The sequence below is a fragment of the Lontra canadensis genome, unplaced genomic scaffold, assembly GCF_010015895.1.
Source record: "Lontra canadensis isolate GAN:19392208 unplaced genomic scaffold, GSC_riverotter_1.0 scaffold50, whole genome shotgun sequence".
NCBI lineage: Eukaryota > Metazoa > Chordata > Mammalia > Carnivora > Mustelidae > Lontra > Lontra canadensis.
Genome location: NW_022631044.1, coordinates 2,830,963 through 2,974,773, shown reverse-complemented (window position 1 = coordinate 2,974,773; position 143,811 = coordinate 2,830,963). Strand labels below are relative to the sequence as shown.

The 143,811-nt window shown below is 41.4% G+C and overlaps 4 protein-coding genes, 1 non-coding gene and 1 pseudogene across 25 annotated transcripts in view; 1 reads left to right on the top strand and 5 right to left on the bottom strand.

Annotated features, from left to right (window-relative positions):
• Positions 1-31,139: 31,139 nt before the first annotated feature.
• On the bottom strand, positions 31,140-50,534 carry CUNH2orf42 (chromosome unknown C2orf42 homolog). Of its 3 annotated transcripts, none has more exons than XM_032873695.1 (9): positions 50,253-50,534; positions 48,977-49,811; positions 48,022-48,132; positions 43,945-44,085; positions 40,796-40,900; positions 38,997-39,104; positions 36,504-36,604; positions 34,993-35,155; positions 31,140-32,273 (listed from the first exon to the last, which is right to left on the bottom strand). In XM_032873695.1, the coding sequence occupies exons 2-9, from the start codon at positions 49,797-49,799 to the stop codon at positions 32,065-32,067; spliced, it is 1,761 nt and encodes a 586-aa protein (XP_032729586.1). In that variant the 5' UTR covers positions 49,800-49,811; positions 50,253-50,534; the 3' UTR covers positions 31,140-32,064. The 3 variants fall into 3 exon arrangements, with proteins under 3 accessions (XP_032729586.1, XP_032729587.1, XP_032729589.1); XM_032873696.1 differs by having other exon boundaries at positions 43,945-44,049; XM_032873698.1 differs by lacking the exon at positions 43,945-44,085.
• Positions 50,535-54,315: 3,781 nt separating this feature from the next.
• Positions 54,316-55,718, bottom strand: LOC116877165 (annotated as a pseudogene).
• A 21,802-nt stretch (positions 55,719-77,520) lies between these two features.
• Positions 77,521-111,108, bottom strand: TIA1 (TIA1 cytotoxic granule associated RNA binding protein). Of its 18 annotated transcripts, none has more exons than XM_032873700.1 (14): positions 110,851-111,097; positions 109,265-109,369; positions 100,982-101,084; positions 97,778-97,876; positions 97,000-97,054; positions 96,795-96,827; positions 95,488-95,575; positions 92,252-92,327; positions 83,613-83,721; positions 83,126-83,221; positions 82,923-83,007; positions 82,430-82,553; positions 81,312-81,454; positions 77,521-80,213 (listed from the first exon to the last, which is right to left on the bottom strand). In XM_032873700.1, exons 2-14 carry the CDS (start codon positions 109,315-109,317, stop codon positions 80,057-80,059), a joined length of 1,221 nt encoding a protein of 406 aa, XP_032729591.1. In that variant the 5' UTR covers positions 109,318-109,369; positions 110,851-111,097; the 3' UTR covers positions 77,521-80,056. The 18 variants fall into 18 exon arrangements, 17 of the variants coding, with proteins under 17 accessions (XP_032729591.1, XP_032729590.1, XP_032729592.1 ...); XM_032873699.1 differs by having other exon boundaries at positions 81,312-81,457; positions 110,851-111,094; XM_032873701.1 differs by having other exon boundaries at positions 81,312-81,457; positions 100,988-101,084; positions 110,851-111,093.
• Positions 111,109-111,420: 312 nt separating this feature from the next.
• Positions 111,421-111,491, bottom strand: TRNAG-CCC. The gene has a single exon. It is a non-coding gene; the product is annotated as a tRNA-Gly (tRNA).
• A 7,274-nt stretch (positions 111,492-118,765) lies between these two features.
• PCYOX1 (prenylcysteine oxidase 1) lies at positions 118,766-138,389 on the top strand. Its single transcript, XM_032873692.1, has 6 exons — positions 118,766-118,947; positions 119,983-120,189; positions 121,622-121,796; positions 135,309-135,520; positions 135,839-135,991; positions 136,412-138,389. Exons 1-6 carry the CDS (start codon positions 118,836-118,838, stop codon positions 137,068-137,070), a joined length of 1,518 nt encoding a protein of 505 aa, XP_032729583.1. The 5' UTR covers positions 118,766-118,835; the 3' UTR covers positions 137,071-138,389.
• Positions 138,390-140,084: 1,695 nt separating this feature from the next.
• Positions 140,085-143,811, bottom strand: part of SNRPG (small nuclear ribonucleoprotein polypeptide G) — a 10,662-nt gene continuing 6,935 nt past the window's right edge. For both annotated transcript variants that reach the window (XM_032873693.1, XM_032873694.1), the window contains one exon: positions 140,085-140,291. In XM_032873693.1, coding sequence (XP_032729584.1) covers positions 140,241-140,291 — 51 coding nt within the window. In that variant the 3' untranslated portion in view covers positions 140,085-140,240. The remainder of the gene's footprint in view (positions 140,292-143,811) is intronic.

Here is a 143,811-nt window from a genome sequence, read left to right as displayed (position 1 = left end):
CTTTCATGTTCTTAGCCTTCTGTGAGAGTGTATTACTGAATGATTCTCCACCTTTACGTGGAGGCGCTGGCTTCTCCATGCCAGTCTAAATGCACGTGCAAAGAATGCAATGGATTAGTTTCTCTGCCCAAGAAAATTGTGTCACCCTTTTCTTGGGCTCTAATTGCAGGAACAGCTGAGCTGGAGCAGATCCGGTTGACCATTTGTTGCCAAATCCAGGATTACACAGTAGACAAGAGGAGTTTTCTAGGACTCCATTTAATGCAGTATAGTTAGGGTAAGGATTTGGGGACCACGGCACTAGAAAGAACCTTATTCTAAACCTCAGGACTGAAATCCCAAACCAGAGTTTTTTGCTTTTGTCTGGTAGACGTTCAAAACTTAGTGCAGCCTCAGTGCTGGTACACAGGTCTTCAGGGCTCCTCTATGGCCTGATGATGGCCTCTCCATCACCCTCCTAGAGGAGGACATGAATGCAAGTGCCATCGAAGTGGGTAAGATCTGGGGAGGGAGAAAAATCAGCCTCTTCATGGTTTGTATGTGTTTTGCAGACTCTGGGTCAAGACTCCATTAATGTGTTGTTAAATCAATGCACTGGGTCGAGATCAACACTTTGTTTTAATGAAATAAAATAGAATTAAACAGGAAATATCAGACTATATCCCATGCAGTTAGGGTAAGATTTTATGAAACATTTTTAAATAATTCTTTAAATAAAATGAATATATTTTTGTGGGTAGTGGTTTGCAACATAAACTGTATTTTTATTACAAATCACAGGATAAAAGTTTGAAAGCCACTGGTAGGTGGATTGAGAGCTGGAATGTCTATCTAGGTTTATAATCCTCTCCAGTTAATACGAGGTCTCAGCTGTCAGGGAATATCACGGGGGCTATTTAAAACTTGCCACCTAGAAGCATGAAACCAAAACCAAAAGCTACAGAAGAAAAGATTCAGAAACCTGTGAATATTTCTAAATTTTCCCTTTCTTTAAAGGTTTTGTTTATTTATTTATTTACTTACTTATTTATTTATTTATTTTTTTTTTAAAGATTTTATTTATTTCTTTGACAGAGACAGATCACAAGTAGGCAGAGAGGAAAGCAGAGAGAGGAGGAAGCAGGCTCCCTGCCGAGCAGAGAGCCCGATGCGGGACTCGAGCCCAGGACCCCGAGATCATGACCCGAGCCGAAGGCAGAGGCTTTAACCCACTGAGTAAGCAAGCATGAGCAGAGGAAGGGGCAGAGGGGTAGGGAGGACTCCACGCTGAGCCCCACGTGGGGACTGTGGGGATCAATCCCACGACCCCAAGATCACAACCCGAGCTGAAACAGAGTTGAATGCTTAACCTACTGAGCCCCCCAGGAACCCCTATTTCTAAATTTTCTATGTTAAAAAGAGCAAAACAGAATAGAAATGCGAAAAACTGAAAAAAAAACTTGCATACACATTTCAAATAGAAAATTTGTTTTTAAATTATTTTATTTTTAAGTAATCTCTACACCCAACATGGGGCTTGAACTCACAAACCCAAGATCAAGAATTGCATGTTCCACCAACTGAGTCAGCCAGGTGCCCCATAAAAAAAATTTTTTTTTAAAGATTCACCCGTTTATTTGAGAGAGAGAGAGAAAGAGAGAGAAAGCATGGGGGGTGGGCAGAGGGAGAGGGAAAAGAATCCCAAGCAGACTCTCTGCTGAGCACAAGCCTGATCTCATGACCCTGAGATCATGACCTGAGCCAAGATCAACAGTCAGACGTTCAACCAACCAAACCACGCAGACCTATAAATATTAATATAAAAATAAAGATTATAAATCAGGAGAAAAAGCCTAATCTCCCAACAGAAGAGAAAAGGGGAGAGGCAAACCATTTTTTAAAGGGGAAATTAGTTAACTAATTAACTAATTAATTAAAAAGGGAAACAAGGGGCGCCTGGGTGGCTCAGTGGGTTAAGCCTCTGCCTTCGGCTCAGGTCATGATCCCAGAGTCCTGGGATCAAGCCCCGCATCGGGCTCTCTGCTTGCCCGGGAGCCTGCTTCCTCCTCTCTCTCTGCCTGCCTCTCTGCCTATTTGTGATCTCTGTCTGTCAAATAAATAAATAAAATCTTAAAAAAAAATAAAAAAAATAAAAAGGGAAACAAAAAGATGTCCCAACTTCTCTGATGTCAATTAAGACAAGCTACAATTTTTTCACCTCCCAGTGTTTCTTTTTTTTTTTTAATTAATTTATTTATTTGACAGACAGAGATCTCAAGCAGGCAGAGAGGCAGGCAGAGAGAGAGAGGGGAAAGCAGGCTCCCCGCTGAGCAGAGAGCCCAATGCAGGGCTCAATTCCAGGACCCTGGGACCATGACCTGAGCCGAAGGCAGAGACTTTAACCCACTGAGCCACCCAGGCGCCCCCTTCCCAGTGTTTCTTAAATACCCAGTTTTGCCAGGGATGTAAAACATAAAAGCCATCACATGGGACTATAATCAGTTAAACTGGAGGAAAACCTGGCAATACATATTAGAAGCCTTGAAAATCATGTACTCTTTGGCTCAATAATTCTTGTTCAAATAATTTATGTCAAGGAAACAATCATGGGTGTGTTCAAGGTTGCCTACAATAGTAAAAACTTGGAAAACATCTTAACTGTCCAACAATAGGAATGTTATGATCTCCTTTGTGTAAAAAAGCATAATGAATAAATAAACACATGCAAGCACAGGAGTGGCAGAGTTCCCTAGCAAGGTCTGACCTGGCCTTGAGTTTGAGCCATTTGTTGGGGAAAAGCCAGGTAGCTCCTTGGGAGTTCATTTTTCTGAGCTGGCAGGTGAAGGCAGGAGGAGGGAGGAGTTTGGGGAACCTAGGCTTGGGGGTGGGGAAAGGTGGACAATGGGACTGTTGAATATCAAGAGAGAGGTTTGAGACTGTAGCAGAAAAGCTTTTTTCAAGAGAGATTTTTATGAGTTTTTAAAGCTGGTGGGGAGGGGCCTGGGATTACAAAACAGATATCCTAGGTGTGGTAGTGAAAAGTGTCCTGGAAGAAACTAAAGCAGATAAGAGGGTAGAGCAACTGTGGGATATACAGGAACTTTGCAGGGTTTTTTTTAGGGCGGTCAAGAAACCCAACTTTGATGAGTTGCCATTTCTCAGAGACCTGAAGAAAAGGTGAGAACTACCAAAAGAATCTGGGCAGAGGGAAGATCAAGTGCGAAGGGCCTGCGGCAGCAACGTACTTACTTGCTTGAAGAATAGCAAAAAGGCGGGGCGCCTGGGTATCTCAGTCGGTTAAGCATCGCCTTCCTCTCAGGTCAGGATATCAAGTGCCTATCAGCTCCCTCTGCCCCTCCCCCTGCTCTTGCTCTTGTGCTCTCTCTCAGCTAAATGAGTAAGATCTTTTTCTTTTTTTCTTAAATTTTGTCCTTGAAGCATAGTGCCTTTTTTAAAAAGACTTTATTTATTTATTTATTTAAGATTCTATTTATTTACTTGATAGAGATCACAAGAAGGCAGAGAGGCAGACAGAGAGAGAGGAGGAAGCAGGCTCCCTGCTAAGCAGAGAGCCGGATGCGGGGCTCAATCCCAGAACCCTGAGATTATGACCCTAGCCGAAGGGAGAGACTTAACCCATTGAGCTACCCAGGTGCCCCTAAGATTTTATTTATTTAACAGAGAGAACAAGAAGAGGGAGCGGCAGGCAGAGAGTGAGGAAGAAGCAGTTTCCCCGCAGAGCTGGGGAATCCCAGGATCTGGGATCATGACCTGAGTTGAAAGCATGACCTGACATGAGCTCCAGGTGCCCCAAAGGAATAAGATCTTAAAAAAAAAAAAAAAAAAAAAAAAAGAATAGCAACGAGGCAGTGTGGTTGGAGTACCCTGAGCAAAGAGGAGAGCAGAAAAGTCAATGAAGTAGCTAGGTCATGTCTTATAGGGCATCGTGACCATTCTAAGGATTTACCTTTTACTCTGAGACAGGGAGCCGAGGGGGGATTTTGAGTAGAGAAAACACATGACCTAATTTATGCTTTTTAAAGGATCACTCTGGGGGTACCTGGGTGGCTCAGTCGGTTAAGCATCTGCCTTCGGCTCAGGTCATGATCCCAGGGTCCTGGGTTTGAGCCCCGCATCTGGCTCTCTGCTCAGCGGGGAGCCTGCTTCTCCCTCTCCCTCTGCCTGCCACTCTGCCTACTTGTACTCTCCATGCATCAAATAAATAAAATCTTAAAAATAAATAAATAAATAAATAAATAAATAAAGGATCACTCTGGAAAGTGCAATGTAGAGACCAGACGTGGGAGTCAGATCTGAAGAAACTGGAGGCTAGTTAGGAGGCTGCAGCAATAATCCAGGAAGAAGGGGCCCCTGGGGGGCTTGAATCTGTTGGGCATTGGACTCTTGGTTTCAGATGAGGTCATGATCTCAGGGTCTGGGGATGAAGCCCTTGGCTGGGCTCTGTGCTCAGCATGGAGTTGGCTGGAGGTTATGTCTCCCTCTCCTTCTGCTCCTCCCCTGTGTGCTTTCTCTCAAATAAATAAATAAAATCTTAAAAAATAAACAAACAACCAAACAAAAAGCCCAGGCAGAAGGCAGGACTAGAATGATAGCAGAAGAGGTGGTAAGAAGGGCTCAGATACTGGATATATCTTAAGGTAAGCTGGCAGGATTTGCTAACGGATGCGGTGAGCATGAATGTATGTGTGTGTGTTGGAGAGGGGGCAATGGGATCTAACCTCATTCCAAGTCATCAGAGTCTCTGCAGATAGTTCACAGTATTGCTTAAAGCACAGGCAAGAAGCGCCTGGGGGGCTCAGTCAGTGGAGCATGTGACTCTTGATCTTGGGGTTGTGGTTTGAACCCCATGTTGGGTATACAGATAACTTAAAAATAAAAAATCCTTATTTTTTTTTAAAAGATTTTATTTATTTATTCATGAGAGACAGAGAAGCAGAGGGAGAAGCAGGCTTCCCGCCAAGCAGGGAGACTGATGTGGGACTCCATCCCAGGACTCTAGGATCATGACCTGAGCTGAAGGCAGACGATTAACTGACTGAGCCACCTAGGCACCTCAAAATAAAACATTTTTTAAAACAGCAACAACAGGGGCACCTGGATGGCTCAGTGGGTTAAGCCTCTGCCTTCAGCTCAAGTCATGATCCCAGGGTCCTGGGATCGAGCCCTGCATGGAGCCCCGCATCGGCTCTCTGTTCAGTGGGGAACCTGCTTCCCCCCGTCTCTCTGCCTGCCTCTCTGCCTACTTGTGATCTCTCTCTCTGTGTCAAATAAATAAATAAAAATAAAAACAGCAATAACAACAACAAAACTCCCCAGGAGATTCTAATGTGCAACCAAGGTTGAAAACCATTGCTCTAGGTTGGTTGGGTTATAGGAAATGTTTGTTCTTTTTCTTATCTTTATTTTCCACATTTTCTGTAAGGAAAATTATAATAAAGAGGTGAAAAATATTTTAAAACAAAACACCTCCCCTCCCCCACCCTAGAATATGAAGTATGAGTAAGATAATAACCATATAGCTTTATATTAATGATCATATCTCCACTTGCCAAATTCTTACCATCCTTCCAAGGTCAACATAAATGCTACCTTCTCTCTGGAGTCCCTTGAGCCTCCCCAATCATCTGTGATGGCTTATTTTCGCCCACTCCTATGGCCCATGGCCCCTCATTTTGGAGCTCAATTCTTCAGTGTTTGTGCTTAGGGTCTCCTTTTTGGTTGGAAGGGGCCTTTCCTGTAAACCCACTCTGGAAATTGTCAAAGCAGGCCCTCAGAGTTTCTATTTGTCTTAAGTCCACAGTCCAGTTGGGAGACACGGTGCAGAAAACCGTGGAACATGAGATTATAGGGACACAGAGGCAGGCCAAGGGCTGTCCCTTGGATCTGGGACAGGCTGTGGCCTCCTCTGAGGCACTAGCCTTCTGGTTCCTCCGTCCTGAATCCCTTACTCTTGGGAGGTAAGGAGGGAACTATTTGTGTAAGAGTCAGGCACTGGAATATGTCCCAAGTTCTCTGGCACCAGGTGCCCAATTTGGAGGCCTAATAAAAAGCTATGAAGAGGGGGCGCCTGGGTGGCTCAGTGGATTAAGCCGCCGCCTTCCACTCAAGTCATGATCTCAGGGTCCTGGGATTGAGCCCCGCATCGCATCGGGCTCTCTGCTCAGAAGGGAGCCTGCTCCCCCCCCCCCCCCCCCCCCCGGCCACTTGTGATCTCTGTCAAATAAATAAAATCTTAAAAAAAAAAAAAAAAAAGCTATGAAGAGGGGTGCCTGGGCAGCTCAGTTGATTAGTTGTCTGCCTTTGGCTCAGGTCATGATCCCAGAGTCCCGGGGTTCGAGCCCCATGTAAGGCTTCTTGCTCAGCAGGGAGTCTGTTTCTCCCTCTACCTCTGCCTGCCGCTCTGCCTACTTATGCTCTCTGTCAAATAAATAAAATCTTTAAAAAAAAAAAACTATTAAGAGTGGTGGGCAAATCTCTTCCTCTCTTAAACCTCTCTGCACAAACACTATTTAGTGTTCAGCTTTTTGAGGAAACTTTTATGTCCTAGGGACGCTTGGCTGGCTCAGTCAATGGAGCATGTGACTCTTGATCTCAAGATTGTGAGTTCCATCCCTAGACGCTGGGCCGCTGGGCGTAGAGATCACTTAAAAACAAAAACAAAAACAAAAACAAAAACAACAACTAAAAAGGGTCGCCTGGGTAGCTCAGTCAGTTAAGTGTACTTCTTAAGTACACAAGCGCTATCTGTCGTGGCCTGGGGGTGGGTTGGGGGTGGGGAAAGGGGCCTTTTTTCAATCTCGGGAAACCAAGGGCAGGTTTCCTTGCACTGGTATTTGCTAAGAAATACGGGATCAACCACCAGGGGCAGGACGAGGTATCAACACCAGACCTCGGGGAGGGGACAGCCAGGAGACTACAGCAGTGGCTTGGCAAGGTGACAAATGAGGCCCAAAGAAGGCGGAGTCAGAGGAACAAAAAGGGGGGGGGGGGGCGGGAGAAGTAAACACCGCAAAAGCTGCAGTGTCCGCGCCCTAGGCACCTGATAAGATAAGGGAGGGAGCATAGCGGGAGGGACTAGATGGAGTTTCCAGGTCCTGAAAGGGCAGAAGGGGAGGATGGGGCAGAGGCTGGTGAGGAGCCAGAGAGAGCAGGTGGACTTCCAAGAAGTTCTGCGCCAATGCAGAGCGGTCAGCGCTTCTGCGGCTGTTTGTGGGACACACACACCGCTAGAACTCTGCGGGGGTAAAAGTATACAAGCGTAGTCGAGGGTGGCCTGGGGGTGGGGGGGTGAGCAGACAAGGGTCGGCTGGCTCCCCCCTTCAGAGTCCATCTTTGGATGATGAGCCATGGGCATATAAAATCGAAGTCAACTAACCAGAAACAGTCTTCCAAGTTGTGTAGTAAATGTCAGGAGAGAAATAGGACATTAGCAGAAGGGAGTGGCCGCTCCTTTCCTCCTGAGAGCACCTTGGCCGGAGGAGACTGAAAATGTGAGGGGGAGGGGTTAGGTGGACCGAGGCCCGGAGTGGGCGGAGAGCGCAGCGAGGGCCCCGGGGAAGCTCTAGGTGCGAGGAAGGAAGAAGGGGCCCTGGGGAGCGGCGGGTGGGACTGGTGAGGAGGCGGCGAGGAAAATGGAGAGGGCGCTGCCCGGATGGCATCCCGGCGATTCCGGGCGCGGACGTGGTACTGTCTGCCCCGATGGGACCTGCGGAGAGCTCTCGGGCCGGCGGAGAGCGCGCTCTCAGACCGCACTGGCGCTAACGGGAATCGTTCGGTGTTGGGGGCCGGGTGCTGAGGGCGGCGCCGGCCGTGGTGGTGAAACACAGCAAACAAAGGGGAAGGGCATGATCCACAGAACTGTTCCATGAGCTGAGACGCTTTCACGCCCTGGACTAATATTCGGCCCCTTGGTAGCGTGAACCCGCCTGGGACCTGGGGTTGCCACCGTGTGCCAGAAAAGCAAGATGCCAGTGGCGTAGGTTCTGGGATGCCATTTTGGAAAACAAAAGGAAACGTGTGTGCGTGCTGAGGGTGTGAGTGTGGTTTTACGTGAGCACGGGGGAAATTACGGAATTATCTGCTGGCTGGCTAAAACTGGGATGCTGGAAGAAGAGGAAGAGAGAGGGGGGAAAATCCTCAATATTTGAAGAGTAAAAGGAGCAAGTGCAAAATAAAAACAAAAAACCACCTAGGGCCCCAGGCTCGGGGGTAAAGACCGCGAAGCAGGGAAGATGCCGGCGCAGGCCGAGCGGCACCGGACCCCTGGCACCTCCCGCTTCGCTGCCGGCGGCTACTTCCAGTTCGTGGACTTCCGCGCGGCGAGCGTGGTCGGTGCGGGGTTCCCTCGAGCTCTTTGTTAACCGAGGGTGGGGAGAAAGCGGAGCTCGCGGGACTGGGGGCGGTTGGCGACGACTCTGTCGTCGCCAGGCGCCCCAGCCCCAGCTGCCCAGGTCGCGTCTTTGCAGCCGGCACTCCCCGGCCGGGACTGCCGCCGCCGCCCACCCACATAAAGCCGCGAGCGCCGGGGCTGGGAGCTCAGGGGCCCGGCGCGCACAGCCTGCCGGCCTTCTGTCTGCACCCCTCTCCCTGACGCCGCCGCGCCCCCCACTCCCTCGTCTCTTCCTGCACCAGCAGCCATTTACTCCCCACCTCCCCCACTCCGCTCTGGGTGATCTCCGATCTACTTCTAGCCTCTCCGAATTTGCCCATTCTAGATTATCTCATGGAACTGGAACCCTACGATATTTGTCCTTTTAAAAATCAGGCTTATTTTGCTTAGCATGATGTTTACAGGGTTCTTCCATATTGTAATATGTATGAATTTCATTTTTATGATTATTGTACATAAAAGGCACATACCATAAAATTTACCCCTGTAACCAAATTTAAGTGTACAGTGTTCAGTTGCACTAAGTACAGTCACATGGTTGTGCAACCATGGCCACTGTCGATCTCCAGAATGTTACCAACATCCCTAACGGAATATAGCCCTTAGACAGTAACTACCCCCAACCCCTGGAAACCACCATTCTACTTAGTGTCTGTGAATTTGGGGGGATCATCTTTGTATTTGCAAAGGCTGTATTCTCTCTTTAGGAGGTTGTGGGAGACAAAGCCATGCACTGGAAGATACCCAGATGTGGATGACAAGGTGGTAAAACCTGGTCAAATGAGAAAGAGTGGAGGGAACTAAGAATATTCAAGAAAGTGAGGTCCTGGAATGATTTTAGATCATACAAAACAAAAAACAAAACTGGAGGTTTTAGTTTAACGATAAATTTAAAAGCCAACAGAACGATAACCATGAAAGACACAAGGGACCATGAAGACTGCCTTCACCAAAGAACAGCAGTATAAGAAAGTGGTTAGAACTATCCTATGTTTCATATTTAAAATGTTCTAGCAGCTACATTAAAAAAATAAACACTAAAATACTTAGCCCAATGTATTCAAAATGCTGGTTCAAGATGTAATCAAAATTAATAATGAGATTACCTCCTATTCTTTCTTTCATACTTAGTCTTTCAAATCAGGCTAGCCACATTTCAAGTGCTCAACAGCCATTTATCGCTACTGTATTAGACAGTGCAGTGTTGGAACATGGGACATGCGTATCAGATGGGTTTGGGATCAAGACCCATATTCCAACCCTTAGTAGGCTGTGTGATTAGGCAAATTACCCTCTTATCTCAGTTTCTTCACTTCTAAAGTAGAACTGACAACAGCACCCACACTGTAGGCTAACTGTGGGATTAATAGCACTTGAAGCACTTCGTACATGTTCAGTAAATGTTGAGGATTATTAGTGGTAAATAAGGTGATTATTAATTTGAAATAATGAGATTTCAGTATTACTGTTAGTATGACCTCATTCATTTCCATCAGATGATGTGGCTTGGAGACATTCCAGAGGAACAAAATTAAAAGACAATGGACAAACTGGGAAAACCTATTTGTAACACATATAACAAACAAAATGTTATTTTTGATATGTAGGAAGTGCTTGCAAATAAATAAGAAAATGAGGACTATGAATGGGAAGTTCAAAAAAGAAACATCTGACGTAATTTCTAAAGAAGACCGATTTGAAGTACAACTCTCATAAGAACTGAATGAACACAAGACCATCGTTGAGTAATAAATTGCCAACAACCAGAATTTTTTTTTTCAAAGATTTTATTTATTTACTTGACAGATAGAGATCACAAGTAGGCAGAGGCAGGCAGAGAGAGAGAGAGAGAGAGAGGAGGAAGCCGACTCCCTGCTGAGCAGAGAGCCCAATTCGAGGCTCCATCCCAGGACCCTGGGATCATGACCTGAGTCAAAGGCAGAGGCTTTAACCCACTGAGCCACCCAGGTGCCCAACAACCAGAATTTTATGGCACCTAATACTGAAGAAAATGTGAAGAGATCAAATCTGTTTTCAAATCAAGATTTTCTGAAGTTTTGATAGATCGGATTCCAAATGATCAGGATAAACAAACTCAGTTCTTGCTTATAAGGGTACTGATATGGGAAACAAAGGCAGAAGAAAAACTACTAAAGTCCCTTTGACAAATAGCCCATTGACAAAGTCCTTGAAACAGGCAGGGTGACATTTCTCTAGGGACTCTAACTGCCTCAATGTTAACACTTTGTTAAGGGCAAAAGGCAATCCTAGCCCTGAACCGCCCCCCCATCAGGATCCTGTAAGTCTACTATAAAGTATAAAAATTCCTTTGGAAACTTCCTTTATCTCTAAACCCCCCAAGATACGTATTGGCAATCATCCCCCAAGCATATGGCCCACCGATACATATCTGAAGGGTCTCATGACTAAGGTTTTATTAGACGGTAATAAATGACCTTTTTCCAACAATAGCTAGCCCCCTCAAGGTCCTGGAAACCTTGCTTCCAAAATTCCTCAGAGACTTACTCTATCCCTAAGGCCCTCCCAACTTGAAAGTATATAATGGTCACTCCTCATGACCGAATTGCAGCTCTTTCTGCCCACGGATCCTGTCCCCGCGCTTTTATAAAATCACCTTTTTGCACCAAAGAGTCTCAAATATTCTTTCTTGGACCTCCGCTTCAAACCGTAACATTATCTTTCCTACATCAGGTACTACCCAGACAGCCTTTTCTACCCACCATCTGCCTTCTCCAAATGAAGCTGGACAGCCAACACACACCTAGCAAGTTTGATTTTTTCCTTATCACATGTGCATTCACTTCACATTTGCTTTGCTAATCGTCCTCTGCCACTACTGTTGACATTTCACATGGCTTGAAATAGCCCCAACATTGTTCCAGATTTGGGCAGGGCTAACTTACATTTTTACTGAAGCCAGAATACCCCCAGAATATTCTTAGACTTCTGGCTAACTCCTTTGGGAATGCCTTACCCGCCAGCGGGGTCACCTATGTAATTTGTGGGCCTCGGTGTGAAATGAAAATGTGGGCCCCCCTTTTTCATGAAAGAAGGGAAGAAGCTCTTCCTTTCTTCTGCAATTGTTCTCTTGGTTTCTCATGGTGTTTTTAATTTACTATTTATTGTTGTGCTTTCAGGTACAGGGATACTTGAGGGGGCAAGTTTGGATCCTCACAGGAGCCCAGTGCCAGGGTCTTGCCCTAGACAGTGTCCATTTCCCAGTCTGGGAAAACTTGATCTGGTGGGGGTGGAGGGTGAGGACTAATCAGACAGATCTAAGTTCTTAGTCTTCTGTCCCCTGCACTGTGCTGTTGAGTGGTGCCTTGAGACAAAAGACGCCTCACAGTATACTGCCATGTCAGAGGGAGGGAGGGTTAGAGGGCAACAGGAAACTGAGAGAAAAAAACATTGGTTAGGAGATCAAAATACGATCCTTGCATGTACATCAGTGTCTGAGAGCTGGGTTAATGAGTCAGGCCCCTGAGAGCTGATCCAGTCTTTGTGTGTTAATAAATCAGCTCTTGAGCCAGGCAAGGCTGAGGGCCAGTCAGACTAAGTTCTGAGGTGAGTTGACACCATAGGTATCTCTGTGGGTGGTCAGCCATTCTTATCACAGGGAACCCATTCTGTCTCCCTGCATGTACTTCTAGAAAGTTCCTAGACCGTTCAGGGGCCTGAGTGGAAGAGAAGATGTGCTTAGTTAGAGACTAGAGGTGGGGTCTCATCCTATGCAGTTACCTTCCTTTAAATCCTGTTTTATTGCACCACAAAATGCCTCTCTTTAGGGGCACTTTCGGGGGAAGTGAGGGAAGTGGAGGAGTAGCCAGGGAAAGGGGAGATCCTTTCTGAGTGACAAACCTGAAGGCCAAGACTAGCTGTCCTACCCTTGTGTCCCCTGCAACCTTTACTATGCCTGGCATCCAACAGTCAGTCAGTGAATGTTTGCTGATGAGTGGATCAGAAGATAGATAACATATCCAAAAAGGGGGGGGTGGCAAGAGGATTTTCAGAAGAAGGTGGTTAGGGCCACCTGGGGCCCCTCTTTTTTTTTTTTTTTTTTTTAAAGAAGGAGTGGCATGGGCACCTGGGTGGTTCAGTCATTAAGTGTCTGCTTTCAGCTCAGGTCATGATCCCAGGGTCCTGGGATTGAGCCCCACATGGGGCTCCCTGCTTGGCGAGAAGCCTGCTTCTCTCTCTCCCTCTGCTGCTCCCCTGCTTGTGTTCCTCTCTATTGCTGTGTCTCTGTCAAATGAATAAATAAAATCTTAAGGAAAAAAAAAAAAAAAAAAGGAGTGGCAGAGGAGCAATGGGAAAGGGAGAGAGAGAATCCCAAGCAGGCTCCACGGCCAGAGCAGAAGCTGACATGCGTGGTGCTCCACCTCAGAGTCCTGAGACCATGACCTGTGCCTAAATCAAGAGTTGGATCCTTAACTGACTTAGCCACCCTGGTGCCCCTAGGTTGGTTTCTTTTAATGCTGGATTTCCAGTGAGTGGGGGAGTAAAGAATACCCATGTGCAGAATCTTGCTTTACATGGAGTGGGGAAGATTGGTCTCTGAGCTTCAACTAAAGGCATCCTTAGGACCGGCTTGTTAAGTATCCTTTTCCTTTGGTCCTTTACCTTTCTCCTGCATGTCTTCACTCCTATAACTCCAATACCAATGCAGTGCAAAAGTCCCTTAAATCCTATCCCAGTTTAAAACCTGTTCCTGACCTCTAGAACTGATTTTCCAACAGCTGACCAGTTCTCTCTCTCTCTTTTAAAAAAGGTTTATTGGGGCGCCTGGGTGGCTCAGTGGGTTGGGCCGCTGCCTTCGGCTCGGGTCGTGATCTCAGAGTCCTGGGATCGAGTCCCGCATGGGGCTCTCTGCTCAGCAGGGAGTCTGCTTCCCTCTCTCTCTCTCTCTCTGCCTGCCTCTCCATCTACTTGTGATCTCTCTCTGTCAAATAAATAAATAAAATCTTTAAAAAAAAATAAAAAATAAAAAAGGTTTATTGATGTAATCTCCACACCCAACGTGGGGCTTGAACTCACAACCCAGACATCAAGAGTCACATGCTCCACCCACTGAGCCAGCCAGGCACCCCACTGACCAGTTATCTCTATCATGATGTCCCACTAGTAACTCAGTAAGGTTCAATAAACCAATTCTTCAATTCCCCATCACCCCCACCCCATCCTGCCTCACTCCTCCTCCTGACCACCTTATCCTCCTGACTTCAATGCTTATGTCAACAGAAACACTTGTTTTCCCAGGTATTCAGGATAAAACGTTTGGTGTGTTTGACTCCTCACCCACGCCTCTGCCCCTCCGCTGATCATCAGTAGTCAACCTCTATAGATTCTATAGCCATGCTGTGTTCCACGATGTGTCTTCACTTCCATTCCCACCACCACCCTGGCTGAGGCTCTTCTAGACTGCTTAACAGCCTCCTACCTGGTTTCCTTGGTTCTGACTTTTCCTCTTTTTAATGCAGCGCTCCCAATGTGCTATTTTCTTGCCTGAAAAGTCTCCAGGGGTTCACCACTGCCACCAGAATAAAATGGAGAATCCCTAACCTCACATCTAACACCTCATCAAGACAGTTCTGTCCCTTTCCCACATTTTCTGTTTTTCCTGAACACAGACCCTGAGCTTCTGCCACAGGGCTCCACGGCATTCTCCTCCTTTGTTCACGCTGTTTGCTCCGCCCACCATGCTTCCCTAATCCCTATTTCTCCTGGTCCACATCAAAGCTCAACCCACATCTTTCCTATTCCACAAAGCCTTTCTCTTCTCCCAAATAGCTGTAATTTCTTCTTCTCTAAAGAACCAGTCCTTGATGTGTACCTCTCTGAGACCAACATTTCTTGTACTGTCTTACCTCTCCTAGTGAATTGTAAACTTGAGGGCAGGGAGAGTTGATTTCCTTCCCATGGCTCAATCTTCCAGAGCCTAGCACAGAGGCTTGTATAGAGTAACAATAAAATGAAGCAAAAGAGCAAGAACTTAGAACGAGGAACACTGGTTACTGTTAAACTCTGGTCATCTTACCGAAACTTTCTCAGATTGCTTCCTTGTCTACTACTTCCTACCTCACAGGGTTTATTGTACATCACACATATATGTGAAACTCCTTATAGACAGCAAAAATAACCCACATTAATTTATTTAGTGAACAACATTTAATTCATTGAAAGAGAAAAGGTTGAAGGGAACCACACAGGGAGTGTGCGAAGATATTCAAGAGTAAGCAAGCACAGAGATAAATGCTATCCCAGAGGGCCGCTTCTATATTGCCTAATACTCCCCCTTCCAGTTTTACCTGATCCTATGATGGAGAGAAAGTAATCAGGCCCACCTTCAGCATTTGCAGGGCTTGCAGCAAGAGTCCAAACGGAGGCCCATATATCATATGAAAAACACTTTCATAACAACAAAATTGCAAAATGTGAGTGAAACTATGATTTTCATATTGCTGAAAGTTTGAAAAAATACCAACGTTGACTGAATTTAATCACTTTTACATTATATCAGGATGCACTGCTAAGAGACGCATAATATATAATGAGTAATAAGATACACATAATTCTTAAATTATCATACATGCCACAAAATTATTTTTTTTCTTGTATTCATTTGGCAAATCTCTAATGATATGGTAAAATACACATGGATTTTGAAAACTCGCACACACACAAAAAGATCATTAATAGGGGTGCCTGGGTGGCTCAGTGGGTTAAAAGCCTCTGCCTTCGGCTCAGGTCATGATGTCAGGATCCTGGGATTGAGACCCATATTGGGCTCTCTGCTCAGCGGGGAGCCTGCTTCCCAGTCTCTCTCTCTCTGCCTGCCTCTTTGCCTACTTGTGATCTCTGTCTGTAAATAAATAAAATCTTTAAAAAAAAAAAAAGATCATTAATAATTTTTGTATTGAGGGGCGCCTGGGTGGCTCAGTAGTTAAGTGTCTGCCTTGGGCTCAGAGTCCTGGGATCCAGCCCCACATCAGACTGCCTGCTCAGTGGGAAGCCTGCTTCTCCCTCTCCCACTCCCCCTGCTTATATTCCCTCTCTCGCTGTCTCTCTCTGTGTCAAAAAAATAAATAAATAAAATCTTTAAAAAAAACAATTTCTGTATTGATTACAAAATGAAATAATATTTAGGATACACTGAATTAAGTAAAATATTAAAATTGATTTTACCCATTCCTCTTACTTTATAAAATGTAGCTACTGCATTTAGAATTATATGTTTGCTTGATTTAATTTCTTTTACATTACAGATTAAGAATTAAAATGTGATTGTACTTGAAGTATATAAAATTTGAATAACTCATGAGAATGTAAAATAAACCACCCAAAAATTAAAGCTATTTTCATGTTTTCACAAATAATATTTCTTCTAAGATATTTAGATTATTATTATTATTTTTTTTTTTTATTTGAGAGAGAGACAGTGAGAGAGAGCATGAGCGAGGAGAAAGTCAGAGGGAGAAGCAGACTCCCCATGGAGCTGGGAGCCCGATGTGGGACTCGATCCCGGGACTCCGGGATCATGACCTGAGCCGAAGGCAGTCGTCCAACCAACTGAGCCACCCAGGCGTCCCTCTTCTAAGATATTTAAAAGTATATACTAAAAAGCATGTCACTCCATCTCACGGTTGTGGGTTTGAACCCCCTGTCGGGCATAAAGATTACTTTAAAAAAAAAGTAAAAATAAATAAAAAATCTACTAAAATTAAAAGGCAAAATAGAATTCATAATTAATGAATAGAAAACATTTATTTTTTTCCTTTTAAAAATTTTTTAAAAATTTAAGTTCAATTAATTGACATATATTATCAGTTTCACAGGTAGAGCTAAGTGACTCATCCATCTTATAAAACACCCAGTGCTCATTACATCATGTGCCCTCCTTAATGTCCATTACCCAGTTACCCCATCCACCCCCACCCATCCCCCAGAAACCCTCAGTTTGTTTCCATGATTAAGAGTGTCTTATGGGGGCCGCCTGGTGGCTCAGTGGGTTAAACCTCTGCCTTCCGCTCAGGTCATGATCCCAGGGTGCTGGGATCGAGCCCCACATCGGGCTCTCTACTCAGCGGGGAGTCTGCTTCCTCCTCTCTCTCTGCCTGTCTCTCTGCCTACTTATGATCTGTCAAATAAATAAATAAAATCTTAAAAAAAAAAAAGAGTGTCTTATGGTTTCTCTCTCTCTCTCTGATTTCATTGTTTTATTTTTTCCTCTCTTCCCCTATCATCCTCTGGTTTGTATCTTAAATTCCACATATGAGTGAAATTATATAATAACTGTCTTTCTCTGATTGACTTATTTTGTTTAGCATAATACCCTGTAGTTCCATCCATGTCTTGCAAATGGCAAGATTTAATTTTTTTTGATGGCTGCTGAATTATAAAACATTTAAATAAATCCAAAATTTTGTTTAGTTTTTTAAAAGTTTAAACATGATATATTTCTATAAAACCAGAACAATTTATAATTCTGGGATTCAATATATATCTAATTTACAAAAAAGCATGTATGTTGCAGATATATAAATTTAAGATCAATAGGAGTCTTTTAATATTGAAAAAGGCCATTTTCTCAGCTGTTATGTGCAAACCTGTGAATATTTGCTAATCCATGAATACCTCTGTAACCACAAATTAAATACAAAGAAAGCTGATGTTCTGCACTACTGGGAAGCCATACTTTATTTGGCAAGAATTTGTTATATCTCTGCTATCGTGTGCTGAAAATAGCCCCCACAGATGGCCATATCCTAATCCCCAAGACCCATGAATATGTTACCTTTTATGGCAGAAGTGACTTAGCAGGAGGGATTAAGGATCTTTAAATGGGAAAATATCTGTGTGGGCCCAATGTAATCACAAGGGTCCTAAGAGCAAGACAAGAAGGTTGGAGAAAGGAAAAGAAAGTGATTGGAAGATCCTTTGAAGATGGAGGATAGGACCACAAGCTAAGGAATACAATGGCATCTAGAAGCTAGAAAAGGCAAGGAAGCAGATTTTCCCCTAGAGCTTCCAGGAGGAATGCAGACCTGCTGACACCTTGATTTTAGGACTTCTGATCTCCAGAACTATAAGATAATACATTGGTGTTCTTTTAAGCCACTAAACTTATGGTTACAGCAGCAATAGAAAATTGATACCGGCTGAGAAGTATTATTTTATGTGTTTGTGACATGTGGAGCCCTGTAAAGTATAGGTTCCAGAGTAGGGACCTCTCTTCCTTAGGTCTAAGTTCAGAAGTATCAGGGCAGTAGACGGGGCAAAATAAAGCAGGAAAGAATGAATTACTTGCCTTTTTAAGCACTGATCTAATTTCAAATGTAGAATAAAAAGCAATTGATAGTAAAACCTCTTTTTCTTTGGCTCAGTTAAGCATCTGCCTTCAGCTCAGGTCATGACCCAGGGTTCTAGGATCAAGCCCCACATGGGGCTTCCTGCTCAGTGGGAAGCCTACTTCTCTCTCTCCCACTCCCCTTGCTTTTGTGCCCTCTCTCGTTGTGTCTCTCTCTGCCAAACAAATAAATAAAATCTTAAAAAAAGAAAAAGGAATTTGACAAAGTTACTCTAAAATTATGAAAGAAAAAGAACATAAGAATGGCCAAGACAAGAGAGGGTACAGTTTGTAAAGGGGGCAAAAAAAGGAATGGCCAAGACCAAAAAAAAAAAAGGCCATAACATTCTTGAAAAACAGAACTATAAAGTACTTGTACCACTAGAAATGTAAATGTATTTTTTTAAAAGATTTTATTTATTTGACAGACAGAAATCACAAGTAGGCAGAGAGGCAGGCAGAGAGAGAAGAGGAAGCAGGCTCCCCGCTGAGCAGAAAGCCCGATGTGGGGCTTGACCCCCGGGGATCATGACCTGAGTCAAAGACAGAGGCTTTAACCCACTGAGCTACCCAGGGGCCCCTAGAAACTTAAATGTATTTTAATGAAATTGTGATTGCTATATAAGCATAAAGAAGGCAGTTCACAAAATAAAATCTAAAATCAAATCTACCTATACATTTATAAAGATTTAGAATATGATTAAAATAGTAATTCAAGGGATGCCTGGATAGGTCAGTAAACATCTGCCTTCGCTCAGGTCATGATCCCAGAGTCCTGGGATTAAGCCCCACAGGGAGAGGGTCCCTGCTTCTTCCTCTCCCTCTGCCTCTCCTCCAGCTCAAATAAATGAATAAAATCTTTAAAAATAAATAAAAATAAAATAGTAATTTGAATTTTTAGGGTAAAGATGGCTTATTCAATACAGAAAGTTAGGCTAGGGCACCTGGGGGGCTCAGTTGGTTGAACATCTGCCTTCGGCTCAGGTCATGATCTCCAGGGTCCTGGGGTCAAGTCGCACATCGGGCTCCCTGCTCAGCGGGGAGTCTACTTCTCTCTCTGCTTCTCCACCCCTCTCCTGCACACTCTCTAATAAATAAATAAATAAAATCTTTAAAAAAAAAAAAGAAAGTTAGGCTAACCATTTGTAAAAAGGAAAGTTAGATCACTGAGCTTATATTATATATCAAAATTAATTCCAAAAAGATTAAGTAGTTATGTATGAAAATGTCTACCCAAAGAGAATTGTTAATAAATTACTGTGTATCCATAAGTTAAAATGCTATACAGTCATTTAAAACAATGAGAAAAATATTTTATGATATGGAGAGATGATTGTAATACACTGTTAACTAAATAAGACAGGTTACAAAATAGCATGTAGAGCACCATTCCACTGAGAAATTGTTATGTGCACTTTTGGTTAGAGAAATAACTAGAAAGATACAACTCAAAAGTTAGCAGTAATTTTTTTGAGTGCTAAGATTATAAGCAATTTACATTTTTCTTTTTACTTATCTGAACTTTTTAAAACAAATATGCAGTGATTCTTTAAAAAATGTACTTAAATGTATATGATTGCTCTATTTCAGGAGGAGCAATCAACATATCTTTTTTTTCAAGAATATGTTCTAGGGGCACCTGGGTCCTGGGATCGAGCCCCACTTCAGGCTCCCTGTTCCATGGAGAGCCTGCTTCTCCCCCTTCTTCTGCCCCTCCTCCCTGCTTACGCAGTCTGTCAAATAAGTAAATAAAATCTTAAAAAAAAAAAAAAAAAAAGAGTATGTTCTAGTATGCCCAGTTGCAAGTTATATTGTTTTTACAGAGCAAGTACTATCTCTTAAGTTCGTTGTGTATTATATTATTTAATCTTTCACAGCAATGTATGGGACAGATAATAAAAATCTAAAATAATTCCCACTTTACAGATGAGGCAATGAGACCCAAAGTCAATCATCTACTTAACATCAGGACTGGGATTTGAAAGAACATCTTTTTTTTTTTTTTTTTAAGATTTTATTTATTTATTTGACAGAGAGATCACAAGCAGGCAGAGAGGCAGGCAGAGAGAGAGGAGGAAGCAGGGGCTCGATCCCAGGACTCCAAGATCATGACCTGAGCCGAAGGCAGCGGCTTAACCCACTGAGCCACCCAGGTGCCCCAGAACATCCGTCTTTAAAGTCCATACCTTTATTTGTAATTTGAAATAACCTAAATAGCCCTCATTGGGAACCAGTTAAATTATAGCATAACCATATACTATAAAAGTCTATAGCCATAAAAATAAAAATGACAATGCTCTCTGTATTACAGATAAGGAAATGTTTCGAAAAGACAGCATTGGGGTGCCTGGGTGGTTCTCTTGGTTAAGTGTCTGCCTTCAGGTCAGGTCATGATCTCAGGATCAGCCCTGCATCAGGCTCCCTGGCCTGCTTCTCCCTCTCCCACTCCCCCTGCCTGTGTTCCCTCTCTGTCTCTCTGTCAAATAAATAAATAAAATCTTAAAAAAAAAAAAATACAGTGTCAAGTGGGGGGGGGGACCCCAACAAGGTGCAGAAGATGTGTGTAACATGGTACCATTAAAGTTAAAATGGAATAAAGAGGAGTGTATCTTTGTTCTAGCTTGCATATACATAGAAACAACATTAGAGGGATAAACAAAAACCTAAATACACGGCTATCCATTTGAGGTGGGGGAAAAGGGCAGGTGGGGCACAGGAACAGAACAGAGACTTTTCATTCTATACCTTTTTATATTTTCTTAGTTTTGAGTCATGTAGATGTATAACCTATTTAAAAAGTAGCCACATATTCTTAATCTCACAAAACAAACTGAGGGTTGCTGGGGGGAGGGGGATTGGGAGAGGGGGGTGGGGTTACGGACATTGGGGAGGGTATGTGCTATGGTGAGTGCTGTGAAGTTGTAAACCTGGCGATGCACAGACCTGTACCCCGGGGATAAAAATATATTATATGTTTATAAAAAAATTAAAAATTAAAAAAAAGTAGCCACATATAAACATTTTAAAAGCAAAATAAAATAAAACAAAGCTCCTATCTTTTCTATGGTCTCACACCCCTCAGACATCCTTAGAGGGCAGTCTGCATCTCCTTCTCAATGAGACACGCAGGGCAGCCTCTGGACTCCTCCAGTGGCTCTAACAACAGCATCAGCACAAAGCCCAGGGGAGACTGCCTTGCCAGCAAGCAGAGCCAGGCCAACCACACTCAGTTTCCTTATCCCTGACTTAGAAAAATAAAACCAGTAGGCAAAAACACTTGTCAGCATTTCTGAAGCCAGCTGTTAACCAATCCTCTTCTTGCCCTTTCCTCTTTCTTTTCTTCCTTTTTCCAGAAAAACCTGGAAAGCTCGGCAAAACTTTGTAAAATGCTTTAGTAGCCCTGGCGGCCTTATTTTCATTTTCTCCTTTGGCCTGTGTCATGCTCACAGGCAAGGACCGCAGTCTGACTTCCTGCCAGCTCGCCCTGCTGGGTTCATCTCAGTGCCTTAAAAAAAATCTGCATTTTCCTAAACCTACAAACCTCAAATTAGAGGTCATTTTGTACAATTCCCCACCCAAAGTAGAACATTCCAGTTGTAAAATTTAGCAGAGTAAATATATTTGATTTAAAAACACACTCCCTTGGTTTCACTTTGTCTCGCCAATCAACTCGAGTGACAGCTCCCATAAACTATCTGCTCTTGTTAAGGATCCCACAGGGCAGGTCTATTTGTGTGTGTGGAGTCTAACAGTGCAGAGAGCTCCAGTAAATTTCCATTTAGTAATTCCATGACTGTTCATCGACACCTAATATGTATCCATGGCTATCAGAGGCCCTGTGCTGGGGACAGAAACAAACATGAGACCCAGCTCCTGCCACATCTCTAATAACCCTATTAGGACACTGTCAGCTCATAAATGTGTCTGGACTCATTAGTTAGGTTCTTTAAATCCATTTGCAAGGTATCAATTATATCACTGTGTTGTAGACATTTTTGTGGTTAGCTGTGTGTCAGAAACAAGACTTATAGGAATGGCTTTCTCCTGCCTTTCCCCTTGTTAAAATTTTGGGGAAATGGCTTTTATATTGCAAAGATCACAGCCAGAGGTCAACCTGTAGGCAACGTAATCCACGTAAAATTCACTAACCTTTCAGGGTGTTAATTTAGTCATAACAGTGCCATAGCTTTCAGCTTCCAGCTTTCATTAGCTAGAATTCTTTTGCTAATGTACAGGAAATGTGAGATGTATATATGCCAGATGTGTTCAATGAAAGGTTCTGCTTAAATCAAATGGGAGTCTAAAAGCAAGTCATTCTCAGCAAGGCCGAGCCTGGCAGGGATTCAGGTGTCTAGAACCACACCATATATTCCTGGAGGGTGCTGGGTGCTGAGTGCTGGGCCGGAACACTGCCATCAAGCATTGTTAAATTTGCTAGGAACGTGGAGCAGAAGGCCCCATGGACTACATGCCCACTCCTTATTACACATGTACAGTATCCCCAGGAGTGGTACCACGAGATTCATTCTGCATCAGCCTATTCTCCAAGGAAAAGCCCAACCAGGTTAAGGGATAATGAGCAGCATAGACTATAAAAAGCAGCAAGAAGCTACTGCACCATTGTGGCTTCTACATATCCACACAGAACACATCAGCAGGAAGAAGGAGCATTATATTACTCGGGTTTCCTGTCAGGACATCCTGGCTTGAAACACAGTTTTGTAACTGAAAAATAGAGGATAACCGACAGATGTAAAACTGCCAGATTGTGTCCCTGAGGCTCTCAGAAATCTGTCAGCTTGCAAGGAGAACACAAAAGCAGGTATGAAAATCTGAGAGACAGTTTGCTTTGTTTTGTTTTGTTTTATTTCCCAGGGAAGAAGAGCTTGGGACTATGGAGACATGAACTGATTCAAGGAGTCTGGCCTGGGGAAGCCCTCATGCACAGATTCTGAGCAGACAGGGCCCTGTCTTAAACAGCCTTGGACATGGGGTACGAGCCTCACCATATAAAGTGGTAGGTGAAACCAGGAATGTGAATTACTGAGCCTCGTTCAGCTACCAACCTCACCTCCTCCTCGGTTTCCCCAGCTTCAAAGAGATCGTAGGTGACCACAGCCTCTGACGTCTTGCAGGTTGGCACTGACTTCTGAGGGCCCGCAGTGCATCTCTCCACCTTGTTCGGGTGGGTACCACCTATTCACACTAGTACTCATACTGTGCCACATTTGATCCTTTCTTCCTCAACCACAGACTCCTACTTCCTTCTACCATTCTGTCTTCAGAATGCCAAAACTTTTGTGTTCCAATTTCACCTCTGGCACCGAGCTGTATGACGAACTCAATGGTTTCGAAGTTCTTGGTTCAGAAAAACAGTGCTGCGGAGGACAAGGTGGACAGGGTTCACTCTTCCTCATGCCTGCACCTGTGAATGGGGGACCTCCGGAGGAGACACATGGTCTCAGCATATTCCCCCGCCATGTGGCCACCCATCTCCAGGCCTGACTTCCTCTCCTCCCCACGCCCTGGGCAGGAAAAGTAGTGGAGAAGGTGCTTCTTTGGCTCCTTCCTCTTCCCTGCTTAGCTCTATTACCGTTCACCAGGCCAACACTTGTCTTAGAAGCACAGTGTTTATGTTTATGGGTCTAGGGTACAATTCCATTTTCCTCTGTCATCACACCTGCCTTTTCTGGCTTTCAGAAGAAAATGTTCCACTCAGAGATCTTGACTTATTTCTTCCCAGGCAGTGAGTCATATTCACAGACAAAGTCTATCTCCTGGGTCACAACCTGGTCAGCTTCCAACTCACAGAAAATGATCAAAGACTGTGTGTCCTTGTACCTAACTTGCAAATAATTCACTTAAATTGGGAGGCAAATAACTCAGCATATCCTATTCTCCCACCCCTTGTTTTAATTTTCTCCATAGCACATCCGACATACTGCACCATCCTTCCTCCCTTCCTCCTTCCTTCTCCTTTCCTTCCTTCCTTTCATAGTCTTTCTCTCTCTTTCCTCACTGGACTATTAACTTCCTGAAGGTAGAGCTTCTGGTTTTGCTCATTTCCGTATCCACAGGACCCAGCTTAGTGCCTGGCACATGGTACTCAGTAAATGTTGAGTGAAGAAATTGTTGAATGAACAGTTGATCTTTACTTCATTTTCTCTGGGACTTACTACCCCCTCTCTGGCCACAAGGTTTTTTCCTTTGGCTTAACAGCTAGGGGATCAGGTGATCACATATTTTACATGAGCCCTGGAGGGGAATTTCACTAAAGTGGCAGTGGGTACTTCTTCTCCATCTCTGATATCTCCATCTGCTGAACTCACATCCACTTGGCAAGTTTTACCCACCTTCTTGGGGCATCATCCTTTAACCTTCCACAGTAATCTCACCTTCCTCCAAATCCACAGCACTCAATGCCTGTATCACTCAACTACAGTTTAGCACTTTCTGCCTTGTGCTGATAATGTGACTGGATGTGACTGCAATAGGAAGGTCAACAATTAAGACAAAGGGTAGTGTTTCCTTGGCAAAGCTGGCTTCCTGCCCTTGCTTCCCACCTCCTACCCTTTTCCCACAGGTCCCTGTGAGGCAGTACTCACCTTGCTGAATGAAAACAAGAACCTAGATCTGAGCCTTATACCTTTAGGCTAGCCCACTGCAAGGGGACCCATCTCTCAAGCACCTATTAACTAAGTTCACACAGAACCCAAGGACATATAAAGCAAATGCTAATCAATGTACGGATTCACACAAAGAATAGCAGACATTCTAAAGGACTGGAATGCTTTCATTTACCTGACTGGCTGATCTTTTCCTCATGGTCTTAAGATTGCTTAGTAAATGTGGGACTTAGGGGGCACCTGGGTGGCTAGTTGGCTAAACATCTGCCTTTGGCTCAGGTCATGATCCCAGAGTCCTGAGATTGAGCCCCGTGTGGGGCTCCCTGCTCAGCAGGCAATCTGCTTCTCCCTCTGCCTCTGCCCCTTCCCCTGCTTGTGTTCTCTCTTTCTCATATAAATAAATAAAATCTTTTAAAAAAGTGTAGAACTTAGAACAAAAGTAGCTAATCTGAAGTCACATCTCTCCTTTAGGGCAAGGCCTCTCTTCCCTGCTACAAGAGCAGTCTGAACAAGGAAATCATGGAGCTCACCTCCCCTTAGTCAAGACCCACACTGCCCTTCCCGTGCTGGGGCTTACTTCTTGCTTCCAGGATGGCCAAATCCTTTGTGTTCAGTTCTCCAAAATGCTTTATAACTCAATCGATAAGACTTAAATTACAACCACTTTCCTTCCTGAGATTGTTCTCAGTCATCTATCGGTGTTCGGGGTATCCTCAAACTTTCAGGCAACAAATTTACAACTTCAAGGTTTACTTCCCTGGTTAGCTAATCATCCATTACATGTGATTTTACTGGGCTGAAGGCAAACATTTCCTGTCACTTAGGTGTGCAGGCCGTATTAGGCAAAACAGAAGACATTTCTCCAATTAGACTATAAGCACCTGTCTTGTAGGTTTCAAGAACTATGACCATGAGTCAGGACAGGAAGGACTGCTTTGGCACCAAAGAGAAAGCAAAAAACCTGCCTATTCAAAGTAGCCCTGGGTCACGTAGGCCCATGTTCTCTCGTGAGCAGAAGCTACCTGCCTTGCTCAAAAGCAAGGAATATTTCCTTACAAAGTCCTGAGTTTTAAGGACCTACTCCAAAACACCTGAGTCCTTATTACCTTGCCTTATCCCGGTAATTTCTCTATCTTTTGCACTAGCCAAGTTCAAGATTTTAAAAGATGAAAATGAAGAGGGGATTTCTGCCTTTGCTGCCTTTCTCTTGTCTCTTGCAGTTCCACATACAACCTCAGCGGTGGGCACAGGCTGCCATTCTCACAACGTAATACAGAGAACACAGCCATCCCCCGAGGTACATCGGATCCAAATTACACAGGCAACCACATTTATGCCTTTTCTGTTGCTGACTGGCAAATGAGCGATGGTTTGTAAAAGCAGCAGGTGCAAGGAGACGTGGCTCCTGCCAGGTTTAGCTCCTGCTAAAAAAAGGCCCAAGTCTAATATACAGGAGTCCTTCCATTAACACATCCATGACTAAGGCAAAATTGGGGGAAGCTACCCCTTCTCTGTCTTTTGGAGCCACAAATGCTGCCCTTTGTCTGTCACTTAATCTGGTTTTGCTTTGATACAAATGGCAAGCATGTCCAGAGAGTGGGGATATGCAGGTGAAGCCCTCAGTGTAATATGCCTTCACGCATACCCTCTAGGATGGTCCTGAGCATAACATACCCTAGAGAAAGGTTGACTAGGCACTGCCTCTTTCTTGCTAGAACCATGCAACCAAACCTTAGTATGGTCTCCAAGCACACTGGCTCTACCACATCCTTGCTGTGAGGCATGTTATTTAACCTGCTGAACCACAGTTTCCTCTTCTATGCAAAGGGATGATAATTCCACCTGGCTCACAGGAAAAGTTGTAGAAATCAAATGAGATGGTAACTTGTGCGAAAAACCTAGCACAGTCTGTGACACATGCTAAATAAGCATTTTGGGACACATCAGTTTTCCTCCTTCCAGGAGATAGTGTTGCATTCTGTTTACTCAGTTAAACCAGCCTCCTATAAGCTATGGAAGGCTCGCATGTCCTCAAGGATCAGGCCATTCCAAGAAAAATGACTTGGCCACAGCAATGTAATAGGAGATGAAGGATCCTGCGAAGGCACAGCAACAAGAGGAAGACAACTGAAGGGTGCCCCAAGACAGTGCACACCCTGTAGGTAGGGCTCCCAGCAGGAAATCCTGTGGTTCCTCATTAAGTAGTTTCACAGGGGGCTGGCACCCAGGGAAAATTCTAGAAACCACTCCTCCCCAAATTCTGATTAGACCCCAGGTTCAACTCATTAGGTCATGGATGAGCCCTTTGCCCTCTTTCCTTCCAAAGCCACTGGGCAGGCTGTGGAGCGCATAGAAAACGGAAGCCCTGTCTCTTAAAAACCGGTACACGGAACTACACCGTCTCTTAAGGGCACCCAGCGATTAATGCCAGACCCGTGGCAAATAGTGGAAATTAATTTTTATATTTTGATTGATCATCTACCCTTGTTAGGGGAAGACGAGTAGATCTGTTAAGTGGATGGTGCGATCTGTATCTTACGAAGGACAAAACCGACATTCGAATGACTCGTTCAGGGAAAACAGTAAGCAGGGGGTCGGGATTCAAACCCACGCCTCCCCGCAGGACCCACGTTCTTCCTCTCTCCCCCACATGAAGGACCAGCAAGGGGGAGGGCCGGCCAACACTCGGAGGCGGGGGAGGAGGACAGGCTGGGAAGGAGCGGCTACGCCTTCTCCAAAGAGCGGCCCGGCCCCACGTGCCCGAGTCCACGCCGCGGCCGGGAGAACGCGCCGATCGCAGCGCGGGCTCGGACCCGCCCCTACGTGGGTGCCAGAAAGTTGGTGCCCGGCCCAAATGCGGGCCTAGAGGCGCCCGGGACTCCCGCGGCACGTCTGAGAGCAAACCGTGCCCAAGAACGACCTCCGAAGGGCCCCGGGCTGGGCCCGGGGCCGCTTCCCCGGTGCAGACCGCCTCGTCAGCACCTTTTCCTGCCGCCCGGCCTCACAGTGGGTCACGAGGCGGGCGGGGTGCAGTCGGCCGGCGCGCGGCGCCACCTCCTTCCCCTCTCCCTCCCCCGCCCGCCACGTCCCCGGCCCCGCCTCCGAGAGCCACGCGGGGAACCCCAGTGTCGTCACCACCCTCCAGCACACTCGCCTTCCCGCGCTCTCCAGAAAGGACGCGAAGGTGGTGACGTGTCCCGGCCGCCAGCGAGGCTGCGCAGAAGGCGTCGGCAACAGAACGTGCTGCGGCGCCGCCTGGTGGAAGAAAGAGCTGCCAAACCCGCCGGAAGCGGCGGCGCGGGCGGGAGAAGAACGTGACTAACGTCATCTCGCGGGGGAGAGGGCAGCGGGTGGCCGCCGCGTGACAAGCCCACGCCCGCGGCCACGGGGCGTCTTTCTTTTTCTCTTCCACCTTTCTGTGGAGTGCGGAGTCATCTTTATGCACATTCTTTTTAGGGTAAAACCTTACCTTTTTCGAACTTAATCAAAGTAATAGTGTTCGTCGTACAAAATTTGGGGAAGAAAAAGGGAAAGGATATGAACAAAATGAATACCAGCATCACACACACCCCTTCATATTTACTTCCAGCCTTTCTGTTACATTAAACAAGCACCATTGGAGCCTCGAGGCTGTTAGGAAAAAAAAAAACAAAAAACCGGTAGAAAAAGAAGTGCAAACAATAGGTGAAATGGTAATAGCTACTATGTAGATGAGGACACCGGACCATAGGGCTGAATAACTTGCCCAAGGTCACACAGTTAATAGCGAGTGGTAGAGTCGGGGTTTGAGCCCAGGGCTTAGGAACAATGAAAAAGTGGTGCTGGAGAGAAGGGAGGAAAAACCCATGCGGGAATGTGTGTGGTTACAGACTTTCTACTTCTCTGACGCTAGTTGGAACCAGTTCGGAGGAGGCTGGCTAGTGGCTCCAGACGTTGAAGCAACTTCGTGGGAGCGTGCCATAAAGCAGCTCACAGTAACACGCCGCCTTGAAGCACTCAGGTGCAATGTTCGCTAGTGCTCTAGAGCCACCACTGACTGCTAGGTGTCATCGACCTCCAGCAAGGCCCTCTCCCATTGGTGGAAGTGAGCGGTGGGAGTCACAGTACCAAGTCAGGTATTAGGTCTTGTTCTCAAAGTGCAGTCTGGAGTCCAGCTGCATCTCCGCAGCCCTGTACTTTCTACATCCAGCTCGATGAAACAAATGCAGAATCTTGGACCCCCACCCTAGAACTTCTGCATTGGAATATGCATTCTAACTAGATCCCTGGGTGATGCCTATGCATGTTAAAGCGCTATTGTAAAGCGCTATTGCTCCCTTGGTGAGGCCCCTGAAGGATGGTAGAAAGATGTGGAGGAAGCTTGGAGAGCAGGATGGTGGGAGGGCAGTCAGGGAGGAAGGTCTGTAAGAAGGGTTAAAAAAAAGCATGGAAGTGGGGCCTGGTTGGCTCAGCTGGTGGGGCATGGAACTCTTGATCTTGGGGTTGTAACTTCGAGCCCCAAGTTGGGTGTAGAGCTTATTTAACAAACAAAAGCATCCAATAAGGAGTATCAGAAAATACCACAAAATCGAAAGGAAGAAAACTAGGAAATCAGAATCTAGAAGATTAAAAGAGAGAGCGAGAGAGAGAGAAATAGGTTAAGGGGTAAGGTTTTTCTCTGTGGTTGACTTTTCTGTGTTATATGTGACACATACTCGAGAGGGTCCAGGTCATTCAAAGCTCTGGAGCAGGGCAGTCCCTGCCCATTCTTTCACCTTCAGCAGATACAGTGGGATTTCCCCGGGTTATTCTAGCAGAGGGCAAGTTCTGGGCCCTGACAGGGGAGAACCAGACACTGACAGACAATGCCTTTTAGATGACATGCACAAGTTACATTCTGTAAGTGGCCAGAGCTAGGGGCCACCTACTTATGCATGGGGCTGGAGTGTGTGTGGTGTGTGCGCATATGCGCACACGTGGACTGGAGGGAAGCCACAGGTTATTGGCAGACGGGATGTAACAGAGGAGTCAGTGAAAGGATGGACTTCAATGACTGGGAATTTCTGGGCCCAGAAGGCCACAGGGCTGATGACATCTGGTACCTGAGAGAGCCATGTGGCAGCCCTACAGACCTTCACTTAGGTGGGTGGTTCCTGGAGTCACATTTTTAGGTCTCTGAGCGGCTTATTACTCCTCTAAGCTAGCAAGCTGCTAAGATGACAGCAGTTCTGGTAGAAGCAGGGACAAGATAGGGTAGAACCTAAGTGTTGTACGTGAAGGTATAGCAAGTTGTTCTTATGATGCCCACATGAGGGGCACAGCCATGTTGCCTGGAGAAGTTAAGACCTGTTAACACACTCAGTCTGATGATGATCAGTCTGTGCAGTAAACAGGCAGCTATGTGAACATGGAGGATTTTGAGCTATTCACTCCAGAGTACAAATGGTGACTGCAATGTTGAAAGGGAACAGCTGAACAGTCATCTCCCAGGGCCGGGAGATTCCTAGGACTAATGGAGGTGGTGTACAATGGATAGCAGGTTCGAGTGTGGCTGGGTGGGGAGCAGGTGGGTGCAGGGTTTGAAGAGCCCTTTCTGGTGGGAGTATCTAGGATCACCCTGCAGTGGTAGTGTGGGGTAAGTCTGAAATGAGATCAATGCTGGTGGTGTCCCAGAGGTGTCTGGATGTTGAGAGTGGGTGCAGCAGTCCCATTGGTTGGTACTCCTAGGCGCATGCTTGACCTGTCAGAGAGGATGTTAAGTTATAAAAACTCTGAACCCCATTCCAGATTTTGATGGACTGTGATGGTGGGCACCACAGCCCAGGTGGCCCTGGGTCGAGACCTTAGTACTTGAGTGTGAGCCTCTTTGGGTAGATCACTTCTCCCAGCCATGTGCTTTATGGCCTTTATGGTTCTTCTTGTCCCTGTGGCTATAGTCAAGCACTGCTAGACCCAGGCATTGCTTGTCACTCACAGATCTGTTTTGGTCAAAAAGCTGACTACTATCCTCAAAGTACTCAGGTTGAAGGATTTCTTGAATGGGTTAATCACTATGCTTCCTTAGGTGTTCTTTTGAGGCAGGCTCTCCTTTACCTAATTTTAATTTATCCTCTTCCTATCTATGCAAACCCTTTCTCCTTTAATGTCCAGTGCAAATTCTGAGTTCTCTGTGGACCTCTCCGGAGTCTCTTCAAGGAATTCCACCACTGTCTAAAGAATCTGTGAGCTCTCCACACATGCTATCCCCTCCATCACACAGGACACTTAATTTGCCTACCTGTCCCTCTGCCCCCGCCGTAGGGGCCCAGCTTCCCCTTTTACCAAAAACACCAATCAGATTCTTTTCTCGGGGTCCTTGCCTCGAGACAGAGACAGAGCACAGCAGCCAGTCCTTCACCAGTGTGGAAGCGGAAGTCTACTTTCAGGTGCCACAGGAGTCAGAATTCTGGCCAGAGGGAGCTGCTCTCTGCTGACAGTGAGTGAAATCCCAGGAGAGTCAGTGATGGGTCACATGGACGAGGGCTCCAGGGTTCTGCAGGCCTATTCAACACCCCAGTGCCACCCCACGATAGCTGTCCAGCCCTATTTTAGAGTCCACAAATCAATCATTCATTCCCATTTTTGCCCTGAGCTAGTTAGAGTTGGGTTTTTGTTACCTGTAGTCAGAAGAAAACCAGGAGCCTCCTTTATATGGATTTTTCTTGTGTTCCCAAGGACAATGAATTATAAGGAATTTATATCAAAGTAACATGATAAGGTAGAAAGAACATGTCCTTTGCAGTAAAATGAAACATTATATTTTTAATGCTGTTTCCAGCAAGATAACCTCAGAGAGGCTGTCTCTTTAACTTAAAAGAAGGGTAATGACTAAATTCAAAGAATAATGAGGACTAAATGAGAAAACTGGGAATGTAAATGAGAGTGCCTGATACATAGTAGGCCTATAGGAAATGTTCATTCCTTTCTTTTCTCCCTGAAGATAGGTTTCCACTTCTGTCTTTCAATATCTCCATTCTGTGATCAATGAACTCAGCAACAGGAATTCAGCCTTACTAGCTATTAAACTTTTTCGAGAATAAAGAAGGAACGAAATATCAATGAAATAAGCAATTAGAAGCATTAGTTTGAAATGTCGATATTGCCTTGACATATGGACCTCTTTTTCCTATTTCACTATTACTTAAATCTTCCCAAAGGTTTGTAATTTTATAATCAGGCCAACATGAGAAATACTCTGGAAAAACTAGTGACACTGTGCTTTATTTGAGAACAGGATAAAAGGACATGACTGGAACTCTGTCAGGATGGTCCTTAACATTCTGCCCTAACCATGGTGTTGTTAACTCTCCAGCACTGCTGGTGTAAGGCAGAGTGCTGCTAACTTCTTAGAGAATTAGAAAAAGGTTGAAACAAACTCTAAATGGGAGTTGTTAAGAAGGAAAGTGAGTTGGTTTCCTTTTTGTTCCTTTAAAAATTCAAGCCAGAAATATCACCCAATTTATAAAGAAGACTATACACAGCAGCACCAAAAAGGCCATTTACAAGAAGATTTTCTGCAATAGAATCCACTCGAATGCGCTGAGAAATTGCATCTTAGCTAAGAGAGTTCACTAAGGAACAGGGCCATCTAAATGCCTAACTAGTACTTAAAATTGTCAAGGGGTGGGGATGTGCAAATTAGCAGCAAAAGACTGTTTTGTTTTGCCTCAAGGGAAAGTGATGGTGGTTAGAGGGGCCAGTTCCAAGGGCTGGTCCAGTGGTGGCCGTTGGTCTTGGTACTCTGCAACATGCCCATTTCGGTGGTGGCCATACTCAAACTTGATCCGCAGCTCGCCAATCTTGGATTGGGGAAGGATATCTGGGATCCACTCAATGATGAAAGGTGTTGGCTCCTTTTGATCTGGGGAAGTGTTGCCTGAAGACAAGAAAAGACAAGAAAGGGGAAAGGGAAAGGGAAAGAGAAAGGGAAAGAGAAAGGGAAAGAAAAAGGGAAAGGAAAATGGAAACGAAAGGGAAAGGGAAGGAAAGGAAAGGAAAAGAAGGAAGAAAACAAAGAAAGGAAGAAAGAAAGAAACACTGATTAGTGTCATTCCAAAATTTGAGGCTGGCCAGATGCTATGCTGTTCAGGAATAAAAAAAGAAGAAAAAAAAGAAAAAAACCCCAAACAAACCGTAAGAGAGAAACAAGGGGAAAAACAAGAAGAATCAAGGGAAGGGAAAAGTGATTACTGGTATATCTATCCTAAAGAAAGTTTCAGGGTGAGAAAAAAGGGGGGGCATCTGGGTGACTCAGTTGTTGGGCGTCTGCCTCCGGCTCGGGTCATAATCCTGGAGTTCTGGGATTGAGCCCTGCATTGGGTTCCCTGCTCAGTGCGGAGCCTGCTTTTCCCTCTCCCACTCTCACTGCCTGTGTTTCCTATCTCGCTCTCGCTCTCTCTCTCTCTCTGTGTCAAATAAATACATAAAATCTTAAAAAAAGAAAAAGTTTCAGGGAGGCTGCCTGCATGGCTTCCTTGGTTAAGTGTCTGCCTTTGGGTCAGGTCATGATTCCAGGGTTCTGGGATTGAGCCCCATGTTGGTCTCCCTGCTCAGTGGGAAGCCTACTTCTCCCTCTGCTTCTCTCTCCTGTTCCTTCTCTCGCAAATAAATAAATAAATAAATAAATAAATAAAATCTTTAGGGGGAAAAAAAGAAACACTCAGGTTAAAGAACATTTTTAAAAAAAAATATAAAACACTAGCAGAATTAAAAATACAGTATAGGGACGCCTGGGTGGCTCAGTCAGTTGGGTATCTGCCTTTGGCTCAGATCATGATCCTGGGGTCCTCAGATCAGGTCCTGCATCTGGCTCCCTGCTCAGGTGGGGAGCCTGCTTCTCCCTCTGCCTGCCACTCCCCCTGCTTGTGCTCTCTCTCTCTCTAAGTAAATAAATAAAATATTTTAAAAATAAAAACTAAATTAAAAAAATACAATAATACTGTGTAGTTTTCAAAACTATGGGGTACCTGGCTGGCTCAGTCAGGAGAGTGTGCAAATCTTGATCTTGGGGTTGTGAGTTCAAGCCCCATGCTGGGCATAGTGCTTTCTTTAAAAAAAAAAAAAAAAAGGAAAGAAATTTTGACACACGCTCCAACATGGATGAATCTTAAGGACATTACACTGAATGAAATAAGCCAGTCAGAGAAAAGACAAATATTGTATGATTCTACTTAGATGAGGTACCTAAAGTAGTCAAATTAGTCAATAGGAAGTAGAATGGTTGCCAGGGACCAGGGGGTTACTGCTTAATGGGCACAATTTCAGTGGAAGACGACCAAAAAGTTCTGGAGATGGATGGTGGTGATGGTTGTACAATGTCAATGGACTTAATGCCTGAGAGCCTAATACACACTTAAAAAAATTGTATATTATATATGTTTTATAACAATAAAAGATAAAAAATAATGTTGAAGATAGACATGGAAAGCTATTCATGATATATTATTATGTTAAAAAAAACAGCTGAGGTACAATGCCATGTTTTACAAATTCTTTTCATGCACAGAAGAGAGTCTGAAAGGGTAGAGACCGAATCTAATGGTGATGTATTCTGTGGTGCATGGGATTATAGGTGGTTTATTTTTCTCTTTGATGCTTTATAATGAAATCTATGATTTCTCTCTAATGAACATATGTTACTTTCATTCTATTCTTTTATTTTTTAAGGTTTTATTTATTTATTTGTCAGAGAGAGAGAGAGTACAACAGGTGGAGCAGCAGGCAGAGGGAAAACAGGCTCCCCGCTGAGCAAGGAGCCAGATGTGGGCCTCAATCCCAGGACCCTGGGATCATGAGTTGAAGGCAGACACTTAACCCACTAAGTCGCCCAGGCATCCCACTTTTATTCTATTCTATTCAATTTATTTTTAAAGACTTTATTTTTAATTAATCTCTATATCCAACATGGGGCTCAAACTTACAACCCCAAGATCAAGTCACGTGCTCCAATGACTGAGCCAGCTAGATGTTTCTTGTCATTAAGTTAAATTAATTAATTTTTTGGAGAAAGAGAGCCTGTGTGCAAGCAAGGGGTAAGGAGGGGCAAAGGGGGAAAGAGAGAGAGAATCCCAAGCAGGTTCCATACCTAGCACAGAGCCCGACACTGGGCCGCATCTCACGACCCTGAGATCATGACCAGAACCGAAATCAAGAGTCAGACGCTTAACCAACTGAGCTACCCAGGTGCCCTTGTAGTTTTATTTTAAAAAAGCACTGTTTCCAAAGACACAAAACATTTTATTCCATGGTGGCCTTTACAAAATGAATTAAAGTGTCTTCTTTGTTAACGTCAAGATCCAAAGTCTAGGACAGTGCAAGGCACACAGCTGACCCTCCAAGGATGATGCGCTATTGAAAACACAATTTCGGATGCTTGGGTGCCTCAGTGGGTTAAGCCTCTGCCTTCAGTTCAGGTCATGATCTCAGGGTCCTGGGATCAGAGGCCTGCATCGGGCTTTCTGCTCAGCAGGGAGCCTGCTTCTCCCTCTCTCTCTCTCTGCCTGCCTCTCTGCCTACTTGTGATCTCTCTCTCTGTGTCAAATAAATAAAAGCTTTAAAAAATATATATAAAAGAAAGAAAACACAATTCCACTTACCAACTTTGAGAAAAGTTTTTAGTTCCAAGGGTCGCAGCACGGGTTGCTTTTCTATACGACCATAGGTTTCTGCTATGCTCTCTACTTCCACTTTAGGGCATTTAAACAGCTCGTAAGTCCCATCCCGGTTCTGTATAAAACTCCGAGTGATTTCCAAGGGCATCTAGATATGGAGACAATACCAAGAAATGTGAGAAAGGAAAAACCCAAAGTAGACAAACAGTTGAATGACGGCAGATCTTTCACTTACTCTTTTTTGTTAAGTATACTCCCCTTGTATTTTCAAGTAAACGCTGTCAAAAAAATCTGCCTTTTCTCCTTTACATCATTTTTCTTCTGTAACTTTAAGTTGCACCCAGCCAAAGCGTATATGAATTGAACCCCTAACATCTTCATGGCTATTCAATGGCTACTAGCAAGGACTTGCTCTCAAATTCATTTTATTCCTTCCCCTGCTGCTCTGCTAGCATCATTCTTCTCCTAACCGCTCCACTGACAGTGTCTACAGCTGACCTCACACCATGTATGCTCTACACCATCCCTGGGACTGAGCCAGACAGAACCTGAACTGGTCTTTGCCACTAAACAGCAGGGTGAATGTCTCACAGCCTATTTCTTATCTGCAAAATACAGTTAATACCAATGCATGGTTGAGAGTTTGAATGAGGTGATGCAGGTAAGTAATGGCCAGCAGATCGACACTCCGGGATTCTCAGCTCTCTTCCCTCGCCTGATAGGAGCTTGCTGAACCCCTGCCCAGGCCAGAATCCATCTCTGTGACATCCGACATTTAAATAAGTTTCTCAAGTGTTTTTAGTGCTAACACGGGCATTTTCTATGGTTCAAAAGTAAGTTCTATAGCTTCCCAACAACTTACTTTTTTTCTGAATGTAACAACGGCTTACAATTAAACTAATCTTAATGTATCAAATCACACTATGCTGAATTTTCTACAACATTCCATTACAGTAGGAAGGGAAAAACCTCAAATTTTCAGGATCTGCTTGAAAAAGAAAATGTTTAAAAATATGTAATATTTCCCTTACAAAAAAAAGAACGCAAACTAATTAAGGGTCATTTCTCTAATGAGGACTAAATTGCAGTTTGCAGAGAAGCATTTAATTGTGCTGAGTTCACTGACTTTACAAATGCTGTATCGTATCAAATTATTTACATACTTTCTAGCTTCCTGCTAGTTAAACGAGGGCTCACCATAGCTAGTAGGGGTTCGTTATCTAATTCACAAGAAAAATGATCTCTGTTTTCTGATCCCAAAAACAAAGACAAAGAATACTCCAACTTAATATATTTTTCCAAGCCATAGGAAATACCCATTAAAATCATAGTCAGCACCATACAGCCATGAATATTTCTGAATAATCTCTTAGTATGAGAAAAAAGAATTCTCTTTGGTGTCTATAACTGAAGGAATTAGTGCAAACATACTTCTTGCACTTGCTTCTCTCTCTTCCCCTCTTTGCCCTCCTACAATTGTAGAAATACCCTCTTACCTCTGGGGTATCTAAGATTTGTTTAACTTGCAGGATATTAGTGATATGCCAGGTATACTTGGAAAAGGTTCCCAGTGGCAAGGCATCTTTCCGAACAAAAGCTTCAATGTAAAAAGGGAACAAGATTAGACTACCAAAAAATAACATTCTCTTTCATTGTATTTGTTATCCAGTTTCTAGAAAGTTCAGTGCAGTGTTATCCTCTCCTTATAGAATCTCAGCACTTTGAAAAGGAAATTCTAGAGGCAAATCTATAATAGGTTTGGCAAAATGTGATAATGAATGATAAAGAGATTTCTGCTGAATATAGTCTCCAATATTTCTTTGAGATGCTGTTTATTTTGGCTACCTTTGAAACTTACTTCTTTGTTTGCTACAGCCACAAACACTGGTCTCCATTGTAAGATGCCTCTTAAAATCTCTTGTAACTTTAGATATATCAGAGGTCAAATTATAGTTCTTAAAAGGATTATATGGAGTTTAAACCAGTTAACGTGGTTGCCAACCTATTGCCTTGCCTGCAGGATTATAAGAGATTTTACCAAAGGGCCTGCAAAAATAGCGAAGGGATGGGTTAAAATTAACGTATTAGGAAGCCTGAAGTTTAACGTGAAAGAATCAACACTGCCTCAGGTAGATAAGCTGTGAAGACAAAATTTTTATGGCCCTAAACAGTGATTCACAGCTTGAACTATTCAAAGATAGAATTAAACCTCAAACAGTCCCTATCAGATCATCAAATAACTACTAACTAAAGAAATAGCATTGATTTCTAGCTGTAGTTACTCTTGGGCTATTTGCCACCGAGCCATCCTTTCCTCCTCTTTTTCTCCCCCTTAATTCCTTACACCACCTAATAAGTATCTTGACATTTCTAGTAGAAGACATAATAGAAAACCAAGAAATATGCACTATGATAATTTAATTAAAAAGGTGGGGGCTCCTGGGTGACTCAGTCGTTGGGCATCTGCCTTCAGCTCAGGGCATGATCCTGGAGTCCTGGGATTGAGCCCCCCATCAGGCTCCCTGCTCTGCAGGAAGCCTGCTACTTACTCCCCCTGCTTGTGTTCCCTCTCTCACTGTGTCTCTGTCAAATAAACAAATAAAATCTTTTTTTTTTTTTTTAAGATTTTATTTGTTTATTTGACAGAGAGAGAGATCACAAGTAGGCAGAGAGGCAGGCTGGGGGCGGGCAGAGAGCCTGATGCAGTTCTCAATCCCAGGACCCTGAATTCATGACCTGAGCTGAAGGCAGAGGCTTAACCCACTAAGCCACCAGGAGCCCCAACAAATAAAATCTTTAAAAAAGAAAAAAAGGGGGGTGCCTGGGTGGCTCAGTGGCTTAAAGCCTCTGCCTTCGGCTCGGGTCATGATCCCAGGGTCCTGGAATCGAGCCCCACATCGGGCTCTCTGCTCAGCAGAGAGCCTGCTTCCTCCTCTCTCTCTCTGCCTGCCTCTCTGCCTACTTGTGATCTGTCTGTCAAATAAATAAATAAATAAATAAATATCTTAAAAAAAAAAAAAGGAAAAAAGGCCTCCAAGCCTTAGACTTACTCTAAAAATAAAATCTTCATCACAAATTGGGAATCATGGAGTGCCTGGGTGGCTTAGTTAAGTGTCTGTCTCCAGCTCAGGTCAAGATCCCAGGGTCCTGGGATTGAGCCCCAAGTCGGGCTTCCTGCTCAGCGGGGAGTCTGCTTGTCCCTCCCCCTCTGACCATCCTCCCTGCTCATTCTCATGCTCTGTCTCTGAAATAAATCAATAAAATCTTAAAAAATAAAATAAAATAAATTTTTAAAAAATACCAAACTTTTTTTTTTTTTTAAAGATTTTATTTATTTGACAGACAGAGATCACAAGTAGGCAGAGAGGCAGGCAGAGAGAGAGGAAGGGAAGCAGGCTCCCCACCAATCAGAGAGCCCAACGCAGGGCTGGATCCCAGGACCCCAGGATCACGACCCAGGACGAAAGCAGAGGCTTTAACCCACTGAGCCACCCAGGCACCCCAAAATACCAAACTTCTTAGTGGGCACCCTTATTGGACTTCATTATTCTTTTACCAGGTTTGTGCTTTCTGAATCTTTCCATTACCTCTTATTGGAATAAGTATGGGGCCTTTGAGGAGGGTGATCATTTTTTTTTTTTTTTTAGATTATTTATTTATTTATTTATTTGACAGACAGAGATCACAAGTAGGCAGAGAGGCAGCCAGAGGTGGCGGGGGAAGAAGGCTCCCTGCTGACCAGAGAGCCCGATGTGGGCCTCGATCCCAGGACCCTGAGATCGTGACCAGAGCCGAAGGCAGAGGCTTAACCCACTGAGCCACCCAGGCGCCCCGAGGGTGATCATTATTCCAAGAGCTGACTGGCTAAGGCTTCACATTCTGAGCATGTGACTCAAAGTCCTAATCCTGAAAATTCCACACGTTTTTTCTAAACATAATTCTTAAAGGTCAAAATATCTACTGCTCTTGCTGAGGAAGAAATCCCATACCTGTGGTGGAGTTGGGAAGCCGTTTCTTCGCACTTCCTATAGATATTCTTTGTTGCAGGGCATCGAAAAAGGACTGCGGAATGTGGAACACCAGTGGCTCTGGTTTGCCTAGAGCAAATAAGAAGAAACTCAAGTGGAGAAACTCGGTGGGCTTTCGGATGTGTGGGAAGAGCAAGAAATGGAACTGGGTGGCAGTAATAAGGAAAACTGCCAAGGAGGCCGCTCTATGCAGAGGCAAAAGAAGGCTCTGAATGACTTTTATGAGTCAAGCACTGTCGCCAACCCCACTCTTAATCCCTTGCAATTGAAACAAATACAGCAGACCCCTGGCATCCACCAAACATAACTTTTCAAATCCCCTGTTTCGTAAACATCACCACAGCCCAGACTTTTCCCTTTAGTGAGTACATGACATGAGATGAGAACAATGGGGCTGGACTGAGAAGGTAGACTTGATTCAATCCCGCTTGCCATCCCTAGACATTTGCTTGGTGCATTCATGTCTGAGCAAAGTAACCGCAAGCTCTCACCCACATGGTCTGGGCCTTGCATGCCACAGACCCCAGAGTCAGGACACTGTTTATCCAATAAGCATTAGCCTTTTTCTCTGAATATGATTCCAAAGCAGGCAAAAGGTTTGAAAATACCTAACAAACCTCTTGAACTTGTCGGAAGAAAGAGTGTTGAGGGGAGGGATCAGAGAGTTCAGACTTTTCCTTAAGAATTGTCCAAGAGTGGGGGAGTCTGGCTGGCTCAGAGGGTAGAGCATGCAATTTCTGATCTCGGGGTCATGAGTTCAAGTTCCACATTGGCTGTAGAGCCTACTTAAAAAACAACAACAACAGCAACAAAAGCCCAGGCACTGTGTGGCTCAGTCAGTTGGATGTCTGGCTATTGGTTTTGGCTCAGGTCATGATCTTGGGGTCATGGGATTGAGCCCCACATCGGGCTTCACGCTTGGCAAGATGTCTCCCTTCTGCCCCTCCACGCCTCCCCCGCTACAATAAATGGGTAAATCTATAAAAACGAAAAGCAAAAAACAAAAAATTGCCCAAGAGGTTAGCCACAACAGAGGGGAAACATCCAGAACCACTACCTGCCTGGATATAATTTAAGAGTGGCTCTTAGGGGTGTCTGGGTGGCTCAGTCAGTTGAGCTTCCAACTCATGATCTGGGCTCAGGTAATGATCTCAGGGTCCTGAGACTGGGCCCCCTGTCGGGTTCCATGAACAGCACAGTGTCTGCTTAAGCCTCTCTCCTTCTCCCTCGGCCCCTCCCCCCGATCTCTCTCTCACTCTCTTCCTAAATTAAATAAATAAATCTTAAAAAACAAAAACAAAAACAGAATAGAACTATCATTTGCCATGACATGGATAGAGCCAGAGAGTATAATGATAAGCAAAATAAGTCAGTCAGAGAAGGCAAATACTATATGACTTTACTCATATGTGGAATTAAAAGACAAAACAAATGAGCAAAGGGAAAAAAAGAAGAAACAAACCAAGAACGAGTCTCTAACTATTGAGAACAAACAGATGGTTACCAGAGGGGAGGTGAGTTGGGGGATGGGGGAAGTAGGGGTGGGGCTAGAAGAAGTGTACTTGGGGTGAGCACTGGGTGAGGTATGGAATCCCTGAATCACTGTTTGGTACACCTGAAACTAATGTAACACTGCACGCTAACTATACTAGAACTAAAATTAAAACTTAATTAAAAAAAAATAACAGACTAGAACTACAACACAAGTACTTTAATTTCTCCTCCTTTCAGCAATAGCCAAGTTAGGTGACCAGACTTACCATCAAACTGATAGTGCATGGTTTGATGGATGCGTTCCGTGACACTGGCCAGCCAGTCTTGGAAGGATAAGGTCACTTGTGCCTCATCTAACAGCTGACCACAAGCTAGGAAAACAGATAAAAAAACTTTTCAGTAACTTTTATTTTTTTAAGATTCCAGGATTTTTTTTTTTTTTTTTTAAAGAATCCTTCTAGAGGGGCACCTGGGTGGCTCAGTGGGTTAAGCCGCTGCCTTCGGCTCAGGTCATGATCTCGGAGTCCTGGGATCGAGCCCCGCATCGGGCTCTCTGCTCAGCAGGGAGCCTGCTTCCTCCTCTCTCTCTGCCTGCCTCTCTGCCTGCTTGTGATCTCTCTATCAAATAAATAAATAAATCTTTAAAAAAAAAAAAAAAAAAAAGAATCCTTCTAGAAAAAAAGAAATGAAAAGCTGTGAAGATACTAATGGGTTTAAGGTTATTAACCATAGTCAGTTTGTAGCCTTCCTTTCACAATTAAACAGCAAATCGAAGGAGTACCTGGCTGACTCAGTTGGTAGAGCATGTAACTCTTGATCTCGGGGTTGTGAATTCAAGTCCTATGTTGGGTATAGGGATTATTTAAAAATAAAATCTTTGGGGTACCTGGGTGGCTCAGTTGGTTAAGCAGTTGCCTTTGGCTGAGGTCATGCTCCTAGAGTCTCAGAATCAAGTCCTGCACTGGGCTCCCTGTTCAGCGGAGAGTCTGCTTCTCCCTCTGACCTCTCCTCACTCATGCTCTCTTTCTCTCTCATTCTCTCTTTCAAATAAATAAATAAAATCTTAAAAAAAAAAAATCTCTGAGGGGTGCCTGCTTGGTGCAGTCACTTTTGGCTCTTGGTTTTGGCTCAGGTCCTGATCTCAGGGTCATGAGATCAAGCCCCACCTTGGGCTCCGCACTCTGCACGGAGTCTGCTTGAGACTCTCTGCCTCTCCCCCTCCTCCCTGCTCTTTCTCTCTCATAAATAAATAAATATTTAAAAATAAATAAATAAAATCTTTCAAAAACGAAATAAAATCTTTGAAAGAAAAAGTCAACGCAAATTGGAAGAATGACCTTGTATAATGGCTTGCTTTAGAGACCTATAAATCAGGAGATAATGATGCCATAACTACTATTCATTTGAAATTAATTCTCATTAGGTAAATGTATATAGTGATAATTTGGATGAAAAGCTATTTGATTCTATTTTATTTTTTCTCTGCACCAAAGAAGTGAAGAAATTTTGTTAAAAATTTTGTAACTGGGGTGCCTGGGTGCCTCACTTGGTTAAGTATCTGACTTCAGCTCAGATCATGGTCTCAGGGTCCTGGGATGGAGCTGTGCATCGGGCTCCCCACTCAGTGGGGAGTCTACTTGTCCCGCTCCCTCTCCCTTTGCCCCTCCTCCTGCTCATGCTCTGTCCCGCTTTCTCTCTCTCTTTTTTAAAGATTTTGCATATTTATTTGACAGAGACAGATCATTAGGCAGAGAGGCAGGCAGAGAGACAGAGGGAGAAGCAGGCTCCCTGCTGAGCAGAGAGCCTGATGTGGGGCTCGATCCCAGGACCCTGAGATCATGACTGAGCCGAAGGCAGAGGCTTTAACCCACTGAACCACCCAGGAGCCTCTCTCTCCCTCTCTCTTAAGTGAATAAATAAAATCTTAAAGATCTTTTATTTTTAAGATTTTATTTATTTATTTGACAGAGCTCACAAGTAGACAGAGAGGCAGGCAGGGGGCAGGGGGAGAAGCAGACTCCCTGCTGAGCAGAGAGCCCAATGTGGGGCTTGATCCCAGGACCCTGGGATCGTGACCTGAGCCGAAAGCAGAGGCTTAACCCACTGAGCCACCCAGGCGCCCCCAAATCTTAAAAATCTTCTATCTGATATATTTTTTCCAGTTTAAGCCATATATATTTTAAGATTTTATTTATTTATTTGAGAGAGAAAAACAGAAATAATGACAGCGATAGTGAGAGAGAGCACAAGTGGTGAGGAAGAGGGAGAAGCAGACTCCCCAATGATTAGGGAGCTTGACTGGGGCTCGATCCCAGGACCTTAAGATTTTTAACTGACTTAGCCACTCAGGCATCCCCTACTTGATTTTTTTTTAAATTTTATTTATTTATGTGATAGAAATCTCAATTAGGGGGAGAGGCAGGCAGGAGAGAGAGAGGAGGAAGCAGGCACCCCACTGAGTGGAGAGCCCAATTTGGGGCTCAATCGCAGAACCCTGGGATCATGACCCAAGCTGAAGGCAGAGGCTTTAACCTACTGAGCTACCCAGGTGCCCCCTGAATTTTTTTTTTAAATTTTACTTATTTATTTGTCAGAGAGACAGATAGAGTACATGCAGACAGAGTGGCAGGCAGAGGCAGAGTGAGAAGCAGGCTCCCCATTGAGCAAGGAGCCCAATGTGGGACTTGATTCCAGGACGCTGGGATCACGACCTGAGCTGAAGGCAGCCACTTAACCGACTGAGCCACCCAGGCGTCCCTCCTACCTGATATTTTTTATCATACTCCCCGACCTTCCAAAAACATTTATTCCTAGAATGTGTAAATTCTTAATTAATTGGTTAATTATGATTTAGTCTTGTGTTACTTGCTATTTATGTACTGGTTTTGTCTTCAAAACCATAGTATGAGAGCAGGGATGATGTCTGGTTTTTAATCACACAGCCATAATATATGAGAGTTAAGAAAATGTTGATTTCCAAATGCACAGGTTAATTATCTGGAGGAGAAAAGTAAATACATGGGGGCGCCTGGGTGGCTCGGTCGCTAAGCATCTGCCTTTGGCTCAGGTCATGATCCTGCGGTCCTGGGATCAAGCCCCGCATCGGGCTCCCTGCTCCGCGGGAAGCCTGCTTCTCCTTCTCCCACTACCCCTAGTTGTGTTCCCTCTCTTGCTGTGTCTCTCTCTGTCAAATAAATACATAAAATCTTTAAAAAAAAAAAAAAAAAGACATGATTTGGTTTTGAGTAGGACTGGAAACCAGTGGAACAGAACAGACCTCAGCCTCGGTGCCTGCTCGTGCTTATCTCAGCACTCTCTGGGGGATAACACGCAACCTTTCTTTCCATTATATCGCTTTGGGATTCTTTAGGATGATTTCTACTCCTTTAGCCTACCCTGGGGAAGGGAAACTTACCTTGCCTTTTTAGTGAAGAAGCAACCACAGGTTTTTTCAGGCCACTTTTCCTTAGATGACTGCTCACTGCATCTTGCGGCAGTAGTGAACTGTTCATCTGTGCCCCTAAACCACAAATCATTACAGTGTTTGGTAACATGTCTGCAGAATAGAAATGGATTCAACATAAATTTCTCAAGAGTCTAAACCATAAAAAATCTTTGGTCATTTCTAAGTTAGCTTCAGTTTCTAGAAAGAATTAGCATCAGGGGACGCCTGGGTGGCTCAGTTGGTTGGACGACTGCCTTTGGCTCAGGTCATGATCCTGGAGTCCCGGGATCGAGTCCCGCATCGGGCTCCCAGCTCCACGGGGAGTCTGCTTCCCTCTCTGATCTTCTCCTTGCTCATGTTCTCTCTCACTGTCTCTCTCTCAAATAAATAAATAAAATCTTTAAAAAAAAAAAAAAAGAATTAGCATCAGACTTTATACATAACATTTTAAGTTTTATATGCTTTTTACAGGAAATTGGGGTGGGGGTGGGGGACCTAGAAGTGAAAAGAAGAAAAAAACTCACCCACTGCTCCCACCTCTCAGAAAATCGCTATCAATTTTCTGGTGAACTATTTATTGTCTCTGTGTGTGTGTCTGAATAGTTAATTTTGCTGGTTTTGTGATTTAAGTAACTGTTATTGTACCAGGACTGCCAAATTAAGCAAAAAAAAAAAAAAAAAAAAAAAAATTCTGAATTTCAAATACCTTTGTTTTTTTTTTTTTAAAGATTTTATTTATTTATTTGACAGAGAGAGATCACAAGTAGGCAGTAAGGCAGGCAGAGAGAGAGGAGGAAGCAGGCTCCCCACCGCACAGAGAGCCCAGCGCAGGACCCTGGGACCATGACCTGAGCCAAAGGCAGAGGCTTTAACCCACTGAGCCACCCAGGCACCCCCAAATATAATTTTAAAATAAGCACATTTCAAATATAGCATGGGACATACTTATACTAAAATTATTTATTGTTTATATGAAACTCAAACTGAACTGAGCATTGCTTTTTACTTGAGTTATCTAAACAGTTCTTTATAATTCTTTTTTATTTTTATTTTTATTTTTTTTAATTTTATTTATTTATTTGACACAGAGAGAGAGATCAGAAGTAGGCAGAGAGGCAGGAGAGATGTGGGGCTCTATCCCAGGACCCTGAGATCATGACTCGGGCTGAAGGCAGAGGCTTAACCCACTAAGTCACTCAGGCGCCCCTACAATTATTTACAAAAAAAAAAAACAAAACTATTTATTTTAGAGAGAGAGTGTGTGCATGCACCAGCAAGGGGAGGGGTAGAGAGAGAGGAAGAGAGACTCTTCATAAGACTCTGAGCTGAACGTGAAGCCTGACACAGGGTTCAATTCCAGAGCCCTGAGATCAACACCTGAGCCAAAACCAAGAGCTAGATGCTCAAATAACTGAGCTACCCAGGCACCCCTATAATAATGCTTTATAATAATTTTATAATTCTTTATAATAATTTTTAATGGCTGCCTGATATTCTATCAAGTAGCTTTATCATGGTTTACTTAACTATCCCTAGTGGTAGGCCCTTACTTGTTTCTAATTTTTCAATAAACTATAAAATGAGTATCTGTGGACAAAATGTTTTTCCTATATCAAGGATTATTTCCTTATGAAAGATTATTTATAATCCCCCTGCTCTCACACACATATACATACTCTCTGTTTCTCTCTAAAATAAATAAATACGGGAGCCTGGGTGGCTCAGTCGGTTGAGTATCTGACTTCAGCTCAGGTCATGATCCTGAGGTCCTGCGATCAAGCCCTGTGTCAGGCTCCCTGCTCAGCAGGGGTCTCCTTCTCCCTGTGGTCTCTCTGTCTCTCTCAAGTAAATAAATGAAATCTTTAAAAATAAATAAAATAAAATAATCTTAAAAAAAAAAAAAAAACCCATAGCTGGGATGTCTAAGTGGTTCAGTCGGTTAGGAGTCTGCCTTCAGCTCAAGTCATGATCCTAGAGTCCTAGAACTGCATCAGGCTCCCTGCTCAGAGGGAAGCCTGCTTCTCCCTTTGCCTGCTTCTCCCCTTGCTTGTGCTTGCACACTCTCTCTCTCACAAATAAAGAAATAAAATCTTATTTTTAAATTAAAATTAATTTTTTTTAAAGATTTTATTTATTTATTTTACAGAGAGAGATCACAAGCAGGCAGAGAGGCAGGCAGAGAGAGAGGAGGAAGCAGGCTCCCCGCTGAGCAGAGAGCCCGATGCGGGGCTCGATCCCAGGACCCTGAGATCATGACCTGAGCCGAAGGCAGCGGCTTAACCCACTGAGCCACCCAGGCGCCCCTAAAATTAATTTTTTTATTTTATTAACATGTAATGTATTATTTGCTTCAGAGAAGAAATAAAATCTTTTTAAAAAATATATATATATATATTTAAAGATTTTATTTATTTATTGACAGACAGAGATCACAAGTAGGCAGAGAGGCAGGCAGAGAGAGAGGAGGAAGCAGGCTCCCTGCTGAGCAGAGAGCCTGATGTGGGGCTCGATCCCAGGACCCTGGGATCATGACCTGAGCCGAAGGCAGAGGCTTCAACCCACTGAGACACCCAGGCGCCCCTAAAAATATTTTTAAAAATGATTATTTATTTATTTATTTATTTGAGAGAGAGAGAGAAAGAAATTACAAGCAGGAAGAGAGGCAGGCAGAGGGGGAGGGGGAAGCATGCTTCCTGTCAAGCAGAGATCCCCATGCAGGGCTTGATCCCAGGACCCTGAGATCATGACCTGAGCCAAAGGCAGAGGCTTAACCCACTGAGCCACCCGGGTGCCCCGAAGAAATAAAATCTTTAAAAACAAACAAACAAACAAACAAACACAAAAACACAATTATTTAGAATCAAGTCTACTGAGTAAAACGATAAGAACTTTCTTTTTCGGGGCGCCTGGGTGGTTCAGTGGGTTAAAGCCTCTGCCTTTAGCTCAGGTCATGACCCCAGAGTCCTGGATTGAGCCCAATGTTGGCCTCCCTGCTCAGTGGAGAGTCTGCTTCGCCCTCTCGCTCTCCCCCTCCCACCCATTCATGCTCACTTGCTCTCCCTCTCTCAAATGATAAATAAAATCTTAAAAAAAAATCTTTAAAAAAAAGAATTAAAAAAAAAAAAAGGGGGCGCCTGGGTGGCTCAGTGGGTTGAGCCGCTGCCTTTGGCTCAGGTCATGATCTCAAGGTCCTGGGATCGAGTCCCGCATCGTGCTCTCTGCTCAGCGGGGAGCCTGCTTCCCTCTCTCTCTCTCTCTGCCTGTCTCTCCGTCTACTTGTGATCTCTCTCTGTCAAATAAATAAATAAAATCTTTAAAAAAAAAAAAAAGAACTTCCTTTTTGAATTTCAGGTTTTCTTGGGAAAGATTAATAAGTAAACATTTAACAACAATCTCTGTTCTCTATTGCTGTCAGAATTCTTAAAAACAGAAATGCCCATGTCCCTTTCTCCACCATCCCGACACCAAAACTCCTGTGCATGACCTACCTCTAAAAATACTCTATCCACAAAAATGTTTCTACCCACTGGACTGGAATATTTTTCTTTTGTTTAGAATCTAGGTCTTTTAATATTTATTTACTAGAATTTATCTGACTACTTAACTGACATTGGTACACTTATATTTAAAAAAAGAAAAAATATATATACAGTGCTGCATATTGAAAATGAAGCTAAGAAATTATACTCTTAAATTAGTTTGGAAAATATAATTAACCATTGTCACAAATTTTTAAACACACTCTATGGATAAAAACTTCACGATACTGTCCTAAGGCAGATTAAGGTATAAAACTAGTCCAAATGTCTAAGGGCTAAAAGACATATACAATAATAAAAGTAGAGTCTGGCTGGATCTTATTCCTGGCCAAAAGAACCAACCCTTAGCTCCACTTGACAAAGAATCAATGGAGGATAAAATTTTGGGGGGGAAAAAAACATAACAAACATTATTTCCATATTTGCTAAGATGCAATGAAACACAAAATACAACAAAACCATCTCTGAAGAAACCACCACCAAACAAACAACCCAAATGGCTTCTCACCAGGGACTTCCTCCTTCTTCCTCTTCTTTGGCTTGGAGGCAGTAGGCTCACAAGCTGTTACCGTCGATTCTGAATGGCAACCTAACTGGGGCACAATAACCTCTTTAAGACCTAAAATACAACAGATTTCTTAATTACTAATACCATCCAAGAGTAAGTATGGGGCCCTGCCTACAGAAAAATTAATTTATAAAAAATAACTTGTGGAATACTTAGCTAATGAATCATTGAACACTCCATCAAAAACTAATTTGTACTCTATGGTGGCTAGCTGAACATAATAAAAAAATAAATAAAAATAAATTATGGAGTGATTGCCTACTTTAAAATAATTTCCTTTAAAGAACTCCCCAAGACATGGGTTTTTATTCATGGACCCTTAACACATTAAAAGACTTTATAGAGAAATTAAACTAAAAAGTTGGGAGCTACTGCCAACTGATCATTAAGAAATGAAAATAAAAAGCATCTACAAGATAAACTCTGTTAAAAACCACAACAAAAGACTTGCTGTACAATCTTTAAAAATCTTTCAAGCAGGTAATAGCTTTCCCTGTCTTCAAAGATAACAAACAAGCAAGCACCCCAAATTAAAAGTTTTTTTTTTGTTTTGTTTATTCTTTGTTTTTATTAACATAGGGCATCTGTGAAAAAGTTTTTTTAAAAAAAGGTGAAGCAAAGATAAGCGAACTTTTGCTAGATTCACTGTCTCAGTGAAAATGTCCAAGTCTCCTGATCATTAGTTTCAATCAACCAACCAACCAATCAACCAACCAACCAGCCAACCAACCTTTATGCAAGTGTGCTGACTGGGATTAAAAGAAGGAATGTTTTTCATTTGAATTATCTAGCAACTGCTTCTGAAGGTTGCTAGGACAATCTCCAAATGCCATCAGTGGAACTCTTTCATTGCCATTTTAGAAAAACAGAGTAACCGTGTCAACACACCACCTACCGCTGGAATCAAAATTCAGGAAGTCTGAGAATTCCTGAGCCAATGTCTCATCACTGGCAAAGGCACAGATGCAAGCAAAGAAGTGAATACATCTCTGGGTCACCTCCTCCTTGGAGGCATTCGACTTGTGCGATTTCAGAGCCTGGCAGGAGCAGAAGAAACGGCGCTCAGGCAAGCTTTTGGCACTGATTTTCTGCACAAAGGAGGTATGCAAATACCCTAAACTGTGCTTCTGGCTCGCCTTGCATTTCACCACCAGAATGTTTTTCGTAATCCTCTGTACAAGGGGACCCGTGGGTTCCGTGGCCAGCTGCCAGATGGTTTGCTTGGTTTCTGGGGAGGCCTGCATTGCATTCAGGACCGAGCTTTTCAGCGTCAGAGGGGTGGCCTCAGCCTGGCAGCTCACTGCCAGCTTGATGTGCTGGCACTGATTTTCCACCACGCCCTGGGTGGCAGCTTTCAGGCATGAGGGGACATAACAGCGTCCCGAGCTCAGCTGAGTGATGATTGTCCCGTCCACAGTCTGGATTGTCGTCTCTGACACGCCTAGCTCCACAAAGCATCGGTGATCGGGGCCCCGGTCTCTTTGCCGCACTGAGTAAACCTGTAGATCGGAGCCCGTGATGATTTTGACAGCTTCAACACTAGGCTGCTTCCGTGCACCATAGCGGAATATGGTTCCACATGTCTTGTTCTTGCAGCTCAGTCCCCGGGTTCCATTGTATGTGCCGCATCGGGGACACTTTCTGATTCCCCTCAATGTGGCCTTCCCCAAATCAGACAAGAAAGCTGGGACTTTAGTCCTCAGAGAGTTGGGTTCCATTTTTCAAAGGCCCTAGGAAAAGCATAAGCCCATCAGCATGGATATACATTCATACAACCCATACACGAAGTTAAAATCATTTATGATATTAGTACAGAGAGTAAAATGTAAACAGGTTAGCCACTGTTTTCAAATCACACCCTCCAACAGAACATTTGCTTAAGCTATCAAACAAAGTGAAATACTGTTACGCTGAAAAGAAATATTAAAAAAAAAATAAATAAATAAAACAAAAGTGAAGGAACCCTTGCCTTTCATAGCATTATACATTTTTAAAATCCTAATATAGTAACTAAAGCATTTCTCTAGGCTCAATACAGTTTTATACAACAACCTAGATTAGTTAACCGAGTTTTCACATGCACTAATGTTTAATCTGAGCAAGAACTGGAGACTGGGAAAGAGGAGTTCTTTCCTTTCCACCATTCCCCACGAAACCCAGTCCAATCCTACCTGAATCAGCTGCCAGAGCATCTGGGAAACAGTGTAACCTGAATTCATAAAACCTGAAAGGTGTTTCATTAGTTTGTGATGATCAGAGAGGACAGGGAAAGACATAATCATTTGCAGAGTAAATAATACTGTTTAACCCAAAGTCTTTTGAAGTTTGAACTCTATGGTGTAACAATGCAGACATTCTGCCTCCTCCTTCTTGGCCAGCCAATGGCAAAGCTCCTGCCCAGTATTCCAGAGTCGAAGAAGATTCCCACTGCCCTAAGTGGAGATCTTGGCCATCTATAAGTAAAACAACAAAAAAAATTAAAGTTATAAAGATAGTGTGTCTCCTCTTAGAATAGGAACCTAGGGCTTCCGGAGGTATTTGAAAACTATTTGACAGAAATTGTTATGGAAATGGTTGTTCTGTACTTCCAACTTAAAGCAGGTAAAACAGTGCTAATGTCATTACGTGGGGAGTTGTCAAGAATACCCAGGGCCATGACATATAATTGGCCAAATACTCATTCTTCCCAATGACAATGCATTATATTTTAGAGTGCTTTATGCTTTTCAAAGTGCCTTCACATTATTTCATTTGGACCTTGCAATACTAGTATCTCATTTGAGCTAAACAATGACCACGTTTCACACGAAAATTTAAAAAGTTAAGTATCCTGGGCTGCCTGCCTGGCTCAGTCAGCAGAGCATGTGACTCTTGCTCTGAGGATCCTGAGTGTGAGCCACACACTGGGCATAAAGAATACTCTTTTAAAAAAAAAACAAAAAACAACAACAATAAAATGCTAAAAGACAATTTGAAGTTGTGTGGGTGGCTCAGTTGGTTAAGTGTCTGACTCTTGATTTCAGCTCAGGTCATGATCTCAGGGTCTGAGATTAACCTCCAAGTTGGGCTCTGTGCTCAGCTGGGAGTCTGCTTGAGATTCTCTCCCCCACCCCCTCCATCTGTCCCTCCCTCTGCTCGTGTTCTCTTCTAAAATAAATAAATACATCTTTTTTAAAAAATTGACGTAAAAAAAGTAACTTGCCTGAGGTCACCCAGCAAAATCAGCAATGTGGTTTCCAGTGTCTGCTAAGAAGAGTGTGAATCTCTGCTTTGATTTCCCCTGCAATATTATGAAAAATTTCAGACACAGGGCGCCTGGGTGGCTCAGATGGTTAAGCATCTGCCTTCAGCTCAGGTCATGATGTCCAAGGTCCTGGTATCGAGTCCCGAGTCGGGCTCCCTGCTCAGCAGGGAGTCTGCTTCTCCCTCTGTCTCTTCTCTCTGCTCATGAGCTCTTTCTCTCAAATGAATAAACAAAATCTTAAAAAAAAAAAAAGAAAATTTTCATACATATTAAAAAATAATTATATAGTGAACTTCTACATTCCCACCCATTCGATTCTATAACTAACATTTTACTGTACTTGCTTTATTACATATCTAGCTATCCTTTACTGCACCCATCAATCCCTCATATATTTTATTGCATTTCAAAGTAATTTTTTAAAAAGATTTATTTATGTATTTATTTGATAGAGAAAGACACAGCAAGAGAGGGAACACAAGTAGGAGGAGAGGGAGAGGGAGAAGCAGGCTCCCCACAGAGGAGGGAGCCCAATGTGGGGTTTGATCCCAGGAACCTAGGATCATGATCTGAACAGAAGGCAGACACTTAACTGACTAAGCCACCCAGGTGCCCCATCATTTCAAAGTAATTTATAGGCATCAATTCAGCACTCATATTAACTAAAAGTTCAACTTTTTAAAAAGATTTTATTTATTTTTGGGGCGCCTGGGTGACTCAGTGGGTTAAAGCCTCTGCCTTCGGCTCAGGTCATGATCCCGGGGTCCTGGGATCGAGCCCTGCATCAGGCTCTCTGCTCTGCAGGGAGCCTGCTTCCTCCTCTCTCTCTCTCTGCCTGCCTCTCTGCCTACTTGTGATCTCTTTGTCTGTCAAATAAATAAATAAAATCTTAAAAAAAAAAGATTTTATTTATTTTTAAGTAATCTCTACACCTAACGTGGGGCTCAAACTCACAACCGCAAGATCAAGACTCACATGTTCTACGGACTGAGCCAGCCAGGCTCCCCAAAGTTCAATATATTTTTTAAAGTAATCTGCTTGTGATGTTGAAATAGGCTGTTAGTCTGGCCCCCTGGCCCTAAAGGATGATGTTGATAAAATATTTTCCCTCCAAGGGCACCTAGGTGGCTCAGTCATTGGGCATCTGCCTTCAGGTAGGGTCATGGACCCCACACCCTGGTTGAGCCCCATGTTGGACTCCCTGCTCAGAGGGAAGCCTGTTTCTCCCTCTCCCACTCCCCATGCTTGTGTTCCCTCTTTCGATGTGTCTCTGTCAAATAAATAAATAAAATCTTAAAAAAATATATGTTCCCTCCACATGTTCTACTGTGTATTTGTTCATCAACAAGCTATAAGGTACAGGGGCACAGTGGCTGTGGCTGTGTGGCTCTGACTTCAGCTCAGTCATGATCTCAGGGTCCTGGGATCTAGTCCCACACTGGGCTCTCTGCTCAGCAGGGAGTGGATTAAAGATTTTCAAAATCTTTAAAAAATATAATAAAAATTAAAAAAATAAAAATGTCTCCAGATATTGCTGGATGTTTTCTCAGGGGGCCTAAATCACCCATTAAACTCCCCTGATCTAGAGACAGTGGCCTCTTTACACAGCATTTCCTTTCCAGGTCAATAAACTTCTTCAGTAGTTATTTTCATTCAGCCACACAGGTTCTTAGAAGAGAAGGTTGTTCCAAAGTCAAAAGATCAAAGATTTAGTTTGCCCTTTACCACCAATTACTTCTGTGACCAAATTTATATTCTGAGCTTCAGGTTGTTTTTCATTTGCAAAATAGAAAAAATATATATAGGGGTGCCTGGGTGGCTCAGTCAGTTAAGTGTCTGCCTTCAACTCAGGTCATGATCCCAGGGTCCTGGGATTGAGGCCCTGCATCAGGCTCCCTGCTCAGCGGGAGGTCTGCTTCTCCCTCTCCCCCCCCCCCCACTTTCTCTTTCTCTCTCAAATAAATAAAATATATTTTTTAAAGATTTTATTTATTTATTTGACAGATAGAGATCACAAGTAGGCAGAGAGGCAGGCAGAGAGAGAGGAATGAAGCAGGCTCCCTGCTGAGCAGAGAGTCCGATGCGGGCCTCGATCCCAGGACCCTGGGATCATGACCTGAGCCGAAGGCAGAGGTTTTAACCCACTGAGCCACCCAGGCGCCCCTAAATAAAATATTTTAAAAAATTACTTTGGGGGCGCCTGGGTGGCTCAGTTGTTAAGCACCTGCCTTTGGCTCAGGGTCCTGGGATTGAGCCCCACATCGGGCTCCCTGCTTGGTAGGGAGTCTGCTTCCCCCTCTGCCTGCTGCTCTGCCTACTTGTGTTCTTTTCCTCTCTATCAAAATAAATAAATAAAATCTTAAAAAAAAGAAAAATATACATAGTATATGAAATATATCTATGAAAGAGCTTAATAAAATTGTAAAAATTCATTGATGGTGATTACTCAACATACCATCAAAGTAGAAAAAAACAACTTTGCTCATTAAGGGAGGAACTGGTTTGCCAATTATCATAGTGAAGCCTTATGGTTTTAGCATCATCAAAGGAATTCCACTTCTTCCTCTTATTTTTTCTTTTTCTTTTTTTTTAATTTTCTGTAGAGGGCAATTGGTTAGTATCTCTCAAAATTACAAATGCACATTTCTTAAAAAAAAAAAAAACTTTTCATTTTGGGGCGCCTGGGTGGCTCAGTTGTTAAGCATCTGCCATCAGTTCAGGTCATGATCCCAAGGTCCTGGGATCGAGTCCCATATCGGGCTCCCTGCTCAGTGGGGAGCCTGCTTCTCCCTGTCCTGCTTCCCCCACTTGTGTTCCCTCTCTCACTGTCAGATAAATAAATAAAATCTTTAAAAAAATCTTTTCATTTTGGGATAATTTTAGATTTATAGAAAAGATAAAAAATCATATAGACATTACTGTATACCCTCACCCACCTTTCCCAAATGTTAACATTTTACCTAGCCATGAGACATTTGTCAAAACAAAGGTTTTTTTTTTTTTTTTTTTTTTTGAGCTTGGAATTTTTTATTGGCCTCCTGCTCCCCAAAGGGTACCCTGCTTCTGCTCCCTCAACGCCTCAGAACTTTGGTGTCATTGGTCTCAGACACGACCTTGCTGTCCACAATCCTGAGGGTAGTGGTTTTCTGGATGGTCTACATGGAGCTGCTGCTGTCCAGGGCGTCACTGAGACTGAAGTCCTCCCCATCTTCCAGCAGGCGACGGTAGGTGGCGATCTCAGCCTCCAGCTTGACCTTGACATTCAACAGGGCTTTGTACTCCTGGGCCTGGCGCTGCCCCTCTGCCTGGGTCTGGGACAGCTCAGACTCCAGGTGCAGCAGGACCCTGTTGAGCTGCTCCATCTGCATGGCGTAGCGGGTTTTGACCTCCCTAAGGCTGTTCTCTAAGCTGGCCTTCAGGTTTCTCATCGAGTCCAGGTTGATCTCCAAGGACTGGGTGGTACGTCTCAGCTCCCTGAGGGTCATCTCAGCCTCTCCTATCTCTGTGGTCTGTGTGGTGACCACTGTGGTGCTTTCTTCAATCTGCTGGGACCAGTACTTGTCCAGCTCCTCTTGGTTCTTCCGAGCCAGCTCATCATACTGGGCCCAGATGTCTGCCATGATCTTGCTGAGGTCCTGAGACTTGGGGGCATCCAACTCCACGGTCAACAAGGAGTTGGCAATTTGGTTCTAAAGACTCTTTACTTCCTCCTCATGGTTCTTCTTCATGAAGAGCAACTCCTCCTTGAGAGCCTCAATCTCTGTCTCCAGCTGCAGCTTAGTGACATTGGTGTCATCGATGACCTTGCGGAGCCCGTGGATGTCACTCTCCACGGACTGGCGCATGGCCAGTTCCGTCTCATACTTGACTCTGAAGTCATCAGCAGCAAGACGGGCATTGTCAATCTGCAGAACTATGCGGACATTGTCCACAGAACTTGCAAAAATCTGAGACCTCAGCTCCTCGATGGTCTTGAAGTAATGCCCCCAGTCTCTGACCTGGGGTCCCTTCTTCTCCAGGTGTTCCCGGATTCTCACCTCCAGTCTCTGATTATCTCCTCCAGGCTCCTCACCCTCTCCAGGTAGGAGGCCAGGCGGTCATTCAAGTCTTGCATGGTCTCCTTCTCGCCCTGCATGCCCCCTATGCCGGCCAGACCCCCCGCCATCCCGGCGGCCAACCCCGTGGCCAGGCCCCCGGACCCCCAGCTGCCCTGGAAGCTGGTGGAGCAGGATATGGAGATCGGGGAGCCTGAGCCTCCGGCGCCTGCATAGACGCTGGCCACGCTGGGTGACGGGCCGGACCCAGTGGCTAGGCAACTGCATGGAGCCCAGGGACCGATAGTTGGAAGAGAAGGTGGAGTGGGTGGTGAAGCTCATGCTGTTTGGAGAGTAAGATGAGAGGCCAGGACTCAGGCTCGGGCCAGCCAAAACGAAGGTTTTTTTTTTTGTTTGTTTTTGTTTTTTTTAAAGATTTTATTTATTTATTTGACAGAGAGAGATCACAAGTAAGCAGAGAGGCAGGCAGCGAGAGGAGGAAGGAAGCAGGCTCCCCACTGAGCAGAGAGCCCGATGTGGGACTCGATCCCAGGACCCTGAGATCATGACCTGAGCTGAAGGCAGAGGCTTAACCAACTGAGCCACCCAGGCGCCCCAAAACGAAGGTTTTAACACTGGTACAATACTACTAACTCTACTACATACACTTTATCTGGATTACACCAGGTTTGTCACTAATGGCACTTTTTTTTAAAGAATAAAATATTTTTTAAAAGACTTTATTTATGGGGTGCCTGGGTGGCTCAGTGGGTTAAAGCCTCTGCCTTTGGCTCAGGTCATGATCCCAGGGTCCTGGGATCGTGCCCCGCATCGGGCTCTCTGCTCAGCAGGGAGTCTGCTTCCTCCTCTCTCGCTCTGCCTGCCTCTGCCTACTTGTGATCTCTGTCTGTCAAATAAATAAATAAAATCTTAAAAAAACAAAACAAAAAAAAACCTGGCAGCCCTGCATCCTACCTCATAGATGCAAGGCCTGCTTCTGGAATATTCTTAAAAAAAAAAAAAAAAAAAAGACTTTATTTATTTAAGAGAGAGTAAGAGTGTGTGAGAGAGAGCACAAGTGTGGCAGGGTGGCAGAGGGAGAAGCAGACTCCCCGCTGAGCAGTAAGCCTGATGCAGGCGATCCCAGGACCCTGGATCATGACCTGAGTGACAGCAGATGCTTAACCAACTGAGCCACCCAGGTGTTGCATGAATAAACTTTTTTTTTTTTTAAGATTTTATTTATTTATTTATTTGGCCCGAGCTGAAGGCAGAGGCTTAACCCACTGAGCCACCCAGGCGCCCATGAATAAACTTTTTTTAAAGATTTTGTTTTTAGGGATGCCCGGGTGGCTCAGTTGGTTAAGTGACTGCCTTTAGCTCAGGTCATGATCCCAGTGTCCTGAGATCAAGTCCAACATCGGGCTCCCTGCTCAGCCAGGAGCCTGCTTCTCCTTCTCCCTCTACCTACTACTCTGCCTACTTGTGCTCTTTCTTTGTCAAATAAATAAATTTAAGTTAATTTAAAAAGATTTTATTCTTACTGGGGTTCTTGGGAGGCCCAGTCAGTTAAGTGTCTGAATCTTGATTTTGGCTCAGGTCATGATCCTGGGGTCCTGAAACAGAGACCAGCATCAGGCTGCCACTCAGCAGGGAGTCTGCTTGAGATTCTCTCTCTCTCTGTCCCTCCCCTCCATTTGCGCATGCACATTCACTCTCTCTAAAATAAATAAATAAATAAATAAATCTTAAAAACATTTTATTTTTTGGGGTGCCTGGGTGGCTCAGTCATTGGGTGTCTGCCTTTGGCTCAGGTCATGATCCCAGGGTCCTGGAATAGAGCCCCGCATCGGGCTCCCTGCTCTGTTGGAGGCCTGCTTCTCCCTCTCCCGCTTCCTCTGCTTGTGTTCCCTCTCTCACTGTGTCTCTGTCAAATAAATAAATAAAATCTTTATTATTTTTTAAAAATATTTTATTTTTTTAAAGTTAGATTTTTTTATCTTTATCTTTAAAGATAAAGATTTTTATTTTTTTAAAGAGAGAGAGATTACAAGTAGGCAGAGAAGCAGGCAGAGGGAGAGGGAAGTAGGCTCCCTGCTGAGCAGGGAGCCCAATGCAGGGCTCAATCCCAGGACCCTGGGATTATAACCTCAGCTGAAGGCAAGCACTTAACTGACTGAGCCACCCCAGTGTTTTTGTTTTTAAGAAAACTCTTTGGGCACCTGGGTGGCTCAGTTGGTTAAGCACCTGGCTTTGACTCAGGTTATGATCCCAGGGTTCTGGGATTGAGCCCTGCATCGGGTTCCCTGCTCAGCAGGGAGCCTGCTTCTCCTTCCCCCCCAACCCCCACCAAACTGCTGCTCGTTTGCTCTCTCTCAAATAAATAAATAAAATCTTAAAAAAAAAAAACCTCCTTATTAAGGTATATTTTACAGACCATAAAATTCACCCATTTTATGTATATGATTCAATGACAATCATTACCTTTGTAGAGTTGGGTATTCACCACTATAATCCAGTTTGAGAACACTTCTATCACCGTAGAAAAATCCCTCTGGCCTTTCACAATTACCATTCCCATCCCAGGCAATCACTCATCTGTTTCCTTGTCTCTATAGATTTAGTTTTTTGGGAAATTTCATACAGATGGAATCATACAATATGTGGTATTTTATGTCTGGCTTCTTTCACACAACATACTGTTATCAAGATTCAAACACATTGTAACATGTATCGGTACTGCATTGTCTAAATTGCTGAAAAGTGTTCCATCCAATGGATATATCATTTTGTTTACCTGTTCACCAGCAGACAGATAACTGTTCTGTTTCCAATTTTGGGCTATTATGAGGGGCACCTGGCTGACTCAGTCAGTAGAGCACACCACTCTTGATCTCCGCATCACGAGTTCAAGCCCCATGCTGGGCCATAGAACTTAAATAAATAAATAAATAAATAAAGTTAACACCGATTATATTTGATACATAAAAATGAAAATTTTCTTCATGGAAAAATGTACCATAAGCTAAACTCCAAAGACACAAACAAACTGAGCAACAAAAGCAGTGCCCAGATTTTTTTTTTTTTTTCAGATTTGTACACTGAATTTGTACCCAAATTTGTACACCGAAAACTACAAATGTCATTTAAGGAAATCACACACCTATGGGTGCCTGGGTGGCTCGCTGGTTAAGCGTCCAACTCAGTTTCCAATCAGGTCATAATCTGGGAGTTGTAGGACCAAGCCCCATGCCTGGTTCCTGCTCAGCTTGGACTCTGCTTGAGATTCTCCCTCTCCCTCCCTCTCAGCCCCTCCCCCCACTCATGCTCACTCTTTCTCTCTAAAATAAATAAAATCTTAAAAAAAAAAAAGAAATTAAAGACCTAAAAAAATGGAAAGATATCTCATGCTTGTAGGTTAGAAAACTAATATTGGGCGCGTGGGTGGCTCAGTTGGTTAAGCGACTGCCTTCAGCTCAGGTCATGATCCTGGAATCCCAGGGTCGAGTTCCGCATCAGGCTCCCTGGTCAGTGGGGAGTCTGCTTCTCCCTCTGACCCTCCCCTCTCATGCTCTGTCTCAAATAAATAAATAAAATCTTAAAAAAAAAAAAAGACTAATATTAAGAAGGTACTACTCCCCAAACTGATTTATAGATACAATGTAATCCCTATCAAAATTCCAGATGCCTTTTTTGCAAACCAACAAGATGATCCTAAAATTCATGTAGAAATGCAAGGCACCAGGCAGAGCCAAAACAACCTTGAGAAAGAAGAACAAAGTACAAGGACTCACACTTCTTCATTCTGAAACTTGCTTAAAAGCAAATTAAGACAATGTGGAAAGAGAAGACAAATACTGTATGATTGACCTTTTATGTATAATCTTAAAAAGCCAAACTCATAAAAACAGAGAATGGAGGGGCGCCTGGGTGGCTCAGTGGGTTAAGCCTCTGCCTTCAGCTCAGGTCATGATCTCAGGGTCCTGGAATCAAGCCCCACATCAGGCTCTCTGCTCGGCAAGGAGCCTGCTTCTCTTCCTCTCTCTCTGCCTGCCTCTCTGCCTACTTGTGATTTCTGTCTGTCAAATAAATAAATAAATCTTAAAAAAAAAAAAAAACACAGAAAATGGAATTATTGCCAGGGATTGAGGGGTGGGAGAAATGGGGAGATATCAATCAAAGGTGCAAACTTCTAGTTATAAGATGAATAAATTCTGGGAATCTAATGGGCATCATGGTGATTATCGTTAATAGTAGTGTATTATATTGCTAATAAACTTTTGCTAACAGCTGAAAGTTGTTGAGAGTAGATGTTAAACGTTCTCGCCACACCAAAAAACCTGTAATTATATGACATGATGGAGGTGTTAGCTTATGCTTTGGTGGTAATCATTTTGCAATATGTAAGTGTATCAGACCACACCGAACGCCTGGGGAGCCTGGGTGGCTCAGTGGTTAAGCATCTGCCTTTAGCTCAGGTCATGATCCCAGGGTCCTGGGGTCCCTGCTCTTGCTCTCTGCCCCTGCTCATGTGCACACATTCACTCCCTCTCTTTCAAATAAATAAAATCTTTAAAAAAACACATTGAACACCATAAACTTATATAATGTTATGTCAATTATATTTCAAAAAAGCTGAGGAGAGGGGCATCTGTCTTCCACTCAGGTCATGGTCTCAAGGTCCTAGGATGGAGCCTTGTGTTTGGCTCCCTGCTCAGCAGGGAACCTACTTCTCCCTCTTCCTCTGTCCCTCCCCCACTTGTGCACACTTTCTCTCTCAAATAAATAAATAAAATCTTTTTTTAAAAAAGAGAGAGACATAACCCAATTTAAAAATGGACAAAGGAGGGACGCCTGAGTGACTCAGTCAGCTAAGCATGTGCCTTCGGCTCAAGTCATGTTCCCAGGGCCCTGGGATTGAGTTCCGCATGGGGCTCCCTGCTTAGTGGGGAGCCTGCTTCTCCCTCTGCCTGCTGCTCCCCCTGCTTGTGCTCTCTCTCCATCTCTAAGAAATAAATAAACAAAATCTTAAAAAAAAATGACAAAGATCTGAATGGATATTTCTCCAAAGAAAATAAACAGCCAATAAGCATATAAAAAATGTTCAACATCATGTAATTAGGAAATTATAAATCAAAACCACAATGTGATACCATTTCACAGCCACTAAGATGACTAAAAAAGCAGGAAAATAACAAGTGTTGTCATAGATATTGAAAAACTGGAACCCTCATACATTGTTGATAGTACTGTGAAATGGCAGCGCCACTTTGGAAAGTGATGGTTGATGGTTCTCAAAATGTTAAACAGTTACTATATGACTCACAAGAGAATATACGCCCAACCAACTGAAAATACAAAAATCTGTACACGTATGTTCATAGTAGCATTATTCATAATAGCTAGAAAGCGGAATCAATACAAATTTCCATCAATGATGAATGAACAAACAAAATGTGGTCTGCATACACAATGGAATATAATTTGGCCTTAAAAGGGAATGATATTCTGATACACGCTATATGAACCTCACAGTATTATGCTAAGTGAAAGAAGTCAGACACAAAAAGCTACACACTGTAAGATTCCACTTAAATGAAATATGCAAAATAGGAAAATGCACAGAGACAGAAAGTAGACTGGTGGATGCCAGCGGAGAGAAAAAGAGGAAACAAGAGCGCCTGCTAGTAAGTATGAGGTTTCTTTTCAGGGGATGAAAGGCTACAAAACTCTGTGGATATATTAAAAAAAAAAAAAAAATCGCTGGATTACAGCACTTTAAAGGAGTGAATTTTATGTTATCTGAATTACATATTTTTGTTATTGTTTTTTAAATATTTTATTTATTTATTTGACAGAGAGAGACACAGTGAAAGAGGGAACACCGGGAAAGGAAGAAGCAGGCTTCCTGCTGAGCAGAGAGCCTGATGTGGGGCTTGATCCCAGGACGCTGGGATCACGACCTGAGCTGAAGGCAGACGCTTAATGACCGAGCCACCCAGGCGCCCCTGAACTATATTTAAATGAAGCTCTTTAAAAAAAGATAGATAGATTGATTGATTTATGAGAGAGGGGAGGGGTGGGAGGGGCGGGAAGGGACAAGCAGACTCCATGCTGAGTGTGGAGCCCAACACTGGGCTGCATCCTACAACTTGGAGATCATCACCTGAGCTGAAACCAGGAGTTAGAGACTTAATTGACTGAGCCACCCAGGCGCTCCTAAGAAAGCTGTCATTAAAAGGGGCTAGCTTGGGCGCCTGGGTGGCTCAGTGGGTTAAGCCGCTGCCTTCAGCTGGGGTCATGATCTCAGGGCCCTGGGATCGAGTCCCGCATCAGGCTCTCTGCTCAGCAGGGAGCCTGCTCCCTCCTCTCTCTCTGCCTGCCTCCCTGTCTACCTGTGATCTCTCTGTCAAATAAATAAATAAAATCTTAAAAAAAAAAAAAAGGGGCTAGCTCAGTCAGTGGAGCTTGTGACTCTTGATCTTGGGATTGTGAGGTTGATCCCCACACTGGGTGTATAGGTTACTTAAAAAAATAAAATTAGGGGTGCCTGGGTGGCTTAGTTGGTTGGGTGTCTGCCTTTGGCTCTGGTCATAATCCAGGGTCGTGTGATGGAGTCCTGCATCAGGCTCCCTGCTTGGTAGAACCTGCTTTTCCCTCTCCCTCTGCCACTCCCTGCTTGTGTTCTCTCTTTGTCATATAAATAAAAAAAAATTTTTTTAAGCTGAAAAATAAAATAAAAAGGCATCATTAAAAATAGAGGGAAAATATTTGGAATGCAAATGCCAAAGAGCTAATTTTCTAAAGTAAGAGTCTTTTACAAATCAATAAGGAAAAGAAACAAACCCACTAGAAAAATGAGCAAAGAGCATGAAAAGACAGCTTGTGAAAAATAAAAAACAAAAATGATTTTAAACATCCAAAATTCTATCTTAAAATAAGCAAGAGGTTGGGGCGCCTGGGTGGCTCAGTGGTTGAGGCCTCTGATTTCCGTTCGGGTCATGATCTCAGGGTCCTGGGATCGAGTTCCGCGTCGGGCTCTCTGCTCAGCGGGGAGCCTGCCTCCTCCTCCTCTCTCTCTGCCTGCCTCTCTGCCTACTTGTGATCTGTCTGTCAAATAAATTAAAAAAAAAAATCTTTAAAATAAGCAAGAGGCTAATTAAAACAAGACAATACTTTGGCAAAATGACAAAAAAGATAAATGTTATCACTGTGTTCATGAAGATGTGGAGAAACAGGCACTGCATATCTTTGGTGGGGATGTAAACTGCAACATCTTCTTTAAAGGGATGTAAATAAAGTAAATGTAAAACATATACTGTAACTTAGCAATTCCACTTCTAAGACTTCACTGAGTTCTCCTCTCACATGTACACAAAGTATGTACAAGGATACCCCATGCAAAATTGTCCAGAACTGCACAAGAATGGAAAAAGTCTAAGCACTGACTAAAGAAATTATGGTGCAGGCCTACAATATGCTACTGTAAAGCCATTAAGAAGAATAAGATAGATCTATAGGTACTGATAAGGAAGAAGTATCAAGATATATCGTGGGATGAAAAAAGGCACTTCATACAGGACAGTCTTGATTTAAAAAAGAAAAAATAAGGTATACACACACATGTGTATGGTCTTAGAAAAAGTGACTTAGGACTTGGGAAATAGTACAGAGGAGACTTACATTTCAGTTTTATATTATTTGAATTTTAAGTTTTTTTTTTAAAGACTTTATTTATTTGATAGAGATCACAAGTAGACAGAGAGGCAGGCAGAGAGAGAGAAGGGGAAGCAGGCTCCCCGCTAGGCAAAGAACCCAACGCGGGGCTCGATCCCAGGAACCCGAGATCATGACCCGAGCTGAAGGCACTGAAGGCACACTGAGCCACCCAGTCGCCCCTATTATTTGAATTTTAAACATGGACTCCTGTCGCTTATCATAGATTCTATATTTCAAGCATATACAAACAAGTAACACAGCTCGTAAAGAACCTGTATTTGCCAAAGAAAACGAAAACACTAATTTGAAAAGATATATGCACCCCTATGTTCACTGCAGTTTTACTTAAAATAGATTAAGATATGGAAACAACCTAAGACGGATGAATGGATAAACATTTGGTGTGTATGTAAGCCTGTAAAATGGATTACTATACTGCTATACACCTGGGAATACTACTCAGACATAAAAGAGAAGGAAATATTGCCATCTGCAACAATGTGGATGGACCTCAAAGGTATTATGCTAAGTGAAATAAGACAGAGAAAGACAAATACCGTATGATTTCACTTGTATGTGGAATCTAAAAAACAAAACAAAGCAAAATGCATACATACAGAAAACAGACTGGTGGGTGCCAGAGGGAAGAGGGGATGGGAGGGTAGGAGAAAGGGTGAAGGGGATCAAAAGGTACAAACTTCCAGATATAAAATAAGTCATGGGAATGTAAGGTACTGCAAAATGACTGCAGTAGATAGTATCATATTGCATATTTGAAAGCTGCCAAGAGGATAAATCCTCAATGTTCTCATCACAAGGAAAAACATTTTTTTTGTAACTTTCTTTGTATGGTGATTAATAACTAGACTTATTGTGGCAATCACTTCACAGTGTATACAAATACTGAATTACCTGGTACACCTGAAACTAGTATGTTGCGCATCATTTTTAACTCAACTTTAAAAAAAAAAAAGAAAGAAAGAAAGAGAAAGAGAGAAAGAGAGAAAGAAGAAACTATATTTGAATTCTGCCTTTAAAAAGATGTCTTGTTGGGCGCCTGGGGGTCTCAGTAGCTAAGCGTGTGCCTTCGGCTTAGGTCATGATCCCAGCATTCTGGGATCCAGCACCACATCAGGCTCCGGGCTCCGCAGGAAGTCTGCTTCTGCCTCTCCCTCTCCCACTCCCACTCCCCTACTTGTGTTCCCTCTCTCTGTGTGTGTGTCTCTCTCTGTCACATAAATAAATAAAATCTTTAAAAAAAAAAAAAGTCTCTTCTAATCAAGTTTACAAAACTGCCTGTTCAGCAAGATGGTGTAAACGGACCGATGCTGGAAGAGCTAACCCAGGAATGCTTCCTGGAAGTGGTGCGTTTTAATCCAGGTACTGTTCAGCTGTAGAGCTGTACAGTTTGGTAGATACTGTTTAATGCTTGTGAAGCAACAGTAACGGAAGGGAACGAATCATTGTCATGAATAAAACATAAACCTTGCTAACTTTTACCGAGTACAAGCCCTTCCCATGCATTTACTCAGGTATTGCTCACCATAATCCAGTAAAGTGGGTACTAATACCATTTTAGAGTTGAAGAAATTAGCTCAAAGACAGTAATGATTTGTTGAATGTCTCACAGCCAGCAACCAGATAATCTAACGTGAGTTTGTACTCTACAGGATTCCTTGTCAAACCACAAGTAAAAGGAAGGGACATGCCTAGAAGCCAGGCCACCTGATTCCTAGGTTGCCATTAGCCCTGCGCTGTCTCGGAATAGCGGAGAAAGGCCGCCCCGGCCCCGCGGACGCTTGCCTGGGAACCCGGCCCGCAGGATGCGTACCTCCCGCATGGTTTCCGGGACCCGGCCCACCCCAAGAGGCACCACTCGGGGACCTGCTTCCCGGCATCCTCCCCGCGCGACGGCTCACTTCCGGTTCTAAGTAGGCCCAAGCAGAAGCATCACCTGGCCGGGACCCTGCGCCTTGGCCACGCTCTCCGCCAGGATTCCCAGCTCTACGCCTTCGTCGCACTGCTGCCCCCGCCTTCTGTCAACACGGCCCCCTTACCAGCCCCGCACCCTCCACCCCCCACCCGCGGCTCCAGGGCCCCAAGCTGATGACCGCCCTCACCTCCTCTCTCTTCGCCTGCCGCGGCCTTTTACAAACGCGGCCAAACTATTCGCTGTAACGACCGTCGTTATTGGTCAGGGCCGCCTACGCGCGGCGGATACCCGCCCACTCAGCGTGCCTGGTCTGATGGGAGTTGTAGTTTCCTCCTGTCGGCGGCCCAGAAATGCTGCGGAGTATCGCAGTGGAGTCTGTGCTAACGCGGCGGCTGTGATGCCTAGGTTCTTCCTAGGAGCCGGAGTGCTTCTGGACGACCGTGCTGGGACAGAAGGCACCGATAGGGTTCTCGGGCTGATCATGACTGTTTCAGCCCCGAGAAAGCACTATTTATGCGAAGAATTCACTGGTTATTGGAGCAAAAATCGTCATAAATTACCTGCATTGTTAACAGATGTTGGCTGCGATTTAGCGTTTTGTCAAGGGAAGTCTTGTCCACTAGAGTATTCGTTGTTTGTAAAACTTGTGTGTTTGTATCAAGGGACTCACAGAACTCGTTTCTCAGCCTTCTTTTTCTACCTTAGCTACATTCTGACGTACTACTTGAACGTTTACATTTATAATGAATTGAAATCGACTTCCTGGGTGTTTTAGTTCTGATCCTTGGACTCACACAGAATAAATCTCCATACTCTGTTCATGGCTGAGGACAGCTTCAGAATGCAATGTGTTAAGGATGAGGCCAGTGTGTTTTGGAAAATTCTGAAATGAGATTTCCTGTGGCTTTGGCCTTGATTCTGTTACTTACTAGGGGTGACACTGTGGGCAGGTTGACTAAAAACGTTAGTCTTCTCGTCTATTAATAAGAGAGAAATGGTCCTTTCCAGGACTCTGGTTTGCTACATTTCTCAAACTGGAGGAAAGGGGAGAAGGACACAATTTTCCGTGATATTTTTCCAATTTTGTGTTTCCATTTTGATTACAAGTGGTTATTCTTTTGTTTGTTTTTAAAGATTTTATTTATTTGACAGAGAGAGGAAAAAGCACAAGCCAGGGGAGCTGAAGAGGGAGAGGGAGAAGCAGGCTCCCCACTCAGCCGGGAGCCCCATGCAGGGCTTGATCCCAGCATCGTGGGATCAAGAGCTGAGCTGAAGGCAGGTGCTTAACCAACTGAGCCACCCAGGGGCCCCTCCACTCTTAAGTTTTTAAAATGATTATCAGCATATCCTGGGTCATCTGGATGATCACCTAGTCATACTGTAGGGCTTCAATGCCTGTTTGTATTTATGAGTGTATGGGTGTCAAGTGATTCTCTAAAGCTCTTCTTTACCGGGAGTACTGCTACAGGCCTCTAGTGAATAGATACCATGGATGTTATTAAAGATCCCAACGGGCACCTGGCTGACTCAGTCAGTAGAGCCTTTACTCTTGATCTCAGGAGTTGTGGGTTGGAGCACCAGACTGGGTGTAGAGATTAAAATTTTGGGGCGGGGGGAAGGGAAAAAAGATCCTACAATACACAGGACAGTCCTCACAACAAAGAATTATCTGACACATAATGTCAATAGTGCCAAAGTTGAGAGACCCTGTGTTAGAAAGTGGGGAGGAGGGACTGGGAAGTATCCTCCAAACGGAGAAGGCACTTTTAAAGCCAAAAAATGAAGTGGTCAACTCCTTACAGTTTATAGAATTTTATTAATTGGGTGGTGATCCAGGCAGCTGTGCGGGTATTCTTTGCAAAATCCAGACCTAAGTGTATAGATTTTATAAAACGAAGGGATGTTCAGGAGGGCACTGTAGTGAGGTCAAAGGGTCTGCATGCATTTAATTGATAGCTAACATTTTTTTTTTAAGATTTTATTTATTTATTTGACAGAGAGAGATCACAAGTAGACAGAGAAGCAGGCAGAGAGAGAGAGGGAAGCAGACTCCCTGCTGAGCAGGGAGCCCGATGCGGGACTCGATCCCAGGACCCTGAGATCATGACCTGAGCCGAAGGCAGCGGCTTAACCCACTGAGCCACCCAGGTGCCCCTGATAGCTAACATTTAACAGACCTCATTACACCCTCTGTGCATTGGGGAATGGGTGGGTGAGACTTATCTCTACGAGTTATCTAAACAAATTTAGAGAAGGCAAGAGCAAGCTTCTTCACATTCTGGTCATGGCATACATTAACATCTAGGGGACCTAGAACATGCAGCCCCAGGGGAGGTCATCACAGGATCATGGATAAGGTCGTGAGGCCAAAGACGGAGTCAATACTGTCCACACTCCTACACCGTTTTAGAGAGAGTGTTTCAAATTTTTTTCACTTGATTTGCCTAAATGTGTCCTAAGAGATTTGTGGGTTTTCAGTTTAGACACGTTATACATTCCAGTCAGGAAAGAAGCTATCAAACAGCCCCATTCTAGAAGAGGTTTTTTCCTTTCAAGCCAAACACACAGGGTTCTTCTATTCCTCCTTCAAAGAGTGGCCTTTGAAGAAGCGTTACCCTCACAGAAGTCCTTTCTCAGCCTTCTCATAAATAAAATTCTCAGAATTGTTTAATACTCTCATTATGGTTTGACATAGTAGACCTTCTTTTCCTTTTCTCAAAACATCATTTTTTCAGCCTTTAGGCAGATTTTTTTTGTGATCCTTGAGTCAAGCTATTAATTCAGTGATCCTCCATGCCATGAAGATATGCTGTAATAGTACAATTATTACACAAGAAAAGGAAAACATCAGAGAAATGACATTGTAAAAGTTCCAACTGTATGGCAAACCAGTATATGAAAATAATAGTGACTTCTTCCCCACCTCTGCTGCTTTAAGATCTTCTGTCGTTGATAATCTGCAGCTTGACTATGTGTATCAGTATGTATTTCATTTTATTTATCCTTCTTAGGAGTCATTGTGACTCTTGGATCTGAGAATTCCTAGCTTTCTATAATTCTGGAAAATTCTCAGTCACTATTTCTTCAAGTACTGTCTATCCCAAATTGTTTTATTTTGTGAAACTCCAGTTTAAATATATTTTAGGGGCACCTGGCTGGCTCAGTTGGTTGATCCTGGGACTCTTGATATTGGGGTTGTGGGTTCAAGCCCAATGTTGAGTGCAGAGATTACTTAAAATCTTATTTAAAATGTATTTTAGATTTCTCATTTTACTTTCCATGCTCTTTTCCTATATTCTACCCCTTTGCCTCTGTACTGTTCCAATGTACAGATTTCTTCATCTCTAATTTGGGCTAGTCAGTCCATTGAATTTTTAAATTTTAGCTGTTTTATTTTTAACTTCCAGAGGCTTTATCAATTCCTTTTAAAATTCTACTAATGATTTGATAGTTACTTCTTCCTTGCTCATATTTTTATTACAGCCTTTATTTCTAAAGACATATGAAAGGGGCGCCTGGGTGGCCCAGTGGGTTAAGCCTCTGCCTTTGGCTCAGGTCATGATCTCAGGGTCCTGGGATCCAGCCGGGGTCGTCAGGGTCTCTGCTCAGTGGGGAGCCTGCTTCTCCCCCACTCTCTGCCTACTTGAGATCTCTGTCAAATAAATAAATAAGTCCTAAGCTAAAGTCCTTGGAGGTCAAATTCTGCTGCTCTTTGTTTCTGCTGAATCCTTCCTGGGTCTTGGTTCTTCATGTGTTTGGGAGTTTTTGAATGTGAGCTCCTAATTTTAAACTGAGCTAATCTTGAGGGGCCTGGATATGGGATACACTCTTCCAGAAAGGATTTGTGAGTATCCAAGCTACATACAGGATTCCTACCTACTGATAAAACTAAAAATCTAATCAAGAAAGGGACAGAGAATATGAACAATTATGTCAGAAAAGAAATACAATAGCCAATTATCATGGAAAAACTGATTAACTTTACTTGGACTGGTATAATACAATTAAAGAGATTATTTTACATGCATCACGTTGTTACAAAAATAAAAACGCAACAATCAGCAGCTGGTAAAGGTGAGGGGGAAATAAGTACTTTCTGACATCACTGGTTAGTGTAAAATGGTACCAGTCCTTAGGAAGGCAACTTAATATAATTTTTACAATTCATGTTTCTTTAACCTGTCCTTCAATTTTTTTAAGATTTTATTTATTGGGGCGCCTGGGTGGCTCAGTGGGTTAAAGCCTCAGGTCGTGATCCCAGGGTTCTGGGATCGAGCCCCACATCGTGCCTTCTGCCTCTCTCTCTGCCTACTTGTGATCTCTATATATCAAATAAATAAATAAAATCTTAAAAAAAGATTTTATTTATTTATTTGCCAGAGAAAGAGTGTGTGTGTGAGAGTACAAGTGGGGAAGCTGCAGGAGAGAAGCAGACTCCCCGCTGAGCAAGGAGCCTGATGTGGGATTCAATCCCAGGACCCTGGGATCCTGACCTGAGCTGAAGGCAGACGCTTAACCAACTGAGCCACCCAGGCATCTCCTACCCAAACTTCAAATTCTGTGTATCATAGAGAAACACTATACACCTGTACAAAAACACTTTCTTTAATGGTAGTTCCAACTTTTTATATAAAAAGGTGGTGAATCTTTCCGTTTTATACTTCCAGATCGTTGAATGGTAGGGTGTTTTTTTTTGGGGGGGGGAGTCATTTAATTTTGTAATTTATTCATATTTATTATATTGAGATATGTTGCTTTCTTAAACCCATCTCCTCCTTTTCTCCTTCCTTCTCTCTATAGCCAAATGAACAGGAAGCCAATCTGCACTAACTAAACTGTTCTCATCTCCCACTTCTTAACCCACTGTAGTCCACAATCTGCACCCACTACCTCACTGAAAATGCTCATTTTAAAGGTACTTTCTTATTGCTAAACCCAGTGTTGTTTTTCTTCCCCACACTTATATTTTTCCTTCCTGCAGTATTTGACACACTTGGCTACTACTATTTCCTTGAAGTTTTTCCACCTCAATTTCTGCAATGTCAAGGACCCCCTGTATTTCTCCCACCCATCAGGCAGCTCTTTCTCATTCTCCTTTGCAAGCTTCTCTGCCTCTACCCCCTTAAACACTGATGACCTAAGAGTGTTTCTCACTTTAGCATCTCTGGGTGATTTCCATTTCACGGATTTCAAGCTACCACCTAAATGCTGATGACTCTCATCTCTATATTCAGCCTGGATTTCTCCTCTAAATTCTGTATTATTACTTACATGTCACACATGTCCAGGCTGCATGTTGAAGGCTGGAACTCATTAGCTCTCCTCCCCTGCCCTCTAACTAGCTTCTAGCCTTACTTGCCCTCCCAAACTGCACCTCTGCCTTTTCCCACCCCAGTAACTAGCCCCACCATCCACCTGCTCACTCAAGCCAAGAGCCTGGGAGACATCTTGACTAAACACAAATTAGATCAATGGATCCCTTTGACCTTTAGGATAAAAAAAGTTCAAATTACTTGGCTTGGTATAAGGAATTGGCTTTAATTTGATCTTTTAGTTTTAGCTTTTATCACCTCACACCTAGTATTCTAGTTGGTAGTACCATCAGCACATGGCAGAAAAGCCATTTAGTCAAAATCAAACTGTGTAAGAAAAGTTTAATTGATTGATTAAACTCGACAAACATGTATGAGCAACTATTATTTTGCAGGTACTGGACATTCAGGGTATTAAAGAAAACAACTGTCAGCTTTTGGTTTAGTGAAGAATACAAGTTTTAAAAATATGATCATACAAATAAATACACCAGTTGGCCCTTTTAAGCTGTGTGGAGCTACTTGTATGCAGATTTTTTTTCATTACAGTATAATACTATTATGATTTTTTTTAAAGATTTTATTTATTTGACAGAGATCACAAGTAGGCAGAGAGGCAGGCAGACAGAGAGGAGGAAGCAGGCTCCCCGCTGAGCAGATAGCCCGATGTGGGGCTCGATCCCAGAACCCTGAGATTACAACCTGAGCCGAAGGCAGTGGCTTTAACCCACTGAGCCACCCAGGCACCCCGATACTATTATATTTTTAAAAAAAATTTTGAGCAAGAGCGAGCATGCATGGGGGGAGGGGCAAAGGGAAGGGAGCAGCAGACTCTCTGCTAAGCAGGGAACCTGACGTGGGCCTTCATCCCAGGACTCCAGGATCATAACCTGAGCTGAAGGCAGATGCTACCATCTGAATTACCCACATCCTTCCAGTTAGGATTTTCTAAATAGCTTTTTCCCTAGCTTTCTTTATTGTAAGGAGAGAGTATAGGGGTGCCTGGGTGGCTCAGTCGGTTGAGCATCTGACTCTTGATTTCAGCTCAGATCTTGATCTCAGGGTTGTGAGTGCAAGCCCCATACTGGGATCCGCACTGGGTGTGGAGCCTACTTTAAAAAAAAAAAATACAGTATATAATATTTACGACATAGAAATTATATGTTGATCAACTGTTTATATTACTGGTTAAGTTTTCCAATCAACAGTAAGCTAATAAAAGTTAAGTTTTGGGGAAGTCAAAGGTCATACATAGATTTTCTTTTTCTTTTTTTTTAATTTTTTTTTTTTATTTATTTATGAGAGAGAGAGAGAGAGAGAGAGAGCGAGCACAGGCAGACAGAATGGCAGGCAGAGGCAGAGGGAGAAGCAGGCTCCCTGCAGAGCAAGGAGCCCGATGTGGGACTCGATCCCAGGACGCTGGGATCATGACCTGAGCCGAAGGCAGCTGCTTAACCAACTGAGCCACCCAGGCGTCCCAAAGGTCATACATAGATTTTCAACTGTGCACAGGGTTGATGCTCATCTGTATTGTTCAAGGGTCAACTGTATTAATTAAAAATTATGACAAATGCTATAAAAAGCTTTGTAAGATTTGAGAAGCTACAGATTTATGATTTAGATTGTTGGTAAAGGAATGCCTTTTAGAGGAGGAGACATTTAAGTAGAGACTTGAAGACAAAGTGGGCAAAAGGCAGATAGGTGGCAAGGAGCCATGGGAATGATAGGAGTCTCAGTCCCCACCCCACCCTTCTTTTCCTTGTTTTGTCACAAATCTTTTTTGCCAGTTGGCTCAATGTTAGGCTTTGTCAATAGAGGGCACTGGGGGAACAATGGAAGAGGATAATGATGGGAAAGCACTTCCTTTATGGTACTAATTCTTTTTATTCAGTGCCAGTGGATCAGTGTATGGGAGACCCACTGACACTCCCCTCAGGAGTCTCTGGGACCTGTCCCAGCCAGCTGCATCCTCAGACTACACTCCCCCCGCCCCCACCCCCTCACAGCTGCTTCCTTGGCAGCTTTGGCTACAGCAGCTTACAGATGTTGCTAGCAGTGATATACAGAATACCAAATTAAATAATGCTTAGTTTAGGTATGCTCCTTGCACTGTTTGGGATTATGTTTTAATTTGCTGAATCTGGAGACCCTGGCTGTTTTCCCACTCAACGGACCATCGCTATAGACCAGCGTCAGCCTATTCATGCTCTCTGGAAACAGTAGATGACTTCTATGGACCAGTTATGGCCCACGCCCTCTGGCATGTTTCTTTGCCAGGCTGCACATTCTGTGGTAACCAAGTTCCCTTGGAAGAGGTCAGAATCTCAGGGTTCTCCTAAACCCCTAGTTCCCTCCTTGTCCACTGTATTAGTAGTAGCTGCTTTCATTTTCACCTGCGACTTCTGGATCCCTTTAATGGTTGTTTTACCCCTTTTAGTAGTTAACCACACCCCTTACTATTTAGCAATTATTTATATTAAGATATCCTTTTTGGGGAGCCTGGGTGACTCAGTCAGTTAAGCATCTGCCTTCATTCAGCTCAAGTCATGATTCTGGGGTCCTGGAATAGAGCCCCATATCAGGCTTCCTGATCAGCGGGGAGTCTGCTTCTCCCTCTCCCTCCCGCTCCCCCTGCTCCTGTTCTCTCTCAAACAAATAAATAAAGTCTGGGGGGGAAAGTCACATCCCAAGACAGATAATTCATTGTTGCCAGAGGAGGAGGTGAGAAAACTGGACAGGGTTCCTCTCCTACATTCTCCTAACAGTTTCAAATACAAATAAATGGAAAGGATAACACAGCACTTGTGCCATACTCTTAATTAAAAATATGAAATAGCAAAACTTACCTAGAGTTTCCCTCAAGAGAACACACAAGAAAAATGTTCCCACAAAGCAGCTGCAAATAATACACCAACTATCCAACGTGAATTAAACAAAACTAATGAAACAAATGCAACGTACAAGAATTCCTCACACCTGTCAGGATGGCAAAAATAAAAACACAGGGAACAAGTGTTGGTGAGAAGGTAGAGAAAAAAGAACCCTCATGCTCTGCTGGTGGGAATGCAAGCAGTGTAGCCACTGTGGAAAACAGTATGGAGGTTCCTAAAAAAATTAAAAATAGAATTACCATATGATCCAGTAATCTCACTACTAAGTATTTCCCCAAAGGATATGTAAACATTAATTCAAAAAATATATATGCCCAGGGCGCCTGGGTGGCTCAGTGGGTTAAAGCCTCTGCCTTCAGCTCAGGTCATGATCCTGGGGTCCTGGGATTGAGCCCCGCATCGGGCTCTCTGTTCATCGGGGAGCCTGCTTCTCCACCTCTCTCTCTGCCTGCCTCTCTGCTTATCTGTGATCTCTGTCAAATAAATAAATAAAATCTTTAAAAAAAAAGATTTAAAACATATATATATATATATATGCCCTCTTCCAATCTGTGGCAGCAGCCCACGTGCCCATTGATAGATGAATGGATGAAGATGTGGGGTTTACACACACACACACACACACACACACACACACACACACACACACAAACTACTTAGCCATGAAAAAGAATAAAATATTGCCACTTGCAACAACATGGATGGATCTGGAGTATAATCCTAAGTGAATTAAGTCAGAAACAAATGATTTGACTTGTATGTGATTTCACTTATATGTGGAATTTAAGAAACAAAACAAAGAAACAAAGAGACAAACCAAAAAAACAAACCCTTAACTACAGAGAACAAACAAATGGTTGCCAGAGGGGAGGTGGGTGGGCTGATGGGTGGAATAGGTAAAAAGGATTGAGAGTAACTTACCTCGGTGAGTGCTAATACATAGAACTGTTGAATCACTATACCATACACCTAAACTAACTCTACTGGAACTAAAATTAAACAACAACAACAAAAACCCCCACGAACTCAGGGATGATACGTTCCTGAAGCGAAACAGAAATTGGTATTAACTTAGGAAACAGAAAATGACAAAACCATTTCAGAAATGAAGACTAGAGGTACGTTGGTGGCTCAGTCAGTTGAGTAGCCAACTCTTAGTTTCTGGTCAGGTCATGATCTCTCAAGGTCTGAGATGGAGCCCCACATCAGGCTCCACGCTCAGCGGGGAGTCGGCTTGTGGATTCCCTCTCTCCCTCTGCCTCTCCCCTCATTCATTCTCTCTCAATCTCTAAAATAAGTAAGTCCTTTAAAAAATTACTAAATTAAAAGAGCACAATGAGTCTGGAAATCATAGGAGGCATGTTACCAAACAAGAGATTGGAAATGAGAAAAGCGAACAAAAAGATAAAAAGAACGAAGAACAAATGATAGAAACAGATGATAGGCAGGGGAAATCCAACAATATTCTAAGCAGTGGAATACTACAAATTATTTAACGGTGTAATTAAGGAAAACTGAAATCTTAGTACATGTACTCTGCCCAGGAAGGGAATATTTCTTTAACGGTAGGAAATTTTTCCCGACAATTGCCTCTTCTCACCTGCCCCATTTTATTCCAACATCAAAGTCTTCTTAAATTTTCCACCCTACTATAAAATGGCTCATTCTGTAATTATCTGCATAGCCAAACTGTCAGATGATCAAGTTGAGCCCTCTGACCATCGACCTAGACTCACTGTCGAGTTGCTTCACAGCTGTTATCCATGGATCCATGCTGGATCCAATTCCTAGACACATTTTTTTATTTGCTCTCCTTTTTATGGAGCTTATCTAGTAACAGAACCAGTAAACTCAGGGAAGAGAATCTTTCAAGTTGCATATCCAAAAATTTTATTTTACGGTCACCCATGACAGTGCATATGTGTGTATAAAATATCATTGGATATATAATTCAAACTTTTGAAGGCACTACCCCATGGATCTCTAGTTTCTAATGTTGCTGTTGAATATTATTCTCGATTCTTCTGCTCTCTGGTAAATTTTATTCTCTTTATGTCTGGTGTCCTAAAGTCTCATGGTGATATGCCTTCCTACGGGTCTTTAATATTTATTGTGCTAATTTAGTAAGAGCTTTTTTTCAATCTTTACACTCATAATTTTATCAAGAAATTTTATTTTCTAATAAATTTCAACCACTGCTTTATTTCCTCAGTTCTCTTCCTGGAACTCCTGTTGGTTGTATTTAAACCTCCTGAACTGATTCCTATTTATTTCGCCCCTCTACTTTTATTGATTTCTGTTCTAGAACATTTCCTTTTAACATTCTCACTAAATGTATTCATATTTTAATTTCTTCTAACATTTTATTAGTATCCTGTTCTAATTTTTAAAAAAATTTTTAAGGTTTTATTTATTTATTTGACAGAGCACGAGCAGGCAGAGCAGCAGGTAGAGAGAGAGGGTTCGAAGCAGGCTCCCCACTGAGCAGAGAGTTTGATGCTGGGCTCAATCCCTAGACCCTGGGATCATGACCCGATCCAGACAGAGACGTTTACCAACCAGCTGAGCCCCTAGGCGCCTCTCCTGTTCTAATTTCTTAGAGTACCTTCTTTTATCTGAGAATACTACAGTTCTTAGAAGTTTTTTGGATTCCTGAGAATTGGCTTTTTGTTTACATCTTTCACAAACTTTTCCTCAATTTCTGGTGATATTTTCCTCAAGACTGTATTTATTTTAGAGAGACAGATTGAGAGTGAGTGCACAAACGGCGGGGGGGGGGGGGTGGCAGGCAGAAAGAAGCGAGAAGTAGGCTCCCTGACAAACAGAGAGCCTGATGCAGGGCTCGCTCCCAGGACCCTCTGATCATGACCTGAGCCAAAGGCAGACGCTTAACTGACTGAGCCACCCAGGTGCCCAATTTCTGGTGATCTTTAGCTGTCTTTATTTAAACGTGAAACACTGAACACCTGTTTGGAAGACCTGCGTACATGGGCAGGGCTTACTTAAGGTTGTCATTCTCAACTATAAGGGGATTGTTGGCCAGCTTGGGTTTTAGGTGGGGACCCTCAAATGTCAGCATCTGTCTTTTCTTCCAAAGGTTGTTTATTTTTTCCATGTAAGGATCCTCCAAATCCTAGAGCTGAATAAGGATAAGCAGCTAGGAATCTCATTTACTTAGCATTATTAAAATTGGACTTAATCCCTATTCTGAGCCCAGTAATCCTGAGTCGGATGCCCACTTTTTCTTTTTTTAGCTGAATTACTATTTGAACTTCAGCCACTTCCAACTTCAGAGGCCATAATACAAAATCCTATTCAACCAAGACACATTCATATATGTTTTATTAAAGCTCCTAAATTAAAATGTGTTGTTTTGAAAGTAGGTTCTTCCAGTTCTAAACACAACAGTCAAAATGCAGTCATAGGAAAAAATGGAAAAACCTCCTACAAAAAAATGATTTTGTTTTTAGAAATCCTATGTCATTGAAAGAGGTATGTTTGCGGGGCGCCTGGGTGGCTCAGAAGGTTAGGCCTCTGCCTTCGCCTCAGGTCTCAAGGCCTTTGCCTCATGGTCTCAGGGTCCTGGGATCTAGCGCCACATAGGACTCTGCTCAGTGGGGAGCCTGTTTCCTTCTCTCTCTGCCTACCTCTGCCTACTTGTGATCTCTCTCTCTCTCTCTCTCTCTCTCTCTCTCTCTGTGTTAAATAAATAAATAAAATCTTAAAAAAAAAAAAAAAGTTTTTTTGTTTGTTTTTAAAGAGAAATCACCCAAACGTGGGGATTTGCATTCACAACCCCAAGATCAAGTGTTGGATGTTTTCTACTAACCAAGCCAGCCAGGTGCCTCTAAAGGGTTTGCTTTTTAATTCCTACGAATACATTTAACTTTTCTAATTTAACCAAAACCTCAAGAGCACTCCACAGCACTTAGTAAACCTAACTCTCTTTGTATATACAATCTAGTCCCTACCAACTGCCTTCTCAAATGTCAACTGAACTCTAACACACATAAAAAAGGAAAACGAGCAAGCATAGGGACAAAACAGGAGAATAAAACTACATTGTGTAACTCATCTTCGACAGGGAAATAGTATCAACAAGGAAAATGAGATCCTGGTTTCAAAATGAGTTAAATCTACAGAATGCCAATTCTTTTGTGGTATTAAATAATAATTCAATGCAAACCATGGTTTCTGGAATAAGGTTAAAAAAAAAATCTAACAAATACCTGAGTGAATATAATATGGTTAAACCAAAAAGAAAAATCTTTCACACACAATAATCACTGCAAGAAGATCCCACAGGTTATAGAAAACATAAAGGAACTTTAATATCCAAACAGGGCAAAGAATACTGAATTAACGACCCATTAAAGTGTGAATCACTTTAGGTTCTTTACAGTACCAGATATATTATAGTAAAATCTGAATGCATATTGCAGAGAATGAAACCATTTTTAAAACTTTAATTTCCTCACCTGATAGTAATACCAGTTTTATTTTTAGACTAAAAAAATCTTTCAATGATTTTAACACTAGGAGTAAGATTTAAACCAAAGTTAGCAATGTTCCTGAAATGTCAATTTGTTCAGTAGTAACTTTTTGAGAAATACCACTTTCTTCTCAAAAAGTAGTTAATGTATACTTTAAGATTTGTGCAATAAGAAAATATACTGGCTAATAAAAAGTGTTACTTGAGAAAGCCAAAATGAAAGGAAAACTATACTTTTGCTTAAATTACTTATGCCCAAATAATTTACCCTGCAGTCCATAGATGTATAGGAAATAAAATATTTTTAAGTAAGAAAAATAATGAGGGTCCAAAAATAGAAACATAAACCAGAAGAATCTAAAAATAGCTTCCTGATATTTTATTTTTTGAGTATTTCATTTAAGCTGCTTCTGGTTGCATGCCCTGATCTGTAGACGTTAACAAGGAAATAAAATTCCCAAGTATTTAAAAAATTTACTCATCTTCCATAAAGCAACATTTAATGTATCAACACTTAAAAATACACAGTGACATAATGAAACATCAGTACAACTGCATAGAATTGAGCTCCAGAGAATTATACACTTATGAGCTGTCTTTCCTGGGCTCTGGTTTACATGAATATTGGCTTTAGAGACCAGTTTAATTTGCTCCTACCTGGAAGAGACAAGGCCAGGAAACAAGATTTCACAGGCCTTTTCTGCTGCTAAATGCTAGGAGCTCTCTGAAGGTCTTAAAAATAACAAACCATCCAAATAAGTATACTGGGGACTCTTCCCCTTTGTGAGTAAAGGAAGAAGAAAGTTTGTGACTTTCACTGAAAACAAAACAAAAATCTCCCACAACGTTTCTAAGAGACTCTGAAATGTACTAGAAATTTCAAAACTAGAACAATGCCATCAAAGATTAAACCTCTTAATGCTCGGAGCCACCCCAAAATAAAAAAATTGGGAACTCCAGGAAACAGGTACCAAAAGAATCAAAATAATGATTGCACTGAGGATTCTCCTCTTTGAAGGCTGTTTAAGGAGGTAGGATTTTAAGGTTTTTTTGTTTGTTTATCTTTTGGCCTCTGAACATTTAAAAAATGCTTTGCCCGGCTGGTCCTTCAGGCTAATTTTAAAGTTCACAATGAACTCCAAGCCTGATATAGGATATTCTACAGTTTCACAGCTGTCATTTGTACATATTAAAACTAAGTTGATTTACTCTTTTTGAGTAAATATAACTAGAAAATGGCAAATTAATATATTCCTTTACATACAACTTTGTGTCTCAAAATTCTTGAAAAACAAGAGCAGATGACTTTGTATTCAAAGACTACCAAAGTGTGTATTTGATATTCACATGCAAACAACTTAAAACCTTAGAAATCTCCTGTCAACTCTGCATGATTGATGCCTTTAAGAAGGAAATGACGTACAAAGCTTGCTAACTGTGCAAAATATTAAATTGCTAAACATATTACAGAATGAAACAATACATGTAAATGTAGAAGTTGATACATGAAATTAACACGGGCTCATAAGAACTTCTCACATTTCAGAGATTTTCTTGAGTAGCAAGTTTTTGTTTTTATATTTCCTGGTACACAGCAGAGTTTATCAGAGAAGATAAAAATCCTTTAAACAAATCCAAGAGGGAATTCTTGAGGCACCTTCTCATATAAAACACAAAATGAATGCAATTATCAATCCATCTGAGAAAAGTTTTCAATCTAAGTGAACATCATTTTTTCCCCATTTAAGTATATTATACAGAAATTTAATAAGGCAAGACAAATTTGTGAAAAATGTAGTTACAAAAATGATGTAAACTAATAATTTATATTTTAAAACCCTGAAGGGAAACAGTGGAGATGGGACAGTTCAAACAATGCCTTAAAAAAACTAAAACAAAAACAAAAAACAAACCTAAAACAGAATTGTGCACAAGCTGAAGATTACAAAGAACTTCTAGACTTTGCACAGTTTTGGTTCTTCATTTTTTTTTTGACATCTTTATATTACATGTTTTAAATCATATCAGGAATGCAAACTAGAACTGCACACTACTTTAGTGGAAAAAAGTTCAACATTGTGCAATTTTCTGCCTCTTAATTTTAAAAAAGTGGCAGCAATCCCTGCATTTGTATTTGAAACAAGGATCTGAGAAACTTTATCAAAAAAGGTAATGAAGGCAAAAATTGGCAGACATCCAGCATCTTGTTTCTTTTTAAAACAATGTGGATGATAAGTAATTTCATGATTAAAAAATGAATCTTTTAAATAAATACATTGTATCTGACATTTGCACTGACTGATTTGATAAATCTTTAAGTAAACACGGCTTTACTACACTCCCTGTAGCCTCAAGCCACTGGCTGTAGATTATGGAGTCCTCTTTCACTGGGTTTCATACCCTGCCACTCGGTACCCTGCAGGCTGATTAGGCAACATACTGCCATTCTGTCCTGGAGGTGGCTGCACTCCATAATTTGGTCCCATCCACGGTGCGGAAGACTGTGTCTGACTGGTAGAAAATGTGAAAGAAGCAGAGAGGAGGGGGAAATTCACTGGTTAAAATAAAATGTAATGCCAAGGAAAAAATAATATATACACGGAAAAAATACTTTTACTTAAGCCCAAATAGGAGAATAATGGTTATGCCAGGGAAAGCAAAGGCAAAGTTTTTTCTCTTAAAAACAAGCATCCTCATAGGTTTAATTTGTGCAGTTTGATTTTGTTAGTTTAATACAGCTAAAAAAATAAAAATACCCTTTACATTTATCCCCTTTGAATTCAGAAAAAAGTCATTTCTGACCTCAGAAAGGAAAACTGTGCATCTGGGTTAGACATACACTGAACAAGTCACTACCTGAAAGAAACTTGATCATTTGGCACAACAGAGACTACCACTTACATTACTCAAAGAAAAAATTAAAACAATTATTAGCATATGAAAGCTCATAATATTTTTCAACATTACAAATGTAAGGTTCTTTTATTTTTTTGAAGATTTTACTTTTAAGTAAACTCTACATCCAACATGGGGTGCAAACTTAAAACGCCAAAATCAAGATTCTCATGCTCTAATGGCTAAGCCAGCCAGGCAGCCCACAAATTTAAAATTCTTTTAAAACAAAAACTACGAAGTATTTTTAGTTTCTTTTTCAAAAATTTAAGTTTCATAATTCAAGGTGTACAAAGAAGTGCCCATTTAACAATGTGTGAAGAAACCCTATAGCGCACAAAGTAAAAAGCATAACGAATAAAACACTAGCATCAAAATAACTGTATCCAAGAATGGCTAAATGATCAGTAGTCACATAAAAAGCTTAGCAGTTATTAAGCTCTTATTTTTTTTACCTAAATATTAGTTGATTCATTACTAAGTATTACCAAAATTCTTTTAATACTGGTTATGCCTCAGAGCAGCACATTTCCAGATAAATTTTTAAAGAAATACACTTAAAACTATTTATTAAAAACAGCTCTAAACTAAGTCCTTCAAAGGCTAAAACTTGCTTTAGACAGAGGACCACATTACCTACTAATTATTTAAAGTCTCTTCCTAAGCTCTTTTTTCAAAGGCTAATAAAAAGGGAAAAAGGAAAATATGCTTACTTAAATCCCTGCTGATTCCATGCTTGGCCATACATTCCATATGCAGGTACCTGCCAACCATTAGGCATATACTGGCCAATCTGTTGTGCATTTCCATACCACTGGCCCCACTGGCCATAAGCTTGTGGATATCCAATTTGATTTTGCTATTAAGTAAAATTGTAACAAGTAATTTAGTATTATTTGAAGTTACATGTACACATACAGTACCACAAATGTATCACAATTTGTGATGTGTCACAAATATAGAGGGATAACACATTAGGCCATCACTGCAATTAAAATAAAAGGATAAACAAGAGTTTATAAGATGAATGAGTTAAAAAAAAAAAGATGAGAGTGAGTTATACTACTGTAACTCCATATGATACTCTAAATGGCACACTCTTTGTAAGGGAGTAGGTAATGTCCCAGTAATAAATATCAAACTCAGTACAACGTTTAAGTGTTTTGTAAATTAAACTAGATAGGGAAGACAGAAAAGGATTACTTATTCCTATATTTAGTTTACCTAAGAAAGTTATATAGCCTATATAGTTTGTGAGTTTCTTATTCCTATCTTGATGCTCCACTTACAGTTTCTTCGCAGAAAACTTTTTTTTTTAAAGACAGAATACAAGAGCATGCAAGACAGGGGATATTAAGCAGGCTCCATGTCCAGCACGGAGCTGACCCAAGGCTCAATTTCGCAACCCTGAGATCATGACCTGAACCAAAACCAAAAGTCAGATGCTTAACTGACTGAAACACCCGAGGCCCCCCTTCACAGAAATCTTTATGGGATCACATTTGAACCACTAAAGCTGCCAGGAAAAACAAAAGCAGCAAAATCTAGAAAAAATGCCAAGACTCTAAATATATTTATAGCTTTTGTTTCAACGTCAAACATGTTTGTGAGTTCTCCAAATAGTATGTGAATAAATCTACCAAGTATTAAGAAAAAAGCCTGAATACCCCATTAGGTACACTACAACTCTAGAACTATAATACATGTAGGAAGAGCCCTTATGTATTATCATTTTAGCTAGAAACTATTAACAAGGATTATCAATAATTTCATTTTAAAATAATCTATTATTAGCCCAGCAATTACTGTCCAAAGTAAAGAACCCTCTCACCTGTTGCACAGGATTTATCATATCAAGAGTTTCTTTCCCCCAATAGCATTTCACCACATGACCTTCAATGGTAGTTCCATTAACAGAAACGATTGCATGTGCTGCACTTTCATGGGAATTGAACCTATTGAAAAGAATATTAAGAATCAGCAATATAAACTGTTTAAAGTACTTATGAATAAAACCTATTCTTAAAATCAAGCTGAGCCTGAGGTAAAACAGGCACTTCACATGGAAGAGTAACATGGTGTACTTTCTTCCATATATTTCCCCAAAAATCTTCTAGTCTGAAAAAATGTCCTCTAATAGAGAATGTTTTATTGATCTTGTGGTTACAAGGAGGGAGCCGCTAAAACACAGTGGTAAATGTTGCTAAATGCTAGAGAAATTTCTATTTCTTTACAATCAAGGTTAAATTTTTAAGAAAACTACTAAGTGAAATATTCAAAATGATTTCTAGGGAAAAAGTTTTTTTTTTAAAAAGCACCCATACCGAACAAATGAATATCCTTTATCTGGAAAGACTCGAATTTCCATTATTTGTCCAAATGGTGAAAAAGTCTGACGCATTAGTTGTTCTGTTAGACAAAAACAAAAACAAAAACAAACCATACCAAGTTATATAAAATCCTACAGACATTAAGCTTTTCATTTAAAAAATTAACCTCAAAATGCCACACAGGTAAGACTCCATACCTGTCAGCCCAGAAGTGACACCTCCACAGTATACAGTACAGTTGCTCGGACTAGACTGATTTACAACCTCATCATATGATAGCTGTTTGGTGTTTGCTGGGGAGGGAAAAGTTTAATATTTTAAATTCATTAAATAATGAATTTATCAGAAAGAGAAAAACAGCCATCAACTACACTACTGTAATGGTAATTTTTACCTTAACCAAAATGCTTACACAATACATAATACATTTGAGGATTAAATCTTCCCCAAGAATGTCTAAAAAATTACTCAATATTCTCTATTTAATAGGAGACTTGACACTAGAAACAATATCACTTATTATTTAAAATTACAAAAATGAAAACTAAGTACATTTTCAACAGTAGTCTTGATTTGCTTCTCATCTATTTCTGCAATAAGTCTCCGGGAACAGCTCTAACATTTAAAATCTAGTGTATTTTTCTCCAAAATTCCACATTTCCTTTTCTTCTCCAATACACCTACACTCATATGTACTCTTTGGAGCTGGAGGCTTTCGGGTTGCCCAGTTAGTTCTGATTTGTCTTCCACCAAGCCATTGGCCACCCATCTGTTGAATGGCGTTTTCGGCATCCTGTTCCGCACAACATTAGAAATGACAAAGAAGCTACCATTAGTTGATGTTGAAAGACTATTCGCAGTAGAGAAAATTCAGCTGCTTTTCACAAATGTCTACTAAATGAAAATGCTTTATAAAATATGCAATATACAATGTGTTTCCTAAAGTGCAATGGTGTTTTTAAATTATCTTTATTTGGATATCAGACTTCAGGAATGTTAACTACCTGAAAAAGTTAAGAGCCCCAGAGCCCTTATGAGATAACTGTTATAAAGTTCATGTAATAATCAGACTATTATGGATGAAAGCCTCACTTTACACAACCCAACAAACTTGGTAATAGTATTTGGTTTCTCATTCATCCAACAAATAAACACCGAACAGCTGTAATGTTCTACCAGCAGATTAAGTGTTAGGGATTCACTGGTTAATGAGACAGACATGGTCTCTGCTGCCACAGAACTGACATTCTTTTGGGGCCACAAACTTATTACAAATTGTAGTAAATGCCAGGACAGAAGCAAAAGGATTAGGGTGCCTAGGTGGCTCAGCTGGTTGTCTGCCTTCAGCTCAGGTTACGATCCCAGGGTCCTAGATGGAGCCCTGTGTCAGGCTCCCTGCGAGCCTGCTTCTCTCTCTCTGCCTGCCAATCTCTCTAATTTATTTAAAAAACAAAAAACAAAAAACAAACAAAAAAAAAAACCTTTTAAAATTAAACACAAAAGGATGACCTAGAGAATATGGGCTTTGGGATCTATTTCAGACAGCATGATTAAAGAAGGTCTCTCTAAAATCTATCATTTACGTTGAAACTGAGAAGAACAGCAGGTAGCCAAGTAGAAACTCCAGGGAAGAAAGCCCTGGTGAAAAGAAAAGCACTGCAAAGTGTGTTCTCGCAGGAAAGTTTGGTACATATCTGAAAAAAGCATATTGGGGCACCTGGGTGGCTCAGTCGGTTAAGGGTCTGCCTTCAGCTCAGGTAGAGAACCTGGAGTCCCAGGATCAAGCCCTGTGTTGGATTCCCTGCTCCATGGGAGCCTGCTTCTCCCTCTGCCCCTCATCCTGCTCTTGCACGTGCTCTCTCTCAAATAAATACATAAAATCTTAAACAAGAAAAAAAAAAAAAAAAGGCATGTTAAAGACAACTAGTTTCAGTGGAATCTAGTGAGCTAAAAAGGGTGCCAGAGGAAAAAACTAAAGATTTTAAGTAAGAAATTGTCATGATCTGATTTATGATTTAACAAGGCCATTCTTAGCACTAGGAAGAGAACAGTTTAGGGAGATGGGCAGTAAGAGGAAAAAGACATTCTGAGACTAAAGTAATACACAAAGCAGTGGATATAACCTACTGGAAGATTCAAGAGAATTCTGATTTTAAGTAAAAGGGGAGGAAATCAAAGATAATTCCTACATTCCTTCTGGGGCAGTAGGGAGGACAGTGTTAGTTAGCATTTAATGAAATGTGAAACCTAGGAGGGAAGAGGAAAACAGGTATGAGGAAGAAACAAAGTACTCCATTTAAGACACATTAAATTTGAGACATCCGTAAGACATCTAAAGGAAAGCCACTCGTTAATTAGTATGGAGCACAAAGAAGTAAAATGAATTGGACATATGGAATTCAGAGTCATGAAGAAAGACTAGGGAGAAAAGAGGGCATCCTGGGACCGACCCTTGTAAAAAAGCAAAATCTGAAAACTAGGTAAAGGAAAAATTCCTAGTGAAGGTGCCGAAGAAGTTCCCAGTGATGAAGGAAGAAATCCACAAAAGTGTACTGTTCCAGAGCCAAAGAAGTAGAAATCTAGTGGTAAACCTGAAAAGAGTAGTGCTGGTGGGCGCCTGGGTGGCTCAGTGGGTTAAGCCTCTGCCTTCGGCTCAGGTCAGTATCTCAGGGTCCTGGGATGGAGCCCTGCATCAGGCTCTCTGCTTGGCAGGGAGCCTGCTTCCCCCTCTTTCTCTCTGCCTGCCTCTCTGCCTACTTGTGATCTCTGTCAAATAAATAAAATCTTAAAAAAAAAAAAAAAAAGAGTAGTGTTGGTAAAGAGTGAGAACAAAAGCCAGCTTACAGTGAACTGAAAAGTAAATGAGGTACAATTCTGATTTCTAAGTATGTGGGCTTGACCTAGAAAGAACGAACAGGCAAATTCAAGGCTAAAGGCCAGTCTTAAGACACATAAAAAGGAAATGCAAATTCTTACAAAGAAACCAACATTGTCTACCATACTTACCAGTTCAAATTCCAGGACATATTTATTGTTGTGGGTTGAACTGTGTCCCTTAAATTGAAATAAAGTCCTAACTACCACCTGCCCCCAACTGTGAACGTGATCCAAATTGGAAATAGGATCTTTATAGATGTATTAGTTAAGATCACTCTAGGGATGCCTGGGTGGCACAGTCAGTTGAGCATTCAACTTGGTTTTGGGTCAGGTTGTGATCACATGGGATGTGGAATCAAGCCCTGAAACTGGGCTCCATGCTCAGCAGGGAGTCTGCTTCAGGATTTTCTCTCTGCCCCTACCCTCACTCATGAATGCTCTAAAACAAGTAAAATCTTGGGGCACCTAGGTGGCTCAGTTGGTTAAGTGTCTACCTTTGGCTTAAGTCATGGTCCCAGAGTCCTGAGATAGAGCCCCAACAATGGGATCCCTGCTCAGAGGGGAGTCTGCTTCTCCATCTCCCTCAGCCCCTCCCTACTCCACTCATGCTCTCATCTCTCAAATAAATAAATAAAATCTTTACTGTGATTTCACTCATATGCGGAATCTTTTTTTTTGTATTAACATATAATGCATTATTTGTTTCAGGACTACAGTCTGTGATTCATCAGTCTTACACAAGTCCTAGCACTCACCATAGCACATACCCTCCCAGGGTCCATCACCCAGCCACCCCATCCCTCCCACTACCCCTCCATGCAAGCAATAAATAACATCTTTAAATAAGGGGCGCCTGGGTAGCTCAGTGGGTTAAGCCTCTGCCTTTGGCTCAGGTCATGATCCCAGGGTGCTGGGATCAAGCCCCACATCGGGCTCTCTGCTCACCAGGAAGTCTGCTTCCCCCCTCTCTCTGCCTGGCCCTCTGCCTACTTGTGATCTCTGTCAGATAAATACATAAAATCTTTTTTAAAGAAAAAGGTGAGATCATCCTGGATTAGGGAAATCCAGTATGAATGATGACCTTGTAAGAAGAGAAGACAATGTGGACACACAGCAAGAAGGCCATGTGAAAACAAAGGCAGAGACCAGAATGATGTAGCTACAAGCCAAGGATAGCAAGGATACCAATGATTGTTGACAACGGTCAGAAAGTACAAAGGGAGAGTTCTCCAGAGCCTTGAGAGGAAGCACGGCCATGATGACAACCTTGATTTTGGACTTCTACCTCTAGAACTTTTAGAGAACAAATTTCTCTTGTTTTAAGTCATTCAGCTTATGGTACTATGATATAGCAGCCCCAGGAAACTAATACAACTATTTATAAAAGAGGGGAAAAATTCTGTATGGGGTGTGTGTGTGTGTTTATGTGTGTATGGTTGCGAATAAGAGACGAAGAAGCGGAAGCACATGGACAAACATTTTGAGAAGTTTGATTCTGAATTATGGCAGAGAAATGGGGAGATACGTAGGAAAGGGGTTGATACGGGGTCAAGTCTGTGTGTGTTTTTTGTTGTTGTTGTTGTTGTTTTTTAAAGAGAGGCTCCATGCCCAACATGGGGCTTGAGCTCACAACCCTGAGATCAAGAGTCACATCTTCTACCAATCAGCCAGGTACCCCAAGCATGGTTTGATTAATACATACTAGAAACATGTTTTTTCTTTTCTTTTCTTTTTAAAGATTTTATTTATTTATTTATTTGACAGAGATCACAAGTAGGCAGAGAGGCAGGCGAGTGGGGGGTGGGGGGGAGCAGGCTCCCTGCTAAGCAGAGAGACTGATGCAGGGCACGATCCCAGGACCCTGGGATCATGACCTGAACTGAAGGCAGGGCTTTAATCCACTGAGCCACCCAGGTGTCCTGAAACATGTTTTCTCGTTCGCAGGAATGATCCAGTGGAGAGGGAAAACCGATGACACAGGGCAAGAGAACACCAAAAAATATATTAGTCAATTCTATTTATAGAAAGAAAATTTTCAAAACAGAAAAATCTACAGTAGTAGTAGTAGATTAGTAATAGTAGATAAAGTAGTAGATTGATAGTTGCTCAGGGCAGGGGTGCCATCTTAAACAGGCTTCATGCCCAGTGTGGAGCCACACAGGGCTTGACCTCATGACCCTGAGATCATGACTTGAGCCAAAATCAAGAGTTGGACACAACTGGCTGAGCCTGTTTAAGATTCTCTCTCTCTGGGGTGCCTGGGTGGCTCAGGTAATGATCTCAGGGTTCTGGGACCGAGCCCCACTTTGGGCTCTCTGCTTGGCGGGGAGCCTGCTTCCCCCACTCTCTGCCTACTTGTGATCTCTCTGTCAAATAAATGGATAAAAATCTTAAAAAAAAAGTTGCTCAGGGTTGAAGAAGAGGGTAGAAAGAAAAGGACAGTGACTGCCAAAGAGTATGTATCTTTTTGGGGTGATAAAAATATTATAAAATTGTGATAGCTGTAAACATTCTAATTTATAAATTCAACTCCGTAAGAGTTGAAATTTTTTTTTTTAAGATTTTATTTATTTGACAGACAGAGATCACAAGTAGGCAGAGAGGCAGGCAGAGAGAGGAGGAAGCAGGCCTCTGCTGAGCAGAGAGCCTGATGTGGGGCTCGATCCCAGGACCCTGAGATCATGACCTGAGCCCAAGGCAGAAGTTTTAACCCACTGAGCCACCAAGGCGCCCGTTATAAACATTCTAAAAACAACTTAATTGTACACATAAACAAGTAGATTTTTTTTTTAATAAAAGATTTTATTTATTTATTTGAGAGAGAATGAGTGAGAGAGAGCAGGAGAGAGGAGAAGGTCGGAGGGAGAAGCAGACTCCCCAAGGAGCCGGGAGCCCGATGTGGGACTCGATCCTGGAAGTCCGGGATCATGACCTGAGCCGAAGGCAGTCGCTCAACTCACTGAGCCACCTAGGCGCCCAAACAAGTAGATTTTATGGTATGTGAATTATATCTCAATAAACGTATAGTAGGGAAAAAAAAAAGAATAAGAATAAGCATTAGGAACAAGGTCCTTGAAAAGGCAAGAAAAATTAAGATCCCAGTTTTAAGTACTCTGGCCTCCATAGGAAGGACACTTCTACTGTAACAGAAGAGGAAGGTGGATGATTTCTATGTAGGTTTGGTGGTTCAAAGCTGAGGGAATTCCTGTATAGCTTCTGTTTTCTCACTAAAGCATTAATCTTATCATCTTTGGGGTGATGCTGGAGAAAAGAGGAATACTGAGGAGATAGGAGGGGGCATGAAACAGTTGTAACAAAGAATGGGAACTCAAATTTACACTAAAGAAACAGGTTTGCGAAGATAGTACCATGCACTCATTTACCATGTGTAACCATTAAATTAGAAACGAAACCAACTGACTCAGTTTTTCTTTAGCAGAATTTTGTTACTTCAGAGTAAGCAGAAAAGCTATGTTCCACCAGTACTGGAATTTGCCCACAGCATGCTTGACATGGCAAGAGACGCAAGAGAGTTGAGAGTAGCCACAAGTAGGGCTGGGGCACTTCACCACACCAGAATGCTGCCAATCACATAAAACAAATTCTATAGATGCTGAAATGTGAACTGAGGACGTTAAAGTACTTTCTCAAAGTTACCCTACCACAGGATGGCTATTAGGATTCAAATCCATCTCTGGCTGACTCCAGAGGCCATACACAGACATGCTTTGCCAACTCTATGCATTAGTGATTTCTATATAGCAGGAACCTATATGCCATAATCTCAAATGGAAAAAATTAGTTCCTAGTCCACAGAAGCCTATTTCCCCAACATATCACAAATTATTAAAATCCTATATATCAATCCTTCAAGGAGCTCACACTAACTTCGGCTATCAACCCATTCCATGAAGTATTTTTCTACTTTTCCTAAATATTATGCTATGATTAACAGTAAAGCTTTTGAAACCAGTAATATTGTCGGTTTTTATTTTCTCATTTCACAGGAAATAAAACCCTTGTAATTGGTAGATGGGATATGTACATGGCAGAGCTTTATCTTTTCACCTCTCAAAATCCTTAACCACTTCCAAGTTTTCTTCTAATATTCTAACACATGGGATTTTTTTCATTCACTTCCTGAAAGGATGAAAACTATACTGCATGACACTTTTTTTTTTTTTTAACAGATTTTATTTATGTATTTGAGAGGAGAGAGAAAGAGAGCAAGAGCAGGGGGAGGGAGAAGCAGACTCCCCACTGAGCAGGGAGCCAGATTTGACTTGATCCCAGGACCTGGAGATCATGACCTGAGTCAAACACAGATGCTTAACCATCTAAGCCACCCAGGTGCCCCTGTACAACACATTTATTTTTTTTTTTAATTTTTTAAAAAAGATTTTACTTATTTATTTGAGGGAGAGAGAGAGAGAGCATGAGAGAGGAGAAGGTCAGAGGGATAAGCAGACTCCCCGCAGAGCTGGGAGCCGGATATGGGACTTGATCCTGGGGCTCTGGGGATCATGACCTGAGCCAAAGGCAGTCACTTAACTGAGCCACCCAGGCAACCCCACCCCTAAGGTATTCTTACACAGAAAGTCCAGCCGTGTTTTTGTTATGTATCTTTGGCAAATGTCAGTCCTAACAGAAGCAACACGATAAAATCTAAGGTTAATGAAACCTTAGTGTATACTCCAGTGCATATATATTCGTCCATCATTTACCCCTGTATTTTTGAAGTCTGATATCTCTGGCATTTAACTGTTTTGAACCTTGAGTTATCACACTAAAAGAGGTAAATCATTTATTTGTATTTATAGTACATTTACAAGGTTCAGACTTCAAGCAGTACAATACTGTGATAAGCTTCCCACTATGACCCCCATTTGCCTCTCACTTCCAACCCCCAAAGAAGAAAACTGTACAGCAAGTTTTTTGTTTATACCTGTGAGGAGAATATATATACCTAAAAAATACACACTCCCCTTTTTTGCACAAATGAGCCTTTCACTTAATTTACCACAGAAGTATTTCTATAATCAGTATGTACAGAGATTCCTTTTATTGTTCTATAAGTACTGGCTATGGTAAGATTTCCATGGTGTACATATATATTTTTTAAAACAGCAGGACATGATTACATTGTATGGAGGGCATGCCAAAGATTTTACCCAGCTGATACACAGGGGATGAGGCTTTTCCTTCTGTGTATATCCTACTCTCACCTCTCATTTGACAAACTGAACTATCCTTCCTTTTCTCCACAAAACCCAGAAATTTCAGGTCCATGCAAATGTGTTTAAGAAATGATTGTTTTTTGTGTGTGTATGTGTGTGTTGTTGTTTTTTTTTTTTTTTTTGTCAGAGAGAAAGCACAGGTAGGCAGAGTGGCAGGCAGAGGGAGAAGCAGGCTCCCTGCGGAGCAAGGAGCCCGATGTGGGACTGGATCCCAGGACGCTGGGATCATGACCTGAGCCGCAGGCAGAGGCTTAACGACTGAGCCACCCAGGCATTCCTAAGAAATGATTGTTAAATGAAAGAATAGAGAAGACATTTTCAAATACATTAGTATATAATTTCTAAGAAGTCCCCACCCATTGGAGCATTTTACTCTTGTTTTTTTTTTTTTTTTAAGTTTTTTTGTTTATTTTTTTAGTAATCTCTGTACCCTATATGGGGCTCAAACTCATGACCCTGAGGTCAAAAGTCTCATGTTCTACTGATTGAGCCAGCTAAGCATCCTATCAGTTACTTTCTTTTGCAGGTAAAATATATATATATTTGCAGGTAATATGATTTTATATTTTAAAAATTCACAAGAACCAATGGAAAATTACTATGAATAAGAGAATTTAGTAAAATAGCATATTAATAATCAATAGCTATATTCATATATATGAAGCAAATAGAAAACATTTTAAATCACCATGAGAATATAAACAGAGAGATCATGAATTAAATAAATAAATGAGATTTTCAATATCTACCTTTGGCTGATAATTTAAACATCCTGACTTTCTATATTCTGTAAACATTTTATCAGTACTTTGCATGTATCAGGTGCTAAATAAATGCTGAAGAAATGACCGAATGGGGGGAAAAAAAAAGATATCCTCTTGCGAAGGTGTTAATTATCAGTGAAATGAGCAAGTGGCAGATCAAAGATAATTATTAAAACAAAATGTGTATCGGGGTGCCTGGGTGGCTCAGTGGATTAAGCTGCTGCCTTCAGCTCAGGTCATGATCCCAGAGTCCTGGGATCAAGCCCCACATCGGGCTCTCTGCTCTGTGAGGAGCCTGCTTCCTCCTCTCTCTCTGCCTGCCTCTCGCCAACTTGTGATCTCTGTCTGTCAAATAAATAAATAAAATAAATCTTTAAAAAAAAAAATGTGTATCTTTAGCCTTTGGTATTAAAGCACCACACATGCACTTTTTAACTGAGCTCACCCATTTGTTGAAAAAGGAGACAAAGCCATATCCTTTAGACTTTCCTGTTGCCATGTCTTTTACCACTCGGGCATCTCTGAAATCAGAAATAATCAGAAGTTTAGGTTTGCAAACTCTCCTCTGGATATCAAGTGAGACTGTCATACACAACTCATTTTATGTTTCATCTTCATTAAAATGAACCTTTAATGCACATTCACCTTTTATTCTATAAAATTTATCATGTATTAGCAAATGATGCTTAATAAACATGCAAATCAATAACTTCTTAAATATATATGTATATATTGTAAAAAACTGCCTCCCATTTCAAAAAGTTTTTAAACTTTTAAGTATTAAGCATGGTAAAAATAGCTATTCATATAAAATTACTGAACCATTTAGGGTTCACAGGCACATTAGAGGAATGGCTTTCTTTAACCATGCAACTGATAATTTTCCATTTGATACCATATACTACCTAATCATTAAAAAAATTAAAATAGAAAACTGGAAACTAAAAGAATAAAAAGCTGTATATTTCCTAAATTAATTAAATTATTTTGTTTTCTCAGATCAATTGACACCCCCCTTTTGGACTATGGGTAAATTTTGAGAACTTGATGTTTTCAGAAATGCTAATAAATCATTGAAGAAAAACACTAGACACACACGTTAGTTTTAAACTATATAAGAAAAGATTTTATACTGAATTTTAAAATAGCAATCATATAAGATTGATTGGAAACTACAAGATATAAAAGCAAAATTTTAAAAAGTCAGAAAGTAAAAAAGCACGCCAACATTTATCCACTGTGAACCGTAGCTTGTAGTTAGCCAGGGCAATTCTGTCCATTCTTCAGAGATACTCTGCAAAATAACCAGAGCCCTATTATTTGAGATTGAGTTAAAAAACCCAGCCATGATAGCTAAAACTCCATACCTCAAAAAATTGGGACTCAAATTGTGCTTCACAGGCAATCTGCTTTTAAGTTAGCCAGGTATGTCACAATGCTTGTTCTCTCAGGACACATGAACAAAACAGGCACTTTCACAACAAAAACCCAAGTCAGAAAGCCATGCAATATAATTTTATATTAAAGTATACATAAGCATATTTTGATCAATTTAGGAGTGATTTATTAAGTGTTTAGGGTCAAAATGACAAAGAGGTGCTGGTGAAAAGGGAAAACTAATGCAAGTCACATCTCAATATGAAAAAATACTTAATAAATTATCGGTATGGTACACATGCATTTAATTTGGTAGTTGATTCACTTTTATACCAAATTTGTTAGACTACCCTAAGCTCAAGGAATAGAGTATAAACTGTATAAATTAGTGTAGAAAAGTACCGTATCTTTTATACTACATATTTTAACAGGCTACCACTTACTGAACACCATCTATAAACTGAGTACTATTGCAGGATCTCTACAGAGAATATCTGGCTATCATGAGAACCGTTCAATATGTATTTACCAATTTATTTCCTTTAACAAAAAAATCGGGAAATGATGCTACCAACTAAAAATGGTTCTTTTAAATTTAGAAACAATAACTCCTTGGGTAGCCTAAAACTCAGACATTATATATTACCTCCACTGAAAATTATAATCCATAAATTGTAAATTATAAAGACCTCACCAAAAAATATATATATATACATCAATAATCATGGTTGATCATAAAAAAATCTAGACTATAATTATGATACCAACATATTTAACAAAAAGAAATTACTGATCCATGATTAAAAAGTCATTATTAAAATTAGAATGTCATGTAACTTGAACTTACTGATTGTTAAACAATCTTTACCTAATCCCAAACTAAAATCCCCATGTTTTCAGAAAAGCTACTTCAATCAAAATCAAAGCATTTAATAAGATAGCTATTGAATCTGTTAAAATGTTAGAAAATTTTTTTCTTCTTAAAGTTAAGTTTCAGGATATGTTAGCCTTGAAATATATTTAAGTCTTACTTATTTCTGAAAGGATTCTCTAAGGAGGAAGCAGCAAAGATCTAGATCAGGGTTCTTTAATCCTTCTTTAATCCTTTTATGGTCCTGTGACTACTCTGAAAATAGGATAAAACTTAAAAAGATACTCCACACCAAAAAGAAAACAAACACAAAATTTTATACACTTACAGAGCTTTTGAGCTGCCAAAGGTTAACACCTTCCAGTCTAGGTATTTGAAAGCAAGCTAACCATCATCAACACCCTACTGACAGATTAAAAGGAACAATCAAGAAACTAGAACTTTACTTACTTTCCTAATTGGTTCTCACAGACAAAAGAAAAATGTTGCCTAACAGAAGAGTCCATTTATAAACCCTAATCTGCCTGCCTTTAAAGTTGGCCTCTACCTGTGGCCATTCTTTGGTCACTGCTCATTTTCATCCTCCTACCAATGAACTACAACTCTTCAAATGAACACTCCCCAGATTTACTACCAATACTATTAGCATTTACTTTCCAGTCTCCTCACCTTCTCATCTCTGTTGTTGTTCTGTTCCTCAAACCAAACCAAAGCTAACGTTTCCTTTTTACTACTCTTCTAGCTGGAACAACAATAAAAAAGCAACCAGAAACCCCAGGATTCTGTTTTCTAAATTCAGCAAGTACTTCTAATACTATAATCAACTTACTCTTACTCCACTATGGCATGCTTTTCAAAATATTAAGATTCTTTTATGATGAACAATACCTTGAGCGAGCTACTTACAAAGGGCCTAAACTATACGATTATTAAGAAATGCAACCAAGACAGTGCTCCACAAAATACTAAAAGGCATTATTTTTAAAAGTAACAACGACAAAAGGGCAGATACCTAGGGATTAATATTTAACAACTGCTTTTTAGGTTGAATTGTTAAGGTTTCTTTTTGTTAAAATATATTAATACAAAATGCATGGTATCATAAAAGTACCCCAAGAGTCTAAATTCCTCAGTCAGAGCACAAGATTACTAAAGATTATGACCAAGCTAAGCAAGACACTTACATAAGAAACATTATGTACCATAGCAAATTTGTCTCTTAAGAGCTAATGCTAACTGAAGAAGGATTTTAAAATACTTGGAAGACCAAAGATTTATCAATGGGGAAACAATCTTTGGCTGTTAATGGCTTAAATGGTCTCTAAACAACATAACGAATTATGTGGAAGGGTTAAAATTCCTAACAGATTTTCAAATTCTATATAAGCCTGTTTCTAATTAAAATCCATTTAAATTTATCTTCTGTTACTTACGATATTCTTCCAAATGGTGCAAAAGCTGCTTTTATATCTTCAGTTGTAATTTCTGGACTGAGATCACCAACAAAGACATGGAAATGATCTTATAAGGGGAAGGAGGGGGAAGTGAAAAGAAAAAGAAAATTTTAGAATTTAAAATATACTAAAATCTATTCAATAAAATAATCTTAATTTATGGATTAAGTATAACACTAGCCTATATCTATACAGATCCTATAAATTTTATAATGAATGAAGGTGATAATATAGGAAAGATTCTCTTAAAGACTGCTATCTCTAACTGGAAACTGACAGTTATATTTCCACTTACAGCCAATTATTACACTGGTCTAAGAAAATAAAATAATATATAACAAGCTTTGCAAAAAAAAATTAATGACTTAATTACCATTCTAATAGTGATTACATTTATCCAGTTTACCACTACATTAAGGTTTTAAAATTAAAATAAAATAGTGGTACTGTGAGTTATGTAGACTAGATTTGCCTCAGTTAAGACAATTTGCTGAAGCTAGCTACATAATATACTTGGTTTAACCATATTTTGTGAAGAACAATCAAAGAAATACCTTGCAATGCAACAGTTTGATGTTAAAGTATTTGACAGTTTTCTCAAAAGCCAACAGTTTTGGTTGCCCAGACATTACACCATTCAGTTTATGTGAATCCATGTGCAAGTGAACTAAGACTGAAGGCAACAGAATGAAAACAGTAATCCCTTCACTTTATATCAGAGCCATCAAAAAAGCATTGGAGAGAAATAACGATTCCATATGTGAAGTTTGTTTTTTTTTTTTAAAGACAACATTCAAAAAAGAAACACTTTAAAAATACAAAATAGTTGGATCAACACTTTAAAAGGAACACATACATCAACTTTGACAAAGTATATTTGGAAAGAAAAATGACCCCCATCTGGCAGGCTTTAAGCAACATATTGGGTTGCCATTTGGGAAATGCTGTTTTGGGAGCAACTCAAGCAATCGGCAGATCTGGTACGCAGCACAGATCGTGACCTCAAGAAAGCAGGGTATCTTGCCCTTTAGTTGGTGAAAGGTGAAAGTATTTCTAAGGCATCAGCTGCTACCAAGGGGGTCAGAGAGCTTGAAATAGTACCAAAGTAGTGGACGAGCCACATTTGGTCAACGTTGGGAAGAAGGGGGAAAAATACTGCCAGAGAGACAAACAGAAATACGACCCCCTCCCTCCCACCACCCCCCAATATCAAACAAAAAAACTTCAAGTGGTTAGTGAATACCCTTTCAAGAGATTTCATTTTATGTTTAAGAAGATACAATTACCTTGTGAACGCTGTGTGCTGACAACGGTACTACCTGATGACAAAGATTAGATTTGTTCTTAAATTTATTAACACAAACACATTCAATCATATCTTAGGATAACGATCAAAACATTACTGCAAACATGTATGATGTTTATATGCTTTACAATAAAACTACTGTGTATAATAAAAACAAATCTTCAAAGAGTATAAAATATACTTACTGCTTGTATCTTTCTTTTGACTGCTGGGGGTTGTTGCCCAATTCACTTTGACTTCCTAAAAAAATGTTTCTACATTTATACTCCATAAAAATAAAGCTCAAAATCATATATTACAAGATTTGCATCTATAAACACACAGGAAGGCATATGCTGGAGATGAAACATTCAAGAGGATAATAGTTCTGGTCAAAGTTTCAATACTTACCTTTAAACCTATACTTCCTCAAATGCTGGCAAATCCTAATCTTACACACTTCTCTGTTAACATTCAAATAACCCTTCTTATCTAAAGTAACAATCATTTCTTTCTTTTTATTCTTCCCCATTAGTACCCAAAGTTCTAGAGATTTTAGCCAAGCTTGAGTAATTCGACAAATATTTTAGTATTTACCATGTGTGAGGAATCTTGAAGAATACCAACATAAACAATGCCCTCTAAAAAGCTTTATTCCATCTTTTAAATATTAAATGTGATCTTCTGCTATGAAGTGATATAATGCCTCTAAAAGGTAATCAAATTGGGGGCATCTGGGTGGCTCAGTTGGTTAAGTGTCAGACTCTTGATTTTGGCTCAGGTCATGATCTTGGGGTTGTGAGAGCATGTTGGGTTCTGCACTGAGCATGGAGGCTGTTTGGGATTCTCCCTCTCCCTTGCCCTCCCAGCCACCCCCGCTTATGTGCACTCTCAATAATGAAAGAAAGAAAGGAATAGTAAAAAAAAAAAAACTATATACAACTTAAAATTTTCAAGTCACCTTCTTTAAATATGACAGCTTACCTTACCCATTATCTTCCGCCCATTCATAGCAGCCAGTGCTGCAGCTGCATGACGATGCTCATAAAACTCCACAAAACAATATGGATCATTTCCAGCTGTCTGTTGAAGAAACACAAAAGCCAAATTTAAGTTGTATACTCCCATTACCTTAAAATTCTGTGAAGTTTTATATATCCCAAATATCAGGCCAAGGAAAATGAAGGGGTCTAGTCCACAAGTTAATCTTTAGATTAGGAAGTATACACTTTAAAAAATTGAATGGTTTTAAAGAACACTGTCTTCTTCAACAAGTTATTCTATATTACTACATATAATTTAATCTTGTATTAATGATTATCCTAATTGTGGATGGATGCATATAGAAACCACACACACATTCCTCATATAACTATTTCTTTATGCTACGGATGTTAGTAGAGTTTGACTAAACTCTTACACTTTCAAGTCTCAGTACTGGCTTTTAATGAGCTTTCCTCTCCCTTCCCTGTTGTTTTGTTTTAAAGGTTTTATTTATTTATTTGACAGAGAGAGATGGCAAGAGACAGAACACAAGCAGAGGGAGTAGGAGAGGGAGAAGCAGGCTTCCTGCTGAGCAAGGAGGACGTGGGACTCAACCCCAGAACCTTGGGATCATGACCTGAACTGAAGGCAGATGCTTACCAACTGAGCCACCCACGGTCCCATCTCCCTTCCCTGATGTTACCTTTTACTGCTATCAATGTACACATATCCTTGCTGCTTCTAACTTGCTAAGTAGCAGAAAATATCAAGCCAACCTTCTTAAACCTATTTCAGGTTCTGAAAACTGAAGAGGTTTTCCAATAAAGTTTTTAGAACAGGTTTCAGAATGTGGACTTTCTGACATCAATTTTTTGCTTATCATCTCTTAAAAATTCTCTTTTCTGGTGTTCCAAGTAATTGAGGTCTGATAAGTGCAGCTTGGATGTTTTATTGTAAATTAAAGAAGGAAAAACACCCCATATTTTATACCTATCTGCAAAATACAAAATGACTTGGACTCCATTTTTTAACTCTTTCCATAAACCTCTAAGCAGAATTCAAAATTTGAAATCAAAATTCAAAATTGAATGACATTAGAATAAAGAAATTACTATTTTATTACAAGGACAACTAATCGTTTAAAAAAGTCACTGGCAATGATTTTTAAGAATGTTAGAGTGAGGAGGAATTTTTATAATTTTTAATACTGAGAGAATCATTTTATTTTAAAAACATTAAAGAGGGGCGCTTGTATGGCTTAGTCGGTTAATCATCCTACTTAGGTCATGATCTCAGGGTCCTGGGATCAAGCTCTGTGGCAGGCTTTGCACCTCTGTGTGGTGGGCTCTCTCCCTCTCCCTCTCTAAATTAATCTTTAAAAATCTTTAAAAAAAAGTAAATAATATAAAAATGTTTTAAAAATTACATAATTCAAACTAACACTACACTTAATGGTAATTCTATTACAAAGGTCAATGTTGTCAAGCATTAGAATGTGGTTACATAAAGTAGCCAAGATTTCAGCACAAATGAAAAAAGAATCTTAATTTTACATGATTTGTACCCAGAAAAAACTGCACCTGTTAGATAAAAAGATCTAAGCATTCATACTACCAGCCTTCATAATCCAGAGAGTATAAAATTCATAACTATGAACATCAGTCCAACAGTCCAACAGTATGAATAGACTGGAATTTAGACTTGTCCTTTTTTTTTTTTTTTTTTGACAGAGAGAGACACAGCAATAGAGGGAACACAAGCAGGGGGAGTGGGAGAGGGAGAAGCAGGCTTCCCGCGGAGCAGGGAGCCCGATGCAGGGCTCAATCCCAGGACCCTGGGATCATGACCTAAGCCGAAGGCAGACGCTTAATAACTGAGCCACCCAGGTGCCCCTAGACTTGTCTTTTTATACACACTATGATTCAGGGTTAACAGCAATTACAGATGAATGATGCAATGTTTTTCTATATGGTAAGGTCTGATGGACAGGAACTGCCACAATGCAAAAAAAGCTTTAATCAGGGCATTTAAGGGTTAAAAACACTTACATCCACACACTTAAACACTTTCACAGTTTATTATTTTTTTTTACCTTATTTCCCAATGTAATTGTAATAACTGAATTCCAGATTAGCCAATCAACTGACTCCACATATGAAACAATCCTGATACCTCAATGTACCTTAAAACAAGAGCCTACATATAGTTCTTATTTGCTCTAAAAATGATTTAGTTCTATTCTCTTCCTCCGTTATTTATTAGTAAAATAAGCTAAACTCAGTGGCTAAGACTGACTTAAATTCACTAAAATTACTAGGAATTTAGAATGTATAAACTACTTAAAAAAAAAAATGAATGACCCTGCAGTTTTTAAGTTTAATTTTTTAGTAATCTCTTCACCCAATGTGGAGTTCAAACTCATGATTCCAAGATCAAGAGTCCCATGCTTTTCCTACTGAGCCAGTCACGCACCCCTATATAAACTAATTTAAGAGTTCCTGGAAGAGAGGCACCTGGCTGGCTCAGTTGGTAAAGCATGTAACTCTTGACCTCAGGGTCATGAGTTCGAACCCCAAGTTGAGTGTAGAACATACTTAAAAAATAAAACTGTTCGGGGCGCCTGGGTGGCTCAGTGGGTTAAAGCCTCTGCCTTCAGCTCGGGTCATGATCCCAGGGTCCTGGGATCCAGCCCAGCATCGGGCTCTCTGCTCACAGCAGGGAGCCCGCTTCCCCCTCTCTCTCTGCCTGCCTCTCTGCCTACTTGTGATCTCTGTCTGTCAAATAAATAAAATCTTAAAAAAACAAAACAAAAAAAAAAACTGTTCTTAAAAAAAAAAAAAAAAAAGAGAGAGTTCCTGGAAGTAATGGAGTTAACTAATCCATTAAAGAGAAGAAAGTTCTTATCCCTGGGGATAAAAATATATGTTTAAAAAAAAAATAAAATTAATTAAAAAAAAAAAAAGAGGAAGAAAGTTGGGACGCCTGGGTGGCTCAGTGGGTTAAAGCCTCTGCCTTCAGCTCGGGTCATGATCTCAGGGTCCTGGGATCGAGCCCCGCATCAAGCTCTCTGCTCAGTGGGGAGCCTGCTTCCTCCTCTTTCTCTCTGCCTGCCTCTCTGCCTGCTTGTGATCTCTGTCTGTCAAATAAGTAAATAAAATCTTAAAAAAAAAAAAAAAGAGGAAGAAAGTTAACTAAGTAAAATACCCTTACATCCATAATCATTTTGCAGTTTTTACAAGGTCCAATTTGGCTAAACAGCTGGAGAATTAGAGCTTCTGTCACATCTCTGGAAAGGTTGCCGACATATCTGAAACACAAAGAAAAACAACTTACCATTTTAAATTTGCTCCTTTGCATCAGTTTCTAAAGCTGCTTACTGAAAAAGAAATCTGGGGAATAGACAGATCTCTGCACTGAACACCACCACCGGAACAGGTTCCCAAAGTTTGCCAAAACTTCAAAATTTCTTTCAAAGCAGATACATGACACTCTACTTGTCATCTCATGGACATCAGTAGTAAAGGGGAATCCTGTGTGTATGTTTATTTAGTCAAGGTTTTGCAAAATAAGCCTGGTGTTTCTAAGTCTGTAGGCTTACCTTAGGAAGATCTGTTTTCAAAAACTCTCAAATGAGGGCATCTGGGTGGCTCAGTTGGTTAAGAGTCTGCCTTTGGCTTTGGTCATGATCCCAAGGTCCTCTGAAGAAGTCCCACATCAGGATCCCTCCCTACTCAGCAGGGAGTCTGCTTCTCCCTCTGCCTGTCCCCACCAGATACACCCCACTCCCTCATACAAGCACCCATGTGTGCTCTTTCTCTCACAAAAATAAAATCTTTAAAAAAATTTTTAAAAATCTCAAATGAGTCATTAGACGCATAGCACATTTAATACAATCAATCTTGTGAAGCTTTGAAATTATTCCTACTTCTTCAGTATTACTGAGAACATTAAAATTTCCTCAATTTTTAATCCATACAATTCCCTTTACACTGTCCAATTTAGGTATACTTCGGTTTACACTGTGTGTGTGTGTGTGTGTGTGTGTTTGTGTATATATATATATATTTTTAAAGATTTTATTTATTTATTTGACAGAGAGAGCCAAGAGCACAAGCAGGGGGAACAGTAGAGAGAGAGGGAGAAGCAGGCTCCCCACCAAGCAAGGACCCCTGATGTGGGGCTCAATCCCAGGACCCTGGGATTATGACCTGAGCCAAAGGGAGACACTTAACCATCTGAGCCACACAGGCACCCCCACAATAAATGTATTTTTGAAAAATCATGGGTAAATCACTTATTAGGTATTGCATATGGTCACAAAGGGATGGGGAACCTTTCCATGAATATCACTAATCAGTGATAAGTGTAGAAGTGTAGAGAAGTAGAAGGATTCCAGGAGAGACTTTAATAGGTAATAGGCCTCAGTGACTAACAAACTTAGTGTAAATACTTTATTAGAAAACCACACAGCAGGGGGCCCCGGGAGTCTGCTACTCCCTCTCCCTTTGCCTGCCACTCCCCCTGCTTGTGTTCTCTCTGTCAAATAAATAAAAATCTTAAAAAACAAACAAACAAAAACCCAAAACCACACAGCGGGTATAATCTTTCTTAAAGAGTTTATAAGTAAATTTTCTCAAAATTGGATTTTGAAATGAAATTACTTCTAGACTTGTTAAGCTGGGCTTTTATCACTTCTTTTAAGTAGGCCCCACGCCCAACATGGGGCTTGAGTTCACCACCCTCAGATTAAGGGTCTTATCTCTACCAACTGAGGCACCCAGAGGAGCCCCCTGAGGTTTATCACTTCTGAAGTCAGAATGTAGTCTCCCAATAACCATAGTTTCTCATTTTTCTGCCAAGAATCCTTCAGAGACTGTGATAAAACATATGGACTTTCTCCACAGAAAAATAAACATCCATACATGCCTGAAAGTATGGATCCAATTCCTTCCTTCCACTTACCCAGTCAAGAGACAAACTCTGAGTGCTAACTACAAAGGCATTGGAATAGGTTAAAAAGGCAAAGGGAGAAGTGATGAGTCTTAAGGAACAATAAACATTTAAAGATCAGATAGAGTAATAACATTCAAAAATCAACTTCAACATCTATAAAACCAACAATTTTTCCAGTATTGGAGGCTATTATTACATCATGTCCTTATTCTGAGTATCTGTAATTAAAGGGAAAGAATTAGGCATTTATCCTGATTTGAGTAGAAACTCCAGTGTAGTATAATTTTTTTAAGGGATAGCATAAGTTTTTTTTTTTTTTTAAGATTTTATTTATTTGACAGAGATCACAAGTAGGCAGAGAGGCAGGCAGAGAGAGGAGGAAGCAGGCTCCCCACTGAGCGGGGAGAGCCCAATGCGGGGCTCCATTCCAGGACCCCGACATCACCACCCGAGCTGAAGGCAGAGGCTTTAACCCAATGAGTCACACAAGCGCCCCAGTTTTTTTGTTTTTTAAAGATTTTATTTGTCCGAGAGAGAAGCAGACTCTCCTGAGCAAGGAGCCCAATTCAGGACTTGATGCCAGGACCCTGGGGCCATGACCTGAGCTGAGGGCAGACGCTTAATCGAATAAGCCACCCAGGCATCCCTAGTGTAGTATAATCTAATAGCCCTAGATGATGAGGGAAAAACTCCTTTACAGAAAAATGCTAGTCAATAAGTGTAGAGAGAATTAAATTAGTAAACAATGCAAAAGCCCTACTGAAATGATTAATTCAGGTAAGAATCATTAATAGCTACAAAACCATTAGGTGAATGGACTGTGTGAAAATGGTATTTGCAGGGTGCCAAAGTTATTACACAGATTACTGAACACTGCAAAGGGAAAACAACCTTAAAAGAGAAAGCTCTGGCTGTTTTACCCCTGTGATCGAACTTTAAAATCATTTTTATAGATAGACATTTCCATGGACAATATATATCATACAATACCACCTATGAAGTATTCATATAAAAAAAGTCTGACTTGAATCTAATTAAGCGTAAAGTTAAACCCAAGTTGTAGAATACTGGGGGATGCCTGCGTGGCTCAGTTGGTTAAATGTCTGCCTTCAGGTCAGGCCATGATCCCAGGGTCCTGGGACAGAGTGCCACATCCAGGGTCCTTGCTCAGTGGGGAGCCTGCTTCTCCCTCTCCCTCTGACCCTCCCCCTGCTTGTGTGGGCACTCTCTAATAAATAACTTTTTAAAAAGTTTATAGAATATTGGGCATATAAAATAATTATACAAATTCAGATGGGGAATATAAGACAACCTGATCTCTTGAAAAATAAATTGTCCTAAAAAAAATCTTTAAAAAGAGGACTGTTCTTGATTAAAAGAAACCTGAAAGACACTGATAACCAATGCAATGACTAATCCTTGACTATAACCTAGATTTGGGGAGAGGAGTTAACTTTTTCTGGGAGAACTCTAATTAATCAATGTAGAAGGAATGAGGAAAATCACCAGAAAGCCAGCACAGTAGTAACTGCTACTGATTAGATCCACCCATGGATCTTCAGTTGATGCAAATTTTAGGGAGAAATAGGGTATTTGTAGAGCCTCAGAGTGCCTCCTCTAAAATATTTAATGATTGGTTTTTAACCAATGAATTGGTTGTTTTAACATATGTCCAAACCTCCCTCTATGAAGTGAAGCTTAATTTCCCTCTTCTCGAGTGTAGGTTAGTCTTATTGACTCAATTCTAATTAACAGTGTTGAAGACAAAAAAAAGGGTAGCCACTGTATAGTGAAAAACTACTACCCTCACAAGACTGCCACAGTCATGAAATGCATCCCCTCACATATTAAAGGAGGGTAAAGAGATAAGACAACGAAATGCAATGTAGGATCTTGGACTGGATCCCAGAATAGAGAAAGGACATTAGCAGAAAAACTGGGGATACTGGAATAAACCTTGTAGTTAATAGTATTGTACAATGTCAATTTCTTACTTTTGATAACCATACTGCAGTTATGTAAGATGTCAACATTAAGGGAACCTGGGCGAAGGTTATATGAGAACTCTGTACTACGTCTAGAACTCTTCCATGTCTATTTTCACCTGACTCTTAATGCCTGTAAGAGAATCTCAGAATTGCTTTCTGTCTAAATGAAAAAAATGGCTCTAACATCTATTTTGGTAAAGCTCGACAATCTAGCGTCAAGTGGGCAGTATTTAGGGAAAGGAATTTCTTTTACTCTTTGCAAAACCGTCTAATTTTCTGAGAAATATTTTGAGTGATATTACCTACTTGAAGATATGTAATTTTAAAAATCGACTTTAAAAAGCACTAGGATTTGTATTACTTTACAACTGTTTATTCAATGTGACCTGTGGTATACTGTAAGCTCCAGGAGCCTCTATCAATTAACTCTACATAGACCTGTCTAGAGAAAAGCTCTTCAGGGGGATGTTTCGCAAACAACTTGCTCTCAACCTTCAACACCATTACAATAAACTAAAGTAACATAATATGTTCATATCCAAGAAACCAAATGACAAAATCTTTTCCCTCCTCATGCAAATGAAAATAATCCATTAGTGTTTTGCTTTTCACCAATAAGTTAACCATTAATACCTACTTCAAATTTTTAGAAGCAACTTAATGTTATTACTTTCCAACTCTATCTGTTAAATAAATTAATTAATCGGAAACGGAGAACCCAAATTTGAAAACTACAGATTCTTTTTATACTCACCATACTACCAATGGAAGAATAAACAAGTTTCTTAGTTTGCAGAATGCACTATACTTTACAAAGCTCATTCTCATCTTTATGTACCTGTGTTTCTTTAGCTGTTCCATACTTTGTTACATTCTATTCTGTTTTTGAAGCCAAAGGATTTCCAATTAACAGCACAGATTTGTTATAGGTACAGTGGATTATTTTGGGGGGGGGGGGGTTCTGCCAAACATTTTTCTTCCTATTTTTAGAGAAATCCTCACTCTATGGCAGAGGCTCACTTCTCTACAGAAGCTGAAAAGGCTTGATACGGTTCTGTAGTCTCCCTTACATGTGATCCAGGTTGGGCGGATTAGGGAAACGGGACCTGAACACAGAAGACAAAGAGAGGATTAAAGAAGCAGAGACAGAAGAAAATACATTTTAGTGGCAAACAGCAGTGGAGTCCCACGTCCAATGAAAGTGGAAGCTGTGGTATTTGGTCCTCAGTGGATGTGGTAGTAACATCATTTCTAGGACAGTCTGTGGCTTGGTAAGGACTGTGGGCCTGACAGCTGTCTTGTTTTCCTGAACATTTTCTAAGCCAGGTTCTATAACCTTCCTGCAAATGTGGGAGTATCCCAATATCTTGATTTTATAAATAGCTTTTATGCTTAAATTTTTTTTGCTTCCTGCATTAAAAAAAAATCCCAACTGATAAAAAAACATACTGGAGCAGTGGCAAGCCAAGGTTCCCTGTCATGTATACTAGACCACTAAACAAAAATGTAACTTTCTTACATTTATGCAAGTTTTTCTTTTTTTAGAAGATTTTATTTATTTGAGAGAGAGACAATGAAAGAGTGCATGAGAGGAGGTCAGAGGGGAAGCAGGCTCCCCGTGGAGAGCCTGCTTCCCCTCTGACCAGGACTCGATCCCAGCACTCCAGGATCATGACCTGAGCCAAAGGCAGCTGCCCAACCGTGCCACCCAGGTCCCCGCCAAGTTTTTATTTTTCAAAATTCTTTAAAAAAAAATATTAAAATATCCCTTTTTAGCTGTTCCACCATGGATTAAAGTATCCCATATTGATATTTATTGTATCACCACTGAGATTATGTCCCAATCTGTGCAGAACTGTAAAGAGAGGAGTACAAGAGACTTAACTGTTGAAGCAAACAGACTTCCATGGACTAAAAAAAATGTCTTCCTTGGGTAACTGGTATATTAGCTAACAATGCTGGGATTTTTTGTTTGTTTTTTTAAGATTTTATTTATTTATTTGACAGAGAGAGAGAGAGCACAAGCAGGGGAGCAGCAGAGAGGGAAGCAGGCTCCCAGCTGAGCAGGAGAGCCCAATGTAGGACTCGATCCCAGGATGCTGGGACCATGACCTGACCTGAAAGCAGAGGCTTAACCATCTGAGCCATCCAGGCGCCCCAATTAGCTAACAATACTGTATCAATGCAGTCACCTTAATATGACAACTGTATTGTTGTTATATAAGAGAATGGTCTTGTTTTTGGGAAATATATGATAAAGTACTTAGGTCTGAAGTGTTCTTTTCAAATGGTTCATCAAAAAAAGAGTATCTAAATAAGGCAAATATGGCTATGGGCAACTGGTTATTAGAACACAAAAGGTACCTAAGTCCTCAACTTAGTATTTTTGTTACTTTTCTGGTTTTTAATTTTTCAAAATGAAAAGCTACCTGGGAAGATTCAATGGAAAAGTCATTAATGGCACCAGTTAACAGTTGACAGTTCTGCCAGGGATAGGATTTCACATCAATTTAATACACATTTTTGAAGCTGATAAGTAAGTTCAAAGAGTTATAAAACTGGAATCCAAAACCCTTACAATATTTTTATTGGGGTAGCTCTAGAAAATCTGACAGTCTAAATTTACAAAGCAGAACACTGTATTGGGTTTTGAGTTGCAATCACTGTATAAAAATGCAGAATTTGGTATGAAACTTCTGTGAAAATGAGTGAAAAGCATAAACAGGATTTTATGTAATGATAAATTCCATAAGAGTAGAGATTTTCAGTAGGGCACCTGGTTGGCTTTGTCAGAGGAACATGCAACTGCTGATCTTGGGGTCGTGAGTTTGAGCCCCAGATAAGGATTAGAGATTACTTAAACTCTTTTAAAGGGGGGGGGGAGCAGACTTTCATTTTTACTCATACTATATATTTAGTGTTGAGAGCCCTGCCTCAAACATTTTAAGTATTCTATAAATAAATGTTAAAGAGATAACTGTACTCTCTCAGAATTACTTTTGAACATTTTTCAAACTGCTTAGAAATTACCAATTTCACCTGATTCTAATTTAGGGGGGAATGTGTATGTCTTTCACTGATTATGAATTTATGTGCAATAGTAAACGGTACACCAGCATCATAACTTACTATTATATTAACAACTGTTACTTTTCTGATAGCTGAAACCGCCATTTTTCATTAGCTGGCACCTCCTTCACTTGGGAGATCAGACCATACACATAAACCAGACTGAACAAATGTATGTTATGATATGCCCCAAGACATCCTAAGACATCCATGCTCTCAAGACTATTCTCATTTTTACTTATATTTTGCAACAAACACTTTATTTCTAAAATTTTATTTCTAAGTAATCTTTATACCCAAAGTGGGGCTTGAACTTACACAACCTGGAGATCAAGAGTCCCCATATTCGACTGACTGAGCCAGCCAGGCCCACCCCCCAACACACTAACATTTTATTTTATTTAAAGATTTTATTTATTTGTCAGAGAGAGAGAATGAGTATAAGCGGGGGGGTGGGGTAGCAGCAGGCTCCTCACTAAGCAAGAGTCCATCCCAGGACTCTGGGATCATGACCTGAGCCAAAGGCAGCAGCTTAACCTACAGAACCACCCAGGAGCCCCAAACTAACATTGTAGATGACTGATACGACAAATTTGTAAGCAAACCTACTTACTGATTTCATTCTCACACCCCACATCCAGTCTATAGGTAATTTTTTGCTCTATTTTCAAAATATACCCAAAATCAAACCAGTTTTCATAATATGTCCCCAAAGTCCTGCTGACAAGGAATTGAACACTGGCAATCTCTAACTTAATGCTGAACACTAACCTATGACAAATGAAGTTATCTCCTCTGAGCCATTTACATACACAGGTGATACTGAGATTCGACTACCTTTCCCTCAAGAATGTAAAAATCTTGACTCATTGCTTGGAATTGTACCAGCTTTAAAAACAAATTTACTGATCACTTACCGTAGACTAAACACTGGTAATAACATACTGAAAGACCCTGACTTGCAGGTCATTAAAACAAATATTTTATATAAAAAGTAAAAACACCGCTGGTAAAACAAAACAATGCCGGTAAAACTTAGTGATTAACACCTACTCACATTTAAACAAGAAAGGTTTCACTGAAGAATGAGGAGTTTTGGTTGAGGGAGGTAGAAAGAAGGGAGATAATAGGCAGTTAGAACATGGACTACTTTAGGGAAGAGATTCTTGGATGGGGTGTTCTAGTGAAGAATACAAAGCACATTTAGCAGTAAGAGTTAAAGAGGACAGCAGAACTGCAGGATGAGGAACAAAAAGGTATATGACCCTGGGTGACTTATTTAAACTTTTAAGCTTAGCTTTTCCTGAGCTGCAGAATGGACCCTTTATTGCAGAGTTCTGATGAAGATTAAACAAGCATGTAAAGCATTTAACACAGAACCTGGCAATCAAAACATTCAATAAGTGAATAAAATTTCCTTTATTATTTCTCCTGCAACAGTTGGTCCCCTATCCCCAAGCTAGTACAATTTAACTACCTGCTTTTGTAGACTGGCCTGAGAAAGCTGAGGTTGTCTTCATTATTTGACATTCCCAAATCAACGTAATAAAAAGGTTAAGTTCCCAGATATTTCTGGCAGTTTCTGAAATTAAAAATTTCACAATCATGTAAGAATCTTAAATGTAAAGACATTATAAAAAATGATCAGTGCTTAATCCAATATTCTGCTGGCTGTCATACCTCTAGAAAAGAGTAAAGGGAAAAATGATTTCCATAAAGCCTATGAGGCTAATAGTTTTTTAGGAAATATTTATCTATAGATATAATCTTTCAAAAAAAACAAGGGACACCCACTAATTCTTGCATCCTATTAAAAAGACAAGGTAACAGATTATTAGATAAGCTTGCAAAAAGTTTACCAATCTCTGAAGAAACAGGAGTAACTATGTTTCTCACACAGATAAAAACGGACACTTTTCAGGGTGTAAAAATAATCGATGACGTTTTCTTCATAACAACTGCAACATAAAAAGTTGCAGAAAGAAATCTAAAACTGTATTTTTAACGCATGGCGTTCTCAAATCGCCAGTATGCTAAGAATAAACACAAAAAGGTCAAAAACTCATCAGGCCTTTTCTCCTTTTCGAGAAAAGCAACAAAGACAAGATCACCTCTTCTGAGACTACTTTGGAAAAACAAAGGAGAATGCTGTGGGGGAAGCTACTCCACAAAGAAAGTATCCCCAGCTGAGATCACTTAACACTAACAACTCTCAGAGGTGACTGCATCTGTAAAGGTATTTATCAACTGTTGCTTCATAAAAACTGTCCGCTCGTTCAGCAACATGTCAATCACTAAAGTATCAAGCGATGATAAAAATGTATCAAATCCACTTCCCCTCGGCTGAGAGATTTATGTATACCTCCGGGAGAGATTTCCATTTAAAAAAAAAAAGAAAAGAAAGAAAGAAAAGGCAGTTTCAAAATCCTTACGGTGCCGGGTTTTCGGCTTTTTGGTCGGGGGAGGGGTACTACAGAAGGAAAGCCAGAGAGGTTAAAGAAAACTATTTGGCTTTTTTCCAGCTGGCAACTTCGAGAATAAAGTTTATCTCACTGAAAACCGAGCACAAGCAGCCTCAAGAGAAAAACTCCTATCAACGAGAAGAAAATGAAAGGAACAGGGAGAGTTTCTGGAACAAATCAAAGTAAAATGAAAAGGACGGCTATAAAGATCAAGAGATTAATGAAGAAGCGGGGGGAACGGGAAACACATAGAAGGAAAGCATGGGACAATAAAGAAGGTTCACCGAGTTCTGAAAAGAGGTTTGAATGAAAAAGTCTTTTCCCCAGGCCTAGGACCACAGAGGGCCCGCGGCGAGGCCAAAGGCCACGCTATCGCGTAGTTAAGGTGACGGGAGTAATGAAGAGGGCTAAGCCCCCTCTCCCTCCACCTTGGCCTCTCATAGCCCGGGGCTCGGTCCCTAAGCATCCAGGTGTGCGCCAAGGAGAAGAGCCAAGATATTACGGCGTCCACAGAGAACAATAGGCTGGGGAGCGCGCCGAGCCGAGGCCTCCCTCCGGGACGACCACCATCCCGCCCCCCTCATCACTGCCCCAGACTCACAGAGTCTTGGGCATCTCGTCCTCCATGGCTGCTGCTGTCGCGCCGGCGCCTCGGGGTCCAGCTCCCTAATCTTTACTACCCCCCAAATCTTTTGAGCGGTTATGGCTGCGGAATAGCGGAGTTTCTGGCCTGATCGGAGGTTACTCCGCCTCCTCCTTCCGCGGCAATTACACTAAACCGCCGGGCGCAGCGCGAACAATGAAGACCCAATACAAGATGGCGGCGAGCCGGGAGCTCAGAAGCAGCCTGCGAAGTGACCCGGACCGCGCAGGCGCAGAATAATCTTGCACTTTCAACCTCCCTCAAGCCATAGGTTCACTTGTTGCGCAGCCGCTCTTCTAGCCGACACCAAGGGTATATCAGACTGCGCAGGCGTAAGAATTAACTCTTTCAGGAGTTGCGTAAAGTTTTTTATCTTCAAGCTCTAGATTCGAATGTTTCAACAGTGAATTATAATGAAATAGAAATATTCATGGAAATTAAAAATCTCCAGTGTTTCGTGAGGAAGAAAGACTTCTTAAAACTGCTCAAATCACCTCATTTTGTAGGCGGCGGGAGTGAAAAGGGAGCTGCGCCGCCCGGGAATCGAACCCGGGTCGCAAGAATGGGAATCTTGCATGATACCACTACACCAGCGGCGCTGATGGCTTAAGTCTTCGCTAAAATATCTTAGAGCAAAATGCAAGCAAACATTTGTTCCTATGTGAGGATTTATTCATTTAAAAATAAAGTTTATTAAGAGTCTATAATCTATTTTTCATTGATCTAAGGAAGGATGTTATCTCATCCCAATACAGTTGAATGGCTCCTCTTAATCCATTAAGTTATTGTTCATTAATGTTCATTAAGAAGACTGTCTTTAGTAACCAAATTTTGGAGAGCCAGAAAAATCTTTTCAGGTATTTTCATTTCCTTGGTATACTCAGTGCACTTTGCAAATATTTAAGAAATAGTTATTTAAATAGTTATGCAAATCGGTCAAAGAATTCTAAAACTAAATGAGTTTCTAAAACTAAACTTCAGTCCTCTGGGAAGGGGGTGGAAAAATCAGGACTCTGAAATGTGTGTGGTTCGGTGTAATCATTATGCATTTCGTGTTACATTTTATAAATTATGTGAAATATTTTTAAACACAGGAGAATGTACACATCCAAAACCGAGATGTCCTCTTTAGAGTAGTTTCTTAAAACTATACCTTAAGATTTCTATTTTTGGAATTGTCTTTAGAATCTGGGGCTCATTCTTCAATTTTATTCAAAGATGCCAAATATTAGTCTTTTGAGGCTGAATAAGACAGGTGTTTATAGTGGATAAAATTTTTTAAAATAGTGTTTTGAAGTGTACAGTATAGTGGTTTTTAGTTTATTCACAGAGATTTGCACCATCACTATAATCAATTTTAGAGCATTTTCATCACTCCAAAAAAGAAATTCTTACCAATCAGAAGTCACTCTCTATTGCCCATCCCACCTGACTTCCTAACATACTGATCTGTCTATAGATTCACCTGTTCTGGGAATATCATATAAATGGAATCATGCAATATGTGATTCTTTGTGACTGGCTTTTTCACTTAGCATTACGCTTTTATGGTTCATAAAAGTTGTAGCATGCATCAGTATTTCATTCTTTTTCTTTGCCAAATAAAACTCAATTGTATGGATATAGCACAAGTATCTTTTAGGCTTCAAAACCTTTATGAAAACTTGATTATTTTTTATATGTTTTAAATTGTTATATATGTTACATTATGATATATGTATGTTATATTTGTATAACAATATAAATATATTGCTACATTAACATATACTATATTGAATATAAATCTATAAAAGACATAAATATGTAATTGTAATATATATTATATATATTAACATATATGTTATATACTGAAGGTTTTTTTTTTAAAGATTTTATTTATTTTCTTGAGAGAGAGACAGTGAGAGACAACATGAGCGAGGAGAAGGTCAGAGGGAGACACAGACTCCCCATGGAGCTGGGAGCCTGATGCGGGACTCGATCCTGGGACTCCAAGATCATGACCTGAGCTGAAGGCAGTGGCCCAACCAACTGAGCCACCCACGCGCCCTATACTGAAGTTTTAAAGTTACAAAATTAATACAGGTTCACTATCACAAGTGAAACAATATACAGACACCTCAGTGGCTCAGTCAACTAAGCATCTGCCTCTGGCTCTGGTCGTGGTCCTAGGATCCTGGGATTGAGCCTGCTTCTCCCTCTGCCTGCTATTCCCCCTGCTTGTGTACTCTCTCTCTGACAAATAAATAAATAAAATCCTTAAAAAAAAAAAAAAGTGAAGGGGCTACTGGGTGGCCAATGGGTTAAGCCTCTGCCTTTGGCTCAGGTCATGATCTAAGTGTCCTGGAATCAAGCCCCACATCAGGCTCTCTGCTCAGTCGGGAGCCTGCTTCCCCCTCTCTCTGCCTACCTCTCTTGTCTATTTGTGATCTCTCTCTCTCTCTCTCTCTGTCAAATAAATAAATAAAATCTATTAAAAAAAAGTGAAACAATACAGATAAGTAAGGAAAAGACTAATTAATTCTCTCATTATCCCCCTCTTGATGTAATTAATGCTAACAGTTTAGTCAGATTAGTCAGCAGGCTTCCACATTGTAATCATACAAATGCAAATGTATTTGAGTGCTTGGGATTTTTATTTAAAAAACGTCATTATGGGATGCCTGGGAGGCTCAGGTGGTTGGACAACTGCTTGCGGCTTGGGTGATGATCACGGAGTCCCAGAATCAGTCCTGCATCGGGCTCCTTGCTCCGTGGGGAGTCTCCTACTCCCTCTGAACTCTCCCCTCTCATGCGTGCTCTCTCTCATAAATAAAATCTTTAAAATAAATAAATAAAAATTTAAAATGTGGTTAGGGCACCTGGGTGACTCAGTCTGTTAAGTATCTACCTTCAGCTGGGGTTGTGATCCTGGGGTCCTAGAATGGAGTGGCATGCAGGGTTCCCCACTCAGCAGGGAATCTGCTTCTTCTCCCTCTACCTGCTGCTCCCCCTCCCTGGTTGTGCTCTCTCTCTCTCTCTCAAATAAATAAAATCTTTAAAAATAAAAAATGTGGTTAGTCCATGGATATTACTTTCCAACTTTCTCTTCTCACTTAAACTTACATCATAGATATTTTCCAGTTGAATCAATACAGATCTAATTATTTGTTTTTTTGGTAGCCACAAAACAGTCCATAGAATGAGTGTGTCACAGTTTATTCAATGTTAAATTGAATAAATGACCATAAATGGTATTGAAGAACATTAGGTTACCCCATTTTTGTTTTTAGTTTTTCCACTACAAACAATGCTGCGCTAAACATCCTGATACATATATCCTTATAACTGATTTTCATTTCTTTAGAATAGATCTCCAAACGTGGGATTTTTGAATTAGGCAATATATCTACATATCAATCTTAATAGATAATTGTTTTAAAAAAAGTTTTTAGTCATTCGCACACTACAACAATGTTTGAAAGTCAGTTCCAGAGAACTCCATCCATTCTACCTTGTTTTCTCCTGCATTGTCAGTCTTATTAATTTTTGCTAATATGAAAGATGAAAAATGGTATCTCCTTAATTTGCATTTGCTTAAACTACTGCTAGAATTGAGCATCTCTTCATGTGTATTTCATTTTTCATTTTTATTATTTATTTATTTATTTTTAAAGATTTTGTTTATTTATTTGACAGAGAGAGATCACAAGTAGGCAGAGAGAGAGGAGGAAGCAGGCTCCCCTCCAAGCAGAGAGCCCGATGTGGGACTCCATTCCAGGCCCCTGAGATCACGACCTGAGCCGAAGGCAGCGGCTTAACCCACTGAGCCACCCAGGCGCCCATATTTCATTTTTTAAAGACTTTATTTTTTCAAAGCTGTTTACAACAAAATTGAAAGAAAGGTAGAAATTTCCCATTTACCCAATGCCCCCAAATTTGCATTCATGTATGTTTTGTTTTGTTTTGCTTTGAGCATGGGCACTTGCTTTCTCTTTTGTGAATTGCCTATTTATATAGTCTGTATTTATATTGAATTGTTTACCTCTTACCAACTTGTAGACCTCTGTATGTTTGCAATACATACCACAATCTTGCCTGCCATATTAGTGGCAGATGCTTTCCTCATGTATTATTTTTTTAACTTCTAAAATTCTATTTTTTTTAAAGATTTTATTTATTCATTTGACAGAGAGAGATCACAAGCAGGCAGGGAGGCAGGCAGAGAGAGAGGAGGAAGCAGGCCCTCCGCGGAGCAGAGATCCTGATGCGGGGCTGGATCCCAGGACCCTGGGATCATGACCTGAGCCGAAGGCAGAGGCTTTAACCCACTGAGCCACCCAGGCACCCCTAAAATTCTATTTTTTGCCATCTGAAAATGTTTAAGTTTTATGTAGTCAAATATGTTTCTCTTTTCTTATATTGTTTTTGAATTTCCTGTCTTGCCTAACAGGGAATAAATATTATTTAGTTTGTTTAGAATAAGAAAAAAGTGAGATGTAAGGAAGTAAGAAGGTATGAAAATGAATTTTTTCAAGGTAGTTTCAAAAAAGAAAAAGAAACACAGAGCAGTGGCAGAATTACATACAGATTTAAGTATTGTCAAAGATAAGCAAAGCTAGCACTAAAGTTTTACTTTTAATCAGTAATATACTATTGCACAAGGGAATAGTCTAGCATAATCTGAATTAAACTTCAATTTGTATAGATCTTACTTGGCATTTGGAAGAGTGACTGTAGGTATAGGGAGGGAGATGAGCAGGGGCCACACTGAGTCCCGTTAGTGAAAGATTACAAAACTTCAGAGAAAGGGTGATAACTGGTACTTATCAGTTAGGCTCCTGTCCTCCCACAGAGGCTATGAGACAGAGGCTCTATCTTCACGTGTTGGCTGGAACAAACAATAACGTCTTGGGAGCCTTGAGTTTTCTCAGACAGGCACTTTAAAGGTAGCTAGGGTCATCCCAAGGACACAGCTTTGAGCTGTTAGAAAATGTTAGTGTTTTGTTCAAGTCTTAATAGGCCAAGGCTGGGGCACCTGAGTGGCTCAGTCGGTTAAGAATCTACCTTCTGCTTAGGTCATGATCCCAGAGTCCTGGGATTGTGGCCTGCTCAGCATGCTGTTGAAGTGTGGAATTGTAACTCTGCATGGACTATGGACAGTCAACAATATGTACTTAAAAGTTGCTCTATTGCAAAATGTGTGTATTATCCAGGTACGCATACACTATTTTTTTGTACTGATGGTCCTGTACCAGAAACATTTTCTTTTGTTGTTACTTACTTTTTAAAACTTTGTTTAGCCACTTAAAGAATATCTGCTCATGGCATAATTTGTCTCATCAGGCTCCCTGTTCACCAGAGAGTCTGCTTCTCCCTCTGCCCCTCTCCTCAGCTCATGCTCTCTCTCTCTCCCTCTCACTCTATCCTCTTTCTCTCTCTCTCTCTCTCAAATAAATAAAATGTTAAAAAAAAAAAAAAAAGATAGGCCCAGCCTAAGGCCTGTCTAGTGGAGAAGATTGCTCAGAGGAACCTGGCTGGAATTTGGTCAAGGAGAGAACCTTAGTAAGTGTTTAGTCTCCTAGGGGGGAGTCTGCTTTTTTGAACAGCATTCCTTTTATGAATGTTTGTTATATTACCTCATTATTACTCCTCATATATATGGTAGCAATTTCTCTCTATGACCTTTTTAGAAATCTTTTGAGTTTTCAGTGGCAGTGTTATTTTAAAAGGGCATTGGGGCACTTGGGTGGCTCAGTGGGTTAAAGCATCTGCCTTCTGCTCAGGTCATGATCCCAGGGTCCTGGGATCGAGCCCCGCATCGGGCTCTCTGCTCAACGGGGAGCCTGCTTCCTCCTCTCTCTCTGCCTGCCTCTCTGCTTCCTTGTGATTTCTGTCTGTCAAATAAATAAATAAATCTTAAAAAAAAAGGGGGGGGCAGGAGTGCAGAATGAGAAAGCCTCTGACCCACTTTCCAAGTCCTTTATACTGTGTCTTCACTGAGCGTTCTTTCAGTAAACTCCTTCCCAAGGTTTCAGCAGCAGCAGTGAAAGCTTCTAAAGATGACACGTGTCAAAGTCACTAATATGGTCCATTCTAATCAACCAACAAACATTTATTGAGTGCCTAGTAAGCTTAATGCACCGATAATTGTTGTGGGGATAATGTAATTTGGAAAAAGGAAAATAAAACACACAGAGAATTTAGTTCTTTGTAATTTCAAGATGTAGTGAAAATGGAGCTTACTCTTCATCTTTTTATGTTAACTAAGAGTCTTTATTTCCTGTATGATTTTATCTTATTTCATTAATACCATCTTCACTCCCCCTTTCTCTGCTTAACTGGCCTCCTTGCTGTTCCTCAAACATGTCAGGTATTTTACTTACCTAGACAGCTCTTTCCCCAGATACTTGCTTGACCCACTCTCTCACTTCCTGCAAACTTTTGCTTAGATTCTATCCTGTTCAATGAGGCCTATACCAACTACCCTATTTAAAACTGCAACCCCTTCCTCATTCCTCTCACCCCACTCTGTATAATATATAATTTACTTGTTATAATTACCATATCTCTTTCCACTGGAATATCAGCTTCATTAAAATAAATATTTTATTTTATTTTATTTTTTGACAGAGATCACAAGTAGGCGGGGGGGGGGGGGGGGGGGGGGGGGGGGGGGCGGGGAGCAGGCTTCCCGCTGAGCAGAGAGCCTGATGCGGGGCTTGATCCCAGGACCCCGAGATCATGACCTGAGCCAAAAGCAGAGGCTTTAACCCACTGAGCCACCCAGGTGCCCCAAAATAAATATTTTTAAAAATGTTTTGTTCACTGATTTTTCTAAAGCACCTAGAACATTGCTTGCCACTTACAAGGAACTCAATAAATATTGGCCCAATGAATGAATGATTTTTGCACTGGGTTTTATACTCTCTTTTTCTAAGTTCAGTCTTTCTTTGTATCCAACTTCTTTTCCTTCCATCCATACTATTCTTCATGTTCACATGATGGTTTTATTGTTTTGTTTTATTGGGGGGGGGGAAGAGTGGAGGTGGGGTATTTATTTTACTTACAAAATGGGATCTTATAACATTCATCAGTCAGTCACCATTTTTCTCACCTACCGATACCAGGATAGATCCTACAGTTTTTTAAAAAAGATTTTATTTATTTATTTGACACAGAGAGAGACAGTGAGAGAGGGAACACAAGCAGTGGAAGTGAGAGAGGGAGAAGCAGGCTTCCTGCTGAGCAGAGATCCCCATGCAGGGCTCCATGCAAGGACACTGGGATCGTGACCTGAGCCGAAGGCAGACGCTTAACTACTGAGCCACCCAGGTGCCCCTAGCTCCTACAGTCTTTCTAATGCTTGCATAATATTCTACTGAGTGCATTACTTTTATTCGTATTTGCCATTACTTTCCATCTTGGACCACCCCATCCCTGGTCGCCCTTTTTCCCTTTCACCCATCATGGTTTACCCATTCATCTTATGCCCAACAGTCCCTGGAACATAATGGTCATTCAGTAAGCATTTGTTGCTCCGCGCGTCTGACAGCGGTTTGCTGTGTGCATTCTTTGACAGGGAGAGACTGAAGGGACAGAAGAGGGCACTAGTGAAGAAGTGATGGGGAGTAAGTAAGGTGGCGAGCTGAGGTGAGCCTCCGCTTCTCGTGCCTCTGGTGTGTCCTTGAAGTAGGGTGCGTTTCAAAGGGTCTGGGACGGGCTTGGGGACCGAGAGGACCGTGTTTGGAAGCTCCTGGAGGGACGCACCCAATTGGGGTGCGGTGGCCCCGGCTTGCTCCGGGTGGGCTTGGGTGGAGCTCAGAGGAGCGAGGCCGGCTGGGGGCGGGCCTGGGCGGAGCTCGGAGGGGCGAGGCCGGTCGGGGGCGGGGCATGCGGAGCGCGCAGACTCGTAGCAGCCGGCGGACTTGTCGGGTGCTCCTGGTGGTCTGCTACGCTCCGGAGCCATGGGGCTCATGGCTCGGGAGCTAGTCTCCTCGCTTCTGGGGCTGTGGCTGCTGCTGTGCAGCTTGGGGTGCCCCGGGAGCGCCGAGCTGCGGGCCCCGCCGGATAAGATCGGTAGGCGACATTGGGGCGGCGCGGAAGGGGTGCGGGAGCGGCGCGGAAGGGGTGCGGGAGCGCGCAGTGCACCAGGCCTCGCGGCCGCGACGTCCACCAGGCCGCGCGCACCGAGTCCTCCGCGCAGGTCGCGGTCGGTGCCCCAGGGACCGTGTCTTCTCGGGCTTGTCGATGTGCCCACTAGGGGAATGGGCGGTGGAAGGGGTATTGAGGCGGGCGGCCAGCAGCCAAGCGTCTCTCATGCCCCTCTCTCGGAGGCCTGGGGGTCTGGGGAGGCCGAGGACCCTCTCCCCTCCTTTCCTTGCTGCACTTTTGGGAGGCCAGTCTTCTGGTTTGTTCTGGAGCGACCGGCCGCCTCGCTCTGCGGATGACAGGCGCACGCGGTCACAGCACACCGAGCAGTGCAAACAAGCTGACCCTGTCTGCTTCCCTTGACAGGCTGGACTGGAACCCCATTTCCCCTTCCACTTTGCTGAGGTCGGCCTGCTCCCAGAGGCCCTAGCTTGCACAATTTCTCTACCTAGGACTACTACACAGCGGAAATAATCCACTCTCAAATTTCAGTCTTGGATTTTGCTGCGTTTGGTATTCTTTTTTATTCCCCTTCAAGCTTTGTTTGGTGGGGACATTAACCCATCTCTATAATGAGACAGAACAAATCTTGGCAAAAACGGCGGCCACCTGATTTAAAATGCGTGTTGGAAAGGCCCACCTCCTGTTTCCCTTGTGTTAGGCACAAAGAAGGTGTGCAGAACCAGTGGTGCCAGGACAAAGAGCTCGGAGAACCTTTGGGGATCTGCCCCCACCCCAAATCCAATGTCAATTTGTACATTAATGTACTACCACTTTTTTCGAGGGCAGTTTCTGTCCAGATTCAGAGTTCTATCTTCAGCAACTGTCACTTACCTCCAGGTCCCCAACTTCCCTAAATTGGTGATTATAGCCTTGACTAACATCTGTTACTCAAAAACAAAACCCACATAGCTGGGTAAGAAGAAAAGAAACTATTCCTTTTTTTTTTGTTCCCACCCATAGCAATTATTGGAGCTGGAATTGGTGGTACTTCAGCAGCCTACTATTTGCGGCAGAAATTTGGGAAAGATGTGAAGATTGACCTGTTTGAAAGAGGAGAGGTGGGAGGCCGTCTGGCCACAATGACTGTCCGAGGGCAAGAATATGAGGCAGGAGGTTCTGTCATCCATCCTTTAAATCTGCACATGAAGCGTTTTGTCAAGGACCTGGGTATGTAATTTGGTCTTTTTTTTTTTTTTTTAAGATTTTATTTATTTTATTTGACAGACAGAGATTACAAGTAGGCAGAGAGGCAGGCAGAGAGAGAGAGAGGAGGAAGCAGGCTCCCCGCTGAGCAGAGAGCCCAGTGCAGGGCTTGATCCCAGGACCCTGAGATCATGACCTGAGCCGAAGGCAGAGGCTTTAACCTGCTGAGCCACCCAGGCGCCCCTGTAATTTGGTCTTAAAGCTAAGCAGATTTCTGTGTGACCATGGATATGTTTATCAGATAGGGGAACTGAAACTTTTCCGTCTTGTTGTCTTTTACAGAGAAGTTGGTAAAACGGTTTTCTTCACTTTGCTGCTAGCAGTTAGTACAAGTTTAGTTAGGAGCCACTTTCCTGTAATGGGACACTAGTTATCTCTATCTTCAGTTATCTGGAATTACAGCCATGGGGTGGGGGTGGGGATGGTTGCTGTTCTTAGTTCTTAAACCTCTGGGTTGGTGTTGAAGAATCAAAGAATGGTTTGAGTTAGCAGGAACCTTGTGTACTCATTTCACAGAGGCTTTGAGTGTCTGGCTTCAAGTCACTCAGACAGGTATGGATGCAGGCCTATGCCTAGAACCTGGAACATTTGACTGCTTCCCTGCCGGCAGAGGAGCTGGACAGGTTGGGGGAGGTCTGGCAGGTCTCTGCAGGCCCTTTGCTCAGGGAGTATTGGGTAATTTTTGCTTCCTTCCAGTTATCTGAAATATCCAATTATGCAAAATAGGATTTGCACAGGAATGGGGATGCCTCCTTTCTCTTTGCTGCCTTCTAAATCCCCTGTGGATGGTTCCTGGGCCTCTTTCCTCCATGAGGGCAAATGTATGCCAGGAGCAGTTAATGCTGTAAATATTCATGTCTGATGTTTGTTTTTGTTTTTGTGTTTTTTTAATTTTAAAAATATTTTATGTATTTATTTGAGAGAGAGAAAGAGAGCATGAGCAGGAGGAAGGGCAGAGGGAACAAGCAGATACCCCACTGAGCGGGGAGCCCGGTACGGGGCTTGAGTCCAGGACTCCAAGATCATGACCTGAGCTGAAGGTAGATATTTAACCAACTGAGCCATCCAGGCGCCCAACATTTGTCTTTAAATTGAACTCAGTTTGTATTCTGACATTTTCCTTTGACTTTTTAGTTTTTTTCCAACTAAAAATGGCCAGTCTGATTTTGATGTATCTGTATGACCACCTGACCCATCTTTTAGAGATCTGCTTTAGGACAGTGTAGTGAACGAACAGTGTATGACACACTGTTCTGAAGATAGAGCTCCTTTAATTCCTGAGAACTGGGGAATCATCGAATTCACTCACTTCAGAGTGTCCCCTAGCTTCAGATGACCTTTCATTTGATCAACATAGAGACCCTGAGTTTAGCTAACCTTTTCTTTGTTTTTGCAGGTCTCTCTACTATTCAGAGCTCTGGTGGCCTAATGGGGGTGTATAATGGAGAGACTCTGGTGTTTGAGGAGAGCAGCTGGTTTATAATTAACATATTTAAACTCATTTGGCACTATGGATTTCAGTCCCTCCGAATGCACATGTGGGTAGAGGATATATTGGACAAGTTTATGAGGTAATTTTTTCCCCTTCTGTTTACCCTAAGACCTTTTCATTAGATGATCTATAGGAATTTTATTTCTTGAAACAGTTCTCTACCTAAGTGTAAGACCTATTGGTCAGACTGTATAAAATGTGCAGACTGTTTATCCACTTGAATACTGAAAGAGTAGTTAATTTTTGCTTTTGAAAACATATTTTGCAAATGCTCATTTAGTTTTGCCATACACATTTAAATGCTCTACAGATGTTAACTCCTTGAATTCTTATGACAGCTCTCTCAGGTACTGTTACTAGCTTCGTACAGATGTGGAAGGTGGAGGCACAGAGGTTTCAAGTGCACAAGAACACCCCACCCAGTAAGTGGTGGAGCTGGAGTTCCCAACCAGGCATTCTGGCTCCAGAGTTCTCGCTCTCTCTCTTTTTAAATATTTTATTTATTTATTTGAGATAGCGAGAGAAAGAGCATGAGCAGAAGGAGAAGGAAAAGCAGATTCCCTGCTGAGCAGGGAGCCTGACGAGGGGCTTAAACCCAGGACCCTGGGATCATGACCTGAGCCCAAGGCAAATGCTTAACCTTTGAAGCCACCAAGGTGCACCCCCCCACCCCTGAATTTAAATTGAGATACTGAATTCCAGCACTGTTCCAGTGTAGTGAGAATAAAGGTGCCACTTTTTCTTTATGTTTTTCTGTATTTTCAGATATTTTTAGGTATATTGCTTTGGTAATTAGGAAGGATGATATAAAATAATCAGTCTAACTTTAAAAGATACAGCCCCCTTTTTTTTTTTTAAAGATTTTATTTATTTATTTGACAGACAGAGAGAGATCACAGTAGGCAGAGAGGCAGGCAGAGAGAGAGAGGAGGAAGCAGGCTCCCTGCTGAGCAGAGAGCCTGATGCGGGGCTTGATCCCAGGAGCCCGGGATCATGACCTGAGCCGAAGGCAGAGGCTTAACCCCCTGAGCCACCCAGGTGGCCCCCCCCTTTTTTTAAGGCTGTTGGCATGTGCTAATTTTTATGCTGGTTTATAATTTTAGATGCCGGAGAAATTTAACTTGTAAGTGCTAATGATATTTCATTACTATGCATTTCAGTGTAGTAAAATAATTGTTAAAAAGGTAAAATTACATGTCATATGTGACCCAAGTATTGACAAGGACAGATATAAGGATTGAGTAGGATAAATATACTATAGTTTTTGTAATTTATGGTAGTTTGGGATATCTTTCTCTTTTTTAAAAGATTTTATTTATTTATTTGACAGAGAGCACAAAAGAGTGAGCAGAAGCAGGGGGAGCAGCAGAGGGAGAGGGAGAAACAAGCTCTCTGCTGTGCAAGGGTCCCAATGTGGGGCTCCATCCCAGGAACCTGGGATCATGACCCGAGCCCCAGGCAGACACTTAACCGACTGAGCCATCCAGGCGCCCCTGGGATTTCCTTTTTATTTTTTATTAATTAATTAATTTTTAAATTATTTATTTATTTGACAGAGATCACAAGTAGGCAGAGAGGCAGGCAGAGAGGGAGGAGGAAGCAGGCTCCCCGCTGAGCAGAGATCCTGATGGGGGGGGCTCGATCCCAGGACCCTGGGATCATGACCTGAACCGAAGGCAGAGGCTTAACCCACTGAGCCACCTAGGCGCTCCTCTCTTTTTAAACATCGTTGTTAGGTTAGTTCCTCAAACACTTTTCCAGTGGGTACATTAAGGTCAGCTACAGTGCAGATTGTTTTCTTTTCTTTTTTTTTTTTTTTTTTAGATTTTATTTTTTTGACAGAGACAGAAAAAGATTACAAGAAGGCAGAGAGGCAGGCAGAGAGAGAGGGGGAAGAAGGCTCCCTGCTGAGCAGAGCCTGATGCAGAACTCTGATCACAGGACCTTGAGATCATGACCTGAGCCGAAGGCAGAAGCTTAACCCACTAAGCCACCCAGGCTCCCCAGTGCAGATTATTTTAAAGTAGTCATTTACTCATTTACCAAATATTGACTACTTATTATGTGCCAGGCACTATTCTGGGTCCTGAGGATATAGAATCTAGAACATGTCCCTGTCCTCAAAGAATATACATTCTAGTAGAGAAACAAGCAGTAAACCAATAACTAAGAAAACATAAAGAATTTGTGTAGAGAGAGTCAGTCACTTTGTAAGGAAGGAAGGTGGCATGTTGCTGCATGCCAGGCAGGAAAGTCAAGTTCAGATGGCATCAGATACAGTCCTGCCTACAAGTTTTCTTACCAGTGGTTTGCTTGGCATGTAGAGAACTGCCCTGTGAGAAATTAACAAATCACTTTTAAAGTGAATTCTGGATATTACAGAACTGTGAAAAAGACACAGTGATGGGATACATAGACTATACCTTTTTTTGTTGTTGTTGTTGAAGTAAACTCTGTGCCCAATGTGGGGCTTGAACTCATGACCCCAGAGATAGGAGTCTCATGCTCTATGGATTGAGCCAGTCAGGTGCCCCAGGATTATACTATTTTTGATTTTTTTAAAAAAGATTTTATTTATTTGAGAGGGAGAGAGAGAAAGAGAAAGCATGAGAGGGGAAAGATCAGAGGGAGAAGCAGACTCCCTGTTGAGGAGGGAGCCCAATGTGGGACTCGATCCTGGGACTCCAGGATCATGACCTGAGCCGAAGGCAGTCAGTTGCTTAACCAACTGAGCCACCCAGATGCCCACTATTTTTGATTTTAAAGTTTATTTTTTTTAGTAATCTCTGGACCCAATGTGGGGCTTGAACTCACAATCCTGAGATCATGAGTCAAATGCTTTTCTTTCTTTTTTTTTTTTTTAAAAGATTTTATTTATTTATTTGACAGAGACAGACACACGGAGAGAGAGGGAGCACAAGCAGGGGGAGTGGGAGAGGGAGAAGCAGGCTTCCCACCGAGCAGGGAGCCCCATGCAGGGCTCAATCCCAGGACCCTGAGATTTGACCTGAGCCAAAGGCAGATGCTTAACAACTGAGCCACCCAGTCGAATGCTTTTCTGACTGAGTCAGCCAGGCACTCCTATTTTGATTTTAGAAAACATTTCCCCTACTTTATGGAATTACTGCCTCCCTCTGGTCTGTCTTTGATATTTGATTATACAGCACTGATCCTTATGGTGTTCAAAGGGCCATGCACCCTACATTTCTGTTTCTTTCATTAAGTCAGGAACATAAAAATTTTATTTTGATAATTTTATCATATCCCTTGAGAAAGTTGGAGAGAAGGCTGATATTGAGCTAGCATGTGCCAATTGTTAAAGTAGTTAAATACTGCTGGACTAGTAGTGACATAGCTGTTGTCCTGTGTGTTCCCACTCCTCCCTTTCTGCCTCCTCTCCAAACCCCTTACACCCGCCACCAGCAGGGAATCTTGACTCAGTTCTAGTGCTGTCATCAGTCTACTTTCTGTTCAATGCTGTACCAGTTATTAAATAAATAAATGACCCTTGAATAATATGGGGGGGGTTGGGGTGCCAATAGTTGAAAATCTGTGTATAACTTTGACTTCCTTCAAACCTAACTGCTAATAGCCTGCTGTTGACAGGAAGACTTACTAAGAACATAAACAGTCAATACATATTTTGTATATTATGTCTAATTTTTATAATCAAGTAAGCTGGAGAATATGTACATATGGAAAAATTGTAAGGAAGAGAAAATATAGTTGTGGTACTCCACTGTATGTATCTGAAAAAAACCAAAAAAACCAAACCCAAGGATAAATTTACCTACGCAGTTTGAACCTGTGTTATTCAAGGGTCAACTGTATTTGTATTATCACCTCTTGTTGGAGATAGTCTGGATTATTGCAAAAACCAGAATTGAGAACTATAGAGGTTGCTAAAGAGTAATCTGGAACAACAGATGCCCTGCATTTCAGTGAAGCAGTAGTTCTCAACCCTGGCTGCACATTGGAATCATGTGGGGATCTTTTTTTTTTTTTTAAGATTTTATTTATCTGTGAGAGAGAGAGAGAGAGAGAGAGGGAGAGGGAAGGGGAGAGAGAGGGAGAGGGAAGGGGAGAGAGAGGAAGGGAGAACGTGCGCACACGCGGGAGCAAAGCAGGGGGAGTGGTAGAGGGAGAAGCAGGGCCCCCCCCATGCTGAGCAGGACCCTGGGATCATGACCTGAGCGCTGAAGGCAGATGCTTAACTAACTGAGGTGCCCATGGGCATTGGTATTTTTAAAAGTCCCTCAAGTGAATCTTACTTACAAAGTTGCAAGTATTAGGTTAAAATGTGCAATTGGATAATATTCTCGAGTTTTTTCTTTCTCTAAATAGTATAGAAACCTAAAGCCCTTGCTCAGTTTTTTATCCCTGTTTTCAATGTATATGACAAATCCAGTTGGGTCCCCTTCTGGAAAAACTTTTGGGGGATTTGCTGACCAGCTTTGGAGGAGTACATTGTCATTTTTGTGCTTCCATTTCAGAGGGCACAGTGTGAGTGAAGGCCCATGTGACACCTGAAAGAGGGTGATAGGCAACACCCCACACCCATGCGAGTATGCATTCATTTTTCTTGTTGGTGGAGCTGCTTTGGTGGAGCTGTGGAAATCCTGTAGCCCGTGCCGTCCATACTTTCCAGTATGGACATACCTTCCAGGTTAATTTCCAGTTCTGAGCATTTATTTATGCACGTCTTCTGGTTGGATGCTCTTCCTTACTTCAGAGTCTGATCTCTTCTCAGCCTTTTCCAGAAAAGCCTTCCCTTAATCTCTAGTTGCCATTCACTTCTCTTTTCAAACATCCCATGAGCGTTATATGGAGCACAGCACCCACACACTCGTGTTGTTCTGTCGTGGGTACAGTGATTAGAATCCAGTAGATATTCACTTAGATGTCTGTTGAATTGAATCATCTGGTTCAGTGATGGCTTCCTGTTGGAATATCTTGGTTTCTGGGCTACGTTAAAGCTCATTCTTGGCTCTAGCATTTAGTATGTTTCTGAGGACATATTAGATCATTAACATTTCTTAATCTGAGACTGATAGGATTTGCAGTGAAAGGCTTTATAAACACCCTTTTTTCCTTCCAGTACTCCTAACAAATATTTTGAGTCATTTTTTACTCTTTTTTCTCCTTCCTTTCCCAAATCCAGTCTATCTTTAATCCTATGAGTTTTAAAAATGTATCCAGAATTTCACCACTTGTCACTACTATGGCTTGTACCACTTTGAATCAAGCCACTATTATCTCTTGTCTGTATTGTTGGAGTAGCCTCCTGTGGTAGGCTGAATCAGATGCTTCTCTCCCTCTGCAAGATGTCTACACTCTAATCCCTGGAACCTGCCAGTGTGTTATCTTACATGATAAAAGGAGCTTTGCAGATATGATTAAGTTAGGGATCTTGGAACAGGAAGATTATTCCCAATTATTTAGGTGGGCCCAGTGTAGTCATAAGAGTCCGTGTAAGAGGGAAGCAGGAGGATCAGAGTGAGTAGTAGGAAATGTGATAATGGAAGAGGTTGGAATGATCCCAGAAAGGTGCCACGAGCCAAGGAATGCAGGCGATTATAGAAACTGAAAAAAGCAAGAAAATGGATCCTTTCCTCAGAGCTTCCAGAAGGAACCAGCCTTGCCGACATCTTGACCAGTGACAATTGACTTTTGGATTTCTAACCTGCAGAACCATAGGATAATAAATTTGAATTGTTTAAGCCACTAAGTTTGTGGCAATTTGTTACAGTAGCCACTGGAAACTAACACTAACTCCCCTCCTTGCTTTTGCCCTTGTGCTACGAAGATCTGTTTTCAGCATAGCAGCCAAAGAGGTCTTTTTTTTTTTTTTTGAAGATTTTATTTATTTATTTGACAGAGAGATCACAAGTAGGCAGAGAGGCAGGCAGAGAGAGAGGAGGAAGCAGGCTCCCCGCCAAGCAGCGAGCCCTATGTGGGGCTGGATCCCAGGACCCTGAGATCATGACCGGAGCCGAAGGCAGAGGCTTTAACCCACTGAGCCACCCAGGCGCCCCCAAAGAGGTCTTTTTAAAATCTAAGAGTCATCATATTACTTCTCTGCTCAGAAACTTTCATTGGCAAAACAGAGCTACCCTACGACCGAACAATTCCTCTACTAGGTATTTATCTAAAGGATACAGAAGTCCTGATTCGAAGGGACACACACACCCAGTTATAGTCGCACTATCAACAATAGCCAAAGTATGGGAAGAGCCCAAATGTCCGTCAACAGATGCATGGCCAAAGAAGACGTGGAGAAACACACACACACACACACACACACACACACACACACACACAGGAATATTAGTCATCAAAAAGAATGGAATATTGCCATTTGCAACAATGTGGATGGATGGATCCAGTCCCACAACAGGTTCCTTGTTCAGCAGGGAGCATGGTTCTCCCTCTGCCTGCTGTTTTCCCTGCTTGTGCTCTCTCTTTCTGATAAATAAATAAATAAGAGTTGCTGGAGGGGAGGTAGGTCAAAGGATGGGCTAAATGGGGGATGGGTATTAAGAAGGGCTTTTTAGGATGAGTACTGGGTGTTCTATGTAAGTGATGAATCACTAAATTCTACTCTTGAAACCAGTACTACACTACATATGTTAACTACCTTGAATTTAAATTAAAAATACAAACTTTCAGTGGCTATTTCATGCAGAGTAACAGCCAGAACCTATACAATGGCTTGAAAGACCTGATGTAGGTAATCATCTCCTAATTTTTTTTTATTTTTTATTTTTTTTTAAAAGATTTTATTTATTTATTTGCCAGAGAGAGAGAGGGAGAGAGAGCGAGCACAGGCAGACAGAATGGCAGGCAGAGGCAGAGGGAGAAGCAGGCTCCCTGCCGAGCAAGGAGCCCGATGTGGGACTCGATCCCAGGACGCTGGGATCATGACCTGAGCCGAAGGCAGCTGCTTAACCAACTGAGCCACCCAGGCGTCCCTCATCTCCTAATTTTTTGTTTCCTGTTATTATGGGCAGAATTATGCCCTACTCCCTTCATAGGTTGAAGCCCTAACCTTACCCTGTACCTCAGAATGACTATATTTGGAGATAGGGCTTTTAATGAGGGAATTAAGTTAAAACAAGGCCACTACGGTGGGCCATATTGGATGTGACTAGTGTCCTTATAAGAATAAGAGATTAGAACACAGAAGAGATGCCAAGGATGTGCAGGCATATAAGGAGGATCCTGGGAGGACACAGTGAGAAGGTGACCTAATTGTAAGCCAAGGTGACAGTCCTCAAAACAAACCAAAGCTGTTAATGCCATGATCTTGGATTTTTAGCTTCCAGAACTACGAGAAATAAATTTCTGTTGTTTAAGGCACTCAGTCTGTGAAACTTCGTTATGGCAGCCCCAGTGAACTAGTGTTGTTGATCTTCTATTCTACCCGTTACTGAAAGTGGGATATTGGGGAGCCTGGGTGGCTCAGTGGGTTAAGCTTCTGCCTTCGGCTCAGGTCATGATCCCAGGGTCTTGGGATCGAGCCCTTCATTGGGCTCTTTGCTTGTCAGGGAACCTGCTTCCCCCCTTTCTCTGCCTGCCTCTCTGCCAACTTGTGAGCTCAGTCAAATAAATTAATAAAATCTTAAAAAAAAAAAGTGGGATATTGGTCTTCAACTAGTATTGTTAAATTATCTGTTTCTCCCTTCAGTTCTGTCATTTTCATTTCATGTATTTTGGAACTCTGTTGTTAGGTGTATATGTATGTTGATAATTGTTACGTCTTCACAGACTAACCCTTTTATCATTATAAAATTGTCCTTCTTTGCCTCTGGTAACAATTTTTGTTTTAAAGTCTATATTCTCTGCTTCAGTGTGATCACTCCAGCTGTCTTTTTGTTACTGTTTGTATGGTGGATCTTCTTCCATCTTTTTACTTTCAACCTACTTGTGTTTGAATCTAAAGTATATTTCTTATAGACAGCATATTGTTGGATCATGATTTTTTTTTATCTGTTCTGCCAGTCTCTGCCTTATGAATGCAGTGTTTAATCCACTTATGTTTAGTTACTATGAATGTAGGGTTTATGCCTGCCTTTTTGCTATTTCCTATACAGCTTATGTTGCTGTTGTTTATTCCTCCATTGTTGCCTTCTTTTGTTTTATTCATTCATTGCTGATGAACTTGTAGGTAGCTTCTACCTCCTGGCTATTGTGAATAATGCTGCAGTAAACACAGATGTTTTTAAAAATATCTTTGATTCTGTTTTTTATTCTTTATATTTATTTTATGCAGTTACTTTTACCAGTGCCTGCCATTTCTTGATGGAGATTCGAGTTTCTGTCTAGTGTATTTCAGCCTGAAGGAATTTCTCTAGTCTAATTTCTTTTAGAGAAGGTCTGCTAGTATTGAATTCCATGTTTTTGTTTATCTGGGATTATTTTAATTTCTCCATTTTTGAGAGATAGTTTTGCTGGATGTAGAACTCTTGAATTGGTAAGACTTTTCTTTCAGTATTTTGAATATGTCATCCCACCAGCTCTGGCTGGCCTTCATAGTTTCTGATGAGTAGAGTGAGCTTTTAATCTTTTTGAAGATCCTTTTTTCTGGATCAGTTGCCTTTTTCTTGCTGCTTTTGGTATTCTTTGTCTTTCTCGTCTATTTATTTTTGGGTGTAGATCTCTTAAATTTATCCTGCTTCGATTTAGCTTCCTGGGTGTGCAGATTAATGTTTTCTTTCAAATCTGGGAAGTGTTTGGCCATTATCTGCACCCCCCCCCCTTCTTGCCTCTGCTACAATGCCCATTATATTTATGTTGGTACACTTTTTGTTGTCCCATAGTTCTTCGATGCTCTGCTCATTTTTCTTTTCTTTCTGTTCCTCAGAATGTATAATTTCAGTTGACCTTAAAGTTCACTGATTTTTCTACTTCAAATCTGCTATTGAACCCTTCTAGGGAATTTTACATTTCAGATACTATACTTTTCAACTCCAGAATTTAAAAAAAAATAGTTTGACTCTTGATTGATATTTGGTGAGACAATGTTTACGTACTTGCTTTAATGCTTTAACATGGTTTCCTCTAGTTCTTTGAACATATTTATAATAGCTGATTTTTATTTATTTATTTATTTATTTATTTATTAAAAAGATTTTATTTATTTATTTGACAGACAGAGATCACAAGTAGGCAGAGAGGCAGACAGAGAGAGAGGGGGAAACAGGCTCTCCACCCAGCAGAGAGCCCGACACAGGGCTCGATCCCAGGACCCTGAGATCATGACATGAGCTGAAGGCAGAGGCTTTAACCCACTGAGCCACCCAGGCACCCCTATAATAGCTGATTTAAAGTCTTTATCTAGTAAGTCCAATATCTGGGTCTCCTCAGGGACAGTTTCTATGACTCTTTTTTCCTTTTCTTGTTTTGGTCATTGTTTTTTTTTTAAAAGACTTTTTAGGGGTGCCTGGGCGGCTCAGTGGGTTAAAGCCTCTGCCTTTGGCTCAGGTCATGGTCTCAGGGTCCTGGGATCGCGTCCCGCATCTGGCTCTCTGCTTAGCAGGGAGCCTGCTTCTTCCTCTCTCTCTGCCTCCCTCTCTGCCTACTTGTGATCTCTCTCTGTCAAGTAAATAAATAAAATCTTAAAAATAAATAAATAAAAAGGACTTCTTAAAAAAATTAATAAGTTCATTAATTTGAGAGAGCAAGAGCATGGGGGGAAGGGCAGGGAGAGGGACAAGCAGACTCTCCGCTGATCAGGGAGCCCAGTTCAGGGTTGAGATTGTGACCTGAGCTAAAATCAAGAGTTGGCCGGTTAACTGACTGAGCCACCCAGGGACCCCCCCCCTTTTTTTTTTTTTTTTTTAAATTTGAAAGTACTCTCCACATGCAATGTGCAGCTTGAACTCACAACCTTGAGATCAAGTCACATGCTGTACCCACTGAGCCAGCCAGGCACCCCAGGTCACACTTTATATCTCTGTTTCATGATTTTTGTTGGAATGGGACATTTAAAGTAACATTTGGCAACTCTGGGATTCAGATTTTTTTTTTTTTTTTTTTAAAGATTTTATTTATTTATTTGACAGACAGAAATCACAAGTAGACAGAGAGGCAGACAGAGAGAGAGAGGAGGAAGCAGGCTTCCCGCTGAGCAGAGAGCCCGATGCGGGGCTCGATCCCAGGACCCTGAGATCATGACCTGAGCTGAAGGCAGAGGCTTTAACCCACTGAGCCACCCAGGCGCCCCTGGGATTCAGATTTAACAGCTCCCCCAGGGTCTCTTGTTTTTGATGTTAGTTTGGTGACTTTCTAGGACTGATTCTGTTAAGTCCATATTCTTTGTCATGCATGGTCACTTAATTGTGTGTTGGGGGCTAAGCTTCCAATGCTCTCAATGGGTGGTTTACAGCTCTACTTTAGCCTTTACTTTCTACTTGCTCAAAGCCCCAAAGTCAACCAGAGGTGACAGATTAAGGCCTTCTAAGGTCTTTCCTAGGCATGTGATAACGTTACATGTAGTCATGGCCTTCTGGGTCACCAAGAATGTGTGTTTTTCATTCTCCAGGTTTTTAAGTCTTTTGGTCAGCATCTTGTTAGCCCCACTTGATATCACAGCCTCAGGTAGCTGTGATTTCCAAATTGCCCCTAATTTTTCTTGACAGTTGCCCTCAGGATGGGCTGTTTGTACAGATCAAGCTCTGAATAGGGTCAAGTTGAGACAAGTCCCAAGGATAGAGCTTTTCAATGAGCTGCCAGATAGGTGATAGGTCAAATTGTGACACTTTGCTCGGGATAGGGATTTGGAGGCACTCCAGACCTGTTCTATCCTCTGCCATGGTTGCCAGGTTGTAGGTTTCACAGGTACTTATATATAGTTGCAAGACTGCTGGTTTTGAAGGCTGCCTTGCTGGTCTGAGGGGAATGGGAATAGGGCAAATTAACATGCCAGTGGGCTCATTGTTCCTACTGAGATTCAGCCATTTCTCTAGAAAAAATACTCCTGGGACTTTGGCAAGTCTGGTTTAACTCCAGAGTTTTGAAAATGTTGGTGTTGATGTTTGCCAGTGTTCTCATTGCTTTTAGGTAGATTTTCTGAAGTCCTTATTCCACCCTTCCAGAAGTGTTTCCTCTTTCACTCCCCACCCAATACATTTTGACAGTGTCTCTTCCTGCTCTCCTGGATCTGTTTAAACTGCACTGGCATTGTTCTTTGAACATACCAGGCATGCTTCTGTCATCAGGCTTTTGCACCACTCTATCAAAAATATTTTCTCCTCATGGTGCTGCTGCAGTTTTCACCTCCTTCCAGTTTTTGCTCAGATGTTACCTTCTTAGTGAGGCTTTCCTTGACCACTCTACTTATCTTTGGGAACCATCTTATTTAGAATTGCAATCTACTAAGTCTTCTCAGTCTTCCTTTTTGATTTGCTTTCTCCTTAACATTTATCATCCTCTAAACTGTTACAGAATTTACTCACATTAATTTTTTTTACTACCTGTTTCCCTAGCTAGAACCCAGGATCCATTAGGGATTTTTTTTCCTCTGTGTGTTGACCTCTGCATCTTTAGCACCTAGAATACCTGGCTCAAAGTTAATGCTCCATAAATATTTACTGAATGAATAAATGTTAAGGGTTATACAAATGTAGTTTTAAAAAAGGCTATAAAGCAGTCTGATTAGCAGAAATTACACATCTCTTTAGTAAATATGTATTCTTACACAACTAGTATTATAAAACAGTTTCAATGCTCAATGATTACATGGTCTCTGTTGTCTCACGTCTAGGGGGCATTTACTGGAGGCTTGATGTAGTGGGGTTGGGTCCCAGGCAGGTGATGGCATGGATAACTTTCTTTATATTATATATGTTATTTAATTGGCTGTTTTGTCTTGTTGACCATTAGCCAAAGGGTTTCTTCATTTTCTGAGATACTCAGTCTGTTTTCTAAAGAACTCTTGGGTTTTCATCCTCTGCTTTTTCCAGCTTCCTAGGGACTAGAAACCAATTGATACAGTTGGGAGGAGTTTAGTTTTTATTTGGGCATTGTTATCAATTTCTCCCACAAAAATGTATTCAATGTTTTGTATATTATACTATTAGATAGGAGGTAATATTGAAATGGATGTGACATTGTCGCCTACTCAAAAAATTTACAACTTTGGGGCACTTGGGTGTCTCAGTTGGTTAAGCATCTGCCTTCAGCTCAGGTCGTAATCCCAGGGTCCTGAGATCGAGCTCCACATCAGGCTCCCTGTCCAGCAGGGAGTCTGCTTCTCCCTCTCCCTCTGCTGATGCCCCTGGTTATGCACGCTCTAATAAAGAAATAAAATCTAAAAAAAAAAAAAATTTACAACTTTGAGAGAAGTTGATGTAAGACAGAGATCTTTCTTTGGTACTTATTTCTTCCTTTGTTTCATATACTTAATCTGTGTATGTGCCTTAATACCTGTCCCCAACTGTAAACTCCTTGAGGGAAAGGAATCGTATCTCTTTCTTTTTGTATCACTTGCAACTTGAAAAATTAAATATTGAATTTTGCATGGATATTCTTTTTAGTCCATGAAGTTCAGGAAAATATTAGGTGGTTCTAAAGATTAGTAGTTGGGCAAGGCTTTGCAGAGGAGGTGGGTTCAAGCCAGAAGTGTATTTTAGTTGGAGAAGAGCTAGAGCAGTGTTGGGGAACAATATAGATAGTGTATTTAGAGATCAGTGAATGAGTCAGGTGTGTTTAAGTGGAGGGTATGAGAGAGAGAGAGGGTGTGTGTGTGTGTTTGAGGGAAGGAGGGACAGCTTGTGCTTGAGCCTTCTACTTCTCATGTGACTTTTACAGAAGTCCTTTTACTTATTTCTGTATCTGCAGTTAAACCAAAAGAGTTAGACTTGATGAGTCTGGCTCTAAAATTCATTCCTTTTTTAAAGTCAGGAGTTTATTTAGTAAGCAGCGGTAAGCAAGTTGTTTTTTTGAGTAAGTCAGTAATGACTAAAGAGTATTTTAGGGCTTTTGGGAGATTCATAAATGTTCCAAATAAAAGAAACTGGAAGCAGGTAGATCGGTTATTCATCTTAGTAGTTTGACTATAAATCCTGAGTTAAGATCAGGGCAATGAGAATGAAGTTAACAAAAGAGATGTTGTGAAGACTGGTAAGGTTAACTTCTTGGGTGGGAGAAGCAGAAAGAAGTGAAAATATTTGTTTGAAATTAAATGAACTGAGGGTGACATGTGGAATATTAGGAGTGAACATCCCAATCTACATGTTGGTTGTGATAGGGAGTGTGTGGAGAGGATCAAGTCTGGTGGAAAGATAAAATTTAATTTTAGACATGTCTAACTGCTGCTGTAGATAAGATAGTTGAATGAAAATAAGACCTAGGACATACCCACTTCTCCCAGTGGTCTTCCAGTGACCACATTAATGCAAAAGAATATACAAAGGACAGTGAACTACTTGAGGAAGTGTGAGTGGGGATGAGAGCTTCTGGGATACCTGGGGAAGATGGTGACTGAGGTGCATCTTACACCACAGGTAGAAATTTATTGGAAGAAAACATGCTAATTCCCTTCCCCTTATCTTGTTTGGTGTTTAATGGCCTTGTCTCTTCTTTTCAAAAGGATCTACCGTTACCAGTCTCATGACTATGCCTTCAGCAGTGTAGAAAAGTTACTACATTCTCTAGGAGGGGACGAATTCCTTGGAATGCTTAACCGAACACTTCTTGAAACCTTGCAGAAAGCAGGCTTCTCGGAGAAATTCCTCAATGAAATTGTTGCACCTGTCATGAGGGTCAATTATGGCCAAAGCATGAACATCAATGGTTTTGTGGGTAAGCCAAGGCTTGGAATGGTTATAGACATTAGTTCACAGAGGGGCTTACCTCTGGTGGCTCCTAACTTTAGGCCATGAGTTGGAGAAGACTTACCTTTCTCTGAAACCTCAGACATGGTTGGCAAAATTGTGTATATGTAGATCCGTGCGTTTTTAGTGTGGGGTGGGGGAGAGTCCTTAGCTTTCACTGAGATTTTTGCCCCCAGGGGCTCTTTTGCAGTGTCTGGAGCAGACCTCACCTAAATTGGGAAGAGAGTGGGTAGAGGGCCTTTTGCAAAGTCAGAATTAAAACTTTTTTTTTCCCTCCCACTGGCAGGGGCAGTATCATTGTCCTCTGCTGATTCTGGCCTTTGGGCAGTAGAAGGTGGCAATAAACTTGTTTGCTCAGGGCTCCTTCAGGCATCCAAAAGCAACCTTATATCTGGCTCAGTAATGTACATAGAGGAAAAAACAAGGACCAAGCATACAGGTGAGCCTGAAATTCTACTGTTCCTTATTTATCCTCTAGAAAATAATTGCTTAGGGAGAAAAACCACTCTTCTGTCATTTCTCTGTTCCAAATGATGGAATTATAAATTGTATATGTTGTACCACATGGAAATATTCGCAGATGTGCTCAAGTACAATGGCACATCTCCTTGGATTTAAAAATAATCTCATTCTTAAAGTATAATTCCGTATATTGTATTTATTGACAAGGTATCATCTCTATACCAGTAGAAAACTGGCTTCAATTTGGCATAGTTATATTAAAGGATAAAACTCTTTTTAATTCCTTAGAATTAACTTAAAACTATTTTACATTTTATAAACTATTACAGTAATAAAATTATTTTTGGAAGGTGTATAGTATGTTAGAAACACTAAAATGTATGCTTCTTTCTTCTAGGAAATCCCACAAAGATGTATGAAGTGATCTATCAAATTGGATCTGAGATCCGTTCAGATGTCTATGACATTGTCTTGGTGGCCACTCCACTGAATCGAAAAATGTCCAATATAACTTTCCTCAACTTTGATCCTCCAATTGAGGAATTCCATCAGTACTACCAACATATAGTGACAACTTTAATTAAGGGGCAGTTGAATTCAACTCTTTTTAGCTCTAGAGCCTTAGACAAATTCGATCTCAGTACAATCTTAACCACTGATAATTCAGATTTGTTCATTAACAGCATTGGGATTGTGTCCTCTGTAACAGAAAAGGATAATCCTCAACCATTAACAGATAGAGGATACGTTTGGAAGATCTTTTCCCAAGAAATTCTCACTAAAGAACAAATATTAAAGCTCTTTTTGTCCTATGATTACGCTGTGAAGCAGTCATGGCTTGCATATCCTCATTACAAGCCTCCAGAGAAATGTCCCTCCATCATACTCCACGACAGACTTTACTACCTCAATGGCATAGAGTGTGCAGCAAGTGCCATGGAGATGAGTGCCATTGCCGCCCACAATGCTGCTCTTCTTGCTTATCACCGCTGGAATGGGCACACAGACATGATTGACCAAGAGGACTTATATGAGAAACTTAAAACTGAACTATGAAATAACACTATCACTTTTCCCCTCTTCTGGTTCCAAATGAAGTTATCACTGGCAAAGAACACAATCTGAGCAGAGATGATTTTGAATTAGCTATTTTGTCATAAATTGGTATTAACAAAAATAATCCCAGTGAGTTAAGAGAAAATACAAGTTTCTAATTAAGTGTGAAGGTGTTAACTACTGCATTTATGCCATCTCCAAAATTTCTTAATTCGTCTTTTAATATCCATCAACAGTGTAGTATCACTTGGGATTTGTTAAACATATGGGTTCTCTAGCTCCTCTGGAGATTCTGATTTTCTAGGTCTAGGGAATGGGACCCTGGATTTTGAACAACACTTTGGAATATTTTAAGCTGAGCATCTGAGGAAGAGTTTAAAAACAAATTTTAGTGGGGGGAGTAGATCTCTTGGGCTTCACAGGTGGAAGTGACCTTCAGATAGTTACAACTACTACAAGAACTGGTACCACACGTCTGGCTTTAGTTAATTTATACCCTTTTTCAAAGTAGATGTGCCCATGCTAGGAGGCTTGACTTTTTGAATGTTCTTTGGACTGCTTCTGACTTGATTTTATTAGGGGTGAAATTCAGAAGCCTTAGTAGGTTAACTTTGTTACAGAAGAGTCTCAAGTAAAATGAAAGCAAATACAGGGTATTAGTTTAAGAAATTACATTTTCAAATCCTCACCTGTGGAGCTCTAAAAAATATTGCTAGACTCCCATGTGACCAGAGTCTGATTTAGTTGATTGAGGATAGGCGCTCAGCATTGTAGCTAAAAAGTTCCCAAGGTGCAACCTGGGTTGAGAATCACTGATGTGGGGGGTTAAGATGTCTCTAAAGGGGTTTCAGTGCCTTAAAAGTCCCAGAAAACCTAATGCATTATTAAAGCAGATTCATTTTGTGAAGAATGATTTCTCTCAACAAGAACCCTAGTAGTAATCTTGACAGTAAGCATTGTCAGATGACAGAGGCAACTCAGATTACTCCAGAGCCACTGACCTTAGAGTACGATATTCAGAATGATACCACAGTTGATCAAATCCTATCCATGTTCAAACTATTAAATGCTTCTAAAACTGTGGCATTTGGGGTTAGAAACTGGTTGCTGAAACCTTGTTTTTAAGGCAGTAGTTCTCTACTTTGGCTGCACATTGGAATAACTTTAAGATTTTAAAGCTTTTCAATTGATTCTAATATGCAGTCAAACTTAAGAACCAGTTCTACATCTATTGTATAAAGATATCATGAATGGTTGTCCTTGTAGTCGGTCACTAGTAGGACAGAATGAATAAAAGCTTGTGAATTCTAAAAGTAACTGTAACATGTGTTGTTGGAGTCCATCAGATTATGGCAGTAGCTACTTCTGCAAAATGGTGTAAGAGAACACTGATCCTTAGTTAAAATAATTTGTCTCTACTACAATTGTGAATATTAATATGTTGTTAAAACTGCCAAAATATATTTGATGTAAAGGCAGGGATTAAATTTATATTTGTCAGAGGGTCAGCTTTTAAAAAATTCTGTTCTCACCAAGTACGTTAAGAGGCAGTCATATTTTTCCTTTTATGGTTTTAATGAAGACAATATTGTAGAAAATGTAATATTGTGTTATATGTGTGCTAAAGGTAAATAAAAATTGGTAATGGAATAATTTCTATCACTCAGAGTTGTTTTGCAATAGGATATATTATTTACTTATAAGAACACCAATTTAAAAATGTTGTGATTGTATCAGACCTACTCTGATTAAGTTTTCCAACAGGGATTTGAAACTGCTTCCTCTAAGAGCAAAATATTACTAATGTATCAGACATAATAGTTTAAATGAAAAGAGCATTAATTTTTTTTTTTTACTGGAAGAAAAATACTATCAGAGCCTGTTACTTCATTAGACTACTCAATTTGTCTTTGTATAGAAGAAGCTGGTAAAAATTATGCAGGAGCTAACTGAAAGCCAATTCTACTCCAGTGGTTCTCCAACTTGAATACACATCACAGTCACCTGGAGTGCTTCTTAAAATAACTGCTGGGCCTCACCCCAGAATTTGTTTTAGTGGGTTTGGAGTGGTAGATGAAGACAGCATCTCTACTAAGTTCCTAGATGATGCTCTTGGTCTAGGAACCGCACTTAGGAGAACGAGTTCTGTAATTTAGCCCTATGTGGTTGCAAAAAAATGTGTCAACATCAGTGAAAATTTAAAGAGCTGCTAGAGAAGGGAATCAAAATGTACTGCACTTGACACAAACTCTCCTTATTGTGATTAGGCTGGTTTGATCCCTCTCACTATTCTCTGGGTGTAAACATTTTCTATAAACAGAAAATAACATTATAGAGATATATATAAGCCATCCATTGTGTTGTTTTTCAAGTACCTTACATACTCCCCTCTGTATATCCCCTTCTCTACAGTTTTAAGTGATTCAAGATTTGTAGGCTTTCTACCAGATCACAAAAAGTACAAGCCTAAGCATCTGCTTGGTAGGTTTCTTGAAGTTAGGTTTATGATACCACCCTTTGCAATTTATCTTCTGAGTTTATGTGCCATAAAATTTATGACCTAGGTGAATGTATTATGGGGAGCATTACAACTATTCTCTATACTCCACAAAGAACTACAGTACACTGGAATGTTTTTCTCTAGAGTTCTATTCTTGTATGAAAAAAATTTTCCCCCTTTATGTTCAAAATAAACAACTATATCATTACTGCTTGTGTTTTACTTCAATTGCACTATACTTGCAATGTAGATGTACTTGGAAAAAGTCAGTACATCAAAGCTACTATAAGAGTTTTGAAAATTACAGTTAATGTTTCAGAAGAAACCCACTCAGGTGTGCAGGTTCTTTATCTTTGCATTAGAAGATGGAAAAACAGCATCCTTGCTATGCTTCACGTTTAATCAGATTCTCCTATATCAGTGCATAAAAGCTTCAGAACAAATCAATCTCAACCAAGAACAGTTCATGTTAGAAAAAATTAGAATAAGGGCTAATAATTCTACATTCAGCATGTCTGAGAAAGCATTTTTGGCTATTACAAAAGTTTATTTAACAAAAAAGCTCAATATGAAAATGCACACAATCTGATTTTTATATTGTAGTAAAACAGGTACTATGGAGAGGGGACATGTGGAAGCAGTTGATTCTTCTGATGAACACATCCATTGTTTATACTCGTTCTAAGGCTTCTAACATGATGATACTATTTCCTCGTATTACCTAAAAAGAAAATTTGAAAAGAACATAATTTATTTGCCAGACATCAATGAAAGGATTTTCACAAAATCATTAATGGTTTTTCAGTATTAAAGATCAGTTTGGGGCGCCTGGGTGGCTCCGTGGGTTAAGCCGCTGCCTTCGGCTCAGGTCATGATCTCAGGGTCCTTGGATTGAGTTCTGCATTGGGCTCTCTGCTCAGTAGGGAGCCTGCTTCCCTCTCTCTCTCTCTCTGCCTGCCTCTCTACTTGTGATCTCCCTCTGTCAAATAAATACATAAAATCTTAAAAAAAAAAAAAAAAAAAAGAACAGTTTGTGGGGCTTTTTTCAAGCCGCAGAGATACTGTCTTTTAATCATGACAAGTCAGTAAGCGTTTTTAACCTTTTTTTAAAAGATTCTTCCTCCCTCCCTCCCTCCCTTCCTTTCTTTCTTGACAGACAAACAGATCACAAGTAGGCAGAAAGGCAGGACCCTGAGATCATGACCTGACCGAAGGCAGAGGCTTTAACCCACTTTAACCCACTGAGCCACCCAGGTGCCCCCAGTAAGCCTTTTTTTTTTTTTTTTTTTTTAAAGATTTTATTTATTTATTTGACAGAGAGAGATCACAAGTAGACGGAGAGGCAGGCAGAGAGAGAGAGAGAGAGAGAGAGGGAAGCAGGCTCCCTGCGGAGCAGAGAGCCCGATGCGGGACTCGATCCTAGGACCCCGAGATCATGACCTGAGCCGAAGGCAGCGGCTTAACCCACTGAGCCACCCAGGTGCCCCTCCCAGTAAGCCTTTTTAAAGTAAGATATATACTTTTCTTGGATTTAACAAGACTAACAAGTACCCTTTTGGGAATGCTAAGTCTTCAATGATTCACTTCACCTTCTGAACTGCAGTACTCAAATAACATACCCATCTCTGTCCCAAGGGATCCGTAAGTCAATGTGAAAAATGTACAGCGGAATGTCAGTTTAGGGGTATAAGATCACTTAGAGAACAAACCAGGATGTAAACTATGAAAAGTATGCTTTCTGAAGATGGAATTTTAGTTGGGTCTTGGAAATAGGGCAGAATTTTGACAGGAAGGTAGAACTCTAAACAAAATTGAGATGAAAAAGTGTAAGGGGATAAAGAAAGAATCGAATTTGAATGTAGTAAAAGGTTATGATGGGAAATAGGAAACAGTTTGTACCCAATCTTAGAAGGCCTCAAACACCAATGTTAAGGTACTTGGAAGACATCATGAAACCGATAATAAGCCAATGAAGTTTCACAGCCAAGGGAATAACCATTATTATTATTTTTTTAAAAGATGTTATTTATTTATTCGACAGAGATCACAAGTAGGCAGAGAGGCAGGCAGAGAGAGAGGAGGAAGGAGGTTCACCACTGAGCAGAGAGCCCGATGCGGGGCTCGACCCCAGGACCCTGAGATCATGACTTGAGCTGAAGGCAGAGGCTTTAACCCACTGAGCCACCCAGACGCCCCGGGAATAACCAATATTTTAATGGGAGACAGCTTATGCGCAGGAAGAGAAGTTATAAAGAAAAGGTCCTAGAAGCACAGTGCCTAATATAGTAGCCATTCCATAAATGAGGACAAGGAAGGATACTCATGAGCATAGGCGAAATAAATGGCTGGAACCAAGTTTAAGATGGGTAGAAAAGTAAGTTAAACTAGAAGGCAAGGAGGCTGCAAACATAAGGAACCCCTGGTGCACTGTAGGTCATACTGTAGCCAAAGATCAGGTCAAGTAGAGCTGGAAATGAGAGATGAGGAAATAGTAGAAATGGAGGCATTCTGAATAAGATTCTAAGTAGAGCTATGCTTGTAGGCAGCTGGAGTAAAAACAAAAAACCCCACCAAAACTTATTTTCTCCCCTCCATTCTATCTGCTTTATTTATTTAATATATACACTGTTATTGTCCTCCTCACCCAAATGTCATTACTATGAGAGCAGGTGCAATAACCCCAGTGCCTAAACGGTGGGAGGCATACAGAGGGCTCAGTAAGAACCTGTTATGTAAACAAATGACCCTGCATATTTACTGCAGCTGACAGAAGGGAAAGGAATAGGACAGGTGGAACAGTGTCTTGGGAGCCTGGTAGAAACAAACAGCAATGGTATGATGAGGTGGTGGTAAAGGGCAGCATGAAGAGAAAGCAATGCCCTGAAAATGATGGTGGAGACTGAAGGAGCCTAGAGTTCTCTAAGTTAGGGATGGAAATGAGAGCTAAACAACAGCACAAAATAGTTCTCAGGGGTTTAATTCTTGGCTTATTTGCAAAAGATGGTATACATCACATCTCACTGATCAAAACAGGAAAAACTGCTACCCTTCTTTCCTCCCTCTCCCTTAAATGTGTCCACTTCTGACCCCAGAAAGGGGAGGGTGGCAGAGAAGTTATTTTAGATAACTAACATTTTCAGATCTGAGGCTTTTGGGGGCATTATAAAAAAGACAAAATAAAACACAGTGACTTTCATCAATATTTTCTAAAATAGCAGGTACTGCACGTGTCTTTGCATACCACATATTACATGCGTAAGGCTAGTGGGTGGACACCTCTGCTGTATAGTAATCTTCCTATTTTCTCCTTGTGTTTAGGCCTAATTCTCCAAATCAAACTGGAACCATTAGGTCCAGAATTCCATAGTACTCCTTTTGTGTTTCAGTGATAGTTTTTACAAAATGCTGCTCAGACTTTGTCTTTTGAAAGGGCACAGCTATCTAATAAAGAATATAAACCTAAAATGGAACTATAGAACCACAAAGCTAGTGAGAACCCCTGAACTATGCAGCATCTTAATACAGAATTTTTACTATGTTCTTAGGGGAACTCTGGGGTGGAGTGAAATCTTAAAGGAATAAGACAGAAGTGAGGCCAGTGACAACAACGGGGATGTTTCACAGGAAGCCAGTTGAGACATCATTAGATAATCTCCCAGCTGACAGGGCCCTCATACAAACTATTTCCCCCTCAGAACACACATTTTTTTTTTTAAGATTTATTTATTTATTTTAGAGCACACAGGTGGGAGGGGGAGTCTTAAGCAAACTCTGTGCTGAGCAAGGAACCCCATGCAGGGCTCAGTCTCATGACCCTGAGATCACAACGTAAGCCAAAATCAAGAGCCAGAGGTTTAAATGAATGTGCCACCCAGGCGCCCCAGAACACACATTCTTAATACTACTCTAAATATAACAGCATTACGTAATTTCAATGGCCTCAATGGGTCACTGATTTGGACAAGGAAATAGCAAAGCCAGTGTACAGTCTCCTTTGCCAAACAGCTTGTGAAAACAAAACTGTAACCCATTTGCTTTTCTTCCAACCTCAGAAAAAACATTCTTGCGTTTCCTTTAAAATGTCTTTTTAGGGATGTCTGGGTGGCTCAGTCAGTCAAGCATCTGCCTTTGGCTTGGGTCATGATCTCAGGGTCCTGGTATCAAGTCCTGCATTGGGCTCCTTGGTCAGCAGGAAGACCACTATGCCCATTGCCTGCCACTCCCCCTGCTTGTGCTCACTT

Excerpts from the sequence above, each read along its gene's own strand:
- CUNH2orf42 (XM_032873695.1), bottom strand. The coding sequence starts at position 49,799 with ATGGAACCCAACTCTCTGAGGACTAAAGTCCCAGCTTTCTTGTCTGAT. Across the intron at positions 44,086-48,021 it reads GAAGAAGGAGGAAGTCCCTG|ACATGTTACCAAACACTGTA; the intron begins GTGAGAAGCCAT and ends TCTATTCTGCAG. Across the intron at positions 35,156-36,503 it reads AAATCTTAGATACCCCAGAG|ATGCCCTTGGAAATCACTCG; the intron begins GTAAGAGGGTAT and ends CTCCATATCTAG.
- PCYOX1 (XM_032873692.1), top strand. The coding sequence starts at position 118,836 with ATGGGGCTCATGGCTCGGGAGCTAGTCTCCTCGCTTCTGGGGCTGTGG. Across the intron at positions 118,948-119,982 it reads GGCCCCGCCGGATAAGATCG|CAATTATTGGAGCTGGAATT; the intron begins GTAGGCGACATT and ends TCCCACCCATAG. Across the intron at positions 135,521-135,838 it reads GAACATCAATGGTTTTGTGG|GGGCAGTATCATTGTCCTCT; the intron begins GTAAGCCAAGGC and ends TCCCACTGGCAG.
- TIA1 (XM_032873699.1), bottom strand. The coding sequence starts at position 109,317 with ATGTCAAATAATGAAGACAACCTCAGCTTTCTCAGGCCAGTCTACAAA. Across the intron at positions 97,055-97,777 it reads GGCGGAAGATAATGGGTAAG|GAAGTCAAAGTGAATTGGGC; the intron begins GTAAGCTGTCAT and ends ACATTTTTTTAG. Across the intron at positions 83,008-83,125 it reads TGTCACTTCTGGGCTGACAG|AACAACTAATGCGTCAGACT; the intron begins GTATGGAGTCTT and ends TTTGTCTAACAG.